The sequence below is a fragment of the Halichoerus grypus genome, chromosome X (assembly GCF_964656455.1).
Source record: "Halichoerus grypus chromosome X, mHalGry1.hap1.1, whole genome shotgun sequence".
NCBI classification, from domain to species: Eukaryota; Metazoa; Chordata; class Mammalia; order Carnivora; family Phocidae; genus Halichoerus; species Halichoerus grypus.
In genome coordinates, this window is record NC_135727.1 from 112,322,816 (window position 1) to 112,450,237 (window position 127,422).

The 127,422-nt window shown below is 38.7% G+C and overlaps 1 protein-coding gene and 2 non-coding genes across 8 annotated transcripts; 2 read left to right on the forward strand and 1 right to left on the reverse strand.

The window, feature by feature from the left end:
• Positions 1–21,557: 21,557 nt before the first annotated feature.
• ZFX (zinc finger protein X-linked) lies at positions 21,558–92,049 on the reverse strand. Of its 6 annotated transcripts, none has more exons than XM_078064464.1 (8): positions 92,031–92,049; positions 53,189–53,277; positions 49,672–50,241; positions 28,216–28,365; positions 27,853–27,996; positions 27,122–27,274; positions 26,447–26,587; positions 21,558–25,591 (listed from the first exon to the last, which is right to left on the reverse strand). In XM_078064464.1, exons 2-8 carry the CDS (start codon positions 53,247–53,249, stop codon positions 24,408–24,410), a joined length of 2,403 nt encoding a protein of 800 aa, XP_077920590.1. In that variant the 5' UTR covers positions 53,250–53,277; positions 92,031–92,049; the 3' UTR covers positions 21,558–24,407. The 6 variants fall into 6 exon arrangements, with proteins under 6 accessions (XP_077920590.1, XP_077920589.1, XP_077920588.1 ...); XM_078064463.1 differs by lacking the exon at positions 92,031–92,049 and adding an exon at positions 75,431–75,561; XM_078064462.1 differs by lacking the exon at positions 92,031–92,049 and adding an exon at positions 74,872–75,154.
• LOC118538169 (U6 spliceosomal RNA) lies at positions 87,491–87,593 on the forward strand. The gene has a single exon (XR_004918477.1). It is a non-coding gene; the product is annotated as a U6 spliceosomal RNA (small nuclear RNA).
• Positions 92,050–93,417: 1,368 nt separating the features above from the next.
• Positions 93,418–93,524, forward strand: LOC118538168 (U6 spliceosomal RNA). Its single transcript, XR_004918476.1, has one exon. It is a non-coding gene; the product is annotated as a U6 spliceosomal RNA (small nuclear RNA).
• The last annotated feature ends 33,898 nt before the right edge of the window (positions 93,525–127,422 follow it).

Consider the following 127,422-nt stretch of genomic DNA (forward strand, 5'->3'; position numbering starts at 1 on the left):
CTCCCTCTGTTCGGTTTCTAAGGGAGAAAGAGTCCTTTTCATGGCACAGTTCTGGGGTTTTCCTTTGTTGTGGAGAATCCACAGGTAATACACAAAGAGATTAAAAAAAAAAACAAAGTAAAGAACACAGAGATTCCAAGTTGGAAGAAGAGTTAAGAGGGCAAGAAATAAGCTATATGGACTAGATATTTGAGGGGATTTGAGAAGGTTGGAAAGTGATAGTGGGAGAGATTTTCAGAGATCTCTTACCGGCAGTGTAAAGTTTATTAGAGAAGTAGCAGTAGGGAGAAGGGATATTTAATATGTTAGGTAGGCATTAAAAATGCATTTTCTCTTTGGTTTTTCCCAAGAGACCAAGTAAAGCTGTAAATTACTCATCATGAATGTTGGCTGCTGACCTAGATTTCTTTGGATAGATGCCTTGCAATAAATGGATCACATGAAGTCCTGATAAATTAAAATTATTAGACTTAGAATTAATTATTAATATCAGAGAAAGATTAAAGAGGCTATCACATTCATAAAACAAGAATTGCCTGTTAAGAAATAAACCAATTAGGGGCGCCTGGATGGCTTAGTTGTTAAGCATCTGCCTTCGGCTCAGGTCGTGATCCCAGCGTCCTGGGATGGAGCCCCGCATGGGTCTCCCCACTCCGCAGGAAGCCTGTTCTCCCTCTCCCACTCTCCCTGCTTGTGTTCCCTCTCTCACTGTGTCTCTCTCTGTCAAAAAAATAAATAAAATCTTTTTTTTAAAAAGGAAATAAACCAATTAAAGATTGGAACAAAAAAATTGAATATCAGAAAACGTTCTAGCTGAAGAACAAGTTTTTCTGAGTGATTTTCTCAGAACACAGTGCAAAAGGGGAACAAAAGAGGTGAAAATGTGAAAGAAAAGTTAAGAGAACAAGGACAAATTTAGAAGTATCAGCACTGATCTAATGAAAATTCCAGGGTTGCTAAAGGGAATAGAGGGGAGAATATAATAGAAGAAATGAGAAGAAAATTACCCAGATGTGAAAAAGAGACACTAGCTTTCATACTTAAAAAGTCAATCCAATGCCAAGGAGGATAATTTTAAAAATATTTATCTGGATCTATTATGATGCAATATCAGAACACCGAGAATAAAGAAAAAAAGTCCTTTAAATTCCCAAACAGTAAAAACATATTGCCTTCAAAAGAACTAGAATAACATTATTGTCAGATTCTCATCATGGCCTCTAAATACCATAAGAAAGGAAATAATGTATCTTCAACTATCAAGAGTGAGAACAGAATAGACATATTCAGACATGCAAGGACTCAAAGTTTACCTTCCCAAACCCTTTTCAGGAATTTAGAGGATGTGTTCCAGCACGTGACTGCGTAAGCCTAGAAAGAGAAAGATATAATATTAAAGAAACGGTAAATATAACCAGGAAAACAAATAGAAATAATTCAAGGATAGCAGCTGCACAAATAGACTTGGAGAGAAATCAAGCCAGTTGAAACAGGGGAAGGAGGATCCCAGAGGAAAAAAATTTGTGAATAAACCCAACCATCCAAATGCTGAATTAAAATAAAGAGCTCAAAAATGGCACTGCAGTGGTACAATGACAGGTGAGGAACATTAAATATAAATTTAGAATTAACACTAAACTAGAAATTATGTTTGTAGAATAGAATGCAAATTTCAAACACCTTGATGAAGTGAAAAAAGGAACCCATGAAAGATGGAATGTATATTTTCTATTTGGGGAAATAGTAAATTAACTTGTATACAAACTCTTTCACAAAGTACAACCAGAAACGCCAGGTAAGGCATTTTTCAAAATCTGTTTGAAGGTGTCAGACCCAATGCAATGAGGACTTGAGAGCCAACATAAAACAGAGATGAGAAACATACAAAGATGAGACCAACATTCACTGCTGACTTCTTTTCCCTTTGAGGCATTAACTGATTCTAAAAAAGCAGCTGAAAGGCGGAGAAGCTTAGCAAAAGCGATGACTCATAAACTGTGGAACTGAGCAGTGCTTCCAATAGTCTCAAAGGGATAGGGGGGAAATTAAAGAGTTTAGGGTCCACTAAGGAAAAGGGACACTGATAAACACTTCATGTTTTTAACTGAAATCTCTGACAGACCATATATTAGGAATAAGAATGAATCAGAAATGAATAAGCCCTCAAAAAGACTTACTCCCAGATTCAAATCAGTTTAATCCCTGGTTATATTAAGGAGAATTGCGTCCCTTTCAGCTTCTAGCCTGAAGCTAAAAAACAAAACAAAAAAAACTATTATAAGAAAAATAACACTTTACAGTGAATCAAGTTATCTCTATAATTTTCATACATAATGTCAAACATTCCATCAAAAATTATTAGAAGGATTCTGGCCAAGATGGAGTAAGAGGATTAAATTTACCTCCCCACATGAACCAACCAGAAGATAGGAAAAAAAAAAAAAAGAAAGGAAAAACTAGGTTACAAGACACCATCTTTAAGCAACAAATGACAGTGATGGGGAGAACTGAGAAACAAACAAAGTGATTCCTAGGACTGCCCCACATTACTACCTTGAGTCTTGAGCTCACAGTGCAGGAAAGAATTCAGGCATAGCGTGGCAACCTCCCCAAGTTGAAGAGACAGAGCCAAAAATCTAGGGAGACCAAAATGGCGAGAATCTGCTGGAATTAGTGCCAGAGAGGAAAAAACTGCAAAGACACTGAGAGAACTCCAACTATCGACAGAGGCCCCCCTGAGTAGTCAGCAGATTGCTAATCAGCACAAGCATGTTAGCAAACTGCCCAAGGCCAGGGAAAAAACTAAATGAAGAGGGAACAGTACTCAAGCTTACACAAGGCCAACAATACTGCCTGTTCCCACCAACCAGACTGGACAACTTCAAAATTCACAGGGAATTTGGCAGAGTACTCAGAAGAATCTTGGGTCAGTCGTGGAGATAATTAACCCTAGACTAAACAATGTTCTGGTCCTGTCTGACAAATCTTTAAAGCAAGATCTGAAAGGATCAAATTGTTTCCAAGTGACTTAACTGTGTCACAGAATAAAACTCAAGAATGTTTATAGGAACACAAAATTATCCAGCACTCAACAAGGTAAAATTCACAATGTCTGGTGTCCAGTTAAAAAATTACTAGGCATGCAAAGAGGCAGGAAAATACAACCTAAAATGAGGTGGGGGGAGGGAATAAATCAACCAAACCAACCTAAAATGACACATATGTGAGAATTAGTAAACAAGAACATTAGAAGAGTTATAACAGTATTTCATACCCTCAGAAAGTTAAGACATGGAAGATATATATATGTTTAAAACACCCAAATCAAGCTTCAAGAGATGAAAACTACAATGTCTGAGATGAAATTACACTGGATAAGATTAATAACAGATTAATAATAGCCAAAAAATTTCCAAATATGATGAAAACTATAAATTCACAGATCAAAGAAGCTCAGTGACATCCAGGCGCACACACACACACACACAAACCATGAAGAAAACCATTACAAGGTACATCATAATCATATTGCTCAAAACCAGGGATAAAGAGAAAACCTTAAAAGCATCAAGATAATCAAAAAATATGTTACACAGCATATTTCTCTTTGGAAAGATGCAAGCAAGAAGACAGTGAAGAAACATCTTTAGTGTATTAAAAAAATAAAAGTCCACCCAGAATTCTATGCCAAGTGAAAATCTTTCATAATGAAGGGAAATAAAGACTTTTTCAAACTTACGAAAGCTGAAAGAAGTCATCACACAATGGGGAAAGGATAGTCTCTTTATAAACGATGTTGGGAAAACTGGATCTCAAAGAGATACCTGCATTCCCATGTTCACTTCAGCCATTAGTCACAATAGTCAAGATATGGAAACAACCTAAGTGCCTGTAATGAATTAATGGCTAAAGAAAGTGTAGCACACACGTGCGCGCGCACACACACACACACACACACTAGAATATTATTCAGCCTTTAAAAAAAAAAAAGGAAATCCTACCATTTGCAACAACATGGATGAACCTGGAGGACATTATGCTAAGCAAAATAAGCCAGACACGGGAAAAAAAATACTGCATGATCTCACTTATATGTGTAATCTAAAAAAGTTGAACTCATAAAAGCAGAGAGTAGAGTGGTGGTTGTCAGGGACTAAGAGGTGGAGGAAATAGGAAGATTTTGGTCAAAGGGTACAAAGTTTCAGTTATGTAGGATGAATAAGTTCTGAAGATTTAATGTACAACATAGTGACTAGAGTTAATAATACTGTATTGAATACTTGAAATTTGCTAAAATAGTAGATCTTAAGTGTTTTCACCACACACACAAAACAGGTATCTATGCGAGGCAATGGATATGTTAATTAGCCTGATTGTGGTAATCATTTCACAATGTACATGTAGATCAAAACATTACATTTTACACCTTAAATATGTACAATTTTTATTTGTCAGTTATACCTCAATAAGGCTGGGAGGGAACAAACAACAGATAGGATGAACAGAAAACTAGCAAAAGATGATAGACTTAAACCTAATCACATCAGTGTTCACATTAAATGTAAGTGGTCTAACCACCCCATTAAAAAGGAAGAGATTGTCAATTTAGATTACCAATAAGGAAGACCTAACTATATGTTGCCTATAAGAAAGTGACCTTAAATATAAAGATACTTGGTTAAAAATAAAAGGATGAAAAAGATATACCATTCTAATACTAATAAGAAACCTGGAATGGCTATATTAATTTCAGACAAAGCCCATTTCACAGCAAAGACTATTATGAGCAATAAAGAAGAGCATTTCATAATGATAAAGGGGTGAGTTAATTAAAATGGCATAAAGGTCCTAAACATTTATGTATCTAGTAACAGAACTCCAAAATACATGAAACAAAAACTAAAAGAACTGCATGGAGAAAGACAAATCCACAACTGTGGTCAGAGATTTCAATATTCCTCTCAAAAATTTATACAAGTAGGCAGAAAATCAGGAAGGATAGGAAAAATTTGAACAAAACTACCAACCACGTGGACCTAATTAATTGACACTTACAGAACACTCCCCCAACAAGAGCAAAGTACACGCTCTTTTCAAATATTTGGTAACTAAATAACACACTTCTATATAACTCAGGGTCAAAAAGGAAATTAGAAAGTAAACTGAACTAAATGGAAAAGAAAACCGCATTTCAAAATTTGTAAGATGACACTAGAGTAGTACTGAAGGAAGTACTACTTTAGGACAAAATTAGAAAAGAAGAAGGACTCAAATCAATGACTTCAGCTTCCACCTTAAGAAACTAGAAAAAGAAGAGAAAATTAAACCCAAATTAATCAGAAGAAAGGTGATACAAAGATCAGAGCAGAAATCAATGAAACAAACAAACAACAAAAAAACCCAAGAAAATAAATGAAACCACACGCTGCCCCTTGGAGAATTTTAATAAATCTGATAAGCCTCTAACCAGACTGATTAGGGAAAAGAAAAAGGAAAGAAATCATCACAAGATATGAAAACCACAAACCAGCATCCATCATGAACAAAGATACAAAAATTCTCATCATCCCTCAAACCAGCTCTCCTCCCCATATCTCTGCCAATATTCATGCGTCGCCATTTGAGTCATCCTCAAAACCCACTTTCTACTTCTCTTTTTCTCTGCTCCCACATGCGACCAATCAGCCTGTCTTCAATTGTCTTTTCCCACTCACTGGTTTCAAGGCTGCCCCTGCTTTCCCTTCCTATCATCCCTGCTGTAGCTCAGGTCCTTCCTATCTCTTGCAGTAGCCCTCGAATGGCATCCTCCTCTGGATCCAGCCCATCCGTACGCTGGGACAAACCGTTTCGACCTTCCAGCAACACCATTTTTGCTACCACCTTGAACTAAGTGCTTTATGTCAACAAGCACTAACCACAGTGTGCTATACATAATCAGCACTCAAACATTATTTGCTGAATGAAATGAACGGTGAGCTCCTCAGGGCAGGGATCATGTTGTTTACCAATGGATACTCATGATCCGGCACAGTGTACATGGTAGCACTCAATAAATGTTTGACTGACCGAATAAACAAAAGGATGCCACTTGCTGACTCAAACATTTTCAAGGGCTCCCTCTCCCTATTGAATATTGATTCAAACTGCTTAGTCTGGCATTCAATACACTTTATAAAATATTTCTGTATTCATCAGGGCTCTTTATGTTTTGAGAGATTAAAAGTCCAATTCCGAAGAATTTATGCATAAAAGAGGACATTAATTGGCTTGTGTAACTAGAAAGTCTAAATATCAAGAACAGGATCAATTGAGCCAATGGGTTTGCAGTGGGCTGTGGCATCCCAAGGTGTCTGAGGCAAGAGCTCGGGGGGAAGTATGCACAAAGTTAAGTAGAAGCTGAGGAATCAGAGATGATGGGGAGCAGTGGGGAGTAACTGATAGGTGCTTGAGGCAAATCCTGGAGTCTGCAATCCTCGGCCATGCATGTGACCAGAGCAGCTCCATTAAAAGCAGCTTCAGCGGGTAATTCCCCTGGTGGGTGTTAAGGACTAAAGGCCAGGACCACTCAACCTGGGGTGCGGGTAGAGGGAGGAGCTCAATAATGCCACACATTCTACCCAGTAAGAAAGACATTTTCACCTGATAATACCTCCCTTCCCACCCAAGGGAAAATTATTTCCTTCCTGTCAAAGAAGAACATCAGGGTTGCTGATGGCCCTGAATAACTTACACATTCATATGCCTAATATCAGGGCCCTGCACCAGAGGACTGCTTCCTGCGCCTTTCACTGCTATGATTTCCTAGTTGTTTCCCTTTGTCAATAACATGGGCTTTCCCCAAATTTCAGAAAAGAGTAGTGATCCAGCGTTGATGAAAACAAGTCAGATTTTTTGGAAATGTGTGTGCCCCCAGGACCCAAAGCTAGAACCTGGGGTTACAAAGCCAAGGCAATAGAAGCACCACAAGATTTATGTTAACTGTAAATACTCCAGGAGTTTCTTTATGCATATGAAGGAGTACTGTAGTTCAAAAGAAAATTCTAAACAAAAATTTGGTAAATTGAATCCAACAATATATAAAAAAGAAAGGGCTTCTACAAAAAACTCCACATCTAAAATAATACTTATTACTGAAAGACTGAATGCTTTACCCCAAAGAGCAGAAAAAGGCAAGGATTTCCAATAAGGCCAGAAAAAGAAATTTCACAGGATGGGAATGTAACAAGTAAAAACATGTCACAGATGACATGATTGTCTATGTAGAAACTCCCAATGACTCAACAACAAAAGCTCCTAGAACTAATAAGCAAATTTATAAAGGTAGCAAGTTTCAAGTGTCAAGATACAAAAGTCAATTGTATTTCTATATGATAATAATGAACAATTACCGGGAGCAGAAATTAAAAACACAATATCACCACAATAACTCCCAAATTAAGTACTTAGGTATAAATCTAACAAAACATGTATAGGATATGGGTGCTAAAAATTACAAAATGCTAATAAAAGAAATTTTAAATAAGTGGAGAGACATGCCATGTTCTTGGATCAGAAGACTTAATAAAACTAAGATGGCAATTCTTATCACATAGATCTACAGATCTAATGCAAACTCCACTCAAAATCCAGGGGGAAATTTTTGAAGATAGAGACGAGCTTTTCTAAAATTTATAAGGAAATACAAAGGAACCGGAATAGTCAGAACAATTTTGAAATAAAGTTGGAGGACTAAGACTACCCAATTGTAGGACTTACTATAAAGCTACAGTAATCAAGACAATGTGGTATTGGAGAGGGATAGACACATAGATCAATGGAAGAGAAGTTGACAGTCCAGAAAGAGAACTATATAAATATGGCAAATTGATTTTTGACAAAAGTACAAAATCAATTCAATGAAGAAAAGATAGTGTTTTCAACCAATGGTGTTGGAACAAATGGATATCCATATGCCAAAAAAAAAAAAGAAGCACCTCAACTTAAACATCACACCTTGTACAAAAATTAACTCAAAATGTATCATAAATCTAAATCTAAACTGTAAAACTATACATAAAATAGGAGAAAAATCTTCTTGACCTCGGGTTAGACAGAATTCTTGGGTATGATGTCAAAAGCATAATCTATAAAAAGAAAAAAAATGAAATATTGCACTTTGTAAAAAATTTAAAACTTCTGATCTGCAAAAGATGATGTTAATACATCAAATAAAAAGATAAGCTACAGACCAGAAGAAAATACTTGAAAGTCACATGCCCAACAAAGGCCTTGTATCCAGAATATATAAAGAAACTCGGAACTCGACAGAAAAAAAACAACTCCATTAAAAATGGGCAAAATGCATTAACTGACACTAAAACAAAGAGGATATATGGATAGTAGACATATTGTAAAATTCCATTTCTTTGAAATGACAAGAATAGCAAACTCAGGGAGAATGAAAGGAGATTACTGGTTGCCAGAGGCTGGGAGGAGGGCAGGGACTATGGAGTGACTGCTAATAAGTATGGGATTGCTTTTGAAGTGATGAAATATTCTAAACTTAGATCTTGGTTATGGTTGCACAACTCTTTGATGATACTGAACGTATTGAATTGTATACTTTAAATGGGTAGATCTTATAGTATGTGAATTATATCTCCAAAAGATGTTTTTTAAAAAAACAGTCAAACAGTGTGGTATATTTACAGAAAAAGACAAATGACAAACGGAACAAAACAGAGAAACAGGCCCACATCTGTAGGAATATTATACATATTACAGAGCTGGCTCCGCAAATCAGTGGAGAGAGTATTGGTTTTTTGATGGAATTCAAACTGTACCAGTTTGAAATTGAAAAAACCTAAATTGGATGCCTAACTCATATATTTCCTAAAACCAACTGTGGATTAAAGACTTCAGTAAGGAAAGTCAAACTATAGAGCTTTTAGAAGATGATATTAGAGAATATCTTCTTTATTGTAGGGAAGGGAAGCCTTTCCTAAGACACATAAAGCACTAAGCATAATGAAAATATTTCAATTTTACTACTTTATTTTTTAAAAGATTTTATTTAAAAAAAAATTTTTTTTAAGATTTTATTTATTTGACAGAGAGAGACAGCGAGAGAGGGAACACAAGCAAGGGGAGTGTGAGAGGGAGAAGCAGGCTTCTCGCAGAGCAGGGAGCCCGATGCGGGGCTCGATCCCAGGACCCTGGGACCATGACTTGAGCCGAAGGCAGGCGTTTAACGACTGAGCCACCCAGGCGCCCCTGTGAACCCTCTTTTTTAAAAAAGTTTTTTTTATTTATTTATTTTAGAGATAGAGAGAGCAAGAGAGTGCAAGTGGGGGGAAGAGCAGAGGGACAGAGACAAGCAGACTCCTTGCTGAGTGTGGAGCCGGACACGGGGCTGGATCCCACGACCCTGAGATCATGACCTGAGCTGAAATCCAGTGTCAGCCGCTTAACCGACTGAGCCACCCCAGCGCCCCTGTGAACCCTCTTATAACAAAGTATATATAGTACGACTTGAAGTTTTCTTTTTTAAAAATTTTTTAACAATTTTATTTATTCATTTAACACACACACACGCAGAGCATGAGCAAGGGGAACGGAAGGCAGAGGGAGAGAGAGAAGCAAGCTCTGCACTGAGCAGGGAGCCCGATGCGGGACTCGATCCCAGGACCCTGAGACCATGACCTGAGCCGAAGGCAGACGCTTAATGACTGAGCCACCCCGGTGCCCCTAAAAGATCTTATTTTTAAGTAATCTCTACACCCAACATGGGGCTCAAACTCAACCCTGAGATCAAGAGTCACACGCCCCACCGACTGAGCCAGCCAGGCGCCCCTCAAGTTTACTACTTTAAAATGAAGAACCGGGGGCGCCTGGATCCCAGGCTCCTGGGATCGAGCCCCCCATCGGGATCCCTGCTCGGCGGAGAGCCTGCTTCTCCCTCTCCCTCTGTCTGCCGCTCTGCCTACTTATGCTCTCTCTATCTCTCTGTTAAATAAAGAAATGAAAATCTTTAAAAAAATAAAAATAAAAATAAACTGAAGAACCGTTCATCAAGAAACACAAGAGAAAGTCTTACGGCAAGCCACAGATCCCAGAGAAAATATATGCAAGGATTGTTAAATATCAAGGACTAATACCAAGAATATATAAAGGATGTTTATGAATCAACAAGGAAAAGGCAAACAAGCCAACAGAAAATGGGCCAAAAAACCCCTATATAGGCATGTCACGAAAGAGGAAACACAAATCATTAATAATCATGTGAGAAGATACTCAATATTATTCATTGTTGGGATATGCTAATTAAAGCCTCAATGAACTAGTTTAACATGCACAAAATTGGCAAAACTAAAAAGTCTGAAAGTATCATGCTTTGGTGAGAGTGCAGAGCAAGGAGAATTCTCACACAGTGCTGCCCATCTTCACCCAAACCGTATTTTCCGATTTTGCTGGTGGGAGTGTCAATCTGTCGGGTTTGAAACAGAGCTTGGCATGGCATGTGCAATTTGAATAAGGTGAGATAAAATCACCGGGGACAATGGCGCTATCATAGTGCTCGAATTCGTGCCAGCTCAACAAGACTTACAGCATTCTGGCAGAGGAAGATGGGGGCAACTCTGACCCAGCACTACCTATATACTAAGCATTAAGTTAAGACTTTTTCACACGCTTCTTTAAAGTTGAGGCAAAAGGGGTGCCCAGAATGCTGTTATTCTTTGACAGGAAACTTCTGGCTAAAGCTCCTTCTACTAAAGAAAAATATCTCCAGAACACTCTTACCCCATCAGGACAAGCTACACATTTACAAATATTACCATTCTCTGGCTTCTTTCTTCAAGAGACATTGGTTTCAAGCATTTCAATTTTTCGATACAATAGCGATCACACACTGGGGTGTGGGAATAAAGGGATTTTTCTCATCGGTGCCATTTTATGATGATGAGACAAATCCAGGAGATCTTATATGTGAATTATAGGAATGCCCAAAGAAGCAAAATCCCGATCAGGGAAGTAATAAATACAAACATGAGAAAATTTCCTTCAGCTGAATGACTCATCAGGAAGAAAGGGCTCAACAAACAAATCCCAGACATGATTAGAACATACACACATACAGGATAGATCCTGGTGAGCTTTCTGAATTCCAAAGATAAAGAAAAAAAATCATATAACCTTCAGGCAACAAACAGGCAACATATACAAAACCAAACAAACAAAACCCCCAAAAACCAAAACACCACACTAGCATCAGACTTCTCAGACACTGACATTGGAAAACAGTGAAACATCTATGAACTGTCAAAGAAAAGGGACTGTGACCTGAAGTTGTGACCTCCCCACAAAGATATCGTTTGTCAAAGCAAAGGAGATATTTTGGGGTAGTCGAGGCCTCAGGAAGAATATACACTCACACAGCAGACATGAGGGAACAAACATGAGGTATACATCAATCAAACCACAATTTCTTCAGCACACAGATGTCAAATGGGGAAAGATAAAATGACTAAGAAACAGCAATAACAATAAATCCTGCAGTGCACACTTACATCTAAATAGATTATGATAACATGACTGAGATTTGTAATATAAGAGATAAGAAAAGATTGTTGAAATAGAAAACATATCAGACAAAGCAGAATTCAAGATCCAATGTGTTAAAGAGGACAGAAATGATGTCCTGTAAAAGGCACAATCATGAAGAAGTCACACATCTATGTAACAAAAATCTATATAGACACCAAATATATAAAGCAAAACTTGAAATACAAGGAAACTGCATAAAATACCCCTATGGGGGAAGATTTTCATATTTTTTCAAAAATTAAGTAGTCAAAAATAAGCAAGGACATAGAGGATTTAAAAATATAATCAACAAGCTCAATTTTATTTATAAATTTATTATAAATTTTATTTATAAATTTATACCAGATATGGAAAAGTAAACACTACACCAATATGTCTGTGTTATATTTCCAAAAAACCTTATTGTGCCTCTCCCAAAAAGAGAACTTTAAACATTCCCCCAAAATGGGGGAACCCAAACCAATAAAACTAGAGATCACTAGAGAAATTAATAAAAACTTCCACTATTTAGAAGTTAAACACCATTGTAAAGAAGAAATCAAAACTGACATGTAGAACTATCTAGAAAATTATGAAAAAGAACAATTAATATGCAATGGGGCACAGCTAAAGTCATATACCAAATAAAGTGCATAGCTTTCAAGGAGTTCATTTAATAAGAAATGAAAATAAATGAAATATGAAACATAAGACATTTCAACTAGATAACAAAATAAACCAGAAGAAAATAGGAAAAGAAAACTAGTAATAATGCAAGAGGAAATTAAATAGAAAACCAAAACATATAAGGAATAAACAAAATTAAGAGCCATTTCTTTGATAATATCTATAAATAGCTAAACCTCTGAAAGCCTGCTTAAAGAAAAACAGATGGACGCCTGGGTGGCTCAGTCGGTTAAGCATCTGTCTTCGGCTCAGGTCATGATCCCAGGGTCCTGGGATCCAGTCCCGCATCCGGCTCCTTGCTCAGTGGAGAGCCTGCTTCTCCATCTGCCTGCCGCTCTGCCTGCCGCTACCCCCTGTTTATGCTCTCTCTCTCTGACAAATAAATAAATAAAATCTTAAAAAAAAGAAAAACAGAGAAGGGTCGCCTGGCTGGCTCAGTCAATGGAGCGTGTGACTCTTGATCTCGAGGTTGTGGGCTCAAGCCCCACGCTGGGTGTAAAGATTACTTAAAAATAAAATCTTTTAAAAAATAGAGAAAACAAAATATACAACATTCGGGATGCAAAAGGAGATAAAACCCTTAGTGCAATAGAATAAAATAATCATAAGAATACTGTGTACATTGGGGGCCTGGGTGGCTCAGTCAGTTAAGCGTCTGCCTTTGGCTCAGGTCATGATCCCAGGGTCCTGGGATCGAGCCCCACGTCGGGTTCCCTGCTCAGCAGGGAGCCTGCTTCTCCCTCTAGCCCTCCCCACTGCTCTCTCTCTCTGTCACTCTATCAAATAAATAAATAAATAAAATATTAAAAAAAAAAGAATACTGTGTATATTTTTAGGGAAATAAATTGAAAATCTAGAAGACTAGCTCTCAATCTTTTTTTAATTTAATTTTATTATGTTATGTTAGTCACCATACATTACATCATTAGTTTTTGATGTAGTGTTCCATGATTCATTGCGGATAACACCCAGTGCTCCATGCAGAACATGCCCTCTTTAATACCCATCACCAGGCTAACCCATCCCCCCACCCCCTCCCCTCTAGAACCCTCAGTTTGTTTTTCAGAGTCCATCGTCTCTCATGGTTCGTCTCCCCCTCTGATTCTCCCCCTTCATTCTTCCCCTCCTGCTATCTTCTTTTTTTTTTTTTTTAACATATAATGTATTATTTGTTTCAGAGGTACAGGTCTGTGATTCATCAGTCTTACACAATTCACAGCGCTCACCATGACTAGCTCTCAATCTTAGCTACACATTATAATCACTTGACAAGCTTGCAAAATTACTGATGCCTGAGCCCCATTCCCAGAGGTTCTAATTTAATTGGTCTGGGCACGAGGAAGACAAAGGCTGGGCCACATGATTCTCATGTTCAACCAAAATCTAGAACCACTAAATCCTTACAGGGCTTGAGCCACACGGTCCATGAACCAGCAGCATCAGCATCTCCAGGGAGCTTGTAAGAAATGCAGAATCTCTGGCCCCAGACCTACACAACCAGGATGAGCATTTTCATGGCGTCCCCCAGGTGATGTGTGTGCACATTAACATATGAGATGTACCAATCGAGAAAATGGACAAATTCCAAGGGAAATATAGACACGAAAATTTATTTAAGAAGAAAAGCTGATGGATTAATTAATTAATGTAGAAGAGATCAGAAAGTAAAGACTTACCATTTATAAAGAGGCATCAGACCCAGGGCACCTGGGTGGCTCAGTCGGTTGAGCGTCCAACTCTTGATTTTGGCTCAGGTGCTGATCTCAGGGTCCTGAGGTTGAGAGCCCCATGTCAGGCTCCGTGCTCAGTGGGGAGTCTACTTGAGATTCTCTCTCCCTCTCCATCCTCCTCTGCTCCTCCGCCTGCTCACTCTCTCTCTCTCTCAAATAAATAAATAAATAAAATCTTTTTTAAAAATGATGAACATTTAAAAAAAAGGGAGGCATCAGACCCAAATGCTTTCACAACTGAGTTCTACCTAACCCTTAAAAATCAGATAATGCCTCCAGTTTTTATTTATTTATTTATTAACGATTTTATTTATTTGTTTGACAGAGAGAGAGACAGCGAGAGAGGGAACACAAGCAGGGGGGAGTGGGAGAGGGGGAAGCAGGCTCCCCGCTGAGCAGGGAGCCCGACGCGGGGCTCGATCCCAGGACCCTGGGATCATGACCTGAGCCGAAGGCAGCTTAACGACTGAGCCACCCAGGCGCCCCTGCCTCCAGTTTTTAAACCATTCCTGACCATAGAAAAGTTTCCAAGTTTATCTTATGCAGCTAGTGTTACATTAACATTCAAACCTGATGGGGCGCCTGGGTGGCTCAGTCGTTAAGCGTCTGCCTTCGGCTCAGGTCATGATCTCAGGGTCCTGGGATCGAGCTCCGCATCGGGCTCCCTACTCAGCGGGAAGCCTGCTTCTCCTTCTCCCACTCCCCCTGCTTGTGTTCCTTCTCTCACTTTGTCTCTCTCTGTCAAATAAATAAATAAAATCTTAAAAAAAAAAAACATTCAAACCTGATGACAATAGTACAAAACAAGAAAACACCACAATATGAACACAGATACAAAAATTCTAAATAAAGTACTAGCCAATTTAATCAACAGTATAAAGAACAATAAAAATTGCCTAAGCAGGGTACTTTTATCCTAGAAATTCGAGTACAGCTTAACTTTTAAAAATCTATCAATGTAATTCAGTATACTTCATGACATTAACAAATAAAAAGAGAAAAATCAAGTAATTATATCCATAGTTGGCTAAAAGGTATGTGATATTAGCCTTTCCTAATAAAATCTCTAAGTCAAATAATAATGGAAAGAAACTATCTAACCTTGGTAAATGCTACTTTCCAAAACCAATTATACTAAGTGGTTAAATATGGAAGTATGGCCATCCAAAGAAGTAACACAGAAATGCCTGTTGTAATCTATATTCTTCGGCATTGTTTTAGAAGTTCTAGCATAGATAAGATGCAAAAAGGAAATAATTGACATCTTTTTGTGACGACTACACACACAGAAATTCAAGAGATGACTAAAGCACAATTGGAATTGGGAAGATAATGTGGTAAATTAGCTGGGTACATAAAAATATATATAAAAACCAATAGCTTTTCTCTTTACTGTTCATATGGAAGAATAAATGTCGAGAAAACAGTGAAAAAGAAAAGGACTTGCCTTTTGATATTAAAGTTCAGCACAGAGTACTGTGAGTAAAACAATATGGCTTTGGCACAAGAATAGCAAATAGATCACTAGAACAGAAAGCACTTCATAAATGAATCCAAGGTTAAGTTAGGAACTTAGTACTTAAAGTGTAATTTCAGTTCATCGGGGTCAAGGATGACTTACTATAATAACTGGCTATCTATCCAGGAGAAAAGGGAAACTAGGCCCTTTAGCCAAATAACATATACCAAAATAACTTGAACTGTATACAAATCCAAACAAAATGAAAACATCACAAGAAAATCTACGTGTGTACTTGTAGAACCTTGGGGTAGAAAAGGCCTTTGTAAGTAGGACAAGAAACCCTAGGAATCACAAAGGGGGAAAATAAACATCTGATTACACAAATATTACAGATTTTTATGTATCTAAAGATAACATAAACAATAACAAGATAAACCATAGACTGAAAAACTGCAGCAAGTATATTAAAAAGCTACTAGGCCAGATGGTCAAAGGACTAAATAGGAAATGGGGCACAGCATTTGAACAGGTGATTCATAAGAGCAAACTCAAAGGGCTATTAGCTGTGTGAAAGTATTACTTAATTCCATCAGCAGGCAGGTCAAGGCAGACTGGAACAATGATGGCATACAGACAGAAATATATATAATTTTATCTGTGGTATGGGCCCAAACAGCCACTGTTTATAAGACTGAGGGGAGTGGCTACCACCCTGAAAACCTGAACATCCAACAAATATTTCTTTAGTATCCGCTACACACCATATTGTTCTAGGTGAACTGCAATGAACAAAACAGACAAAAATCCCTGCGCTCCTAGAATTTACATTCTAACAAAAAATACTTTGCTAATACCGAGTGACATTTAAAAAATAGCACACATCCTCTCACTTAGCAATCACATCGTAGGGGAATCCATCCTACAGAAATCGAAGCACAAGTATGTAAGGATTATAGGCACAAGGACAATTATTTCAGCATTTTTGTAGTGGCAGAAAACCGGAAACAACCTAAATGTCCATTAAAAGGGGAATGGTTGACCATATTACGGTGGGGTCATTCTCTGGAAAGTTATTCGGCTATTAGAGAGAATAAAACAGAGCTCGGTCTCCTGTCCCAGAGAGATGGACATGATATATTAAATGACTTGCAAAGATACCTAATCAGACTTTGGTCAAAAAATGTGAAATCTCTGCCTCCCCTGTTTTCCCAGCTTCCTCATACTCTCTTTCCATTATCTATCTTTGTACAGGTTTGTATGAGGATGGAGGGAAAACACACAGCCTGTTAACTATGATGACCACAAGGAAATGGCTTGCAGGAAGTGAAGGTGAGCTCAAGCTTGTCTTTATACTTATTTTGTATTGTACAACACTTGTTACAATAACATGTATTTTGCAACTAAAAAATCTAATGAAATTAAAACTCAGTAAAGATTTTCTTAAAAAAGACAGTATGTTCATCTAGATATGTCTCCTGAGGAAAGGGAAACAAAGCAAAAATGAACTCTTGGGACTTCATCAAAATAAAAAGCTTCTGCACAGCGAAGGAAACAATCAACAAAGCTAAAAGGCAGCCTACAGAATGGGAGAAGATATTTGCAAATCACATATCTGATAAAGGGTTAGTATCCAAAATATATAAAGACTTATCAAACTCACACAAAAAACAAATAATCCAATTTAAAAATGGGCAGAAGACATGAACATTTTTCCAAAGAAGACATCCTGATGGCCAACAGACACATGAGAAGATGCTATCAATTATCATCAGGGAAATATAAATCAATACTACAATGAGCTATCACCTCACACCTGTCAGAATGGCTAAAATCCACAACACAAGAAACCAAAGGTGTTGGTGAGGATGTGGAGGAAGGAGAACCCTCTTACACTGTTGGTGGGAATGCAAACTGGTGCAGCCACTCTGGAAGAGTATGGAGGTTCCTCAGAAAGTTAAAAATAGAACTACCCTACTATCCAGCAATTGCACCACTAGGTATTTACTCAAAGAACACAAAAACACTAATTCAAAGGGATACACGCACCCCTATGTTTATAGCAGCATTATCTACAATAGCCAAGGTATGGAAGTAACCCAAGTGTCCATCAATTGATGGATGGATGAAGATGTGGTGTGTGTGTGTGTGTGTGTGTGTATAAAATGGAATATTCAGCCATAAAAGGATGAAATCTTGCCATTTGCAATGACAGGGATGGAGCTAGAGAGTATTACGCTGAGTGAAAGAAGCCAGTCAGAGAAAGACAAATACCATATCTTTTCACTCATATGTGGAATTTAAGAAACAAGCCAATGAGCAAAGGGGGAAAAAAGGGAGACAAACCAAGAAACACAGTCTTTTTTTTTTTTTTTAAAGATTTTATTTATTTATTTGACAGAGAGAGACACAGCGAGAGAGGGAACACCAGCAGGGGGAGTGGGAGAGGGAGAAGCAGGCTTCCCGCTGAGCAGGAAGCCCGATGCGGGGCTCGATCCCAGGACCCTGGGACCATGACCTGAGCCGAAGGCAGACGCTTAACCGACTGAGCCACCCAGGCGCCCCAAGAAACACAGTCTTAACTCTAGAGAGCACACTGCTGGCTACCAGAGGGGAGGTGGGTGGGGGATGGGGGAAACAGGTGATGGGGATTAAGGAGGGCACCTTGTTGTGATGAGCACCAGGTGAGGTATGGAAGTGTGGAATTACTGTATTGTACACCTGAAACTAATATTACACTGTATGTTAACTAACTGGAATTTAAATAAAAACTTTTTAAAAAAGAAAAAAGATAGTATGTTCTAGGTAATGGGATTGAAAAAAGAAAGCATTTTACTTTCTTCTCAGTACCATTCTGAATTTTCCATATTCTCTCCAAACAGAATGTGCATTAAAAAAATTTTAAAGACAACCAATAGATATGGAAACAGTTGATGCTTGAAATGAAAATTCCTGAACATAGAATCGATTCTTTGGTAACAACACAGATAAAAGATTTACATGTACGGACTAAGACCGGAAGATGAACAAAGATGAACTCCTTGAATAAAGCAAGTAACATTGTGGGTGATCATTTTTCTACATTTTGTTACAAAAATATGTAATAAAAATGACTTGCAAAGTTATCAGCTTTAAATATAAGTAAATTTGCCCTTGAAAAGTTATTTTTCTGAAGAAAAACTAAAGCGTACTGTACTAGAAGAAACAGGAACTAAACCTTTATTTTTTATTGTTTTTTAAAGATTTATTTGAGAGAGAGAGCGGGGGGGGGGGAGGCGCAGAGGGAGAGGGAGAGTCTTAAGCAGACTCTGCACTTAACACAGAGCCTGATGCAGGGCTCGATATCATGACCCGGAGATCACGACCTGAGCCGAAACCAAAAGTCAGACGCTTTAACCGACTGCACCACCCTGGCACTCCAAGAACTAAACATTTAAAAGTCTGTCACAACCACCACCTCAAGAGGGGACAAACAGAAGTTATTTGGGGGAAAACAGCAAATATTTAGGGGTAAAGGTAAAAACCTCACGTTTTGCTAGTGGGCTAATGTCAGGGGGCTGCCCGGGATTGGACCAAGCCTTATTATTTTACGAAGATGGCAGGAGGGAAGTCTTCTCCGCCTTCCCTGAGTTCCCAGCCTGGGAGGGCTGGCGAGCATACTGCAGCCATTCTCTCCCACTTGCTCCATTTCTCTGGTGGGAGACCAAGCGGTCTCAATAGCTCAGGGTGACTTTGAGTGACTGGCTGCATGAGTCAAGGCCTCGACTGGGGGGAAAGAGATTTGGCCTCTGGGCCTCCCAATTCAACTTTACTAGAAGTCTCACATTCAACTGGTCGTTTGTGTCTATCTCCCATGTGGTTAGAACCCAAAGAGGAGAATGGGTGTAATTAGAACCTCCAAAACCCCAACAGATGGCTCTGCAATACCTCTCCTTATCTCAAAGCAGCTCAGGCAAAAAGAAATGGCTTCTGAATTTAAAGCCAAACACAGCCATTAAGGAAAAGCAGAAACTTGCCTCTCCTGGAAGGCAAAATAACGTATTCTATTTTCATCAATGCGTTTGGCATCTTTCTGTGGTAATTCGCATCATGAAAGAAGAAATGCCACCTAAAGTTCCTTAGCAGGTTTTCTGTAGCCAAGTATCCTAGTGGCTTTACCGTAGCAGCAGGTCACAACGCCAAATCCTTTGTGTTCACCAATACCAGCGATACAAGCAACACGAGCCCAAAGGAACAGGAAAAACCAAGTAAAAGAAAGTAGTTCTTGACGTTGACCTCAAACTTGGCAAACTAAAAATTTCCCTCAGAAGTCACGAAAATGATTTTAAAGTCAGAGTCAGGTGCAGATGCTACAGTGATATTTTCACTGATGCTAGAAATGCTGAACGGAAGGGGTCACATCACTTCCAGTTTATACTTTGTTGGGGCTTTATTAACTTTGTGACTTAAACCTCTTCATTTCCGTGTGTGTGTGTTTATGTGTGTTTGTATGTGTATGCCTTTTCTATAGCCAACACTCCACTAGGATAACTTAAAACAAAATAGGAATTTATTTACAATAGCAAAGATGTCCAAAATAATGGAAACGATATATAACAAATCCAAGAATTATTTTATGAAAAAGGCAAACAATATATACACGAAAGATAAAACAAAATCCAAAAGGGCAAACTTAAATTTTGACTTGATCTAAACAGCTGCAGAATGTGGCAAAATGGTTTTTCAGATATGCATTAGTAAGTAATGATGGGCCAATTAAACACTCTTTTCAGCTTTTCTCTTTTACTTGCTGAATCTTCCTCTGAATTCTATTAACCTTTGAGGAGTATCCCTTAGGGGAGGCCATACTAGATTTATGAAATACAGGCTACTTCCAGGTGTACTAAAAAGGATACACTTACTGTCTGGAGGGCTCACACTTTGAAAAAGGTAAACCAAAGGTGTCAACGAAGTCCCATTTCACCCTCACTGCTTATTGCTGGGGTTGTGTGAGAGAGAGAGAGAGAAATAGAGAGAGAAAGATTTTCTTGTCTACTACACAAAATGTTGCACCAGTGATCTTTTCGGTTCCTCAGGTGCTCTGAAAGGGTTTCCCAAACTTGAGCATGCATCAGAATCACCTGGAGGACAGGTCAAGACACAGATCACCAGGTCTCGTGCCGTTTCCCGATTCGGTGGGTGTGACGTGCAAGCACAAATTTTTATCTTTAACAAAGTTCCAGGTGGTTATGATGCTGCCACTGTTGTCAGACCACACTTTGAAAACCACTGCTCTAAAATATCACCTCTTTTAAGATTTTGACCCGTCCCGCTTTTCCTTCATGAATCCTAGAACTGGTGGGCAACAAAATTGTTAATGCGGAGATTCCCAGAGAACAGAGCGGTACATTACCTGACTGCCTGGTCTCTGACAGCTAAGATGCTGTCTACCAGGCATTCTGGTACGACAAAGTGTTTCACACGCTACGGTTTTATGCGGTTCGTGGCTCTGGACAGTGACACTCACCGTGTTCTCTTGACCACTGGCCCCAAATTTTGATTATTTACTGTTTCAACTATTAGGCAAACACTTGTTCCTACACAGTTGAAGATCTGAAGGATCTCATCTTTAAACCTCAAAGATGGCTCAAATCGATCTGTTACTCTCTTTTGACTCCTGGTCACTTTCACCTAACTTATGATTTTTCTAACGGTGGCCACTCTCTAACATGTTAGCGTCTACGAATGAAAGCCGGGCACAAAGGTGTCACTCTAGGGCAGGGCTTCTGCTGTGGAGGCGGGGACAACACCCAGTGATTAAGTGTGCTGTGCAGGGATACTGAAATGAACTTTAAGTGCTCTCATAAACCATTTATGCCGGGCAAATTCGTCTCAGGGCAACTGGAGAGGCTAATGAAACAAATCCCTTGTGAAGATGAAGGGAAAAAAAAACGAACTTCAAGGACATGCTCATCAAAGGACTCACCAATCATATCTTAAGTTCCCTGATATATTACTAGCAAATTCGCGGGGCTGAACTATGAGGAGTATTTGCATCAAGTCACAAAATTCAAAGCAATCAAGCATTTTGCAATCCACTGCTGCATAAAAGGAATTAAGAAATGGGGAAATGAAAATAATCCACTGCTTTTGATGTTTATTAGGTTTACAAAAACTGTACATTTTTTTCCTTAAGAAAAAGCATTAACTTAGTACTGGTATCAAATAGACTAAACATCCATTAACAGGAAAATATTCTGATTTTTATTTTTGCACGTTATTCTCAAGTACACAATTACAATAATGTCACACATCCCTATATGATTTTCTTTTTATGTATTTTACTTTTTTTTTTTTACAAAGTGTACAGAGGGAGGGACATACAATATTTAATAGGATATTTCTACAGAACAATAACTTATATTATGTCCTTGTAAAAATCTGTACCTCTTTAAAACATTTAACTGAAACATCCATTTTTTTTAGCTTTGCTAATCAAAATTGTTTTAAGAATTAAAACTAGGTTGTAACTAATGTCAGTACATAACAGTGACTACAATTTCATTTTCTCTTTATACAGACAAATACATTTTATCATATTCACTTGACCAAACCCTTAAATACCTTTTAAAGGTTTCAATATTGTGCTTTAAAAAGAAAATAACTGTGTATGATTCCAGACTATGTAAGAGAAATATAAAGTGTGTAGAGTGTTGTGTTCTTTATCTTTCAGTTTATTTAAAAAAATATAGTTAAATGACCAATTATTTATATTTTCTGTACTAATTTTACAGCATGTTTTAAGGTTAATAAATTTCCACTTTCATTTAAGTGTCTTCTTTTACATGATTTCTGGGGAAAAAAATGGAGATTTTTAAAGGTTCTCACAAAAAAACAGACAGAGCTTTCAAGGATAGTACTGCGGGGCAATGAATCACACAATTGTAAGTTACTTTAAAAAAAAAAAAGCACGTATGAGAGCCAAGAGGGCACAGGAGCTCCCACTGGGATAGGCCCATGCCTTGGCTTTAACTAGCATTCAGGTTGGAGTTCATACCAGCCTAAAGCACTTGATTTACAACTGGACGAAATCAATCTAGCATTTCAGAGGCTTGCCAACCACCAAATATTTAGATTTCTAACCCTATAAATATAATTCTTGAATACAAATATCAATGGCAAAGAGAAAGATGAAAGGCCAAAACCTAACAGCACAAAGGGGATGGAGCACCATAATGAAGTGGCAAGGCAGCTATCCAGTGGGAAGAAAATTCCTAAATCTCCTACGACGTGCCAGATACTCATATGCTGACAGCCAATTTAAAGGACCCCAAAAACTGTTTTCCATTTTCCAAGATCCCTCTTAACATAACCAAATTCTAATTAACCGAGTTCATTTTATGCATTTCTGACTCTGATTCAGAACTGTTTGTTTAAAAAATGTCGGCTCTCAAAGACAGACAAAACTGTGAAAGACTTGGTGATGTTCCAAATAAGGCCTCAGATTTTCCTCATGCACTTAAACACACCTTTATCTTCTAACCAAAGCCAAGTTGAGTGTTCAGTTTTTTAATGTTTGGTAACTGTAACTAAGAAATAAAAGAGCAGGCTGGACCCGCCCAGTGTAAGTCATAATTAGCACCCAATCTCTGGGACATGGAGCTGTGGTTTCCTTAATCCCCCTCACTGGGTGACGCAGAGTTCCCTCATGGGCTTCTCAGAGAGAACTGAGGGAGTTATGTCCGGATACTCATTAGCTTTTCAGAAAAATATAAAGGCATGGAGCTGAAGTTGTATGAAAACATTCTATCTAGAAACATCTTAACGTCTATTTTTTCAATTACCAAAGATATTTAAAAGAAAATACCTTTACTCTTTAAAAATACTAGTGTCCTTATTTTCCTTCTAATTCTTCACCTGAGTAGTCTCTCTGAAGAGCATGATTTACAAAATGCTCTCTCATGCATCCCTGCATCTTTCATGTTATTGTAAATTTAATACTTTTCATTATAGATCTTAACTACTACTGGGGTTGTGTGTATAAATATGTAAAATAAGCAATACACACAGATACATGTTCTCTATATATGTGCATATATATAATTCAGGGTACATTTACATATATAAAGTCGCAAAAGATCCTACGAGCCACGAATTACCTCTAGGAGATTCCAAAATGCAGTCCTCGATAATCTCATTTGTAGCACACAACCATTCCAAGACAAAGCAGCACAGACGGAATAATCAAAATACAACAGCATCAAGCAAAATTTGTCAAGGAAGTTCTCTAAAAGTTTGCTATGCTGACAAAAGATGTAAATACGTCAAAGAAAGCCCCCAAAGAAGTATAGTTTGTCTGCTAAACAAAATGAAAAGTAAACACGAACCCAGCCACTGTTCTTTCCTCAGCGATGCCAGGGACGCAAAAGCTCAAATGGAAACTTTCATTGTCATGTGGTCTGAAAATAGTAAGCAAGACAAGTAAATGACTTCCACGTTAGGATAATTAGACCTGACTGTAAAATCTCCCATTTATGTTAGTAGATGTCTCTGACAATTTTATTGTGAGAAATTTATGGGAACAAAAAAAAATGAGTCAACATGAATCTTTTCAGAGTTATCAATCTAAAGTTACCTTAACTTTAAGTTAAATGGTCTTAGAAGAGTACCATCAAGGTAAGCAAGGTAAATATTTAAATAAATATAAAACTTCTAAGATAGAAAAATTCAGTATAGAATCAGGGATTACTTTATTAAAAGCAACTTACTTGTTGCTGCTTTCCCCCATTTATTAAACAAACTGAATAGAATTCAGAACACACTATTAAACAAAATGTAAAAAAAAAAACCAACTCAACTAGAAGCAATAATTCTATTTGTACACAGCATAAATCAATATACAGTATTGTTATGTGAATGAGACGGGTTGGCTTTAAAATGAAATTTCCGCTTCAAGGCCACCATCTCCACAAATGTCTGTAGCGGTATCGTCAGGGCAGGCCCACTTCTTTATGGTGTCGCATTATGTGCTGGTTCTTTTCGGAAGGTCTCCGGAAGCCTTTCTTGCAGTACTCGCACCGGTGAGGGTAGTCTTTCGTATGAATGGAGATGACGTGCCGTTTAAAGCCGGACGCATCTGTAGTGCTATACTCACAGTACTCACACTGATACACCTTCCTGCCACTGTGGGTCTTCATATGCTTTTTAAGCTCATTCTGTTGCCTAAATCCCTTTCTACATCTCTTACACCTAAACGGAAGATCTTTTGTGTGAACGGAGAGGATATGGCGACTCAGAACAAATGGATCCGCGATCTTAAAGTCACAGTGTCGACACTGGTGCATTTTTTTACCCTTGTGGGCAGCCACGTGTTTCTTGAGTTCGGAAGGCCTGTGAAAGCCTTTCTCACACATGTCACACTTATGGGGGTAGTCCTTCGTGTGAACCGAAATTATGTGTCGTTTCAAATCGCTTGAGTTCGAGCTCTTGTGGTCGCAGTGCAAACACTGGTGTGTTTTGCTTTCTTGGTGGATAAGAGCATGTTGCTGCACCTCTTTGGTATCTGAGAAAGTCAGAAGACAGATGTCACACTTGAATGGCATCTCTTTACTATGCTTAGTTTTTACATGTGTTTTCAAGTTAGAAGAGTCTGCAGACCTATATTCGCAGTACTGGCACTGGTACGGCTTCTCCCCGGTATGGATTCGCATGTGCTTTTTGAGCTCCGACGGGTGACGAAAACCTTTCCCGCACTCCACACAAATGTGAGGAAAGTTCTTGCTGTGGACCGCCAAAAGGTGGCGATTCAATAACCCTTGTTCAGCTGTCTCGTATTCACAGAATTTACACTTGTGCATTTTGTTGGCTCCTTTTTCCTTATGCACCATTTTGTGAGTAAACAAAGCCCCAGCATGAGAGAAATGCTTCCCACACTCGTCGCACTCGATGGCCTTCTCTGCCTTGCTGGTCAGCTTGTGGCTCTCCAGGTGGTTGTGTAAACTTATCTTCTTATTGGTAGTGTAATCACAGTCAGTACAGCGGTACTTCTTCTTGGTAAGGTGTTCAGGATGGTTTTTCATGTGCCTTTTCAAAAAACCTCTCGACTTAAATTTTTTCCCACAAATCATGCAAGGATAGACAGTCAAGGGATGTCCATCAGGGCCAATAATTATTGCTAGGAAAGGAAAAGAAAGGCGCATGAGTGATCAAACCAAGTTCCATTTTGGTTTCTGCAAGCATTTAAAGTGTGTGTTCTGAACATTATTAGGCAAGTATTCCTAGGTTAAGCTATTTGCTACGTGACATTCCTTTTACCATTTTTCAGTATAAGAGATAGAGCAACCCTGTCATAAAGAGAACCCTGGTCTGAAAACTTCATTCAGTCTGATTGTACCAACCTCAGTCCCTCCAGTTTAAAAAATCAATCAATAAATACGTAACTTCTGCCAACTAGTGATCAAAGCTCTATCAGTTTAGAAATCGGTAGAAAATTCTTCACAAAAACAAAGTTTTGTAATCACAATTCCTGCTTTGGTTATTCTGAAAAACCTAATTTTGTGTCACTTTACAGTAAAGCTTAAATCCACCTACAAAAATTTTAATATGCAAATCGCCATCCACGAATAGACAGGAACAGGGTCACGTAAACTGAAGTACTTGTCCTGCTGCTCTGGAAATTATGCCTGCCTTAAGGTAACATAATCCAATTCTTTGCATTAATTTAGTTTTTAAAACAGTTAATGCTTGTAACGTGTTTGAGGGATTTCTTTTCATTTCCACCTAAAAACCACCTGAGTTTTGAAATTTTTTTCCCCATCCACGTTTGATCCATTCCCTGTTTCTTTTTATCCCAGGAAATCATTCATGAATATCACTGAATTCTTAAAATTATATTTTCAAATTCCATACACAAAAGCTTACATGTGGTCTAGCAGCTAAAATGCCATCACAACACCTCCGTGGATACATACTAGAGTTCCATCTGAGAGCTTGCCAAGCACGCTGCGCTGTGGGACTCATGTGCCCTCACCTGTTTGGTACTGCCTGGAATCAGGTCTTCTCCTTTTCTTTGGTTTTTGTTTAGCCAGTCTGCCGAGCCCAGCAGACTCATCTATGTGCAAGAGGGCACTTGCAGTGCCATTCCGGGTTTCAATTCCATCAGAATTATTACCTAACAATGCGTATTAAAAAACAAAATTATACAGTATTATAAATTATAAAAAATTAGGGACTCTTTATTAACTATAACAACGAAAAGTAAGCCATGATACTCATGAATGACAGAAAGTCCCCATTCTAGGTAATGGGTTTTAGGTCCACATTTATTATAGTGAGACGGTAGGAAATGCCTCGCTTCCAAATCTAAAAAACACATGTCAGCATTTTGCCCCTTGAACTCCCATGTTGTCTCCCCAAATTGTAAAGTCATGGGCCAGATACAATCAAGATGAAAAGTTTCAGCTTGAAAGCCTGCATACTTCTTGCGGTACTTCCTTCTACGTAATATACACATGAAGGAAATTCCTGTTATAAATAAAGACAAAAGGTAGACTTTATCATCTTCCTCTCCTCTTGTTTAAATCAAGTAACCCTTACAGGGTAGTGGTGTTTCCTATTTCGGAAACCTAAGGCCACAGACACCGTTTCCAGTCACGAATTCACGTGCGCGAGCCAACTCCGTTCGAAGAGCCGCCACGTGACTTACCGTAAGCTGCTGCCCATGCGATTGGCATGAAGGTTTTGATTTCATTGTCGTCGATCTGCTGATCATGCGCCGCGGCGGCAGCCGCTGCCGCCGCTGCATCCTCCTCCCCTACGATCACCTCCATATAAACTTCATCGGCAATTTCCGCGACATCTAAGTAGGAAATTATATCAAATTTTGTGACCAGGTTTACAGAGATCACAGGAAAGACGTTTTTATTTGAATTCAGTTAGCAGACAAGTAGAAGGAAGGTTCAAGTGTTACACACCTAGAACATAGCTTTCACAGAGTCCTAAGCAGGCAACGAATATTTGTTTAACGAATCATTCATTTCTTGGCTTTCATCTTAACTTGTTCTTTTTTTTTTAAAGATTTTATTTATTTATTTGAGAGAGAGAGAGAGAGAGCACATGAGATGGGGGAGGGTCAGAGGGAGAAGCAGACTCCCTGCTGAGCAGGGAGCCCGATGCGGGACTCGATCCCCGGACTCCAGGATCATGACCTGAGCCGAAGGCAGTCGCTTAACCAACTGAGCCACCCAGGCGCCCCTTAACTTGTTTTTAAAGCAACATTCTACGCATCCATAACGAGTTACCGAGACTGCCCTTGGAACACGGCAGCATAATAATCTCTACAATAATGCTACTTGTTTTCCTTCAAATACTGACCATAGTTAAAAAGAGAGCTACAGAAACACAAAACTTTCTCCCACAAAAAGGCCACCTACTTACTTAAATCTTCATCTTCTTGCTGAGAGTCGTTGACAGTCATATAAACCATCTTTTCCCTTGGCACACGAATACTGCTATTCTGATCAAGTAATTCAACTCCATGGTCATTCTCAGGCTCACTCTCCACAATGTCTACGGTGCCACCTATCAGGGAAGATGACAGCTCCGAGAATTTATCTGAAAACTTCATTTCCACCCATCTGACTTAACACATGTCATATACTTTTCTACTGCTACATGGAAATCCTTGTTTAAAAGTTATCTTCAGAAAAGATTTCAAAGGTCCGCAATCTAAACCACCCAAAAGAAATCAGGCTGAAGTGTCTTATCAGGATGCATACTATGCCGAAGCTTTCCTCTTACCTAAGTCATCCTCTCCAGGGTCAGCTTTAAAAATGTACACCTTGATGACTTCAGGGCAAGTGCCATCCACCTTACAAGGATCGATTTCCGACTCTGCGTCCATGGTCATTCCAGAGGAACCATCGTGTTCTATTTTGCCAGCATCATCCACTGAAAAGGCAGAAAATACACTACAAATAACACTAGCAGATACTTAAATGTTACTGTTTTGCAAAGTCCTTTGTACAAATATCATCCCTAACAGGATTCATACAAAATAGGATGATTTTACCTAGACCAGTAGACACGCAGAGCACGGTGGGAAATGTGGCTGACTGCTAGGCCAAAGCAGGGGTCATGGAGGGCCTTGTGCAACCAGGCAGAGGGGTTCAGACTTGACAATGGTAGGTCAGAGATTTCTCAATCTGGTCAGGTGTCATCTCTCTTAGGGAACTAAAGAACACAGGCCCCAGCCCAGCAGCACTACAGAATTAGAATCTGTAGGGGTGAAGCCAGATACATGGAGCGATTTAGAGATTCCAGAGCAGTGAGAATGACAGATCACCATGTTCGCTAACATCAGGACTTAAGAGTCAAAACTGAACATGACAAAGGAGCCAGGGATAACTATGGGGTTTCTGATTTAGGTGACCGAGTGACTGGGGGAAGAAATGTTAATCAGAGAAATGAGTAAAAGGCTCTCTCTTCCTGCATGGGTAATTAATTTAAGGTCTGAGAGGTAACATCCCTAAAAGCTCTCAGACCAGTGCCTGTCCCCGTTCTTTTATATTCACAGCACCCTTTGCTTGTTTCTCTCCGAGTATACGATTTATTGTATTGTCACTATCAGGGACTTTCCCCCATCTTTCCCACTGATAGAGCAGAACTTGTCATTTTATTAGTCTTTTAAGACAAGAGTCTGGTGATGATAGATGCTCAGAATATTGATGAGCCAATGACTCAATGAATGAGATGTAAAGACAGTTGCTGGATATTTGAGTCTGAAAGCTGAAGGCTGACAGATTTGGGAGCCAACAGCTCTGTGCTAACTAGCCCTGAGATCACACAGTGAGGACCTGCAGTGTGAGGAAAGAGTGTGCTATGGATATCTTGGGGAACATCACAGTTTAAGGGAGGGACAAGAAGAGTTCACAAAGGAACCCAAGAAGGGAAAGCTGGAGAGGCTGGTGGAGGATCGTGAAGGAAGCGAGGCAGTTATAAATTCCAAGAAGCCTGGTAAGGTCCACAGCAATAATGCAGCACACACCCTAGTAACGGAGGAATGACCTGGAAGTCACTGACGCTCCTGGGGAAAAGCAGTGTAGTAAAGGCTATATGAGGTCAGATTAAAGTGGGGTGAGGATTCAATGGAAGGTGTGCGTTTCTTCAAGAAGTCTAATTTTAAAATGGAGAACAAAGGGGCAGTAACTAGAACGGGGAACAGGGTCAAGGACTTTTCTGTTTAACTGATAAGAACACTCAAGCATATTCAGTCTGTGGGAGCAAATACAACAGACGGGAAGAAGCTGAAGCCAGAGGACACGGGAAAACTTCTGGATCAAGATCTCAGAGGAAAGGGGGAAGATGAAATTAGAGGCAAAGATGAAGAAATTCTCCTTAGACAGTGGGAGCAATATGCGATCCTTCTGAGACTTGAAGTGGTAAACATGGATGCAAAGAGAGCTACATCGTGTTAAGGGGGAAGGCTGTAATGCTGGGAGCTGGAGAAGTTCGTGGCTGGTGGCTTCAACCGTGGATATGAAACCAGAGGCAAGGGCTTTGGTTACCAGGGAGAAAATGGCAAACTAGGTGAAGAGCTTAAGAAGCTGGAGAAAATGAGCTGATCCAGGACAAGCCTCATGATATGCAGGTTCAAAGAGACCAACTGGTTAAACTCTGTGGTCTGAGAAAACAAAGAGAGGTTCCCTGAACTCTGCACATAACTACCTAAATTCAAGGATCTTGACTATGCTTTTTATAAAAATGATTTGTAAGGGGAAAGAATTGGCATTAGGTCCTTATTTCTGGCCTGATGTGTACTTACCCCTTTTCAAAGCTAAATATTTTTATGACATACCAAGCTGACTGAGCCAAGGCTATTTTCTTAAAGGTAGCTCTGCAATTTCAAAGTGAGGTAGTGATAACAAGGATGAAGATCCCCCCCCAAACTAGCTGGAGAGACCTGACTAAACCTGCTACGTCTTCAGAACACTCATCTCTGAGCAGTTAGATCTTGTTGATGAAGCTTGCCCTTTTTTGGCAAGGTATGGCAAAACTGATTCTAACAGCTACTGGAAAATCAAATGTCCTCGTGTTTACAAAGAACAAGGTCAGGCTAGCTGTTTTGGCATATTTTAGCTTGTTGGTACTCATAAGATAAAGCCTTTGATGACTGAAAAATCTTCATTTTGGAGCTCGCAAAATGGCATGTATTTATCTATAATTTGGAGGAAAAGACCTTTCTGTTTGCTTTCATAAGTGTGTGGGGAAAACACATTTCAAATATACAGGCTCACCTGAGCCAAGCAAAGCTATTCTATTATTAGACAAAAGTAGAATTCACCTTCAAGTTTTCACCTTGAGAATTTGCCCCACTAACTCAACTTATGAAATTACTCTGAATATGAAAAATTACAGAAGTGATTTTTTTAAAAAAACCCATTTTGATGGTCCTGTTAAGGACTCAAAATTTCTCTGTGATTTTAAAGCTACCATAAAAATGAATTTCTAAAAACAAAGAAGCCTTGGATAAAACTGAGTCATCATATGTATGATTTCCGCCTAAGTGCCTTCTTCTAATGTAGTGATGAAGAGCTAGAGCTCTGGAACAAGGCCTCTCCAAAACAGAAGAGCATAATTTCTGGAAATTAAGACTACTTCTAATAATAACTACCATTTGCATGGCATTTTGCTATTTCCTTATCATTTCTATGTACTTTAATTTTATTTGATCCTTACCTTTTCCAGATAAAGAAATAAAGGCTCTAAGATGGTATGTGCCTTGCCCAAAGTCAGTGAACTAATGAGTGAGGGATGGGAGAGAGAAGAGGTGCCTGTCTTTAGAACCCAGGCCTTTATTTTCATCTTCTGATTTTTTAAGAAATGTATGTTTACTGTATAAAACTTAGAATTAAAAAAAAAAAATCACCAATAGTCCCACCAACCAGAGATTCCATCATTATGTTAGGAAATTTTCTTCCCAGTTTTTTCTATTTGTGTTAAAGTAAAATTGGCATCACAGTTTCCTCAAGCCTTACATAATAATAATCTTTACAACTCATCCAATATTTTATTTTTTTAACTTTTTTTTTTAAAGATTTTATTTATTTGACAGTGAGAGAGAGAGTACAAGCAGGGGGAGAAGGAGAGGGAGAAGCAGGCTTCCCACTGAGCAGAGAGCCCGGCGTGGGGCTCGATCCCTGGGATCATGACCTGAGCTGAAGGCAGACGCTTTACCCAATGAGCCACCCAGGCACCCCTCCTCCAGTATTTTAAACTTCAAAACTGAGAAACATTTGACTTATCGATGATCTCATTAGTAACAGCAAAACTATAGCAAAATATAGGCAATACTTTATACTGCTTGAAGGGAGCTTCAGTAAACTCTCCTAAAGACTGAAAATTGAGGGATACTTATTTGCAATGTTATAGATACCACGGTGTCTAAAAATATAGTTAAGATCTCAAAAAAACCAGTAGTTTCTGGAAAAGAAAAATTACTGGGGTGTGGGTGGGAAATACACCACTTCAAGTAAATTGGTTTTGGTTTTGGGTTTTTTTTTAAGAGAGAGAGGGAGAGCGTGCAAGCTCCTGCAGGGGGAGGGGCAAAGGGAGAGGGAAAGAGAGAATCTTAAGCAGGCTCCATGCCCAGCGCGGAGCCCAACGCAGGGCCCAACACAGGGCTCCATCTCACAACCCTGAGAGCAGGACCTGAGCCAAAATCAAGAGTCAGTCGCTTAAATGACTGAGCCACCCAGGCACCCGTTTTTTTCTTTACGTAGGCTCCACACACAGCATGGAGCCCAACGCAGGGCTTGAACTCACGACCCTGACATCAAGACCTGAGCTGAAATCAAGAGTTGGATGCTTAACTGAGCCACCCAGGTGCCCCCAAGTAAACTGTTAAACGAATGTTGATCTAATTAAAAGATCAGTAAAACTAAGCTGATGGAGAATCTATATAACAAGGAAGGATGGTGGTCATGATGGATAATGGTAACATTTACTGACCACATACCAAGCCCTTAAAATGTAACCATTCACTCCTCACAAAAACCTTATGACATAGGTAATATTGTTTTGTTATTCTCAATTAAGTTTCTAGACAAATTTTTATAATTTTTACCAAGACAGAAAAATATATGATATTGGATTGCGGTGGAATTGCATTTTGTACAAATTAACATCATAGAAAGAAAAGATCTTTACCATTTGATCTCTCTCTTCCTACGTTTCCTACCAAATACCCCTAGACGTAGCCCTCAGTCAGCTTTCCTAAAACAAAGATCCAGTTGCCTTACTCTCCGGCTCAGAATGGTACCCCATTTCCTACCAAATAAAATACAAACTGCACAGTCTAGTAACCGACCTCCGACCAAAGTGCCTTCTGCCTTCAATCTTGTCTCCCCCATCAGGCCCTAGACTACCCCGTGTGCCCTGAACTTAAAACAATACATTTTTATTTCTATTCCCTTATGCTTCTTGTACTTGTATATAATTTGTTGTAGAAATTATATAGTTTACTGTTTAAGAAAAGTATTTTTTTAAGATTTTTATTTATTTGAGAGAGCGTGAGCAAGAGAGCACAAGCAGGTGGAGCAGCCCCCAACATGGAGGCTCAATCTCAGGACCCTGAGATCATGCCCTGAGCCGAAGGTAGCTGCTTAACCGAATGAGCCACCCAGGTCCCCCCAAAAAAAGTATTTTTAAAGTTTTAAAAAATTAAAATGTGATCAAAATTCTACCACCTAGAACTATCAATTTACAGATCATTATTCAGATATTTCCCTATGCATATTTATAAATAAAAGGAAGAGTGAACAGATATTTTAATGAAAACTGGATATTGTAATATGCCATTTTTAAACAAAAATCACTACATCATAATTTACTTGAACTCAAACAACTTGAATTCCACAGTCAATCTCATTCCCTTGCTCTCCAATCCCTTGCCCTCCCCCTCCTTTCATTCCATCATACTGGCTTGAGAGAACCACAAACTTGCCTGATTTCAATTTTCCTCTCTGCCTCTACACCAGGGCCTATGCCGCTAAATCTGATGGCAAACACGCACACAAGCACAGACACATGTACACACACTGATGGTTTCACTTTAAATCCATGACCCTGAACCTGAAGCAAACCTTTTCTGCTACTTTCCCTCTCTTTTTCTAGTATCCTCTCTCCTCAAATCTCTAATTTCACCTCCCCATCCTCACTCTCAGTTGATCTTCTTTCTTATTTTACTGAGAACAAGTGAAACAATCGGAAGACTCACTGACTGATTATCAGATCTACTCACCTACCAGCAACTAAATCCAGCCTGTAAGCAAGACAAATCACCTCTATTCCTAGCTAAAGCCTGCCCCCTTCTTTATTGCTCTAGCATCTGCCCCCTCTACTGGATCACCTTCATCAGCACATAAACTATTCTTCTTCCCCCTTTAAAACAAAAACTTTTGATCCCATTTCTCCAATTCTTGTCATCCTGTATCCTCTAAACTCACTTCAACCTGGCCCATGACTTCACCAAAACTGTTCATCAAGGTCACCCGTTCTCAGCATCCATTTGACTCTGATTCACTTTCCTCACTTGGCTTCCAGGATATAAGCTCTTGGTTTCCTCCTCCCTCACCGGCCATGCCTCCTCAGTCTTTTGCAGGAGCCGCCTCTTAGCCTCTTAATGTTGCAAACCTCAGGGCTTAGTGTTTGGTCTTGGTTTATTTACAATCACTCCTTTGGCAATGTCATTCTGTTTTATAGCTTAAATTTCATCTATATGCCAATAACTCCCAATTTTGCATCTCCATTCTAGTCCTATTTCCCGAACTCAGATTTGTACGTCTTTGATGTCTATCAGATATCTCAAAATTAAGCCTCTGCTCAAATGTCATCTCAGCAAACGCTGACCACATCTGCAACCCAAAATCTTCCTTATACCCCTGTTTTCTTCCCAAGAAGATTATCACTTATACTACATCACTTATTTATGTCTGTGTACCTCTACTAGAACATAAGGGAGGGGAAAAGCACTGGCATCTGTTTTGTTCAATGATGTATCCCAAGTGTCTACAGTACACTGATATACAGAAAAGATTTAACATTCATTTCTTAAATATATGAATGCTGATCTTCAAGTAAATGTTTAGACATTATGTTACTAGTTCTTAACCCCCTAAAGATGAAAAAATATATTACAAAAACATTTAGTCATACTTTGCTTATAATACATGAATCAATTTTTTTAAGGAGAGTGAGAATGCATGCACAAGAGTGAGGGGGGAGGGGGCAGAGGGAGAGGGACAGAGAGAATCTCAAGCAGGCTCCATGCACAGCGCAGCGCCTGATGCGGGGCTTGAACTCACGACCCCGAGACCATGACCTGAGCTGAATCTAAGAGTCGGACCCTTAACAAACTGAGCCACGCAGGTGCACCATGAATCAATTTTAAAGCCAGTATCTACTGTCATCCTACTATGAAAGATATGATATGATTATGACTTGCTGGTTTTATCATTATGTCAATTTCTTGAAACAAGAAAGATTTGATCTTTATTTCAGGAAAATTCACTGGAAGATTCCAATCTTTATTTTAGGAAAATTTCTTCCACTATAAATATTTTTGTAGTTCATTGTTTGTTCCCTTCTTTGAGAATTCTCCTTACGTGTTTGCCTCCTCTATCTGTCTCCTGTGTCTAGCCATCTCTTCCATATTCATTTTTGTACCTTTTTTTTAACCATTTTTGTGATTTCCTAAAGCTGGATCCTCTGCCCATGCTTATTTACTCAGGCAGATTTATTCTTATAGTTGCTTCTATGGTGGCTTTTATCTTGATCATATTTTTATTTTTCTCTTCCGCTTCTTTCTGAATTTTGTTAAGTTTACTTTCTATCTGCCTCTATTGTCTTGTAATATATTCTTTGAACTTCTGCATCTCCTCTTTGACTTTTAAAAAAGATCACATTGGAAATGTTCTATAATTATATCTGCACTAGCTACATGTGGTTATTCAGCACTTGAAATGTGGTTGGTGCAACTTAGACACTATATACCTAATTTTATTTAATTTTCATTTAATCAAACTTAACTTTAATTAGCCACATGTGGCTAATGACTACCATATTGGAACACAGAGGTTCAGACAATTGTTGGGATATACTTACTCTGTTTCTTTCAGAGATTCTTCTTGCAATTAATATATTGTATTAATAAATAAAAATATTTCAGAGAGTTGAAGATTCTTTAGATTCAAAAAGCTCATCATGCATGAAAACACAATGCAAGAAAAAGACCTACACCTAACTAAGCACAACTGTATGATATTTCAGACCAGGAGGGATAAAAAGATCTTTAAACCTTTCAGAATAAAATGAAACACCTACAAAGGAATGAGAGTCAAGATGACATCAGGCTCCTAAACTGTAACACTAGATACTAGGTGACAGTGAAACATGGCATCACAAGTTCTCAGGGAAAATTCTCTTTAACCTAGAATTCTGTACCTAACCAAATTATCAATCACATTTAAGGGTAGAATAAAAATATTTTTAGTACACAATCTATACTCCTTAGGAAGTTATTTCAATATGTGGTCCAGTACAATAAGGGAGTAAATCAAGAAAGAGGGTGGCATGGGAATCCATAACACAGTGGATTAATCTCAGGAAATGAGAGAAGGAAAATTTCAGAAAAATGCCTGTATTGCATTAAGCCTAGAAAGCAACTACTTCAGAGTGGAGCAGAAACATAAAAAGCTTCAAGAAGAGGGCGCCTGGGTGGCTCAGTTGGTTAAGTGTCTGCCTTTGGCTCAGGTCATGATCTGTGTCCTGGGATCCAGTCCCACATTGGGCTCCCTGCTCAGCGGGGAGTCTGCTTCTCCCTCTGCCTGCTGTTCCCCCATGCTCATTCGCGCATGTGCACTCTCTCTCTCTCTCGCAAATAAATAAAATCTTTAAAAAAAGAAAAAAGCTTCAGGAGGGGAGTCACTGGGAAAAGGAGGACTCAAAGAAAAACCTAAGTGGACAGAGAAGTAAGTCAAACTTAAGGATAGATTTCTCAGAAAGCACAATTAAGAAGGAAAACCCATGCTACAAGGATGGAATCAGTTTCAAAGACAAAGTTTAATTAAGCTTCAAGTCTATAAACTGTGACCAGTACCCACAAGAAGGACATGGATTAAGTCACTAAATCCCAGCCTTCCAGAACCAGAAGCTAACTACCTGACAGATCTTAAAACAGGTTAATTTTGAAAGAAAAATAAAGATGATTTTACATCCTAAATAATTTATTTCAAGGGACAGTCTGAATACACAAATCTTTTCTAAAGTTTTAACAAGATCCCTAGGTGTGAATGTTAGGATTAACATCAAGGAGGGAAATCAGGCCTTTTCAGAAGACCCTACAGTCAGTATTGCTATCGAAGAAAGAATCTGGTTCTCTGAACCAAGAGCCTGTTCTAACTTACTCTCTGTTAAGTCCAATAGTCTTACTACTTAAATCACTTCAATTTTTAAACTTCTAAACCCAAAATCCAATCAAAAGAAAAAAACTACAGAGTAAAAACTTGGTATTATTCAGTGTCTTATTAGATTTCCTGTGTGGGCAGGTGACTACTTAACAGTAAAAATACCTAGGGACACCTGGGTGGCTCAGTGGGTTAAGCATCTGCCTTCAGCTCAGGTCATGGTCCCAGGGTCCTGGGATCGAGCCCCGCATCGGGCTCCCTGCTTGGCGGGGAGTCTGCTTCTCCCTCTGCCTGCTGCTGCCCCTGCTTGTGTGCTCTCTCTCTGACAAGTAAATAAAATCTTAACAAAAAAAAAACAAACCACAGATGGGCAGTTCCCCTTAAAAGGATACCTGAGCTCATGAGCAACTGTTATGTCCTAGACACTGTGGTCAGTGGTGTCCCTCTATTTTATCATGAAATCAATGACAACAGCTCCATGACTTAGGTGTTTTATCTCCACTTTACAGATGTGAAACCAGAGCACCTAAGACTAAGTTAACTTGCAGGAAGCATTCTGCTGAGTAAGCAGATGTTCTAGTAGATAAATAAACTTATAAATTCACTTTTGGGCCTCCCTTTCTTAGCTTCCTCCTTAGGAACCCTCTTTCTGTGGTTAAAATTCCATCTTATTTTTATTATATAGTCTATAAAAGATTTCAGAGAATTAGTGATAATCTGATCTCCTTTACTTCTTGAAACTTTCCTGAAGACATTCAAAGATTTAATGAAATTAGCCTATTCTATAGAAGGGGAATTAAAGGATCAGAGCCATTCAAGTGTCTGTCCTAAGTTATAGTGATCTCTAACATGACGTCAGAGAGAACTTATGAAAAATATTTGCCAAATTGCACTGAATTGGTCTAAAATATAGCTAACTAAACCTAGTTAACCAAGAACTGATTTCTTAATACTATAAATTCAGGGGAAAAAGAAAGGAATGACTACTATAATCCCACCTTGTGCCTGCCTTTAGCCAAGGATTCCCTGATCAGACAACAGGAAGGTCTTAAGTGAAGCCAGTCCAGAGTTAGTCCTGCTTGCCCAGTTGATGCCACCAACAGAGAGATTCTGTGTGGACAACAATGATCAGCCATTACTGACAGGCAGGCTCTGTGCTGGGTGCCTGCTCCATATGATCTCTAATTCTCCCAACCAGCCCACAGGTCAGGTAGTAGGACTGCCATCTTACAAATAAAAAAACAAAGGCCAAAGAGAAGTCAGTAATTTGCTCAAAATCATACAGCTAATGAGCAGCTGGGCTGGCATCCAAATGGAAAGCTGGCTGACTCTAAACTGCAGGCACTGATACACTTAAGAATTTCTCGAAGATCAGATCTTCGCATGTTCTTTCTTTCCCTCTCTCCTCCTCTCTCCCCTGCCCAACCCCCATTATCCCACAAAGTAATCACAGATCTGTTCAAAGGGCAAGCTGTTGGACACTTCTGTCTAGGTCACAAGCAGATAAACAGTAAATATGAGTCACAAGGCTAATCTGAAGCTCCAATTGCTTCTAAGGCTTTCAAGATACAGATTTTTTACCCAATCTTATTTTTGGTGGGGAGAGGGGAGGACAACAATAAATGTGCCTTACCTGAGTGCTTCCAAATAAGTTTCAGAGTACCCACAGTAAAGACAATAATTTTAGATGGATTAACAGACATCTTTGTAAATTTTATCAGAACAAGCTTAAAGCTTATTCAATATGTCTTCTCTAAGACTTTTCTCACATTTCAGAAACATTCCCATGAGGATATGTATTTTTAAAACTCTAAAATTTCATTCTGTGGTTTACCAAATGGTTAAGAAACAAAACTGATAGAGTGCATATATAAAAATAATGGTAAGATATAGAAACATCCAACAATCTGCCCACAGAACAAAGGAATAAACAAATATTTTACCATGTCTCCTGTGCTAATAGCCCTGAGAATCAATAAATAAATCATAAGATTGTATTAACCCTCAGAGTTTATGCATTAAACATAGAAGTTTGGACTTATTTCTTCATTCATTCCCAGAACCACTTTTTTTGGGGGGGGAGGTACAGAGGGAGAGGGAAAGGGAGAATCTTAAGCCCCAACACGTGGCTCAATCTTACAACTGTGAGATCATGCCCTGGGCCAAAACTGAGTCAGACACTTAACGGACTGAGCCACCCAGGCGTCCTCCTCCCCCGGAACCATTTTTTATTAGATATCTACTACGACCAAAAGTTGTGCTCAATTTAGGAGCTAACATCAGACCAACTGGTCAGAACACCTCAATGAGAAGGCCAGGGGCACCACGTGGACAGCTGCAGGTAGCAACTCTATGGACAGATCTTCAGCGTATCCAAACATGCTCCTCCTCTGGTAATGGTTTCGCCACCTGCCCAGCTCCACAAGCCAGAAACCAGGAAGGGAGCTTTGAACTCTCCCTCTTCCTCAAGCCTAAATTTAATCCAAATTCTACTTCCTAAATATGTCATGAAGCAGTTTCTGCCAAACTCTACCGATAGAACCTTATTTCAAACTATCATCATCTGCTTCTTACCTGAACTACTATAATCTCCCATAGCACACTTTTTGTTTCTGAGTTTACTCTTACCTAGTATGCTCTCAACATTGCCATGAGGATGATCTTTCCAAACTACCAGCCTAACCGTGTTATTATTATCTGCTTACAACCCTTTAACAGCTCCCCACATCGACAAGGTAAAATGCGCTTCTTAGTGCATTCAAGGGCCTTTATGATTTGGGCCCTGCCTATTTTGTCAATCTTATTTCTCACCATTTCCTCCATTTTCTTCACCAAAGATATTATTTGCACTCCAAAGAGTAAGTCTCTGAACACTCCAAGATCTTTCACATCTCCTTGCCTTTAAATAGGCCCTCCTCCCTCCTCTCTGCCATTCCTCCTGCCTTACCCACCCACTCATCCTTCAAACTGAGTTCACTCCAAATTATTTTTTTAAATATGTGACCATGATATTGTTTCATTTTTTTAAAAAATCCTTGTCCTTCGGATATATATACTGAAATACCTACAAATGAAATGATGTGTGGAATTTGCTTCAAAACAATATGAGAGAGAAGGAAATGGTTAAGAGTAGAGATGAAATACAGAGACTCAGGTCTTCAATCAAGCTTCCACAGAACTCTGGTTTATAGTGCTTTCATAGCATGTAGCTCATAGAAGTATACCAAACCACCCCCCCCATTTCCTCCCTTAGTGCTTCCAAAATACTTTGTATTTTCAGTTATGTATCTTTTCACAATCAACTGTAATGATCTGTTTCTGTTTGTCTTCCCTCCAGGGCTGTGGACTCTAAAAAGCCAGAGACTTGCACTGTTTATCTCTAACAGCTACCAAGGTTCCTAGCTTATCGTGGCTGGTCAAGAAATGTTTTTGAATGAATGAAGACACAAGGAAAGTAAACATCCGCAAAAGTAAAAATAATAGTTTATGTATGATTTCTTTTTCTCATTTAAACATAAATTTGAAAAAAAATCTATTTTTTAGGTAGAAAAACAATGGAATAGGGTTTGGAGGCTGGGTGGCTTCTGCTATGAGTTAACTAAGAAAATGTTTAAGCCCCTTAAATTATTTCCTAACACTGCTGAAACTGGGTATTCAATAATATTGTAAATTAAAAAAAATTTTTTAAATAATATTATAAATTTTAAGAATCACTGAATTCTAGTTGCCTCCTCCATCCACCAATAAGCAGTATTTAGGTCAAACTCTACTGCTTTGTAGTATGAGCTTTATACACATATGTATATAAATATACACACACACGAAGAAAGGCAATATGAGAGTGGAGGGTAGATACTTTGGAATAAAACACACTTGATTTCACATCCTCAACCTAATGCTAGCTGGATGTGTAACTTTGGTCAAGTTACTTAAACTGATTCTGTTACCCAATATGTAAAGAGTGATAACACCAACATTATAAGGTTGTGTAAAGAAAATAATGTATAATAAGTTCTGGCACACAGATACTATTTATTGAAGGTTTACTAGTACCTATTTTTATTGTTACCAACTTGTTACAAATCTACAATCTTTCCTGGGATAAAAATGCTTAAGTCAAAAAATTTTTTCTTAAAGTTGTCCATTTTGACTTGGTAACAGTCAAACCACAAATATAGTGATAAACATTTTCCCCCTGAAAAGTGAGCTTTATTAACAACAAACCTCACTAAACAAACTTAATTCCATCTCCTGATGGAAATGCAAATTGACTCAAAGGTCATTTAGAAAATAGGTCTGATGAGTCTGAAAGCATTTTCCACACATTAGCACCAAGCTCTTCTTGAAATACTAATTCAAATGGACTTAAATTATATAAATGCCACCAGACCAAAAGAGCTTAATAAGCTTTAGTTAAGAACTAACCAATCTAATAATTTATTAACATTCAGCTTTTATACAAGCAGTTGCATGCTGTAGAAAATAGTATTTTGAAATCAACTTTATCTTAGTGAAAACGTCTTTAGCCTTAGTATATAAAAACAACTAAATGGAGAGAAGACAGCTATATTATTATTCCACACTCACTGTAATAAAATACTTTTATTAAACTTATGGTCTGGGGGCACCTGGGTGGCTCAGTCATTAAGCGTCTGCCTTCAGCTCGGGTCATGATCCCAGGGTCCTGGGATCGAGCCCCACATCGGGCTCCCTGCTCCGTGGGAAGCCTGCTTCTCCCTCTCGCACTCCCCCTGCTTGTGTTCCCTCTCTCGCTGTGCCTCTCTCTGTCAAATAAATAAATAAAATCTTTTAAAAATAAATAAATAAATAAATAAATAAACTTATGGTCTGCACAAAGTAAAATTTCCAATTTTATAATCAACATGTTAAAAATTATGACATAATTTCATTTAACCAAACTAGTTTAAAGGGTTCTAAGTTTAAATTATTTGCTATAATTTTTCTTAATTTATCTATTTTAAAACTGCTTAAAGTAACTGAGAGCACATATTTTATTAAAATGTATATTAGAAATGAAGCATCATGTAGGTTTACATTAGAAAAGAGACTCTATGGCTAAGTGTTCAGTTTTTGACAGGAAGGATCCCATGCTCCAGAGGCCTATTAGTTGTTTCCTCTGATGTTACTGTAAGATAGGCAAACATACCTGACGTACCCGTGTTTTCCATAAGAACATACAATGTCGCCCCATCACTTACTGTGTTACACCTTTTAAAACTGAATTATGCATTTTTGCCTAGACTTAAAAATTTAAACTTTAATATTTAGGGTAGTAAATTTTGCAAATTCACTATGCACTCTGACAGCATGGAACTAGTATAAGGATAGATGATAAATGGAGCAGAGTTAGGAGTCCAAAAAATAAACCCCTCACATTTACAGGCAATTATTTTCAACAAGAGTGCCAAGAACATTCAATGGAGAAAGAATTGTTTTTTCAACAAATGATGCTGGGACAACTGAATATCCACATGCCAAAGAATGAAGTTAGCTCCTTATCTACCTCACATCATACACAAAAATAAACTCAAAATGGATCAAAGGCCTAAATGCAAGAACCAAAGCTATTTTAAAATTCTTAAGAGGAACACAGGTGTCAATCTTCATAACCTTGGATGAGGCAACAGTTTCTTAAATACGACACCAAAAGCACAGCAACAGAAAAATATATAAATTGGACTTCATCAAGATTTAAAACTTTTGTACATCAAAGGACACTATCAAGGAAGGAGACTACTGACAGAATGGGACAAAATATTTATAAATCATTTCTCTTATAAGAGACATAACTAGAATATACAAAGAATTCTTTCAATTCAATAATAAAAAGGCAAATAACTCCATTTAAAAATGAGCAAGGCATCTGAATAGACAATTCTCCAAATGGCCAATAAGCACATGAAAAACTGCTTGACATTATTAACTATCTGGGAAATGTAAATCAAAAACCACAACAGGATATTGCTTCACATCCACTAGGATGGCTATGATAAAAAAAAAAAAAAAAGACAGTATTAACAAGTGCTACAAAGGGTGTGGAGACACTGGAACCCTCATACACCACTGGTAGGAATGTAAAATGGTGCAGCCATTTTGGAAAACAGTCTGGCAGTTCCTTAAAAGGTTAAACCATATGACCCAGCAATTCCACATATGAAATGTATGTCCACAAAAACTTGAATACAAATGTTAATATCATAGATACAACAGCCAAAAAGTAGAAACAACTTACGAATGGACTAAAATGTACACCCAGAAAATGGAATAGTCTTCAGTAATAAAAAGGAATGAAGCACCGACACCTGCTACAACATGGATGAACTTTGAAAACATTCTGCTAAGTGAAAAGAGCCAGTCATAAAGACCATGTATTACAGGATTCCGTTTATAGGAAATACCCCTAACAGGCAAATCTATCCAGGCAGAAAGTAGATTAGGGGTGGCTTAGACTTGGACGGGACAGAGAGGGTTGATGGGAGTGATAGCCACAAGGTATGAAGTTTCTCCCTGGGCTAACTAAAATTATCTAAAGTCTGACAATGGTTGCCCAAGTTAGTGAATACACTAAAAATCATTGAATTGCACACTTCAAATGGGCAAACGGTATGGCATATGTTACATGCTGTTACATGTGTTAAAGCTGTTACCAAAAAAAAGTTTATTTCAACACTTAAGTTGAATCTAGGATTAGAATGGAATACCTAGCTCCTGCTCATCTTCTATCTAACTGTTCTAATTAAAAGACATGGGATATGTCAACAAGATCTAAAGAGTGACTTCTTGTTGATCATGTTAATATCAGAGGCACCCAGAGAATATTTTGCTTCATGCAGCTGTTGTAAGGCAGTGCCTGACTCATCATCACCAGATCTTCTCCAACTTTCCCTATTGTACAAACTGATGTTTGACAAAATAGCATCTTGACTATGCAGCTGCAAAGTCAAACTCCAGGAGGCTGAAGACCACTGCAAAGAAATTAGGGATGTCTGGCAGCTGTCTCGGATTAAAGGAGAACTAAAAAACAACTTGGTTAACACATGGATGACTCAAACATTCCACTTCTCAGAGACCCAGAAAACTCTTCAGTGCCATAAAGCAGTACCACCATATCTAGCCTAACCAGAACCAAGTGAGAACCAATAGCTTTTGGTAGGGAAGAAATGTATTATTAATACCTTCGATGTGGCACGATGCCCACAGACTTGCAGCTATAGTCTTCACATAGTCAACAAATATTTATTTCACACCTAATAGGCATAGGGTTTGATGAAGAAGATACTCAATGGCTAAGAAGCAGTGGATAGTTCCTATTTTCAAGAAACAGACCATCAAATTCAGAAGCAATCATAACGTCTAGACTGCAAAGATGAGATAAAGAGGTCATCCTGGCCTCAAAGGCAGCTCTACTGTGACAAAGAACATTTGTGTCTATATACACTATCAGGACACTATAAAGAATGAGGATTGCTACTTCGTCATTTTAAATGAGACCTTCAGAGGGAAAAAATCTGCCAAGATAGACACTAAAGACTTTACAAAAGCTGTTTATTAGGCTCTTAGATCCAATGACTTACTGAAATTTTTGAAGAGTATTTAGGTGTCTGTTCATATTCTCTGACCAGTGAGGTGAATAAGTATCATAGGAATTCAGAGATAATACTACCATCTCTCATCATGTTACGAAAAGCATTAAAGTGGACTGCTAATAATGGCATCTCTGCATTCTCTATCATGGAGAAAATCAGACCATAGTTCCTCTATATGCTTACCACAAAGCCTTTGTCAATCCTAAACTTCTGAAATCAATTTAGGTTTTAAGCTGAAATGCAGCACTGGGAGGCAGAAACAAGAGAAATGCTAATTAATTCCAAAGCATTCAACTGGTTTGATTCCAAAGCCAGTAGTAAATTAAATTTTTTAACATGACTATACTTTGAAAGGAAAAGGGATGATGGTGTGGAATGGAGGAAAAATGAATGAAGAAATACCTGCAAAAGAACAATAGATACTACCAAAAGTCACCATACCCCCCCCAAAAAGTCACCATCCCTAAACCCAACTTAAAAGCAATCAGGGGCACCTGGATGGTGTAGCCGGCTAAGAATCGGACTCTTGGTTTCAGCTCAGGTCATTATCTCAAGGTCATGAGATCAAGCCCCATGTCGGGCTCCATGCTTGGCATGGAGTCTGCTTGGGATTCTCTCTCCCTCTGCCCCTCCACTCACGCTTTCTCTTTTTCTCCCTCTCTCTCTCTCTCTCAAAAATAAATAAAGCTTTAAAAAATTAAAAATAAATAAATAAAAGCAATCAAACCATCTCATTATAGTAAAAAAGGGGTATTAGGTAACTTGTGTGTGTGTGTTCTTCGTATTCTTTGAGCTTGGATGTGACATTCTATTTTAAAAGAAAGGAAGAGGGGCACCTGGGTGACTCAGTCGGTTAAGCGGCCAACTCTTGATTTTGGCTCAGGTCATGATCTCAGGGTCCTGGGATCGAGCCCCCATCAGGCTCCATGCTCAGAGGGGAGTCTGCTTCAGGATTCTCTCTCTCCCTCTGCCCACCCCCCACCACTCACACACTCTCTTTCTCTAAAATGAATAAATCTTAAAAAAAAAAAAAAAAAGGAATAAACTACCACTGTATTATTAAAATACATACTTACATACATATATAAAATATACAAAAATATACAACAATAGCAGTTTGTGTCCATCCTTATTTACTACTTTAGGAACATTAAAATCTATATAAATTAGCAGAAACCCAGGCCCTAAAAGAATGATGACTATAAGATTTTTAATGAAAATTTCACCAGTCTGGACTCTAATACAGTGTAAAAATTTAGTATACTGGGGGGGGGTGGTCTCTGGGTGGCTCAGGTCGTGATCCCAGGGTCCTGGGATGAGCCCTGTGTCCCCTGCTCAGCAGGGAGTCTGCTTCTCCCTCTGCCCCTCCCCCTGCTCGTGCGTGCACTCTCTCTCTCAATAAATAAAATCTTAAAAAAAAAAAAATCTAGTATACCATGTCAACCGTTACTAAATCAACTTTTACTGTTTTGGTTTTTTTTATGACATTCTTGGAGGGCTGAACTTCCTAAAATAATAATAAAGGCAAGAGATAGTATGCAGCTAAAGGTCAAACCAATGCTATGCATTTTACTCCTTAGCAAACAAGTGAAAAGAGAAGTCAAGGAGAACCAAGAGTGCTTTCGCCTAAATATTTCACCAGATCCTCCTGCCCTCATAAAGCACGATGAACCCAACTCCTTACTTTCTCCAGCCTTGCCTCTGGGTTGCCTGGTCTTGCAACAGAATATCTGGCAGTGGTATTTCAAAATGGTATTTTCATACTGAATGGCACATCTGACATACAAACTGAAGACTCCCAATCTCAACTGGCCCCTCAATGCAGCTAAATAATCTATCCTGTAAATTCTTAAGCTTCCTGCCCTGGTCCCTCCCTTTAAGACTAAGGTTTTTCAACTCTTCACCTCTATTCTTCAGCTTTCCACCCACAACCTCTGTACATCCTATATTGGCAGAGGAATTTGCTGCACAAAGAAAATAGTTCTCAACACTTTTTTTTTAATTTTCATTTATTATTTTTAAATATTTTATTTGTCAGAGAGAGAGAGGGAGCAGAAGCAGGGAGAGTGGCAGGCAGAGGGAGAAGCAGGCTCCCCGCTGAGCGAAGAGTCCGACGCAGGACTCAGTCCCAGGACCCTGGGATCATGACCTGAGCAGAAGGCAGACGCCCAACTGACTGAGCCACCCAGGTGTCCCTTTATTTATTTATTTATTTTTAAAGATTTTATTTTTAAGTAATCTCTACACCCACTGTGGAGCTCGAACTCACAACCCTGAGATTAAGAGTTACATGCTTTACCAACTAAGCCAGCCAGGCGCCTGCTCCCAATATTCTAAAGCTCCTTTTACTGCCTCTGTCTCAGAGAAGGTACTTACTCTTCCTCTCTAGGCCTCACCCAACAGCCCTCCACTGCTGCCCTGGACCTCATTCCCTCCCCCTTCTCTGGAACTGCTCCATGTGGTAACCCTTCCCTTATCTTTAGTCTCTCTATCCAATGGTTTGTGTCCTGCACCTATAAGACTATATAAGTATGCTCAACACATTTTCACAATCCAGCCAAACATCAAAGCTATACTCCTGCCTCTTTTGTCCCTTCCCTGACCAAAATGGCCATTTATAAAAATTGCTTCACCTACTTCACTTCCACCAACTTCTCAATCCATTATGGTTCATCTCTTCTATCTCCTCTTCATTGGCCCTTGCTTTATTGAATCTATTTTAATTAAGATACAATGACCTCCTAATTGCTCGATGGAACAGCTCCATTCTCTCTTTTCAGTGATGACACTTCTAGAAATTATTTTCATCTTTAACAGTATTAAAAATACTCTCTAAAGATTTTTCTCCTCCGCCTCCCAAAACTTCCTGATTTTCATGGGCTCTTCTCCTCCATGTACTTTTTTTTTTTTTTTAAAGATTTTATTTCTTTATTTGAGAGAGAGAGAATGAGAGAGAGCACATGAGAGGGGTTAGGGTCAGAGGGAGAAGCAGACTCCCTGCCGAGCAGGGAGCCCGATGCCAGACTCGATCCAGGGACTCCAGGATCACGACCTGAGCCGAAGGCAGTCGCTTAACCAACTGAGCCACCCAGGCGCCCTCCTCCATGTACTTCTTAAATATCTAAAGGATCCATACTCATTATTCTACAAGTACTCTCTGAGGAACAACCACCCATTTCCACGTAAAATACTATCTATATTTTCTTGTCCCAAATTTCTTCCTCTAGCCACAAACTCTCTCAAAAGCACCGAATTCATATTATCACCTGCCTAGAAAAAACATCCATCAGATTGTCCCCAGCAAGCAACTCAAACTTCTAACAGGTCTTAAATCATGTTCTTTGCACGAGATCTCCACCTCTCAGGTAACAGCATGACAAGCACCCAATCCCCCAAGGTAGAAACCTTAGGGTCCTCCATGAATTCTCTTTCTCCCTCAGATCCCCACCCCTATTCTATCTGTCACCAAATCTCATTCATTTTACTTCCTAAACTCTCTTGAATCTAGTTCCCTCTTTCTGTCCCCATTCCTATGAAGGTACTTAGGATCTTCTTTATCTCATAAATGAACCATTTCAACTAACCTCTACCACTAGTCTCTCCCTCATCTACTCTTATTCTGTATCACTACCAAAATTATCTTCCTAAAATAAATTCAAACTTCAAATGGCTATCATATTTTCCCCTGTGAGACTGGCAAAAACTAAAAAGGAAAATAATACCCTCGTTGGTCAGCTGTGTAGGGAAACGGACCTTCTCATAAACCTGGTGGGGGAGTTATTATTAGGCAAAATATTGAGGCAATATCACCAGACTTATAAATGTGTACACCCTCTGACCTAGCAATTCTATTTCAAGAAATTTGTTCTAATGAATTCACCAGGAAGTACACAAAGATATACAAGTACATCCTAAAGTTCCCATCATTCCCAGCAAAGGCCAGACTTTTTTTTTTTTTTTTTACATACTATACAATTTGCCTGGATGTCTCCCTCCCAACTCATGCCCTTCTTCACCTGGTAAAACTAGAACTCATCCTTGAGTTCAAAGGTCAGCAACTCCATCTTGTCTCCACAGCAACTTGGTCCCGCCTCTGCATCACAGTGCAACCTCTCTTTCTCTCCTGCAGTAGACCGTAAGCTCTCTAAAGACAATGGTTTTATGTATTTTTTATTTATCACCTATCCATATCTGCACTACTTACAACAATGTCTAACACAGAGTAGGGAGCCCAAACACATGTGTTGAATGAAGGCGTTTTCTTCCTCTTCACACAAAGAATTCTCGGATTTCCAAAATCTGGAACTTTTAAAAGATATTTCCTAAAATGCTGGTGGACTCCAATATATGCTATGTGAAATTCCTCTATTATAACAGGTTTTCAAGCAAAGCAAATAGTCTTGTGAATTTATATAAGCAAATAGTCTGTGAGTCTTTGTTTGAAGTTTAGTTCCTAAAGGTACAAGAATCCCCATACTGGGTCAGAACTGTGGTCTATCCAATTGAGGATTTTATCTCTGAAAGTGGTACCAAGAAATATGTTGTAAGAAGATACAGCTATCCTTCCAGACGTTAAGTTAAAAATGTTCAAGTGTGTTCCAAAACACCTTACTTTTCTTCAATAACCTACTATGAGTCCATCATACTTGAAAATCATGTTTTGGAATCATTTAAAGTTTCAATACTCTGCCAGAGCTCTTCTCCATGCTATCTGTTATATAAACAGCATTTTACATGTAAGCAGAGTAAGTACATAAGTAGTACAGAAGTAGCACCGTACATCCATACACAAGAATATAAGTAGTTTGGTTATACATTTTTTCCAAGTTGAACTCCTTTTTAGTTTCAAGAGGATTCCTAATTCTAATAAAGGCTCGTAACAGCCTAATCACATCCTTCATGATTTCAGAAAGTTCAGTTCTACTCCTTTCCGTCTTTGTCTTTCTAGACTGAAGAAATCTCATCTTTCTATTGTGTCCTTATAGAGAAATGACTCTTTACTCTGCACCATTTCACTTTTCTTAATTTTGAGTTATCTTACAGGCTCCAAACTGAAACAATAATGCAGGCAGGTCTACGAGATTTACTTTAGTTTTATAGAAGTCAAGAAAATTTCACCCCTGATGTAAGTTAGGAAAGACAGCCTTCAAAAATACCTCTGACAATCATGGTACCCCAAGACTTACAGGAAATCATAAGGTAGTCCTCACAGTTGCTTTTGTCATCATCTTGCTGGTCCACGGGGATCCCATTGGCATCTATGACTGCTTCAGAGGCACAATCTGCTACCAATACTTCTTCTGAAACGACGTCCGTTGTCAGAGGGTCGGTGACGATTTCTGCTTCTACTACACTGTCATGAACCACGTGTTCAACATGTCCAACATCAGATACATGTATGGATTCACTCGTCAAGACGTGTTCTGGCATAGACATTGAGGCTGAAGTAATGTCAGAAGCTAAAACATCATCTGGGACTGTGCAATGTGCTAAAGAAACTTCTTCAGTTACATCTGAGTCCAGAACTTGCTCAGGAATGATGACCGTTTCAGATACATCTGCTTCTTCCATGATATCGGGGCACTGAACATCTTCTATAACAACATCCTCAATAACATCCTGGATTACAACTGAGTCTGGGTCATCAGGAACAAAGTTATGCACAGTTATGTCTGAATCCACAACATCTGAAACAAAAACAGTTTCTTGTACTTCCACAACAATTTGATCACCGTCCATGTGTGTAGCATCAGCTCCTTAAAAAAAAAAAAAAAATTAAAATCACAAATTTCAGGTAGGTGTGCATGACTACCTCAAATAATGTAAATGTTATTTAATTCCTACCAGTAAAACAGACTAGCTCCTCAGTTTTCTCAAACACTAACACAGATTAAAGAGGGGATCTATTTTTGAATCATACCAGAAACAGAAATTTTTAATACAAGAACTTTTATTCTCATCTCGAATCAAGCGATACGGAAATACAGAAAAACAAGGCAATTGAGCCAGTCTCTCTCTCTCTCTCTCTCTCTCTCACACACACACACACACACACTCATGAAAGTAAAATTCTAGGCTCACTAATGTTAATCCCATATGCAAAGGTACTTAAGGGATAGTTATAAAAGTAAGTAATGCAAGTTCAGGTGACAAATACACCATTTTCCTTCAATATATGTGTTTTCATTCCTCTCTCCTTCTTGTTCCATCTCTTTCTCCTCAACTCTTATTTTTTCTTCTTTCCACCTCTCCCATGTATCTCTTCTATTTTTACCCCTTCCATCTTTACCCCTTTCTCCCCCTTTGTTCTAGAACAATATGTCAACAATATCCTCCATTTATGACTACAGAAATTTAGAAATTATCCTCTGAATCTAGGATATAAAAGGATCGGGGCATAAATGAAAAGAGGGCTAGAAGGCCACAGTTATGGAGAAAAGACAACTGGCTAGGGAGTCTCTGTGGATAAATGAGATGCATAAAGTGCAGCTGCTCTGGAGTGGTGGAGGCCAAGGTTAGCTGGAATGGGGCCTGCCCCAACTTCACCAGGGTATTCTGTCTCCAGCCAGCCTCCTCCTGTCCCCCCATACCCCTATCCCCCAGGCAGCTCCTCAGAATATAAGAAACCTTACTCTAGTCCACTCTGCAATTAAGGAACAAAGGTAGAAGGCTGAATCAGTTGATGCCCCGTTGAGATTAAATGACTTCACCAAGATCACACAGTTTGCACAGATTATGGTGCTCCATAAATATTAATCTGAATGAATGCCACAAATGGGAATCAAAATCAAATATCCTTGCCAAAAACATAGGATAAAAGAAAACAAATCCAGTATCTTGGATCCTGGTCTAGAGAAAAGCAAAGTTTTATAAAAGTCTTAACCTAAAATGCTAGTCTGTTGATGAGTGCTTCTGGATGTGACTCAAACCAGGCTGAGTCCAAGCAGCTGCCTAAATCAATGACTGTGTGTCACTGGCCAGGTCCTCAAAGACATATGGCTTTGCTTAACAAACACGAATGACCAACAAGGGCCAAAAATATCATTAAAAAATGTAGGAAATCTTACAGCCAGTTAATATCCATTTTAATTACATCTAGAAATAATAAAGAGTATGTTTGCTTTAATTTCTATAGGACTTCTACAAAATGCTTTATACTCATTTATTTTCCATATTCTCAATATTAACATCAGCAACAGATCATTGTAATCTCCATTTTGCAGACATGAAGTTGAAAGCATTTGGTGGCAAGAAGACTGGTTATAAAATCTAAATCAGAGAGTACGGTTTGGACACTTATTCGTTTTGTGACCCTGGGCAAGTCATTTAACCTCTGAGTTTCAGTTTCCTCATCAGTAAAATGAGGACAGTAGTATCTGCCATGCATACCTCACAGGACTGTTGTGATGATCAAATGGGAATGTATGGGAAGTGTTCTGAAAAAACTGTAATGAGAGGTTTCATTATTATTAGGACATGAAAACGGAGGCCCTGACAGATTAAGTGACTTGCTCAAAGATGAACAAACACCATAAGTGTTAACAATCAGGGCTAAAATGCAACAGCCCTTCAATCCACCACTTAGTCCATGACCCAGGCTCACTTGTGGCAAGATTAAGCTACTAAATAGTGTGTGTTTTTCTCCAAAGAGCTTAGTCTCTTTTTCAAGCACATCAATTATACTTCATGTTCTAATGAAGAGAGAATTATACCTTTGCATTTATCATTATCAAACTGAAGTTACCAAATGTAAATTAAAAGACTATTCCAAGTTAAGTAAAATACATATACCCCCACTGGATTAAGAGATTGAAGGAAAAGTTAAAATTTAAAATCATTAATATTTAATTTCCTGATAAAGTTAATCACTATTTCTTTAATACACTGCAATATGATCATTTCAAGTCCAATGGAAAACTAGTCAACGCTTTATTTATAAGGGTAGCTAGCTAGTGTTATAAAAAACCATTTTACATTATAAAACCTAGCATAATCACTTTACAATGCTACATAATTGGAATCACAGGTAATCTGAAATTGTGAATACATTTCTTTTCTATTTTTAGAACTTCATGAATTTAATAGTCCTTGTAGTTTGGAGAGTGAGGTAAGACTCCGTCTTCCTGAAGCAGAGGGCTCCTTTTGTCACCTTGTGAGAGACAGCGTTATAAAAGTAGGATGGGGTCAGAAGGTGGAGGGCCTGAGGCTTATACTTTACCTGCTGGGTAATTGAAAACAGACAAATGACACAATCTACACGTTATTTTTTGATGTATTCTAATTGGTGGGCTGGACAAAAGAGACTAAGGGTAAGGAAAAGAATTTAAAAGTTACTGCAGACTAAGAATGAGATGAAAGAGAATGTCTATGCAGGAGGAAGCAGAATGAAGAGATGTAAGCAAGGAACATTTTCAAAGGGAGAAGTAACCAGACTTAGCACCGTAACTGGGCAAGATGCAAATAACTGAAGAGAGCACTGGTGTTTTAATACCGCTGCTGTTATGGAGAAGAACATGAATACTGGTTGTGAGGGAAACACATTTTTAAGGACAGGAATAATAATGTGCTCATTTTAACAAATGTAGGCGTGACGGGATAAAAAGATACCTAAGTGTGAGTATCAATGTGAGAGTCTAGCAATTCATCCACTTGATAGCCAACTCCAAATTTGGTAGTTGGGAAGCAGAACGACCCAAGTTATACCTGTTGCATCAAAAAATGAGTGTGGCTCTTGTGGTTGTAATTGAAGTCCATCTTCATCCATGGCCTTTAATTCTCATCAGTCACAGCTCCTAAATCAGAAAAAAGTAAACCAAGCATTACTTTTTTAATATCATGTATTAAAAATCTCATTATATTTATATTTCTGAAACACTCAAAATTATGTGAGAGATGAACACCTATCAAAAATTTATCTATCTAAAATGAAAGAGAACTTAACTGATGTCCGATGATATATGGGCATCTAGATGACAGGAAAGGCAGATAAACCAAACAAGTCAGCTGTGCCATTTTTTTTTTTTTTAAGATTTTATTTATTTTGGGGGGGGAGCAGGGGGAGTGGCAGGCAGAGGGAGAGAGGGAGAAGCAGACTCCCCACTGAACAGGGAGCCCGATGTGGAGCTTGATCCCAGGACTCGGAGATAACGACCTGAGCTGAAGGCAGTCACTTAACTGACTGAGCCACCCAGGAGCCCCTGTACCTAGCTTTTTAATTGAGATACTGCTTTCACACGTCAAGTATACACATCCTGATGGATTTTTTTTAAAGATTTATTTATTTTAGAGAAAGAGACAATGCGGAGTGGGGGGTGAACAGAGAGAGAATCTCAAACAGACTCCCCCGCTGAGCGCAGAGCCCAAAGCAGGGCTCGATCTTACAACCCAGAGATCATGACCTGAGCTGAAATCAAGAGTCGGACACTTAACTGACTGAGCCACCCAGGCGCCCCATATCTTGATGAATCTTGATGAATTTTGACACAAGCATAAACCTGTATAATCACTAAACTACCCAGATCAGGATCTAGAACATTTCCAGCACCCTAGCACTCTTGTCTCCTCTCAGTCCGTATACCCCATATTCCCAGAATGGTAACCAGTTTTATTAAAGTTCAATTTAAACACACTCTACAGCTTACTGGGGGGAATTTTCTGCACAATTTCCCCAACACTTCTCTAAATTTAACGTAGTCTATCTTTCAACCAATACTTTAAACAACTGTAAAAATTCAAAATGTATAACTATAGTAAACACCCTTTGGGAATTCTGCCTAACTTACATTGACCCCTCTTAACTGACCCTCCAATCTAGAGAAGTAAATTCCCACAGTGTATTTATGCTCTCCAGGGCACAGCTCACTGGCACTAGGTATAAAAAAGTAAAAACAAGTTCATCTGTGAGCATAACAAAATCAAAGTCCTATCCCTGAGAATCTGAAACCATGAACAAGGGTCAGTCTTCTCCCCACCACTACCACCACTGGCTGTAACACAGGAGATGAGGAAGGACATTTTCCAACTTCAGGTTAGACTAGCGAGATAAGGTTTACAAATAAAAAATAAAAAGAATCCAGAGAATGCCCGGAGAAATAAAGTAGAGGGAGTAGGGAGGGGAGGTATAACAACAGGTTCTAGACCTTTCTGAAGTCCAGCTATAGAACCTTATCTGCCTTAGGTTTTTACAAGACAACCCAATGACCTTAATGCTCCCTTTTCTACTTAAGCCCAAACTTACAAAAATCAAAAAAACCTGGGGCGCCTAGGTGGCTCAGTCGGTTGAGCAGCCGACTCTTTGGTTTCTACTCAGGTCATGATCTTGGGGTTGTGGGATCAAGCCCTGCATCGGGCTCCTGTGCACTCAGTGGGGAGTTAGCTTGAGGATTCTCTCTCCCTCTGGACCTTCCCCTGCTCACGCACATGCGCTCTCACTCTCTCTCTAAAATAAGTAAATCTTTAAAAAACAGACCAAAAACTTAACCAATTAAATAATACACTATTTAATACTAATCACTAATCAGGGATTGTGGTTTACTCATGTTATAAATACGGCATAAACCGCCTCCCTCATTGGTTTCCTTATCTACTTTCTCACTTTCTAATCCAGCCTAAATAGTACTATTCAGATGCATTTTTCTTTTACATTTATCATTTTTTGCTGATGATATAAGTACTGAATGCTTCTTACTAAAATTTCAAATAACAGAAAGTGCAATTTTTTTGAAGTATATTATTTTAGTAATCTCTACACCCAACATGGGGCTCAAATTCACAACCCCCAGATTAAAAGTCCCATGCTCCAACTGAGCCAGCCAGGTGCCCCAAGAGTCATTTTTCTAAAGCATCAGCTAGATGGTGTCATTTTTCTAAAGTTGAAAAATGTTTAACGGCTCCCTGCTGCTTCCAAATAAAGTTCACACTCCTGCCATCTAAATTCTGGCCCCAAACTATCTTTCCATCATTCTCTCCCCTACCTTCCCTTCAAGCACCTTCCCCCACCACTGCATGCACACACTTCAGCCAAACAAAAATGTCCCATGTCCCTAATAAGACCCCAGCTCTACACTGAGCTCAGGGTTTCTTCTACCTGGAACACCTTTCCCTTATCAACTCTGCTTAGACCTTTTCCCCAAGTCTCCTTCCCCACCAAAAAAGAAAAAGCTGAAAATAATCTCTCCTTCCTCTGAATTTCTGCCGCACTTTTATCCTTTTACTCTGATTGTACTTGTTTGCAATAAATATTTATTTATACATATCTTATTTTCAGATGTTAAACTTACATATAAATAGTTCTTAAATATCCATGAAAAACTCAAAATAACATGAATGTAATAAATGGATTTTCAACATGTCATCTCTGAGACATATTCTATTCATTTTCAAGGAAGGACATGTTTTATTTATTCAAACTGCTTCAAATTAAAAGGAACAACAAAAAATTTTTCAACTATGAAAAATGGAAACTATACATGCTCTGAATAAGTTGTCAACTGCTCTCTCCCCATTAAAATCACCTCTGGTGGGGCACCTGGGTGGTTCAGTCGGTTAAAGGTCTGCCTTCGGTTTGGGTCATGATCTCAGGGTCCTGGGATCAAGCCCTTCGTGGGGGCTCCCTGCTCACCGGGGAGTCTGCTTCTCCTTCTCCCTCTGCCCCTCCCCCCACTCATGTTCTCTCTCGCAAATAAATCTTTAAAAAATAAAAAATAGGGGCGCCTGGGTGGCTCAGTTGTCAAGCGGCTGCCTTGGGCTCAGGTCATGATCCCAGGGTCCTGGAATCGAGCCCCACGTCAGGCTCCCTGCTCCGCGGGAAGCCTGCTTCTCCCTCTCCCACTCCCCCTGCTTCTGTTACCTCTCTCACTGTGTCTCTCTCTGTCAAATAAATAAAAATCTTAAAAAATAAATAATAAATAAATAAAATAAAATCACCTCTAACCATAATGCTTTCTCTTCTCCCCACTTTAAAAATGTAATTACAAAATGATATAGTAAATTAATCTTTTTTTTTTTTAAAGATTTTATTTATTTATTTGAGAGAGAATGAGAGACAGAGAGCATGAGAGGGAGGAGGGTCAGAGGGAGAAGCAGACTCCCTGCCGAGCAGGGAGCCCGATGCAGGACTCGATCCCGGGACTCCAGGATCATGACTGAGCCGAAGGCAGTTGCTTAACCAACTGAGCCACCCAGGCGCCCAGTAAATTAATCTTCTAAACATAATGCCATACCAGTACCTGAAATTAAGCCAATTAAGAGGGCAATAAGGATCCGTTAAGGTATTAAGGCCCCCTCTCCAGTTTCCCTACATAAACCCAATCCCATCAGCTCTAAGAATTCTCAACCTACACACTAACTCTTTTGCTGGGTATTCATCCTCCTTGGCTTTTCTATTAGAGTTTGACAGATAATCACTCCCCTGGATTCCAAAATTCTCTCCTTCCCTCATTTCTCTTCCCACCTTCCCAACTGCTGGTTACTCTGCCTCCCCAACTCCTTACTGCAGCCTTGCTCCAGAAGGTACACTCAGCCCTCTTCTCTTCTGCTTTTTATTCCACAGTTTCAACTACCATTTACACAAAGATGAGTCCCCAAATCCACATACTCAGGGTAGCACCTAACACTTCCACCAGACTGCCTGTGGAATATTTTCATCAGGATAGAACCCTGCTTTCTCCTGACATGACCACTATGGCCTTTTCCTTCTTCCTGCTTAAATTCAGTCAGGTTGTCAGACCTTCTCCGTTTCTTCTCCACAACTTCTCAGGAATCTGTCCCTCTCTTTTTATTCCCAGTGTCACCGCTTACTCTCAGCTTCCTATTTCCCCATCCCCTCCTCCCCCCACCCCCAACCCAGCACCAGGGGATGAAAATAGCCTCTCCACTGGCCTTTCTGCCACTCCCACAACAAATGACAAGGAATCCTGTTAACATGTGAGGGCTGGGGCCAAGTCCTGAGCAGGCATTCCTGCAATCTGCATCTGCTGCACACTGATCCTGTGAAGCACCGCTTTGATCACAGCACTCCCGCTTGCAGTTCCCCAATATGCAAGCTGCTCTAAAATGTTAACCCCAGCTATCATAACAGACTTATTTGCCATTATTCCCATCATTTTACATCCTATCCGTTTATTTTCTAACAGATATTCTGGCCCAAATGGTTGGTATCCACTCACCTTATTTTTGACATAGGTGAGCAGTAATTATTAAACAGTTTTGACTGATTATTTTTCATTCTATTTTGTCATTACAAAATTCTAATCCGGAAAAAACATGTTTTGTACTTCCAAGCGGAGATGACTATCCTTCAACTTTGTAACCCCTGTGGGGTTAGAAGTAATTCTCTCTGACATCAGAATGAAACCAATGTTCTTAGAACAGAAGCTACTTAGAAGAGTTCTCAGGATTGCGAAAAACTTAGAGTGGGGAATGTGCACTAATAACATAACTGAAATTGCCCCTGCCTTTGCTGCAACCAAGTCCAGAGTTGAATCTGGAGACAAATAAGCAGAATGGTTCAGAGAACCAATACTCTAACAATTTAGGTGAACACATACTAACGTTTTGTCTGATTACCAAATGTCCTCAAAAATACTTCTGGGACCCCACTCTCACCTCAAGGTTAGTAAAATAGTCCCTTCCCAGTTGCAAAAATCATGATCCTAAACATGGTGTGGAAGAATTCACAAGAGAAAAACATACAGTTTTAAGGGAAATAATGGGTTGAGAGAAACTCAAAAAATTCACAAAAACTTTCTTCCATTCTTTAAAATAAAGCAATAAAAATACCATACCAAGTTAATAGGTATAGCAAGGGCATTTATCTATCTTAAATTAGGGATAGCGAATATTTCCATCTTGGATCTCTTGATGCCTAGACACTGTAATGATCCCCCTTCTTGAGCAAGTTAACAAGGTACTTACATATTTACTTTGCTTTTTGCAGCTATTATGCATACAAGAATTACTTTTCTGCTTTTGGCCTCCCAAAAACTCACTGCTTTTTAATTTTATGACTCAATCCTAGTTCCTCTCCCTAAGTCAAACTCAGAGAATTAAATTGTGCTATACACAGTAAATGGAATTGCTCAAGCTGCAAGAAAGGCAAAAAGCAGATCTGTCTCTAAGAGAATTATTTTTCCTTTTTCTTAAGTAAACTCTACCCCCAAAACAGGGCTCGAACCTGCAACCCCGAGATCACGTCACATTCTCTACTGAGATTTTTCTTTGAGCAAAAGTGGAACTGGTGAAAATTTACATTTAAATCCTAATTAACATCTTCCCTCTTAAGCTACATTTCTTTCCAATTTTTTCCCCACGTTGTTCGATGTTGGCCATTATTTCTTCAGATACCTAATTTTCAAGTATGGAATTATATTTCACTTCTTTTACCAATTCAGCCCTTAAATTAAATTTGCCTCTAAGCTAGCCACTCTTAAATTCGTCAACTCCTCTTTATTTTCACTGCTACCTCTCTAAAAAACTCTGGTTGTCTTACATCCAGAACCCAATGGGGCCTTTCCAATTAAAAGACTTGAGCCCTGGGAGGCCTGGGTGGCTCAGTAGGTTAAGCGTCTGCCTTCGGCTCAGGTCACGATCCTAGAGTCCTGGGATCAAGTTCCGCATCAGGCTCCTTGCTCAGTGGGGAGCCTGCTTCTCCCTCTGCTGCTATGCCCTCTGCTTGTGCGCTCTCTGATAAATAAATAAAATCTTTAAAAAAAAAAAAAAAAAGACTTAAGCCCTTCTAGGGGGCGTCGAGCTGGCTCAGTCTTAAGAACATGCGACTTGATCTCAGGGTCATGAGTTTGAGCCCCATATTGGGCAGAGAGATCACTTAAAAAGAAAAAAAAAAAGACCTGAGCCCTTCTTGAACTCAAGGAATTTTCTTCTGTTGTTTCTATATTTCCTTCCATTTTCTCTGTTCATTCATATTAGAATTTCTACTATATGATGTAAGGACTCCTAAATCTACCCTCCATGTTTAATTTTTCTTCAAATTTTCTTTCATATTTTCTTTCTACATTCTCAAAACCCCTAAACTCTTTTTTCTAAGCTAGCTAATTTGATCTTCACTTCATCTACTGAATTTTTATCTAAAAGGTCATATTTTAATATCAAAATAAACTTAGTTTCTTTTCCACAGCAATCTTTTCTCCTTTTTTGGGTAGATATAGTATCTTCCCAAATATCTCTGAAGATTTGAAGTTAACTGTGTATTCTAAATTAAACTGTCTCCTCTGCTGTCTCATTATTAAATCGGTTAGATTTGGTGCCTCTTTTGAACTGCTGATTTTCCTCAAAAGCATGATTTTTCTAGGTTGTCAATATCTGTAGATGAAGGTCAAGACCAAAGTTACATTCTGATAGCTGGATTGTATTTCCTCAGCTCAAGTGAGAATCTCTGTTTGCCTAAAAATAAACCTAAATTATGACCACACTGAGAGCTCTAGAGTCTAGAAGAATGAGGCCAAGGGAGAGAAAAGAACCATGTAAACAGCCAGGCTTTCCTTCAATGATGGACAAGCATCCCATCTTTCTGCTACTGGAAGTCCAATAGCCCTCAGGTTGGCTACAAGCTACCTAAAGCACTGCCCGTTTCTCCCCACAGTACCCACTTTGGAATTTCCTATGGACAATTTGTAAATCAGAGCACTGAATTTCTGGCATTACCTCAGGAGGAAAACCACATGAGAAGACATCTATACCAACAGGTAAATGACTTAGCTTTTCATGCCTTTAATTAACTGGCTGTGGCCACAGCTTGCTCTTTCTCCTAGGACATCCCTGCTTCTGAGATCAGGAATGCAGAATGAAATTTCTGGATGGTCCTTCTGACTTTTTGAATAAGGCTACAGGTTCACTAAGCTCCCTAGGGTTTTGCCATTAATTGATTCCCAACTGCTTTATTCAACCAGAAATTCGTCATATTCTGGTTTGCAAGTGGCATACCTCTCAGGTTTTTTTGTTTCTCTGGATTTCTCTACTTCTTCCTCAATATGATTTTCAAAGGAAAAAAAAAAGTAAATATGTGTGTTCTCTAGTCTATCTTGAATCTGAAATCATTATGAACTTGTGTCAAATAAAACATGGAAATATATAAAAACAAAAAAACTATGAGAGAAATAAAAAGAAATCAATAGTAGTGACAAGCTACAACTCTTCTCAACACTTGACAGATCAATTACTCAAAAACTAAGGAAAGAGGGGTGCCTAGGTGGCTCAGTCAGTCAAGCATCTGACTCTTGGTTTCAGCTCAGGTCATGATCTCAGGGTCATGACATCAAGCCAGCCCCGCCTCGGGCTCCAAGCTCAGCTCGGAGTCTGCTTGGGATTCTCTCTCCCCCTCTCCCTCTGCCTCTCACCCTGCTCTTGTGCGAGTGCGCTCTCTCTCTCTCTCAAATAAATAAAATCTTAAAAAGAAGAAAAGGAAAAAGATGTACATAATTAACATTATTAATCTAATAGCTTTATTTCAAATTCCATTCCTGAAGAACAGTATATTTTGTTTTCAAACAACCCTGCCCACCCTCTGTGACAATAAGAGGAAGAAAAAATGCTTGCTGCTGTAAATGTCAGAGCCCCGTCCTTCCTTGCCCTGTCCTACTTGGAACTTCTGTACACTTGTTCAAAATTTCAATGCCAAGTTTTTATTACAGATTAGTTTTTTCCATAAAACCATTCTGAACCAGTCAATAACTTCACAGTTTTGGTTAAAGTCTAAGAGTCTGAACTTTCAGAATCTATTAAAATTTGGTCCTAAAATGACAAGTCTTCTTAATGCCTTATTTTTCCAAAGCCCTTATTCATGCTCAGACTAAGAGTTGCCAAAGTACCCTCTGAACCTAGTTGCACTGATGTGCTATCAACACCAAGCACTAGAGTTTTTTTTTTTTTCAAGATGTTATTTATTTGCCAGAGAGAGGGAACACAAGCAGGGGGAGTGGGAGAGGGAGAAGCAGACTTCCCGCGGAGCAGGGAGCCCGATGTGGGGCTCGATCCCAGGACACTGGGATCATGACCTGAGATGAAGGCAGACACTTAATGACTGAGCCACCCAGGCGCCCCTGTTTTTGGTAGTATTCTCTCCAGGTTTGGGCAGGAATATAATTTAACAGTGAGTTAGGATGTCTCGTTTTTTGTCCCCTTTTCATTTCCCATACTCTGGAACATCTACTTTTTATTTAAAACAAACTACCCAGGGGGCACCTGGGTGGCTCAGTTAGTCAGGTGTCTGCCTTCTGCTCGGGTCCTGATCTCTGGGTCCTGGGATCGGGCCTCCCGTCCCCACGTCCCGTCAGGCTCCCTGCTCAGCGGGCAGTCTGCTTCTCCTTCTCCCTCTGCCCCTCCCCCTGCTCCTGCTCTCTTGCAGAATAAATAAAATCTTTAAAAAATTAAAAAAAAAAACTACTCAGTTACATTATAATATAAAGGTATTTTTTTAAAGATTTTATTTTTAAGTAATCTCTGCACCCAACATGGCGCTCAAACTCACAATCCCGAGATCAAAAGTCACATGCTGTACATACTGAGCCAGCCAGGTGCCCCAGAAAGGTATTTTCTTAACAGTTAAAAAATACAACAGGGGGATGCCTGGGTGGCTCAGTGGGTTACGCGTCTGCCTTTGGCTCAGGTCATGATCCCAGGGTCCTGGGATCGAGTCCTGCATGGGGCTCCTTGCTCAGCAGGTAGCCTGCTTCTCCCTCTGCCTACTGCTCCCCCTGCTTGTGCTCTCTCTGGCATATAAATAAATAAAATATCTTAAAAAAAAAAATACAATAGGAATGGAGTGCCTGGATGGCTCAGTCAGTTAAGCATCTGACTTCAGCTCAGGTCATAATCTCAGGGTCCTGGGATTGAGCCGTGGAAGAGAGCCCCACAGCACCCCACCTCAGGCTCCAGGTTCCATGCACAGCAGAGTTAGCTTGTCCCTCTGCACCTCCCCCAGCTCATGCTCACTTGTGTGCGTGTGCTCTCTTGCTCTCAAAGTCTTTTTTAAAAAATACAATAGGAATGAAATACAAATACATGCTACAACATGGATGATCCTCGGAAAGAATATGCTAAGTGAAAGAAGCCAGACACGAAAGACCACGTATTAAATGTCAAGAATAGGCAAATACGTACAGATAGAAAGTAGATTAGTGGTTGTGAGGGGTGGGAGTTGGTGACAATGATTGCTAATGGACACAGGGTTTCTTTTGGGGGTGATAAAATGTCTGAAAATTAGTGGTGATGGTTGCACAACACTGAATTTACTAAAAACCACTGAATTGTATATTTTTAAAGGGTGAATTCTATAACAATTTTATAAATTATAAAAAACACACGAGTATAAGCAAATCTTAAACTAGTGCATGCTACAACATGTTTTTGGATAGGAGAATGATATATCAACTTATAAAAAAAGACATAGATTAAATTAAGGTAAAACACTAGAAATATTCCTTCTAAAGTCAATTAAGACAAGGACACCCCGGGGGGGCCTGGGTGGGTCAGTCGGTTAAGCAACCAACTCTTAATTTTGGCTCAGGTCATGATCTCAGGGTCATGAGTCTAAGTCCAGCACATAGCTCTGCACTGGGCGTGGAGCCTGCTTAAGATTATCTCCCTCTCCCTCTGTCCCTCCCCCCCAACTCGCAAAAAAAAAAACAAGGACACCCATTAACACTATTATTAAGATTACATGAGAATTTATAGCCAATGCAATTAGGTAAGATAATAAAATATAAAATACAATTATTATTTAAAAGAAATTATACTTATTTATGTATGATCTAACTATGAAATCCAAAGAAATCAACTGAAAAACTACCATCAGTTTAAGTTTTATAAAGTGTGCTGGTATAAAATTAATAGACTTGAAGACAAAAGCTTTTTTAAATCCCATTGATAAAAATACTTGAAAACTCTAAGTGTGATTAAAAAACACAAATATATAGATAAATCAATCTTGCTCTTCAAACCCACAACTATACTGTCAATTAATCTTTGACAAAGCAGGAAAGAATATGCAACAGGAAAAAGATAGTCTCTCCAACAAATGGTGTTGGGAAAACTGGACAGTTACATGCAAAAGAATGAAACTGGACCGCTTTCTTACACCACACACAAAAATAAATTCAAAATGGATGAAAGACCTAAATGTGAGACACGAAACCATTAAAATCCTAGAAGAAAACACAGGCAGTTAACTTCTTTGACATAGGCAAAAGCAACTTCTTTCTAGGTATGTCTCCCGAGGCAAGGGAAACAAAAGCAAAAACAAACTGTTGGGACATGATCAAAATAAAAAGTTCCTGCACAGCAAAACAGACTTAAAAAAAAAAAAAAGGGGGCGCCTGAGTGGCTCAGTCGGTTAAGCGGCTGCCTTCGGCTCAGGTCAAGATCCCAGGGTCCTGGGATCGAGCCCCGCATCGGGCTCCCTGCTCAGCGGGAAGCCTGCTTCTCCCTCTCCCACTCCCCCTGCTTGTGTTCCCTCTCTCTCTCTGTCAAATAAATAAATAAAATCTTTAAAAAAAAAAAAAAAAAAAAAAAGATGTGTGTATGTATGTATGTATTTTGAGAGAGAGTGCAAGCGAGCAAGCGAGCATGAGTGCGGGGGGGGGGGTGCGACACAGAGGGAGAGGGAGAGGGAGAGAGAGAATCCCAAGCAGACTCCCTGCTGAGTGTAGAGCCTGACACAGGTTCTCAATCTCACAACCCTAAGATCATGACCTGAACCAAAACCAAGAGTCGGACGCCCAACCGACTCAGCCACCCAGGTGCCCCAAGAAACAGACTCTTACCTATAGAGAAAAAACTGACGGTTACCAGAGGGGAGGTGGGTGGGGGGATGGGTTAAATAAGTTGTATGGAAGTGCTGAATCACTGTATTGTACACGTGAAACTAATATTACACTGTATGTTAACTAAATGGAATTTAAATAAAAACTTAAAAAAAAAGTCTTGTTCTTCAATATGTTGAATAGTATCAACTCTCCCTTAATTAACCTCTACATTCAATTGAAATCCCAATACACTTTTGTTGTAAATCAGCTGATCTTATATATGTAGGTCTTCTTTCAGACTGTTCTATTCCACTGATCAATCTGGCTTTGTGCCCACTGTTTTAATCACTATAACTTTATAATAAGCTTTGATATATAGCAGTGTAAGTCTTCCAACTTCTTTTCCAAGATCGCCTTTGCTATTCCAGGCCCTTTGCATTTCCCTATAAATTTGAGAACTGGTCTATCAAAAAAAAAAAAAAAAAAAGTCCTGTTGGGGTTTTGTTTGGCATTGCATCGAATCTCTACATATCACAACTGACCTGTCTGTAATACTGATACTTCTGATCCATGGATGTTGTATCTCTCCCCACCACTTCTCAGTAAAGCTTTTACTAAAGGTCTTAGTATGTTTTTATTTAATTTCCAGTTAACACAAAGTGCAATATTAGTTCCAGGTACACAATACAGTGATTCAACACTTCCATATGATACCCGGTGCTCATCACAACAAGTGCACTCCTTGATCCCCATCACCTGTTTAGTCCGTCCCCTCATCCACCTCCACTCTGGTAACCATCAGTTTATTCTCTATAGTTAAGACTCTGTTTCTTGGTTTGCCTCTCTCTCTTTTTCCTCCTCTGCTCCTTTGTTTTGTTTCTTAAATTATACATATGAGTGAAATCATATGGTATTTGTCTCTGACTTATTTCGCTTAGCTTAATACTCTCTAGCTCCATCCATGTTGTTGCAAGTGGCAAGATGTCATTCTTTTTTTATGGTTGAGTAATAGGTACTGGCTTTTAAATTTGACTTTCAAATTGTTTATTGTTAGTATAGAGAAATATAATTAATTTTTGCATATCAATCAATGCTAACCAACTATAATGCAACAATATTAGAAATAAATGTCCCAGAAACAACAGGAAAAAAATCCCACAGATTTAAAAACAAAGTTCTAAGTAACTCAATGGGCAATAGGAAAATTATGAAAATCACAATATATTTAGAACTAAATAGGGGTGCCTGGGTGGCTCAGTCAGTTAAGCATCTGCCTTTGGCTCAGGTCATGATCCCAGAGTCCTGGGATCGAGCCCTACATCGGGCTCCCTGCTTAGCGGGGAGCCTGCTTCTCCCTCTGCCTGCAGCTCCCCCTGCTTGTGCTCTCTCTCTCTCACCCTCAAATAAATAAATAAAATCTTAAAAGAAAAAAAAGAACTAAATAATAAAAATGAATTCATGTCAAAATCATAGCATCTAGTTACAGTTCAGAGAAAAATTATAGTTTTAAAGGCATATTAAGAGCAGAAATTAAATATTAATGAGCTAGGGGCGCCTGGGTGGCTCAGTCGTTAAGCGACTGCCTTCAACTCAGGTCATGATCCCAGGGTCCTGGGATCGAGCCCCGCATCGGGCTCCCTGCTCCGCGGGAAGCCTGCTTCTCCCTCTCCCACCCACCCCCCCTGCTTGTGTTCCCTCTCTCGCTGTGTCTCTCTCTGTCAAATAAATAAATAAAATCTTTAAAAAAAAAATTTATGAGCTAAACCTTCAACTAAAATTTTTTAAATATCAGAATAAATGCAAATAAAGTAGAAGGAAAGAAATATTAATCATATCAGTAGGAACAGAAAGGATCAATAAAAGAACTATTTGGAAAGCCTTAATAATATAGGCAAGTTACTGGTAGTACTGGTCAGAAAAAAAAGAAACTAATGAAATTAATATTTTAAAGTCATTATCAAAGCCTATATTTTATACCAGTATATCTGAAAATTTATATTTTTCTAAAATATTGTTCCTTTTGTATAAATAACAAAAAAAAAAAACCCCAAAAGCCAAAAAGACTTCTCATGAAACTATTACTGTATCAAAAACCAAATCACAAAAAATACCAGTTTCACAGATGAATTCTACCTGACCTTCAGGAAACAGAGCATCTCTATTAAATACAACTTGTTTAAAATATAACTCATCCTATGAAGTTAGCATAAGCTTATTATCGAAACAAAACAAAGACTACACCAAAAAGGAAAAGTATTTGGCAATAACAAAGGGATGCATATATCCAGGGCATCCAAAGACAGTTTAAAATAGAAAATCTAGGGATGCCTGGGTAGCTTAGTTGGTTAAGGGTCTGACTCTCGATCTCAGCTCAGATCTTGATCTCAGGGTCATGAATTCAAGCCCCATGTTGGGCTTCACAATGGGCATGGAGCCTACATTAAAAAAAAAAAAAAATCTATCAATGCAATTCATCACACCAACAGATGCAGCAAAAGCACTAAAAAAAAAAAAAAATCAACTGTTCAAGACAAAAACTCTAAAATGATAAGTAGAAAATAAACTAATAACATCTATCCCCTCAAAAAAAAAAACCCACTACAGCATGATATTTAATGTTAAAATATTAGAAGCACTCCATTAAAGTATCTAGAGAAGGATGCCTGATACCAACGCTTCCATTCAACACTGTGCTAAATGCATTAGTCAATGCAGATCCAAAAAAAATAAAAAAGAAACAGGAGGCAAAATCTAATGGAAAAGAAGAAATAAAACCTTCATTATTCACACTCAGCTACTTAGAAAACGCAAAAGAATTATAAACTATCACTTGCACGTTTCATTCAATCTAAAGATACTACCAACTATAAGATGCACCCTTGTTTTACATACAACTAAGAAAAAACACTGCCAATTAAACTGATGTCACACTTTTTTATCTAGAATTTTCATTTTAGATTGAGACCATTCTTTTAGACTTATATTTTATCATATCTTGCACATATATAGAAAGAAAAATAAAAGCAAAAAGAAATTGGTATGATTTTCCTAAAACTTCACATTCAGGGTCCTACCACGGATTGCTTTTCTACTCAAAGCTATCCAATCTTTCTTACAATATTGTCCTCTGCCAACAGGAGTGTTGGTGATGCAGCATTTCTTAAAATGCTCCATTATCATCTGTGGGATTTTCTTTCCAGTCAGACATCCACTTCACAATTTCTGCCTTCAGCTGTAGTGTTTGGCATGAAATAACAACACAACAATGCACATGCTCATTTAAGTGATGACAAAATGAAGAGTGCTGACCAAGTGTGTGCATGTGTATGCAATGAGAACTATATCATAACTGCTGCCTGAACGACAGTGATTATAAGGTGGCCTACCGAAAACCTATTTTGATTTTATAAATTCTAAAATATAGGGGAGAAAAGTGCATCTCAGAATCTATGAAATATAGTAAGAGCAAAAATCAGCAAGGTTACATGATGAATACACCTAAGGCCGTAGTATTCCCTATACATTAGCAATAACTAAATAAAAATAATAACTAATAACAAAATCCTATTCACAACAAAAATTGCATAGTATCTAGCAAAAAAATCTAACAAAAGTTGTGCAAGAGCTTTATGAAAAGCAGCAGAGCATGCTCAGATTGAAATCCCAGCTCCACTACTTAGTATGTATACTATCTATACGTGTCTATATATTTATTCTATAAATTTGACACAAATATAATAAAAATCCAAATTTTTCATAGACATTGACAAACTGACCCAAAAATAAAAAGAAAGAAAATAGCTTTAAAAGTTTTGAAGAAAAACAACATATTATAAAGCAAAAAAAAAAATTTTTTTAGTTATAAAGCTATCATTATTAAATCAGAGTGATACAGATATAGAGAGTTAAACAGACCAATGAAAGCAGAAGAAACTAGAAACAGATGTGTATATATGAGAATACAATAAACCTCAGGAGTTTCACTATAAATCAGTGGGGAGAAAGGCTGAATTACTCAATGAATCCATATTAAAAAAATAAAGTTAGATCCCTACATCACACAATAGAAAAAAAATTCCAGATGAATTAATGACCTAAATATGAAAAAGTACGGTATTAGTATGACCTTGGGGTAAGGGAAGAACTTCTTGCAGATACAAAAAAACATAAGTCATCAATGAAAAAAAAATTGAGAAAACTGGCTACCTTCACATTAAGAAGTCCTACACAAACAAGCTAAAAGATAAGCCACAGACTAGGAAATGGTATTTTCAGTATTTATAATTATAAATCATTAGTATTCAGAATATAAAAAGAATATCCACCAATCAATGAGAAAAAGGAAACAACCCAAAAGAAAAATGGACCCAAAGATAAAATAAGCAAATCACAGAAAACTCAAATGGTCAATAAATACGTGGGAAAAAAGCTCAACCTCAACAGTAATCTAAGAAATGCAAAGAGAAAACAGCAATGAGATACAATTTATACACAACAGATTGGAAAAAATTGCAAAGGCTAATCTTTTGGCAGTAGTCTCCAGAAATAGAGGCTGATACGCAGCTGGTGGGAGTGTCAAATGGAACAAAATTTGATGATGCCGCAATTCCCAGTAAAGTTGACAAATGCACACTCCTGAATGTAGCAATTCTACATTTATAATCTCAAGAGAGAAGAACCCTGTGTAAGGATGTTCACAGCAGCATTGTTTGAAACTGCATAAAACTACAAACAACATAATGGCTGCTCCATAAGAATAGATAAATAAACCACAGTATATTTATACATTGAAATACAAGTATAATGAATTAGATCAGTAGTTTTCAAACTTCTTCGTCTCAGGATCCCCTTACATTCTTATAAATTGAGGACCCCAAAGAATTTTTCTTTATGTGGGTTCTATCTTCAGATATTTATAATAGAAATAAAATCTGAGACATTTAAAAATATTTATTAATTCGTTAAAAACAAGCCAACTGTACATAAACACTTATTTTTAAATAACTATTTTTCAAAACAAAAAATAAGTGAAAAGAATAGTATTATTTTACATTTCTGCAAATCTCTTTAAAGATAGGCTTAATAGAGAACAGCTGGATTCCCATAAGTGCTTCTGTGTTCAACCTATTATGACATCATGTATCACGCAGCCTCTGTACAGCACTCATGCAGTGCACACAAGAATGTGGCCAGAAGAATCTTATGGATCCCTGGGAATTCCTAGAGCACACTCTGAGAACTCCTGAACTAGACCCACACACAAAATGGATAAACCTCAAAAACACAATGTTAAGTGAAAAAAAAAAAAAAAACGAGACGACACACACAGTATGATACCATTTATGTAAAGTTAAAACACAAAAACCAATACCTGATAATGGTTTTGGTACATACATATGAGGACAATTGTTACTTCTTGCAAAGAAAAGACAGGAATGGGATTGGGGGGGGCACTCTTTAAATGGATCTGTGAGATTTTCTTTAAACAAACAAAAAAAAGTTATGAAGCAAATATGTAATAAACTATTAAGTTCTGTTAAATCTTGGTGATGCTTGCTTTTCAGGAGTTCTGAAATACTTCACAATTTAAAAATCTTAAATATATTTTAAAAAATCCTACACTTACTTCTCACTGATTTTTCCTTAAAGTGTGCCTCCTCTGAACAAAATATAGTTATGAGATACCTGGATTTTTTTTTTTTTTAAGATTTATTTATTTGACAGAGAGGACCACAGCGAGAGAGGGAACACAAGCAGGGGGAGTGGGAGAGGGAGAAGCAGGCTTCCCACTGAGCAGGGAGCCCAATGCGGGGCTTGATCCCAGGACCTGAGATCATGACCTGAGCCGAAGGCAGACGCTTAACAACTGAGCCACCCAGGCGCCCCTGGATTTTTTTTTTTTTTTTAAGATTTATTTATTTAGGGGCACCTGGATGGCTTAGTAGGTTGAGCATCTGCCTTTGGCTCAGGTCATGATCCGGGGGTCCTGGGATCAGCCCCATATTAGGCTCCCTGCTAAGCTTCTCCCTTTCCCTCTGCCCTTCTCCCTACTTGTGCTCCCCTTCTCTCTCAAATAAATAAATAAAAATACTTTTTAAAAAGATTTTTTATTTTAGAGAGAGAGCACATCCTAGCGGGAGGGCCAGAGGGAGAGGGAGAGAGTATCTCAGCAGACTCCACACTGAGTGTGGAGCCCAATGCAGGGACTGATCCCAAGCCAAAACCAAGAGTCGGACACTTAATTGATTATGCCACCCAGGCGCCCCAAGATACCTGGGTTTTTATTTAAAAAGTTGTTTGGAAAAATAATTCGACAGGAATAAGAATAGATTGGCCATATTAACCCCAAAAAGTTAAGCAGTGGGGGCAGGGGTTACCTAGCTCATGTAGTGTGCCTTAATATGTATATTCCTTGGTCAAAGGACACACAGATTAGATGCCTTACTACCTGAAAACTAATCACCTACAAAAAGTTTTCTATAACCAATAACTGAGATCATTGTTTTTAGAGATAATGACCATATGCCAGGTACTGCTCGAGGATAATAAAGGAGAACCTGCCTCTACATTCAGGTTCAGAAAAGATGACAAAAATATAAGCACACAGTTAAAATTTAATAGGTTAAATACCAAATTAAAGTTGCCCACACTGATATGAGACAAAGAAGAATGAGCCTGGAAAAACAATAGTGCCAATAAGAAAAAGAAAGTGAGACAGCAAGACTTGTTTGAGGGACTCTGGGTTAAAAAACAAATAAGAAAAAAGACTATAAATAGTACTGGACATCTACAATATACCAGATAAATTTGGTTTCAGCCAAATGTTGAGATAGTAACACACCTGGGTAGAGATGGTCAGTAGGCAACTGGAAATGCTAGATGAGAAATTAGAAAAGAGGGTAGGCATGGTAAAGGGACATTAAAACCAAGGGAGAAGATTCAAGAAAAAGGACAGAGGATTGACCTTGAGGGAAATACCATCACAGAAGACAGAAAAAGCACAGAAAGTTTCTGAAACAAAGAACACTTTTATTTGATACACCCAATGACATGTGAAAGTTTCCCAATTTCGGAAATAGTGGATTCAGGAATAAGTGCAATGAAAAGAAATAAAAGTACTGGTGAAGGGAACGAGAAGACAAGTGAGGTTTTTCTAAGATAAGCAAACCTAGGAATGTTTCTAACGAGAGGGAAAGGCACAGAGAGGGCAATGATGCAAGCAGCAGAATCACTGAAAGAGCCCCATCCCGGACGGGTGGAGCAGACAGGCAGAGCAGTTGTGGGCCTGAAGGAGGTCAATTCTTCCTGCAGCGAAAAGAACGGGAGGAAAGCCTAGGTAGAGACAGAGTATGCAGTGGAAAGGAAGGAAACTCAAATGCTTAGATCAGATTGTTGTCTATCTTTCTGGTTTAAGTAAGAGATTAGGTAATCTCTGTGAGGCTGAGGGGTTTCAAGGACGGATGGAAGAGTCTGAGAGTAGAAAAATAGTCTGGAATCACCAGTGTACACAAACACAACACAAGCAAGGTCATCAATGATAATTACGAGTCTGGATGGGGTTAGAGAGGAAGCATTTACAAAGAGCAATGTGGAAAAAAAAATTTTTTTTAATGCACTGTGAGCATGTTTTTTAAAAAAGGAAACTTGAACCTATCTGAAATATACACATAAATTAAGAACTAACACCTCACTTATCCAAAATGGTTGGGTAATAAGGTGTTACACCAGTCAGTTTCCCAGATCATCAAGGTCTACCCTTTCAGGCAAAAACATTTTATACTTAATGGTTTCCGACAGAAATCCTTCTAAACTACATATGATCTGTCTTCTTAACTATACAACTTGAGTCTCAATCTTAACCACCTACTCCTGCTGTACTGCGTGTGCAGCTAGACAGTTCTCTTTTTTACAGCTCTCCTAGGTCTTTCCCAGCTGTCAAGATAGAAAGCAACTGGTTCTTCTAAGTTTATGTTTATCCTTACCACCTCAACAACCGCAGCCCACTTGCTTAGCAACCTGCTTGTAGTCAGCCTCCTACAATGCAGTGTTTCTCCAGCTTTCCTAAACCATGGCCCCTTCCTTATGTTAAACATGAGAATCTTCAGTTCCCTTCCGTCCTCTCCCGGAGCATCAGTGCTCTGACCTCTTGCGGTCCAGGAAAATGGAAAAACTGAAACAACTTTCTAGTCAATACTGACGCTACCTATAGATTTAGATCATAAAATTCGAGGAAACACATTCCCCACACGTCCATCTAGGACAGTCAAATATTAATCAAAACATGAGGTTTGGCTTAGCAAACAGCCTTAACAAAAGGGTAGTTACTCTCACGGGGGGAAGAACAGGGATTGCAAAAGGCCATCTGAAGGCTGCTGCCTTTTGAGTAATCTTTCTTCTAACTTTTCAAACTGACTTCTTAAAAAATCACCATGAGAATACTTACAGGTTCATTGCTCATTTTCGTAAGTAACCCAGAGCACTAGTGCTGCAATTTTCAACCACAATAAATGAAAAGTTAGAAACCTCTCCCTCTTTGTTTACTACAGAAATTATAACTCAGAACTACACGTTATTTGGAGTGAAGTTAGGAGAGAAAAGAGCAGCTCTCTAGTACAAACGGATCATTGAAGTAGCAGCAAAACTGGCTTAACTTCTGAACAGTTTTGATAATCATTCAGGTAGTGAAAACATTGATCCACTTGCTACTCTCATTATTTCTCAACTCTGAAACCTTTCCTAGTCCAATGGAATTGCTAAGTAAATATGAAGCCCAGCTCAGGTGTATCGTCATCCTTCTACGTGAGGGCTTCCCCGGGCAGCCCGATCATATAAGCCCCTCCACCTGGCAAGCAAGTTCTTCCACCTTTTCTAGCCAGGATTCCCACCACCCTCCCACCTTCACCATCGACTCCTGCCAAACTACAAATACTTGCTGCTTTGTTTTTAGTTTTGTTTTTTTCCAAATACTATTTTGTGAAGAAGCTTCACCCTTGAAATGCCCTTTCCCCAGGCCCCACCTCTGCTTAACAAAGTCCTACCCATCCTTAAGTAACCTCAAAATGTCACCTACTTCAGAAATCTTTTCCTCATGCTCCAAATAGAAACTCTGCCTTCCTCTGAAACCCCAGTAATTGCTTGTACCTTTTCCGCAGCACTTGAGTGCAATTCACCACGTCTCCTCCGCCTCTGAACAGCGAACTTCTTGCAGCCACCGTATGCATTACAAGAACCTTTCTAATCTTTCTTATCAGCCAGCCCAGCGCATCGGTAACACTGGGTTCCAAGTTTACTGGGGAGTTGTGCAGTATGCAAACAAAAGTCCTTTAAGGGACAGAATGCTACCTAAGAATTTTTCAAATCAAATAAACTAAAAAACATGGCAAGCAGATGAATAAATACTGCAGCACTAAGAAAATAAAAAACTTTCTACCCTTCTTACTCCTCAAAAATAAGTTAATACCAACAGATCACGAATAGCTTAAATGGACCTTTTCAAGAAAGTTGTTTTCAAATAAATGAGTTGAAAAGACTCCTTTAAAAATGTATTCGTTTTCGTGCTGTGCAAATTACACTTTGCCCCCTGTTGGATAAAAGAGTGATGAGAACTTCTTTCCTATCGAATTTTATTTTTATTTCTTTATTCAGGTACTAGAGAAAGCAATGAGTGTTGGAAAACCGCATCTAGGGCACCATAATAGCCACGTACGACGCTGAGTAAAAATAAAATGTCGTGGGGTTCCATTTGCCGTAGTGAGCCCAGATGTCTGGGCTGCCACCCGTCCCGACAGCCCCCGTGTTGCTACACGAGCGGGAGAAAGGCGCGGGGCCAGGGACGCTGAGAGACGAGATGGCCGCCTGCGGCAGCTCAGTTAAAATGCAGCGGAAGCAGCAGCCAGTCACGGGGCTGCGGGAGGGAGGGCAGCAAGGTGGCGCTGCCGCCGAGCGCCTAGAGCCTGAGCGCCCATCATGGCGGCAAGGGCAATGGCCGCTGCGGGGAGCGAGCACGCCCCCTCCGCGCGCACACGCTGCCGTGCCGGGCCTCGGGGGCCCGTCACCGGAGCCGCCGCCGCCGCCGCCGCCGCCGCCGCCGCCCGCTCTCCGACCCCCCCTCACGGGCTGTAGCGGAATTTTCTCCTCAGACACCGCCTTCAAGATGGCGGCTCCCCCTCCCGACAACCCCCTTAATCGTCCCCTGCAGCAGGCGCCGAGCCGCCGCCATCTTGTCCCCCGTCCCTCCCCCCCTCGCCGATATTTACATAGCGAAAATCGGCCCGGCCGGCCTGCGGCCTTCACCTCACGCCTGCAGCCTTCGCCTCCTTGCCAGGCCTCGCCCCCGCGCGGTGCCCCGGGCAGGCCGCGGCGCCGACCCGACGCCCCTCCGCCGCCTCCCGGGCCACCGGGCGACCCTCCCCCAACCCCCGCCCGTTCACGGAGCGCGCCTCCGCCGCCGCTCGGGGCAGCCGGGCTCCTCCCCGGGCCTAACTGCGGCCTCCTCGGGGCCTGCTCGGCACCACGCGCCGCACCGCCCGGCCTAGCGCGGAAGGGCGCCTCGCGGGCCGCCGACCAGGCCGGGACCAGGCCGCTGCGCGCGCGCTAGGCCCCACGGCCGCGGCGGCGCCCGGAACTCACCGGACGGACGTGCGGGCGGTCGGCGACGGTGGCGGGTGCTGCAGGCCGGCCTTTCTCTGGAGCACTGGGCCGGGCTCCGGCTGGTGGGGCGGGCGGAGGGAGGGAGGAGGGGCCGAGCTCGGAGCTGACAAAAAGCGGCCCAGCTCCCCGGCACGGGCCCGCCGTCAGCACGTCACGTCACTGCCCGGGAGAGAGACCCAGGAAAATGCGGAAGGGTAGATAGGCCCCCTCCTCCGCCCGGTGTGTCCCCTTGGCGCCCCGGGTCGGCGCCGCTCACGCTCCGCGACCGGGGAGCCCAGTGGCCTCGCTGCGGCGGGGTCTCCGGCGGCCGGAGTCTCCGTGACAGCGCCCCCCTTCTTTCCACCTCCTCCGCGCTCCCGCCCGCCGCCGCCGCCGCTACACACGCGCCGCTGCCGCCGCCTCGGCCGTAAAGCCCGCGCGGGGCCGCGGTCCTTCGACCCCGTGGAGAGGCGGGCGGCCCGCACCCGACCCGGCCTGGCCGCCCCCCACCATCTCCCGTGGGCCTCGGCCACCCCCCGGGCCCTCCCCGGAGACCTACCGCCTCTCCGCGCCTGTCTCGGCCGAGGCGCCTGCTCGAGTTGTTTGCAGGCCCTCAGACCCCCGCCCGCAGTAAATGTGTTTTCTTCATCCCTGTGGCTGGAGAAGATAAATTTAGCAGTCCCCGGCGTCCCCTGCCTTGGCTTAAAAAAAAAAAAAAAAAATCTTTGAAATAAAATGAAAATAGGCTTGCCAGTCTAAATGGGTGTGTGGGCACGAGGAGGGGGAGAAGGGTTATCTTACAGCTACTACCAAACTGTTTATTTTTTTTTTTAACAAGCATTCAGTCAGAGGACCTAACTGATTTTATTAGTTTGCAGGATACAAAGATGAGAAAAAGGGTTACCTTTTCAGACTGGTTTCGCACATTGCAATGAACCGGAATTTTTAATGTATATTTTCTATATATCTGTATTTCAGAGTTTGGGAGCCTATGAAATTTTAAGTCTTGCGTAATTGTTTCATAAGTAATGAGTTTTTCACAGTCTTTAATATAGAGAGGTAGCAGAATTGAGTATGGATGTTTTTTACAAACTACTTAAACAAGCCTTTTAAAGTTTAAAAACACTTAGGAGAAAAAGAAAAATATGTATTTGATAAACAAGCATTTATCAACTCCAAAAATGCGTATTTGCGTTTCCATTAAATTTTTATGCTCTTTCCATACTGAACTTGGGACCCAAACTATGTTTACAACTTACTAGTTAAACGTTACGCATTGTAATCCTTACATTAATCCAGAACCTGACATGTTTTATTTCTTCAATTCACTAAATGTTAAAGAGATTTTTAAACAGTAAAGAACACAAAGGTTATAAAGCAAATAGCATACCGGTGAGAAGTCTCTTCAAATACAGAGGCCATGTATTTAGGGTCCTGTCATAACTTTTTAAAACTCCCAGAATGCAAGTTGTCCATTCCCTCAGACGTTTTACAGTTATAAAATGCTTTCAAGAAGGAAAAACAAAGGTATAATAACAAATCTCTGAGGACATACTGGATGGTAATTTTCCTCTCCAGGCTTTACCTTTGGTGTTTTTGCAAGAGATTAAATTTCCTTTCAAAAATGATGAATGACAACATGTCTTCAACATTTCTAGAAAATTGCATTAGGTTGTGATACAGACTATTCACAGAAAGGTAAATAAAACTAGTATTTGTTCAAGTAAAATATGGGAAATAGCTTGTGTGTGCACACTAATATAATTTCAAAAAAATGATAACCAGTGTTTTAAGTACTTTCCAAGGGCCTCCATTTAATGCTATGGTATGTCAAGAATGGGGCCTCATCACCATGTAGCTATAAGCAGCATGAATACAAAAACCTAATGTCAGCATTCTTGTTAGTTCTTCCATAATTACCATCAAATACTTCTAAGTACACCAGTATAATGCACTTCAGAAAAGAGTATCAAGGATCATAAATGAAAAAGATGTTTCCTCAATTTAAAAGTCCAGAAGTAGTTTAGGTCTTCAGACTTTTCAAGAGCCCTTTGCCATTACGTTTCATACATAAGAGACTATTAACTTTGTTAGGAAACAATGCCCTAGTTCTAGTCATTATATTAGATAAAACTTTATTGCAGTACAACAAATATTCTATAGATGATTGTACAGATGAGCTCAACTATAAGTTGTCAAAAAAGGGAAAGTAATTTGTACTTTAAATCCATTTATGGAAGGCCATAAACAACAGTGTATGATAAAAATCATTTCACTAGAAGTACACTCAATATAAAATACTCATGATAAAGGAACAAAGAAAGTATAAGCAGAGATCAGAAATTGTTCAATGTTATAATAATATACAAAACATAGTTTATGAAAATATTCACAGTAGGACCTGGAGGACACCTAAGATCAATGAAAGCATTTGTAACCAAGCAGTGAGTGATTAAGGACCTGACACCTTACACTTGAAGGACAGCCCATCTTGCATTGATACTTGTGTTCAATGTTTTGGTATTTGGGACCTATAGAATTCTGGGCACAGAGTAAAAAGATGTGGTGCTTGCCCTTGGGGAACTGCAAATAAGGAGGCTGTGTGTGGCAGAATAAAAACATTCTTAAGTGCTTTCATTTTCTCGCTTAAATAAGCACACAATAAAAGGAAATTTTATTTAGGTACATGGAGAGCAGAATATTTCAAAGGCATATGCTGTGAATACAAAATAGATGGTTTCAATACAGTCAAATGGCTTTTGGTTATGTGCTAAAATGTATTTGTTCCTTCAGAGCTGTTAATGTATATCAGATATTAAAAGCATCTACTCAAGGTTTTGACAGTGTTTTAATAACTTAACTAAAATCCCTGACATGTTTATAGGTCCTTGAGCCAGAAATAATACAAGGCCTTTCAATCACTTTTGCAGAGAAAGATTAGTCAGAAAAGAAGCTGTTAAAAAAAAAAAAAAGAAAAGAACAAGAAGAAAAGAAGCTGTTTATTTTCACTCCACATCACTGACTGATGGAAATCCAAATGGGAAACAGTAAATTACTGCCTTAGAAAATAGAGACCTTCTTGAATAAAGTTGTGGTAATTCATTATTTTATATCCCAAAGGTTGAAAAATATTCACTTTCCCCTAGAAAGGCCCTAGTTTTATTGAACTAAGCATGCCCTATAAAAATGAACCATTTATCTGATACTTGATACTTAAGTTATACTTATCTTAACATGAGCAAGTTGCATCATGTTGGAAGTCAGCTGGCTATAATTAATGTCAAGTAAGAATTTTTAATCTGAGCCTTTAAGCCACACACCCTCCCCAAGGGAAATAATTTTAAAATAAACAGTGACTGACAATTAGGTGATTTTCAAACTATTTTTTCACACAAGTCATTAGTTGAATAAGACATTGTTTAGTTCCTGAAAGTCACCAATAACCAAATTCTCATGGATTACAAATCACAGAACACAGCAAACAAATTAGCTCCACTAAAAAGGTGAAAATCGATATGTGAGGCCTAGAAACAATGACCTGTTGGTGCCCAGCCTGGGGCCTCTATATACAATTTTCCACTAAAGGAACCAGGGTTTCTGGAAGAAATGACTGATTCCTGGGCTGGAGCAGAAAAGTACATAGCAAACCAGGAATATCGCCTCATAACAGAAAGCAAGAAAAGAAAATGTCAAAGCTTACTAGGGGTTGTGTCAAAAGGTCTCAGGGACCAGTTTAAAGGCTCTAGTTGGCTAAAGATGAAAAAATTTGAATGTCGAAAGAATAACTGCTGTGGAATGAAACACATCAAGTATGTTTGTGAGTTTATAATGAGACTTTTAAAAATGATTGATTGCACACCTTTGTGAATATACCAGAGACTAGTGAATTGTACAATTTAAAAGAGTGAATTTTATAGCATGTGTATTATATTTTGAATTTTAAAAAATGATCACCTTTGCAGAATGGTAGAGAACCAACTCATTGTTCTGAAAACCAGTAAAGGGAAAGGTGAAGCACTGATCCTTTATGAACTGTTCCTCAGATTAAACAAATAGCTGATGAAGGGAATTTTCTTTTAATAATTCTACAAACACATGAATAAGACTTGATGGAATTAGAATAGAACCATTTTGCAACCCCAGGTGAATTAATGGATCTAAGCAATGATCAGCAATGGCTGCTAACCAGAGCGACAACTACACATATACCTCATGACAAAAGTACACAGAGTCATCAACTAAAAAAATTAAACCTTGGGACGCCTGGGTGGCTCAGTCGGTTAAGCATCTGCCTTCAGCTCAGGTCATGATCCCAGGGTCCTGGGATCAAGTACCGTGTCGGGCTCCTTGCTCAGCCAGGAGCCTGCTTCTCCCCCTGCTTGTGCTCTCTCTTTGTCTTTCTCTGTCTAATAAATAAATAAAATCTTTAAAAAAAAATCAAACCTGAACCTGATCAACTCTTTAGCTCTAACTGCCAATTTACAGGAAACACAGGGAACAGAGAAACATATCAATGAAATCACGGGGATGCAATCAACAAAACTCAGATGGTGGTAAACACTATAGGACCTGCTTTCTTCAACAAATAAACTATAGCATAAAATTTGAGGGGAAATCAATAGATAAGAAAAGACTTAAAAGATATTATTAATCAAATGCACTGTATGAACTTTATTTCGATCTTGATTCAAACAAACAAGTGTAAAAAAATGAGATAGAGAAATGTGAACATTGGATTGTTGTCAACATGAACTGGATATATACTGATATAAACAATTTATTGTTAATTTGGTTTAGGTGTAATGATGATTTGATTATATCTTAAAAAGAGTCTTTATCTTTTAGAGATACATTATCAAAATATTTACAGATAAAATGATATGCTACTGATGAAAGACCTATACTCTGAAAACTATAAAACACTGATAAAAGAAACTGAAGATGACACAAATGGAAAGATATATTGTACTTACGGATTGGAAGAATTAATATTGTTAAAATGTTGATACTACCCAAAGCAATCTACAGATTCAATGCACTCTCTATCAAAATACCAATAGCATTTTTCACAGAACTAGAACAAATAATCCTAAAATTTGTATGGAACCACAAAAGATCCTGAGTAGCCAAACCAATTCTGAGAAAGAAGAACAAAGCTGGAGGTATCATAATCCCAGATTTCAAACTGTACTACAAAGCTATAGTAATCAAAACAGTATGGTACTGGCACCAAAAAAAGACACATAGATCAATGCAACAGGTTAGAGAGCCCAGAAATAAACCCGGGCTTATATGGTCAATCAATCTAAGACAAAGGAGGCAAGCATATAAAATGGGGAAAAGACAATCTTTTCAATAAATGGTGTTGGGAAAACTGGACAGCTACATGGGAAAGAATGAAACTGGACCACTTTTTTATGCCATACACAAAAATAAACTCAAAATGGACCAAAGACCTAAATGTAAGACCTAAAACAATAAAACTCTTAAAAGAATATATAGGCAATAATCTCTTCAACATCAGCCTTAGCAACATATTTGTAAATATATCTTCTAAGGCAAGGGAAACAAAATAAAAAATAAACTATTGGGACTACAACAAAATAAAAAGATTTTTCACAGCAAAGGAAACCTTCAACAAAACAAAAAGGCATCAAAATGAATGGAAGAAGATATTTGCAAATGACATATCTGATAAAGGGTTAATATCCAAAATATATAAAGAACTTATATAACTCAACACCAAAAAAACAAACGATCCGACTAAAAATGGACAGAGGACCTGAACAGACATTTTCCCAAAGAAGACATATAGATAGCCAACAACCACATGAAAAGATGCTCCAAATCACTAATCATCAGGGAAATGCAAATCAAAACCACAATGAGATACCTTATATCTATTCAGCATGGCTAGTATCAAAAAGACAAAAAACAACAAATGTTGGCAAGTACGTGGAGAAAAGGGAACCCTTTTGTGCCCTGTTGGTGGGAATGTGAATTAGTGCAACCACTGTGACAGTTATGGAGGTTTCTCAAAAAATTAAAAATAGAAATGCCATATGATCCAGTAATACCACTTCTGGGTATTTACCTAAAGGAAAAAAAACACTAATTTGAAAAGATACATGCACCTCTATATTTATTGCAGCATTATTTATTTATTTAATTTTTTAAACATTTTACTTATTTATTTAAAGTAAGCTCTACACCCAATATGGGACTCAAACTCCTGACCCCAAGATCAAGAGTCACATGCTCCACTGACTGAGCCAGCCAGGAGCTCCTGCAACATTATTTATAACAGTCAAGATAGGGAAGCAACCTAAGTGTCTATTGAAATCAAAGTATAAAGAAAATTCAGGACATATATATCATCTATATATAGATGTAGGATGTAGGATATATATATATAATGGACTATTACTCAGCCATAAAAAAGAATGCGATCTTACCATTGTAGCAACATGGATGGGACCTAGAGGGTATTGTGTTAAGTGAAATAAGTCAGAGAAAAATAAATACCACATGATTTCACTTATAGGTGGAATCTAAAAAACAAAACAAATGAACAAACAAACAAAAAACATAGAGACTCCTAAATAACAGAGAACAAACTGGTAGTTGTCAGAGAGGAAGTGGGCAGGAGCATGGGCATAATAAGTGAAGGGGATTAAGAAGTAAAACTTCCAGTTATAAAATAAATAAGTCACAGAGATGAAAAATATAACACAGGGGATATAGTCAATAATACTGTAATAACATGGTAAGGTGACAGGTGGTGACTACACTTACTGTGGTGAGCATTTCGTAATGTATAGAATTGTTGAATCACTACGTTGTACATCTAAAACTAATGTAATACTGTATGTCAACTATACTTCAATAAAGAGAATGATATGCTATCAGAGATGGCCTTCAAAATAATAAGGGAGGTTGAGGGACGTACAGGGGTTGAGGGTGAAGTGGGTAGGGGATATAAATGAACCATAATTGGCCATGAAAGGACAAATGTTGACTCTGGGTACATTGGGGTTTGATGCATTATTCTCATTGTGTATATATTTGAAATTTTCCATAGCAAGTTTAAAAAACAAACAAAAATAAACATACAAAGAAAAAATCACCTTCACATTTCACAGAATCTTTGGAGTGGGGCAAGCATTACAGATATTCAATTGCCTCCCTTCTCACTTTTCTGTGGACCATATAACAGCACTTATTTTCAAAAGAATTAGCATAATTAAAAAATGAAATAAATAAAACTAGACCACTTATGATTAAGAAAACAGCAATGGGGCGCCTGGGTGGCTCAGTTGGTTAAGCAACTGCCTTCGGCTCAGGTCATGATCCTGGAGTCCCGGGATCGAGTCCCGCATCGGGCTCCCTGCTCAGCGAGGAGCCTGCTTCTCCCTCTGACCCTCCCCCCTCTCATGTACTCTCTCTCATTCTTGCTCTCTCAAATAAATAAATAAATCTTTAAAAAAAAAAGAAAACAGCAATGGTTTTCAAATTTGCAAGGGAATATCTTGCAAAAGATGCAGATTGCTGGCTCTCATTTCCTAGAAATTCTAATTTTTTTTTACACTTAAAATATGTATTTAATGTAAATATTAGTAAGATTGATTAAAATTAACACATACACAGGAAAATTATTAATGTGGGGGCTGAAAGAAATGGTGATTAGTTTTTCACCAAAAAGAATTGGTGATTTTCCACTGTAAACTTTAATGTTCTTTCTCTTGACTAAACGCTAGAAAATAACTATGGATAATTGGAGATTTACCTATGTCCCTGGTTACTAGCTACTCTTTTTTACTTTTTTAAAAAATTTTATTATGTTATGTTAATCACCATACATTACATCATTAGTTTTTGATGTAGTGTTCCATGATTCATTGTTTGTGTATAACACCCAGTGCTCCATTCAATACGTGCTCTCTTTAATACCCATCACCAGGCTAACCCATCCCCCCACCCCCTCCCCTCTAGAACCCTCAGTTTGTTTCTCAGAGTCCAAAGTCTCTCATGGTTCGTCTCCCCCTCCGATTTCCCCCCCTTCATTTTACCTTTTCCACTATCTTCTTTTTTTTAACATATAATGTATTATTTGTTTCAGAGGTACAGGTCTGTGATTCAACAGTCTTACACAATTCACAGCGCTCACCATAGCACATACCCTCCCCAATGTCTATCACCCAGCCATCCCATCCCTCCAACCCCCCACCACTCCAGCAACCCTCAGTTTGTTTCCTGAGATTAAGAATTCTTCATATCAGTGACATCATGTGATACATGTTTTTCTCTGATTGACTTATTTCGCTCAGCATAATACCCTCCAGTTCCATCCACATTGTTGCAAATGGCAAGATTTCATTCCTTTTGATGACTGCATAATATTCCATTGTGTATATATACCACATCTTCTTTATCCATTCATCTGTCGATGGACATCTTGCCTCTTTCCATAGTTTGGCTATTGTGGACATTGCTGCTATAAACATCGGGGTACACGTACCCCTTCAGATCACTACATTTGTATCTTTGGGGTAAATACCCAGTAGTGCAATTGCTGGATCGTATGGTAGCTCTATTTTCAACTTTTTGAGGAACCTCCATACTGTTTTCCAGAGTGGCTGCACCAGCTTGTATTCCCACCAACAGTGTAGGAGGGTTCCCCTTTCTCTGTATGCCTGCCACTATCTGTCGTTTCCTGACTTGTTAATTTTAGCCATTCTGACTGGTGTGAGGTGGTATCTCATTAAGGTTTTGATTTGGATTTCCCTGATGCCAAGTGATGTTGAGCACTTTTTCATGTGTCTGTTGGCTATTTGGATATCTTCTTCGGAAAAATGTCTGTTCGTGTCTTCTGCCCATTTCTTGATTGGATTATTTGTTCTTTGGGTGTTGAGTTTGATAAGTTCTTTATAGATTTTGGATACTACCCCTTTATCTGATATGTCATTTGCAAATATCTTCTCCCATTCTGTCGGTTGTCTTTTGGTTTTGTTGACTGTTTCTTTTGCTGTGCAAAAGCTTTTTATCTTGATGAAGTCCCAATAGTTCGTTTTTGCCCTTGCTTCCCTTGCCTTTGGCGATGTTTCTAGGAAGAAGCTGCTGCGGCTGAGGTCGAAGAGGTTGCTGCCTGTGTTCTCCTCTAGGATTTTGATGGACTCCTGTCTCACATTTAGGTCTTTCAACCATTTTGAGTCTATTTTTGTGTGTGGTGTAAGGAAATGGTCCAGTTTCATTCTTCCGCATGTGGCTGTCCAATTTTCCCAGCACCATTTGTTGAAGAGACTGTCTTTTTTCCATTGGACATTCTTTCCTGCTTTGTCAAAGATTAGTTGACCATAATCTTTAGTAGGGATAGAGCTAAGGGATCTGCAGTTTAACCAGGAGCCCAGGTGATACATAGACAACTGGGCCACACACCAATATACTTTAAAGAAACATTAGTACATCCTGGTAAATGCCTCTTTGCCCACATTTATAACAGTTTCTCTTGGAGTATAAAGAAGTAAAATTGCTGGATATGGCACATTTTCAATATTACTCTCCAAAATGACTATATGAATATATATTCCTTCCAGCAGAAGAAGAGAATTCCCAAATCCCCATTTCTTGGCTAACTCTTGATGTGCTCATACTTTTTAATTTTTGCCAAGAACATAACTACCTTACAGAATGATCTTTCAGTTAGCAACGTTTGCTAAAGCAGCTCTTGAAAAATCTGCCACATTTTGAACAAAGACTCCTTTTTAATGACATAATAACTTTCACCCCAAAATACATTAAATAAATATGCCAAAAGAAGTGATAATTCAACATTACAGTTTAAAGCAAAAATATCCTCACCAATTACAGAACGTAAGAATTCCTCGTCAGAGAATCTCATATGGAACAAATTTGAATTGTGCTCTATGTTTACATGAACCACAAATGTTTTTTGCTTATTTTTGCACACAGACATAAAGCAAATAGAAACAAACACCCCAAATTGAGAACAAAACAGGAAGGAGCAGCTGGCAGAAATGTGGAACGTTTCGTAATTCTTGAAAAGGTGAAGGAAGCAGAGGACACAGCAGGAATCTGAGTGAAATTAAGGTTTCAGTAAAGTGTGAATTGTGCGTGTAAGACTCCGGTGGCCGGCAGTGGAGTCCCCACTTTACGGTAATGACACTACGTTGAGGGAAAACTCACATGAAAATGAAGTCAGGGGAAGCCTGGGTGGCTCAGTCGGTTAAGCGACTGCCTTTGGCTCAGATCATGATTCCGGGGTCCTGAGATCGAACCCCGCATCGAGCTCCCTGCTCAGCAGGGAGCCTGCTTCTCCCTCTGCCCCTGCCCCGCTCATGCTCTCTCTCTCTCTCTCTCTCTCTCTCTGTCTCTCTCTCTGACAAATAAATAAACAGAATCTTGAAAAGAAAAGAAAACGAAGTCAGAAGTCGAGTCAGAGCATGCCATGATGAGGTCTGGTGAGGAGTCTGGGACGGTCTTCGCTGTAAAGAGTGACCCCGAGCGTAGCCAGAACCGCTGGATTCGGAATAAAAGGGTTACGGAGCCCTAAGCTGGGCTCTGGAGCAGAGCTTCTGGAACTTAACGGGCACACAACGCCCCCCCACCCCACTCCCGGGGTGGGGGGGTGCTGTGAACCTGCTCTTCTGCTGCAGCGGGGCCAGGACGGCCCGAGACTCTGCATTTCCAACCAGCTCCCGGGCCAGGCCTCTGCGCGGAGCAGCAGGGGTTCCCGGGATCCGTGGGCAGCGCGGCGGCTCCGCCCGCTGACTTTGCTCCCAGCCGGTGGCCGAGAAGCCACGCCTCACACGCACGCAGCTGCCCTAGAAGGACCGTGGGGCCGGGAAGGGGCAGGAACCCGTTGCCCGCGCCGCCCGGCTGGGGGCAGCCAGGGGCTCAGAGTCCTTCGCGGGGCCTCACGTGACCCAGGACGGTTGCGGGAAGAGCAGGGGGGCAACCGCTGGGGAGCTGAATACGGTCACCCGCGTCCACGCCCCCGGGGACTGAGCCTTCACAGGTGGAGGACAGAGACGGCCGACACGGAGATCGGACGACCAACACCGAGACGGACGGGTACTCGCTGTTCCTAGCCAAGATGCAGTCGTGAAAGATCTGGGAAAAGGTTTTCCTGAGCTCGAGGAACATCTCTATCTGCAGACTGAAAGCTCACCCCACCTGGGGGAAAATGACCTCCCTACACACCGGCACAGCTGGGCAACAATTTTTAACGCCGACTTTTCACCGCAGAAACCCCTGCAGTCCTTAAGACAGGAGGAAACCCATCATTTATTGAGGGCTCCCCTTGTGTTCTGCACCAGGTGCTTCCATGAATTCTCTCACCTGAAGCTCAGGGCATTGCAGTGAAGCCGTGGGGCCGGCCTTCAGGTTGACCGGATTCAGGAACTCCGTCGATTTGGTCTGGACGCCTCTGCTCTCCAGCTGCCTCAGCTCTCTTCCATCCCAGGCTGTAGCAGACAGGCTCCCTCCACGTGGGCACACGCAGCTCCGGGCTCACGTCATCGCAGCCCAGGCCCTCTGCAAGAAGGAGAGAGTCTCTCTTCTGGGGATAGCGGCCCCCAGCCTTCTTGTCCGGCTCCTCAGGATATGGAACCTCTGCCCTGTGAGCAAGCTGGAGCGGGAGTGATCGGGTCCCAGTAGTACAGCCTGCTGCACGTGCAGGAGAACTTCTGTCCCACAGTGGAGTCTGGACAGGGCTGGGACCTCCGATCCTCTGCCTTGAATCTGCCTGGATATAGCTTCTGCAACACAGAGTTGGGGTGATGAGAGATGCTGATGGCCTGCCCTTCCTGGAGTGAAACCATAGCCCTAGACTGGGAGCTGGGAGGAAATGGAGTCCCATCTCTTTGGTTGCATCTTACAGAAGTAGAGATTCCATCAGACTGAGCTGGGAAGTGGGAAGCAGTTTGTGGCTCAAATGTCACAGACTCCCATTTAAGTAACAAGTTCATTACTCTTACTAAGGTTTACCAGTAGATTTTCTTGGATAAATGTTTCTCTATTTGCTGTATGTTCCTAGGACAATCCCAGAGACTTTATTATTTTTTTTTTTATTTTTTAAAAAGATTTTATTTATTTATTTGAGAGAGAGAATGAGATAGAGCATGAGAAGGGGGAGGGTCAGAGGGAGAAGCAGACTCCCCGCTGAGCAGGGAGCCCGATGCGGGACTCGATCCCGGGACTCCAGGATCATGACCTGAGCCGAAGGCAGTTGCTTAACCAACTGAGCCACCCAGGCGCCCCCAGAGACTTTAAATGGTTGGGTTTTTTAAATAATTTTCACCAGTTAAATGGTTGTTTCACTGGGGAAAGTGTCTACCGACCTCACCCCACCATTTTGGAAGTCCATACTTCAAGTTTTGTTTTTTTTTTAAAGGTGAAAAATAAGTTTGTTTGATAGTATTATAAACTCATGATTCAAACATATTCCATGTGTTTCAATCCACTGCAATTATCCTATTGATGCTCAAATTATCCCAACTGTGACTAGGGAAAACTTCTTTAGGTTGGCTCCTAAGTCCTTTTGACATGATCCTAACAGTTGTTGACAGCTTTCTTGCTGTTAAAATACTGTGTACATTCTACTTGCTTCGGCAGTTACAAATACTGAAATTGGAATGATACAGAGATTAGCATGGTCCCTGTGCAAGGATGACACACAGATTCGTGAAGCGTTCCATATTTTTACATACCATAGATTTCACTCATGTGTAAAACTTAAGAAACGAAACAAATGAACAAGGGAAAAAAAGAGACAAGGCAAAAAAACAGCCTTTTAACTACAGAGAACACACTGATGGTTACTAGAGGGGAGGTGGGTGGGGAGATGGGTAAAATAGGTGAAGGGGATTAAGAGTACACTTATCTTGATGAGTACTCAGTAATGTACAGAATTGTTGAATCACTATATTGTACACCTGAAACTAATATAACACTACGTTAACTACACTGGAATTAAAATAATACATACATACATACATACATACTGTATATATTACCCACAGAATGCTTTTGAAAAACAGAAAGGTCACACTTACCAGTACCAAAAGGAGTATATATGGCTTCCAAAGAAATGAAGATAAAAGCAAACACTCAAAAGGGAAAAACAGATTAAAAAATCATAAAACAAATTTAAAAAATAAGGAAACATTAAAGATAGAATAAAAAGGGATGCCTGGGTGGCACAGCCAGTTAAGCATCTGACTCTTGGTTTTGGCTCAGGTGGTGATCTCAGGGTCATGAGATCGAGCTCCAAGTTGGCTTCGTGCTCAGCATGGAGTCTGCTTGAGATTCTCTCTGCCCCTCCTGCTCACGCTCTCTTTTTCTCTCAAATAAATAAATCTTTTTTTAAAAAAGATAGCATAAAAATATGACATGAATAATAAAAAATGTATTAGTCATCATAATAAATATATTGGAATCTACCCCCCTATTAAAAATTAAGATTCAAAAAGAAAACAAGATTCACAGGGGTGCCTGGCTGGCTCAGTTGGTAGAGCATGTGACTCTTGATCTCAGGGTTGTAAGTTCAAGCCCCACATGGGTTGTAGAGATTACTTAAAAATAAAATCTTAAAAAAAAAAAGACAAAAATAAATAAAAATTAGGATTCACAAATTGGATTAAGAATTCTATTTTATGTTATTTAAATGAAACAAAATGAAACAAAAAGATTAATGTAAAGGATGGGGAAATATAAAGGAAATGCAAATGAAGAGAAATCAAAGATGAAAATACTTACATTAGTACAATTTGACATTTAAAAAATGACACTTTAATTTATAAAGCCAAAATATGAAGAAGGATAGAATATCACTTAATAATACAATTAATAAGTGTTGTTTAATAGCTTCCTGGAAAGAAACATGTATTGAATACTAGATAATATACTGGTTTTTTTTCCTAGTGTCATGTAGCATTTACAAAAACTGAATATATAGCTGTACTAACAGTGGCATGTAAGCAGGGTTCAAATCCTAAAGAAGACTCACAGGACCCAAAATGACATGGCTTACAAATGTACAGTTTATTATAGGGAAAGGACATGCTATAGCAACAGCACAAAAGTCAGAATATACATCACAGTGTATGATTCATAGCAGGGGTCTGGAGAGGCCAGGCAGGCTCCTATTGTCCTCTTCTTCTGGTCCTAGTGATGTTCTGTACTCATATCTTCCCTGCCCCAAGCCTCGAATCAGCCATTTCTTTAAGGAGCACTGGTTCCATTTATTGGAGAATGGTATTTAGGAACAAAGATCTGGGTGCTAGGTGTGCTCATTGCTGCTGGGGTAGCACTGCTTCTAGAACATTTCAGAAGCCAGAGCCAGAAAATATATCTAAGTATACTACCCTAGTACGTATCTATGTACATATCTATATGTACATATCTATATTTCTGTATGTATCTACCAACTAGAGTACATTTATGTACAGTTCTTTTTATTGTTAGCCTTATAATATCGAGTCAAAACACCAGTTTTTCTTTTTTTAAATTGAAGTATAATTGACATACATTTTATTAGTTACAGGTGTACAACATAATGATTCAATATTTGTATATACTGCAAAATGATCACCCCATTAAGTCCAGTTAACATCTGCCACCATATACACATTTCTTGCAATGAGAACTTTAAAGACTTCCTCTCTTAGCAACATTCAAATATGCAATATAGTATTATTAACTATAGTCGTCACCATGCTGTACATTACATGCCCATGACTTATTTATTTTATAACTGGAAGTTTGCACCTTTTTAAAAAAATATTTTATTTATTTGAAAGAGAGAGAGCACAAGTGGGGGAATGGCAGAGGGAAAGGAGAAGTAGGCTCCCCGCTGACCAGGGAGCCCGACGCAGGGCCTGATCTCAGGGCCTCGAGATCATGACCTGAGCTGAAGGCAGATGCTTTAACCAAATGAGCCACCCAGGCGCCCGGAAGTTTGCACCTTTTGACTCCCTTCATCCATTTTGCCCACACCTCACCCCTCTCCTCTGGCAACCACCAATCTATTCTCTGTGTCCATAAACTTAAAAACAGTTTTTCAAAGTTATTTAACATTCCCCCCTACCCTCTTCAGCAAAGTTATACCATACAGTTTTAATACCATTAGATTCTTTTGTCACATGCTGCATTCCATCCCAGGATCACTGACAATCAGATGGATTTTTAAAAATTTGCGAACAGTAAAGTTCATTCTTGGTGGTGTAACATTCTATGGGGTTTTTTTTAAGATTTTTTAAATTTATTTGACAGAGAGAGACACAGCAAGAGAGGGAACACAAGCAGGGGGAGTGGAAGAGGGAGAAGCAGGCTTCCCGCTGAGCAGGTAGCCCGATGCAGGGCTCGACCCCAGGACCCTGGGATCATGACCCGAGCCGAAGGAAGATGCCCAACCACTGAGCCACCCAGGCGCCCCCATTCTATGGGTTTTTGGCAACTGTAGAGTCATATATATCTACCCCACCCTTGTACAGCCCATTATATACTCAACCTTTCCCTCTCCCACAATCCCTGGCAACCACTGCTCTGCTTTCCATCCTGTGGTAGGCTGAATAATGACCTGAAAAAATATGCAAGTCCTAATCCCTCCAACCTGTGAATGTTACATCACATGGTAAAAGAGACTTTGCAGATGTGATTAAGAATTTCGCCATGGGGAGATTATCCTGGATTATCCAGGTGAGTCCTAAATGTAATTACAAAGGTCCTTAAAGGAGAGCAGCAAGACAGTCAAAGGAGGTAGTAGGAGACATGAGGATGGAAGCAAGAGGTTGGAGTGAGGTGAGGAAGGAGTCACAAGCTACGTAATACAGGCAGCCTCCAGAAGGCAGAAAAGTTATGGAAATGAATCCTCTCTTGGAGCCTCCAAAAGGAACCAGTCCTACAGCCCCTTGACTTTAGCCTAGTGAAACTGATTTTTTACTTCAGGCCTCCAGAACTGTAAGAGACTAAATTTGTGTGGTTGTAAGCAACCAAGTTTGTGGTAACTTTTTATAGCAGCAGTGGGAAACTAATACATCTCCCTATAGTTTTGCCTTTTGCACAATGTCTTATGAATGGCACTATACAATACTTCGGGGTCCTAGAATCTGGCTTCCTTCACTTGGCAAAATGTATTTACAATTCATCCATGTTTATGTTATATATATTGTACCACTAAGAAATAAGATTCATTCATGTCAAGTGAATCAGTAGATCTTTCCTTCTTATCACTGACTAGTACTCCACTGTATGCATGTGCCAGTTTGTTATCCATTCACATGTTGAAGGACATCTGGTAGTTTCTTTTTTTTTTTTTTTAAAGATTTTATTTATTTATTTGAGAGAGAGAGAGAGAGAGCACATGAGAGGGGGAGGGCCAGAGGGAGAAGCAGACTCCCCGCTGAGCAGGGAGCCCGATGCGGGACTCGATCCTGGGACTCCAGGATCATGACCTGAGCTGAAGGCAGTCGCTTAACCAACTGAGCCACCCAGGCGCCCCCATCTGGTAGTTTCTGATGAATAAAGCTGCCAGAAACATTTGCATACAAGTTTGTGTGTGCACATAAATTTTCCTTAGCTATTAAAGAAAACTCATAGGTATTCATAGCTTTTAGGACATGGAGATGGCAATTTAAATATCATTACCAGGGAAACACATTATTAAGTAATACAAACAAAAAGAATTACAGGCTTTTTAAGGCCAAAGTTACGTTCACAGAACAAGCCAGAAGTTTTGAGTTCCAGATGTCTTACAAGACCCCTTTGTTAGTAATAACATTTTCAAGGACATACTAAGAAACCAGAAAATCATCTTATTCTGTTGCTGGGATTTCTTATACTGGCAGTTAGGACAGCCTGTGGTTTCCCAGACCAAATGCTAAAATTCCATTATTTAGAACCGAAAGAAATAAAGACAGATCTCGGAAGATTAAAACTTACTATGGAAAGGAAAAGGGCAAAATAGAACTATAAACAATTGGAATATTACCATGGAATGTTATCCATCCTACAGTGTGAACAGCAAAAACTGACAATATCTGAATTTCTGATTTATTATATTGGCAACCCATTTACCTCTAGTCCTTAGTACTGTTGCCACGAAACTTTTCAAATAATTTCATGAAGTCATTAAAACTTACCTGTTTTTTCCAACAGATGTGCAGTGACACCTCTGTCAGTGGAGTATGCCTGAACAAAACAAAAAATAAGTCATTCAAACATAAAAGTGGCAAAAATTTTCCCTAAGGGACCCAAACTACAGAGGAACAATTCTGAGTTGCACCTCTCAATGCAAAATCAGGTACAAGTCACATACCTATCGAAAAGGCTTATAAAACTAACTGCAAAGTGTCTAATAAATATTCATCGGGGTTTGAGATTTTTCTTCTACTTACAAGCTAATGAAGTAGCCTGTTTTCATTTACTGGATGCCAGCAGCATGGTAAGCAGTCTAGCATCATCAGCATATTTGTATGGGTTCCCCACTCCCCAAGTCCCACAGGGGCCATGCCGAGGGGCCCAGTGGACACATTGTGTATATCATGTACTTTTGCATTGCAGCTGAGGAATACTGGCCTTGGGGGAATTCACATCTTCTAGAGCAAGCCTCTAATTTGTTGAGGAGATATCACCTCATCCCTCAAGGCAGCTCCCTACAAACAAAGCCCTGGGAAAGGGCTCAAGTAAAGAGTGGTCTGGGTTCTGCATTCCAGGCCTGTGAAAGAACAAGCAGTGTGACTCTGGGCTGTGACAGCATCTTCCAACAATAGCATGCCCAGAGAGAAAGCAGGCTATCTATCCTTCCACATGAAGCGGACAATAAGAGGTCCTGCCCAAAGTTTTGCTCCCAGGAATATTTTCCTTCACCACCGTCTTTCAGGGGCTAGAATTTTTAAGCTGGTGCCAGCAAACCGTGTGTAAACCAGGCCTGTGCTTTTTCTCTGTTAACCAGTCATAGAGAACTCTCTGGGAAGTCATAAATGTGGGTTAGGGGAGAAGTAAATCAGTAGAAGCAAGTACCATGGGAGTTTAAAACATTGCCTCATGCACTTCACTTGTGCCTTCTGACAGCTTGGACTCAATCATGTATATACAGCGTTACCATTTTCTACTGGAATACTGTTGTCACATCCTATTTTAGGGTTTCCATGGATCAGACGACACTCACTTCCTGATGGTCATTTCAAGTGGCACACCTCACTCTCCTTTCAACTTCCAGATTTCTTGCCCATGCTTTTCATTGAGTGAACCTATCCAGAAGCAGGAGGGCAAAGAAACCTATTGATACTGCCCCCTCCCATGACACAGAGCAGGTAGAGAGGGTGGAGTGAATCTGGAAGGGCAAATGGAAGATATCTAGCACAGCCCATAAATGGCATTGATGTCACTGGCATGATTTTCTAAAACATTAAGCCATTCTTGGGAAAGTTCCAAACAAAACAACACACGCTCCTTTCAATTTACACAGTAGTTCCGTTCCTGGAAAATTCCAGGATATTAAAACCATGCAAAAAATACTTTGAGTTATGCTCACTTCAGCAGCAATATACTAAAATTGGAATTATACAGAGAAGATAAGCATGGCCCCTGCACTAGAATGACATGAAAATTTGTAAAAAGCATCCCATATTTTTAAAAATAAATTTTAGAAAGAGAAAAAAGTACATTGAGTTTACATGCAAAATGAGGTCAGGTTCAGGTTCAGATGATTACAAATAAGTTTTTCATACACATGAATGCCTAGGGGGATGTTTGAAAATTACATAAGATGTAGGAAAATTTATCCTCGTAAGAAAGGCACATGCATTGAAGGACATATGACATTCTTGGCTTCTGCCCAACTAACTAATCCCCAGCCAGGGGGTTCCCGTCAATCACTGCAACAACCATAGTAACCCCACGTGTTTTCAAAGCATACCCTTGGACAGTACTGCCCCTAGTGATAGTCTCCTAAGGTGAAACATTCATCCTTGCAGAATTTGAGTTTGATATTTCATCCACTTAGCGTCTGGAGGCAACACTCAATGGAAGAAATTACTTCTCAATTTATGGATTCTTGTTCAATCCAACATACAAAAGTCTCTGACCCAGTTACCAAACACTTGCTGCCATTTCTGGAGATGTTTGTGAATTTGAATTTTCTGATTTAGTATAAATACAAAGTGAGAAAATAACTGAACGTGCAGCTCAAACTTCACACGGAGCCAAATTAAAGTTTATAAATAACCACATTTCATATCACCTGATATTAAACTATAACATTTTTCTACTTTTAACTAATATATTTTAAGTAATACATCCACATTATATAAAAATACAAAATATATAAACAAAAATAAAGAATAAAAACATAACATTCTATGGTAGACAGAATAATGGCTCCCCTCAAAGATGTCCACGACCTGATTTCCCGGAAGCTGTGAATGTTACCTTACATGGCAAAAGGGACTTTGCAGATGTGACTAGTGAAGGATCTTGAAATGGGTAGATAGCCTGGATTGTCCAAGTGGGCCCAATGTAATCACAAGGGTCCTTAGGAAAGGGAGCCAGGAGGGTCAGAAGACAGAGAAAGTGATGTGACAATAAGAGCATATATTGGAGTGATGTAACGAGAGTCAAGGAATGCAGGCAGCCTCAGCCTCAAGAAACTGGAAGACACAAGCAATGGATTCTCTCCTAGAACTTCCAAAAGGAACCAACCCTGCAGACACCTTGATTTTAGTCCCAAAAGCCTCTTCATATTTCTGACCTCCAAAACTGTAAGAGAATAAATTTGTGTTGTTTTAGGGCACTAAATTTGTGGTAATTCATTACAACAACAATAGGAAACTCATAAACATTCCTGCCCCCCCCCCCGAGAGATCCACCATTGTTAACACCTTGGTACCTGTACTTCCAGATCTTTTCCTATACCATTATATGTGTCTGTGCATGTGTGTGTACTTCTTACAAAAATGAATCACAGTTGAATCACATGCTATTTTATAACCTGCTTTTTTAAGTCTACAAACTCCATATGTCCATTTCATCAAATATCTAGACTACATTAAAAATTTCCCAAATGACACAAAAATGCCCTTAACAGTTGTTTGGTCCATAACAGGATCTATTCAAGGACCACCCATGGCATCTGATTATTAGGTCCCTTTTGTTATGATGTTGACTATTAAAGAGACGGTTCTACAGTTGCTTTGAAGAATATGCCACCTTTTGGTTCATTTAGTTTCTACCTCTGGTGCTATGTAGTTTGTCCTTTTTTTTTTTTTTTAAGATTTTATTTATTTACTTGACAGAGAGAGACACAGCGAGAGAGAGAACACAAGCAGGGGGAGTGGGAGAGGGAGAAGCAGACTTCCCGCAAAGCAGGGAGCCCGATGCGGGGCTTGATCCGAGGACCCTGGGATCATGACCCGAGCCAAAGGCAGACGATTAATGACTGAGCCACCCAGGTGCCCCTTAGTTTGTCCTTTTATCCCTGTATTTGCTATAACATTTTTACTAAACATTTTTGGCTAGAATTCTCTATAGGTGATGGGCATTCAGGTTGAATCACAACAGAAAACACGTAATATATGGTTAATCCATTAATGATGTTGAGACTGACCACTGGATTAAGGTGATGATTGCCTAATCACTCCATTTTACAGTTATATTTTTGCCCTGAAACTAGGAAGTGACCATTGTTCTTTTTGCATTTTAAAAATATCCAGTTCGAGGGTGCTTGGCTGGTTCAGTTGGTAGAGCATGTGACTCTTGATGTCAGGGATATGAGTTCAAGTCCTATTTGGGTATAAAGATTAATTAAAAATAAAATCTTTTTTAAAAAAATCCAGTTCCCATTAACCATTTTAACACCTGTAGATATGGTGTTATGATCATTATAATTATCATGGTAATTTCATTCAAGATTGTGATGTTTTTCAAAATCTATCATCTCTTCTACATTTACGAATTAGCATTCATCTGTGAAGTAGAGCATTCCTTCATTTGGGGGGATATTTGGTTACATGAAATACAAATTCTACCGGAAAGGCAGGATAAAATGTTTAATTTTTTTACCATTATAATTACGAATTTTCATAGTAAGTAGTTGATTCAACAGCTTCCTCAGTGAATTTTCAGAGTCCATCTGTTTGAACTCATTGCCACCATTAGTCTTTATAATGCTCTAAATGTCATGACGATGGCCAGTGGAACATAACCCCAGTAATCTTTAAGAACTTTATTTATTTATAGCACAAAAAAATATCCCTGGCTTTTCTTGTATTTTCCCTGTTCCAGCCTTGGAATAAGCTATTTCTCCAAAAGGTCCAGTTGCACTTTAATGGGGAATGGTTTTCAGAGACCACAACCTGAGCACTTAGGGGTGTTCATTACTGGGGTAACATTGCTTTTAGGCCATTTCAATGGATACAGTTAGAAAAATATACATATTGAGGCAGACAGACTCTAGGGTGGCCCCCATGATCCCTACCTCCTGGTGTTCATGTTCCTGTGTGCTCCCCTCCCGAAAGTGGAAGGAATCATGACTTGCTTCTAGCCAGTAGTGTATGGCAAAGACGGCAGGATGCACACGATTACATATATATGGTTATATATGTATGACTGATGGCAGTCTTAGAAGGAGAATCTCTCCCTTGCTAGCTCTAAAGAAGCCAGCTGCAGGCTGTGAACCACTTATGAAAAGAGCCACTTGACAAAGAACTGAGGGCAGCCTCTGGCTAACAGCCAGCAAGAAACGGAGACCCTCAGTCCAGCAGCCTGCAAGGAATGAAAAACTGCCAATAACCGCAAAGCTTGGGAGCAGAGGCAAGCACAACCTTGACTGACACCTTGATTGAACCTCTGTGAGTCCCTAAAGCAGAGCATTTAGCTAAGCCATGCCCAGACTCCTGACCCACAGAAAGTGTGAAATAATAAATGTGTCCTGTGTTAAGCCTCTAACTTTGTGGTAATATTATGTAGCAATAGATAACTAATACACTATTTAATCACGGGCATATATGAATTTTTAAAATTCAATTTTAACATTACAGTGTTTTTCTTAATTTCTCAGATTTTTATATTAATATTCTTACAAATAATGGGACTACTGGTCCTATCCCCTGCAGGACTGCACATCAAATGGTGAACAAAAAAACTGAAAATGAGGGATCTCTTCTATCTTCCCATTCTTCCACTCTTTGAAGGAGAACATTTATTCATTCATATTTTCTCATTCACAGCCTTGCTCATTTAAGCAAACTAAGTCTATGAAATCACTTTATAATAATTTTAGCCCTAAAATTCCTTTAAATTGTTATTGTGAGGTATAACATTTCCTATTAATATAGTCCTCCATGGTTTAAAACTAATTTTTTTCAAGTCAAAGTTTCTCTAATAAATTTTATTTTATTATTTTCTTAAGATTTTATTTATTTGACAGAGAGAGGGAGAAGCAGGCTCCCTGCTGAGCAAGGAGCCCAATGTGGGACTCGATCCCAGGACCCTGGGATCATGAGCTGAGCCGAAGGCAGCCGCTTATCCGACTGAGCCACCCAGGCGTCCCTCTCTAATAAATTTTAGAATGGCATTCAATTAACAGAAGTTTAGGCAAAATTATCATACAAATTATTTGCTTTTCACTAACAATGCTTTTTTCCCCAAACAAGGAACATCTATGCTTTTTAAATGTTTTTTGAAAAGAATACATAGTTTCATTCTTCATATTTTTAAGAAACATATGAAATAGAAATTCAAAGTCCAAGCTCTGGACAACCACTTACGGTGAACAAAGATGTCCCTAATTAAAACAATCACTTTCACTTTCTTCTTTTAATATTTAGTAACAAACATTTATTTTATTTTTTTAAATTATACAAATAAATCTATATTTCTATTATTTATGATAAAAAGTTAAATGTTTTCAAATGTCCACAGGAAGTAATGCCATTAATATTGATAAAAGAAAAAAATACTCAGATTCACTTTGAATACTTATCTATTACTTTCAGGTTTAGCACAAGATGTTATAGAACAAATAATTCAGCCTGACAAAAACCATTTCCCAAAAGTACTACTTCCAGTAACAATTTCTCTTCTGAATGAGACCTGACAATAAAAATTGTGATGTTTCTCACAACTACCCTGCTCATGAGTCAATAAATATTACTCTAATGTATTTTATAGAAGGTAGCAGGGCTGGCCTTACAGAAGCTTGAGGAACAATGGGTAGGTTCTCTTTTTTTTTTTTTTAAAGATTTTATTTATTTGACAGAGACACAGTGAGAGAGGGAACAGAAGCAGGGGGAGTGGGAGAGGGAGAAGCAGGCTTCCCGCGGAGCAGGGAGCCCGATGCGGGGCTCGATCCCAGGACCCCGGGACCACGACCTGAGCCGAAGGCAGACGCTCAACGACTGAGCCACCCAGGCACCCCAATGGGTAGGTTCTCTTGACCAAAATTATCATATCCACTAAAAAAGAAATTAAGTTATTTAAGTCAAAGACTTTTCTGGCACAGCTTCACACATTCTTTAAAACTCTGTTCCATGTCATGAAACTCTTTGTTCTAGATTAGTAACGTATGGAAGATGTTGAATGAATCTTGAGAAATGGGTCTAGGTTTTATTTATTTCTCTGTCCTCACATCTAGTATAAAACCTGGCATATTAACTCAATTAATGTTAAATAAATGAATAATTGGAGGAAGGAAGGAAGGGGTGTAAAGGATCCAATGAGATGGTCTTAAGTGCATTTAAGTTACTGTGAAATATATTTAAATGTTTTTAAATGAATAAAGAAATATAAAATAATGAAAAACTGTAAGAAGTTAACCAAAACTTTAGTGAAAGCTGCAGATTTCCATGAATCAGTGAAAGAAATAGGTATTAATAGGAGGATCCCAGAAAGATGGGAGAGTAGGAGGATTCTGAGCTCACCTCTTCCCACAGACAAAACAAAGCTATAAATGCATATAATGCAACTCACTCTGAAAATGACCCGAAGGCTGGCAGAACAGATCTTCCATAGCTAAAGACAAAAAGAGAACATCACATCAAGAAGAGTAGGAGGGGCAGAGACACAGCTGAGAACCAGACCTCTGACATGGTGACCCACAAGAGGGAGGGACATTACAGACACAGAAGTCATCTCTGAGGAGCAAGGGACCACACCCCACACTCGGCACCCCCAGCCCTGGGGACCTGCACTGGGAAGATGAGCCCCCATAATGTCTGACTTTGAAAATCAGCAGGGCTTAAATCTGTGAGAGTTAGAAGTCTATAGGAAACTGAGTCTCCACTCTTAAAGAGCCAGTACACTAATACTTGGTCAAGACCCAGCACAGATGAAGCAGTTTGAAAAGCACAGATTTATTGACTAACTTTAGGGAATGTTCTGGAGGGGAAAGGATCTTTAGGAGCTTTCTCTGGAAATGGAAGTTTGGGGAGGCACTATTTATCTTACCCTCCTTCAGTGTAGCTAGCCAGATACTTGTGGAAGCCAGTTCTGATACTCTCCACCTACCTTGCAAGCACCTATTACCCCACCATGGCATTCACCTGCAGACCTGCCATGACAGGTGCCTCTCCAAGGCAACTCCTGTCCTGCCATACCTGGTGGGCAGTCCCAGCTGGGACTGGCATTTCCCCAAAGCAGCTACCACCCAACTACACCAGGCAGGCAGCCCCGGTGGTACTGCACCCCTCCAAAGTGACTCCTGCCCTGGGAAATCAGAGAGGGGGGAATCAGTCCTGCCCACCAGCACAACCTTAGCAGTTGTAGCCTGGTTCTGGTAACCAGGGGAAACTGGACTACTGGGCCCCACAAGATACCTTCTAAATAAGGCCACTACCTTCAAGACTAGGAGACATAGCTGACCTACTTAATACATAGAAACAAACACAAAGAGTCAGACAAAATGAGGAGACAGAGGAGTATGTTCCAAACAAAAGAACAAGACAAAAATCTCAGAAAAAGAACTAAACAAAATAGAGATAAGAAATCTACCTGATAAAGCGTTCAAAGTAATGGTCATAAAGATACTTACTGGACTTGACAGAAGAGTGAGAACTTCAAAAGAGATAGAAAATATAAAATAGAACCAATCAAAGCTGAAGAATACAATAACTGAAATGAAAAACACACTAGAGGGAATCAACAGCAGCTTACAGTATGCAGAGGAACAAATCAGTGATCTGGAAGATAAGGCAATGGAAAGCATCCAAGCTGAATAGCAAAAAGAAAAAGTAATTTTTAAAAATGATGCCACCTGGGTGGCTCAGTCAGTTAAGCATCTGACTTCAGCTCAGATCATGATCTCAGGGTCCTGGGATGGAGTCAGGCTCTGCACTCAGCAGGGAGTCTGCTTGTCCCTCTCCCTCCACCCCTCCCCCCACTTGTGCTCTCAATCTCTCTCTCTCTGTCTCAAATAAAAAAATAAAATCTTTTTAAAAAATGATGATAGATTAAGGGATGTGTACAACATCATCAAGTGTACTAACATTCACATTACAGAGGTCCCAGAAAAAGGGGCAAAAAAATTATTTGAAGAAATAATAGCTAAGGGGTGCCTGGGTGGCTCATTCGTTAAGCATCTGCCTTCGGCTCAGGTCATGATCCCAGGGTCTTGGGATTGAGCCCCGTATCAGGCTCCCTGCTCGGTGGGAAGCCTGCTTCTCCCTCTCCCACTCCCCCTGCTTGTGTTCCCTCTCTTGCTGTATCTTTCTCTGTCAAATAAATAAATAAAATCTTAAAAAAAAGAAAAAATAAAGAAGAGTTAATATCTATCCTTCTCAAACTATTCTAAAAAACAGAAGAAGAAGGAATACTTCCAAATTCATTCTATGAGGCCACTATTACCCTAATAGCCTAACCAGACAAAGACAATACCAAAAAGAAGAGAAAAATATAGAAGAATATCCCCAATGAACATAGATGCAAAAATCTTCAACAAAATATTAGCAAATCAAATTCAACAATACATTAAAAGAATCATTCACCATGATCAAGGGGATTTATCCCAGGATGCAAGGATGGATCAATATCTACAAATCAATCCACATGATACACCACATTAACAAAATGAAGGATAAAAATCATAATCATCCCAATAGAACAGAAAAACCATTTGACAAAATTTAACATCCCTGCACAATAAAAACTCTCAACAAAGTAGGTATAGAAGGAATATACCTAAACAAAATAAAGGCCATATATGACAAACCCACAGCTAACATCATACTCAATGATGAAAAGCCAAAAGCTTTACCTCTAAAATCAGGAAAAAGACAAGGTTGTCCATTCTCCCCACTTGTATTTAACATAGTACTGGAAATTCTAGCCACAGAAATCAGACAAGAAAAAGAAATGAAAGGCATCCAAACTGGTAAGGAAGAAGTAAAACTGTCACTATTTGAAGACGACATGATACTATCTATAGAAAATCCTAAAGACTCCACCAAAAAAATATTAAAACTCATTAAATGAATTCAATGAAGTTGCAGGATATAAAATTAACATATAGAAATCTGTTGCATTTCTATACACTTATTAACAAACTAGCAGAAATTAAGAAAACTATTCCATTTACAATTGCATCAAAAAGAATAAAATACCTAGGAATGAATTTAACCAAAGAGGTGGAAGACCACCATTACTATTTAACATAGTACTGGAAGTCTTAGCCTCAGCAATCAGACAACAAAAAGAAATAAAAGGCATCCAAACTGGCAAGAAAGAAGTCAAACTTTCACTCTTTGCAGACCACCTGTTACTCTATGTAGAAAACCCTAAATACTCCACCAAAAAATTGGTAGAACTAACACATGAATTCAGCAAAGACAGAGGATATAAAATCAACATACAGAAATCTGTTGCATTTCTATACACCAATACTGAAGCAACTGAAAAAGAAATCAAGGAATCAGTCCCATTTACAATTGCACCAAAAACTAAGATACCTAGGAATAAACCTAACTAAAGAGGTAAATAATCTGTACCCTGTAAACTATAGAACACTTATGAAAGGAACTGAAGAGGAAACAAAGAAATGGAAAAACATTCCATGCTCATGGGTTCGAAGGACAAACATTGTTAAAATATCTATACTACCCAAACCAATCTACATATTTAATGCAATCCCTATCAAAATACCAATAGCATTGTTCATAACAAACAATCCTAAAATTTGTGTGGAACCACAAAAGACCCCAAATAGCCAAAACAACCCTAAAAAAGAAAAGCGAAGCTGAAGGCATCACTATTCCAGACTTCAAGCTATGTTACAAAGCTGTAGTCATCAAGACAGTATGGTATCGGCACAGAAACAGACATAGATCAATGGAACAGAATAGAAAACCCAGAAATGGACCCAACTATATGGTCAACTAATCTTCAACAAAGCAGGAAAGAATATCCAATGGAAAAAAGACAGTCTCTTCAACAAATGGTGTTGGGAAAACCGGACAGCCACATGCTAACTAGACCACTTTCTTACACCATACACAAAAATAAATTCAAAATGGATGAAAGACCTAAATGTGAGACAGGAAACCATCAAAATCCTGAGGAGAGCAGAGGCAGCAACCTCTTTGACCTCAGCCATAGCAACTTCTTACTCAACATGGCTCTGGAGGCAAGGGAAACAAAAGCAAAAATGAACTATTGGGACTTCATCAAGATAAAAAGCTTCTGCATAGTGAAGGAAACAATCAACACAACTAAAAGGCAGCCTACAGAATGGGAGAAGATATTTGCAAATGACAGAACTGATAAAGGGTTAGTATCTAAAACTTATAAATAACTTATCAAACTCAACACCCAAAAAACAAATAATCTAGTTAAGGAATGGCAGAAGACATGAATAGACATTTTTCCAAAGAAGACTTTCAGATGGCTAACAGACACATGAAAAGATGCTCAACATCACTTATCACAGGGAAATTACAAATCAAAACCATGATGAGATACCACCTCATAACTGTCAGAATAGCTAAAATTAACAACACAAGAAACAACAGGTGTTGTCGAGGATGTGACGAAAGGGGAATGCAAACTGGTGCAGCCACTGAAAAACAGTACGGAGGTTTCTCAAAAAGTTAAAAATAGAACTACCCTACAACCCAGCAATTGCACTACTAGGTATTTACCCAAAGGATACAAAAATACAGATTCGAAGTGGTACATGCACCCCGATGTTTATAGCAGCATGATCAACAACAGCCAAACTATGGAAAGAGCCCAAATGTCCACTGACTGATGAATAAAGAAGATGTGGTATATATATACTATGGAATATTACTCAGCCATCAAAAGGAATGAAATCTTGCCATTTGCAATGACACGGATGGAGCTAGAGCGTATTATGCTAAGTGAAATAAGTCAGTCAGAGAAAGACAAGTACCATATGATTTCATTCATATGTGTAATTTAAGAAACAAAACAGATGAACTTATGGGAGGGGGGAAAGAGGGAAACAAACCATAAGAGACTTAATGACAGATGACAAACTGAGGGTTGATGGAGGGAGGAGGGTGGGGGATGGGCTAGATGGGGGATGGGTATTAAGGAGGGCACTTATGATGAGCACTGGGTGTTGTAAGTGATGAACCACTGAATTCTACTCCTGAAACCAATATTGCACTGTATGTAAACTAACTAGAATTTAAATAAAAATTTGAAAAAACAAAACAAAACAAAAACAGAGAGGCAGAAGACCTGTACAGTGAAAACTATAGGATACTGATGAAAGGAACTGAAGATGACACAAACAAATGGAAAGATATATCATGCTCATGGGTTAGAAGAATTAATATTATTAGCATGTCCATACTACCCAAAGCAATCTATAGATTCAATGCAATCCCTATCAAAATACCAGAGCATTTTTCATAGAACTAGGACAAATAATCCTAAAATTTGAATGGAACCACCAAAGACTGCGGATAACCAAAGAAATCTTGAGAAAGAATAACAAAGCTGGAGGTATCACAATCTCAAGATCAAACTATACTACAAAGATATAGTAATCAAGATGGTATGGTACTGGCACAAAAATAGACACATAGATCAATAGAACAGGATAGAGAGCCCAGAAGTAAACTCACACTCATATGGTTAATTAATTTATGACAAAGGAAGCAAGCATATAAAACGGGGAAAAGACAATCTCTTTAATAAATGGTACGGAAAACTGTATAGCTACTTGCAAAAGAATGAACGTGGACCACTCTTTTACACCCTACACAAAATAAACTCAAAATGGATTGAAGACCTAAATTTGAGCCCTGAAACCATAAAACTCCTAAAGAAAATATAGGCAGGAAACTCTTCAATATCAGCCTTAGCAATATATTTTTTTTAATCTATCTATGCAAGCAAGGGAAACAACAGCAAAAATAAACCACTGGGTTCTTTTTTTTAAAAGATTTTTTTAAAGATTTTTTTACTTTTTAAAGTAATCTCTACACTCAATGTGGAGCTCAAACTTACAACCTTACAAACTTACAAACTTACAAATGCGATCAAGAGTCGCATGCTCTACCGACTGAGCCAGTCAGGCGCCCCAAACTAAAAAACTTTTGCACAGTGAAGGAAACCATCAACAAAATGAAAAGGCAACCTACTGAATGGGATCAGATATTTGTAAATGATATATCTGATAAGGGGTTAATTTCCAAAATATATAAAGAACTTATACAACTCAACACCAACCTCCCCCCCAAATCCAATAAAAAATGGGCAGAGCACGTGAATAGACACTTTCCCAAAGAAGACATACAGAGAGCCAAGACACATGAAAACATGTTCGAGATCACTAATCATCAGGGAAATGCAAATCAAAACCAAAATGAGATATCACCTCACACCACTCAAAATTGCTAGAATCAAAAAGAAAAGAAATAAGTGTTGGTGAAAATGTGGAGAGAAGGGAAGCCTCATGCACTGTTGGTGGGAATGTAAATTGGAGCAACCACTGTGGCAAACAGTGTGGAGGTCCCTCAAAAAATTAAAAATAGAAATACCACACAATTCAGTAATTCCACTTGTGGGTATTTACCCAAAGAAAAAGAAAACACTGACTCCAAAAGATGTATGTACCCCTGTGTTTATTGCAGCATTATTTATAATAGCCAATATATGGAAGCAACCTTAGTGTCCATCAATAGATGAATGGATCAAGAAGATGTAGTATACATATGCAATGGAGTATTACCCAGCCATAACAAGGAATGAAAACTTGCCATTCACCACAACATGAATGGACCTAGAAGGTATTATGCTAAGTGAAATAAGTTATACAGAGAAAGACAAATGCTATGATTTCACCTATATCTGAAATCTAAAAAAACAAAACCAGAAAGAGATTCATTAATATAGAGAACAAACTGGTGGTTACCAAAGGGGAGGGCTGGGAGGGTGGGTTAATAAGTGTAGGGGATTAAGAGTTATAAACTTCCAATTATAAAATAAATAAATCATGGAGATGAAAAGTACAGCATGAGAAATATAGTCAATAATAGTGTAATAACTTAGTATGGCAACAGATGATAACTATAGTTGTGGTGAGCATTTTGTAATGTACATAAGTGTTAAATCAGGATGTGGTACACTTGAAACATTAATATATTGTATGTCAACTGTACTTCTATTAAAAATAAAAATTAATAATAATTTTTTTAAAATTAAAAAAATAGATGTATTTTTTTAGATGTATGGTGACTAACATAACATAAAATTAAATTAAATTTAAAAAAATAGACAGTAATAATTTTTTTAAAAATCCAATAAATGCATATTAATAGGTTATAAACCCAGAAATGAGGATTATGTGGACTGCAGGTACAACCCCTACTTTAAATTTTGGAATCCATGTCATTTGGTCTATAAAAAGGGGATTAGGGGCACCTGGGTGGCTCAGTGGGTTAAGCATCTGCCTTCGGCTTAGGTCATGATCTTGGGGTTCCAGGATCGAGCCTGCATTGGGCTCCCTGCTCGGGAGTCTGCTTCTCCCTCTCCCTCTGCCCCTCCTCCCACTCATCCGTACATGAACGCTCACTGTCTCTCTCTCTCAAATAAATAAAATCTTTTTATAAAAAGGGTGGAGGGGAATAGTCTACCCTTAGAGAGCTATGGGACAGACCTCACAATCTGCCAGGCTTTGGCCAAACCTTCAACGCCATCCCGATCAAAATTCCAATGACATTTTTCAAAGTGCTGGAACAAACAATCCTAAAATTTGTATGGAATCAGAAAAGACCCCGAATCGCCAAGGAAATGTTCAAAAAGAGAAACAAAGCTGGGGGCATCACGTTGCCCGATTTCAAGCTATATTACAAAGCATTGATCACCAAGACAGCATGGTACTGGCACAATAACAGACATATAGACCAATGGAACAGAACAGAGACCTCAGATATGGACCCTCAACTCTATGGTCAAATAATCTTCTACAAAGCAGGAAAAAATATGCAATGGAAAAAAGACAGTCTCTCCAATAAATGGTGCTGGGAAAATTGGACAGCCACATGCAGAAGAATGAAACTCGACCATTCTCTAACACCATACACAAAGATAAACTCAAAATGGATGAAAGACCTTAATGTGAGACAGGAATCCATTAAAATCCTAGAGGATAACATAGGTAGTAATCTCTTTGACATCGGCCACAGCAACTTCTTTCAAGATACATCTCCAAAAGCTAGTGAAACAAAAGCGAAATGAACTTTTGGGACTTCATCAAGATAAAAAGCTTCTGCACAGCAAAGGAAACAGTCAACAAAACAAAGAGGCAACCCAAAGAATGGGAGAAGATATTTGCAAATGACACTACAGACAAAGCGCTGATTTCCAAGATCTATAAAGAACTTCTCAAACTCAACACCCAAAAAACAAATAATCAAGTCAAAAAATGGGCAGAAGACATGAACAGACACTTCTCCAAAGAAGACATACAAATGGCTAACAGACACCTGAAAAAATGTTCATCATCATTAGCCATCAGGGAAATTCAAATCAAAACCACACTGAGATACCACCTTATACCAGTTACAATGGCAAAAATTGATAAGGCAAGAAACAACAAATGTTGGAGAGGTTGTGGAGAAAGGGGAACCCTCTTACACTGTTGGTGGGAATGCAAGTTGGTACAGCCACTTTGGAAAACAGTGTGGAGGTGCCTCAAAAAATTAAAAATAGAGCTACCGTATGACCCAGCAACTGCACTACTGGGTATTTAACACAAAGACACAGATGTAGGGAAAAGAAGGGCCATATGCATCCCAATGTTCATAGCAGCAATGTCCGCAATAGCCAAACTGTGGAAAGAGCCGAGATGCCCTTCAACAGATTAATGGATAAAGAAGATGTGGTCCATATATACAATGGAATATTACTCAGCCATCAGAAAGAATGAATACCCAACTTTTACATCAACATATATGGGACTGGAGGAGATTATGCTAAGTGAAATAAGTCAAGCAGAGAAAGTCAATTATCATATGGTTTCATTTATTCGTGGAAAATAAGGAATAGCATGGACGACATTAGGAGAAGGAAGGGAAAAATGAAGGGGGGGGGAATCGGAGGGGGAGATGAACCATGAGAGACTATGGACTCTGAGAAACAAATTGAGGGTTTTAGAGGGGAGGGGTGTGGGGGGATGGATTAGCCCAGTGACGGGTATTAAGGAGGGCATGTACTGCATGGAGCACTGGGTGTTATATGAAAACAATGAATCATGGAACACTACATTAAAAACTAATCATGTATTGTATGGTGACTAACATAACATAAAATTAAATTAAATTTAAAAAAATAGACAGCAATTGTCTCTGAAGTAATAGGGACAACACTGCCCTCTAGGGAGCACTTTGGAAGTTTGTGCGTACTTTTTTGGACGCGCTGGAGTGAAACTGCGAAACATCAGTGATAAAGGGAATCTTTAAGGCCACGAGAGAAAAAAGGCACTACCACTAAAAAATGAAAATTAGACTGTCATCAGACTTTGCATCAGTCAACAACTGCTACCAGAAGACAGTGGAATAATATTTTCAAAGTGAAAAAGGGAAATTATTAGCAACACAGGATTTTATACCTAGGTTAAATTATCATTCTAGAGTAAAACAAAATAGGGACATTCACAGAAAGAAAGTAGTTTACCACTCACAGACTCTTACAAAAAGAAATACTGTGTTTTTAATTCCAGTATAGTTAACATACAGTGTTATATTAGTTTCAGGTGTACATTATAGTGATTCCACAATTCTATGCATTGCCCAGTGCTCATCATGATAAGTTTAGTCTTAATCCCCATCACCTATTTCACCCATCCCCCAACCACCACCCCTCTGGTAAACATCAGTTTGTTCTCTATAGTTAAGAGTCTGCTTTTGGCATTGTCTTTTCTTCACTCCTTTGTTTTGTTTCTTAAATTTGACATATGATTGAAATCATATAGTATTTGTCTTTCTCTGACTTATTTCACTTAGTGTTATACTCTCTAGAAAAGAAATTAATTATCCAGAAGGATATCACCCCTATTTCCCAGCCTCGGTGAAAGAGTTGAAGCCTAACTTTGATAAGCACCAATTAGCAAGTAGAGCTGGCCTAATCACATAGACAAACCTTCCCCTAACATCCTCCAGTACTTTTGCACTAGCTCACCTCAATGCTTAAATTTTAGAGGTGAGTTCAATCTCTTGCACCCATTGCAATAGTTTTTTTTTTTTTAAAGATTTGTTTGAGAGAGAGAGAGAGCTCGAGCCAGCGGGGGGAGGGGCAGAGGGAGAGGGAGAGAAAGAATCTCAAGCAGACTCCCTACTGAGCACAGAGCCTGATGCAGGGCTCAGTTTCACAACCGTGAGTTCATGACCTGAGCCGAAATCAAGAGTTGGATGCTCAACTGACTGAGCCACCCAGGTGCCCCTGCAATAGTTTTGAAGTCTTTCTTGACTTTTCAACAGGTCAGGTACAAAAATCTTTCAAAATGTTGCTGTTAGAATGAGTACATTTAGAGGTGGAGAAGAGGATCCTTTAATTCTGTATATGAACAAATCCCAAGCTCACCTCTGAACTGAGCATGCATGGGACAGACCCAAAGCAATGTAGCAAACAAAGACTTTGAGAACTGAACTGTGATATAAAACACCACTCAAACGAGCCCCTGAGTAGACGATATGTAGGATAAGCCCGCAGTATCAGAGCAAAGGCTTTGAAAACTGAACTGATGTTGGGATCAATGCATACAGAAGGTGAGCTAGGAATTTGGAGTCTGAACCCAACCAGGTTGATGGCCTGCCTGCTTTGAAACAAATCACATCCACCAGAGGACTTTATAACAGGACCCAGATTCTTACAACATAAGATTCAAAATATCCAGTATACAATCCAAAATTACTTGACATACAAAGTATCAAGAAAATGTGACTAATTCCCAAGGGAAAAGACATTCAACAGATGCCAAACCCAAGATGACTCAGCTCCTGAAATTTATAGACAAAGACTTCAAGGCTGTTATAATTATGACCTGTGAGGTAAACATACCCTTTAAATAAGTGAAAAGATAGTTCTCAGCAGAGTAAAAAGAAAATATAAAAAATAACCAAATGGAGATTTTAGAGGATAAAACTATATGAAATAAAAAATTCACTAGATGAGCTCATAGCAGAAGTATATATGTAATATGTATGTATAATGTATCAAAAACCATCATTTTATATGATATATAACTATATATGATAGGTAAATATGAGGATTATGAGGACTGCAGGCACAACTCCTACTTTAAAATTTTGGAATCCATGTCATTTTGTCTCTAAAAAGGGGATTAGTCTAGCCTTGAAGATCATGAGAAGCTGGAGATCTACAGCCCAGGTCTCACAACCCAGCCAGTCTCTGGCCAAACAGCAACCTTACTCAAAAGAGATGGCAATAGTCTCTGAAGTGTTATGGGTGTAAAAGAAACAACACTGCCCTCTAGGGAGCATTTTAGAAGTTTGTGTGTACTTTTTTGGGACACACTGGAATGAAACTGCAAAATATCAATGATAAAGAGAATATACATACAAAAGGAGGCAGGGAGAATTGGAGAGATTCTAAGGATTTGGCTAATGTGATTGTAGGGGCTGGAAAGTTTAAAATCCTCAGGGCAGGCCAGCAGGCTGGAAACCCAGGGAAAAACTGATGTTGCAGTCTTGAGTCTAAAGGCAGTCTGGAAGGAGAATTCTTTCCTCCTCACAGCAGGTCAATCTTTTTTTGTTTTGTTTTGGTTTGATTTTTATTTTTATTTATTTTTAAAATTTTATTTTATTATGTTATGTTAGTCATCATACATTACATCATTAGTTTTTGATGTAGTGTTCCATGATTCACTGTTTGCATTAACACCCAGTGCTCCATGCAATACTTGCCCTCCTTAATACCCATCACTGGGCTAGCCCACCCCCCCACTCCCCGTCCCCTCTAAAACCCTCAGTTTGTTTCTCAGAGTCCATAGTCTCTCATGGTTCGTCTCCCCCCCCGATTTCCCCCCCTTCATTTTTCCCTTCCTACTATCTTTTTTCTTAAGCCCTATAATGATTGGATAAGGCACACCTACATTATAGAAGATAATCTGCTTTACTCAAAGTCTACTGATTTAAATGTTAATCACATCTAAAAAAATACCTTCACAGCAATACATAAACCACTGTTTGATAAAACACTAGGTATTATAACCTAGCCAAGCTGACACATAAAATTAACCATCACAGATGACAGAGAAAGAAATACTGTGAGCTTGAAGACAGATCAATGAAAATTATCCAATCTAAAGAACAGAAAGAAAGAAGAGTGAATAAATTTAACAGAACCTCAGGCCTGTGAAAAAATACCAAAAGGTCAACTCTTTGTGCCACTAGAGTCCCAGGAAAGCAGAAAGAGATTAGTGCAGAAAAAAAATATTTGAAGAAATCATGGCTGAAAATTTCCCAAATTTGGAGAAAGGTATGTCTCTATAGTCAAGATCAGCAAATTCAAAACAAGATAAACTCACCAACAAGAAAAATTTGTTCATTCTTCTCAATTACATGTGATGCAATAATAAAAAATGACCAGATATAAGTGACAGTCTCAACAAATATTAAAAAATGAATATTAAACAGACCTCACTCTCTGATAGAAAAGAAGAATAAAAAGATATTTTTTATTTTTTATGTTTAGTCAATTATACTTCACTAAAGCTGAAAAAATGTTTAGAACAGGGGTGCCTGGGTGGTTCAGTCGGTTAATCGTCTGCCTTCGGCTCGGGTCATGATCCCGGGGTCCTGGGATCAAGCCCCACACTGGGCTCCCTGCTCAGTGGGGAGTCTGCTTCTCCATCTCCCTCTACCTCTGCTCCTTCCAGCCCCCCGCTCATGCTCTCTTTCACTCTCTCAAATAAATAAAATCTTTCTTAAAAAAAGAACAATAAAATGCTACTAAATAACTTATGGGTTTAAGAGCAAATCACGATTTTGCAAAGGATTCTTAGATATGAAACCAAAAGCACCAGCAACAAAGGAAAACAGACATACTGGACTTCATCAAAATGAAAAACTCTTGGGCTTCAAAGGATACCATCAAGAAAGTGCACAGAAAACCCACAGAATGGGAGAACACATTTGCCAACCATAAATCTGATAAGAGATTTGCATTTAGAATTAAGAAAGACAACCCAATTGTAAAAATGAGTCAAGGATCTGAATACACATTTCTCCAAGGAAGATGTACAAATAGCCAGTAAGCACATGAAACAATGTTCAGTACCATTAGCCATCAAGGAAATGCAAATCAAAACGATAACAAGACACCACTTCACACACACTAGGATGACTAGAATCAAAAAGTCATAATAAGCAACAGGAATTGTCATTCATTACTGGTGAAAATACAAAATGTACAGCCACTTTGGAAGACAGTTTGGCAGTTTCATACAAAATTAAATGTACTCTCTTACCATATGATCTTACAATCTCTGTCCTTGGTATTTACTCAAATGAATTGAAAACTTATGTCCACACAAAAATCTGCAGACAGATGTTTATTACAGCTTTATTCCTAACTACCAGAATTGGAAACAATCAAGCTGTTTTTTCGGAAAAACAAACGGTGGTACATTCATACAGTGGAATATTATTCAGTGATAAAAATAAATGAACTATCAAGCCAGGAAGACACTGAGGGACTTCAAATGCATATCGCTGAATGAAAGAAGCCAACTTGAAAAAGCTACATACTGTATGATTTCAACTGTATGACATTCTGGAAAAGGCAAAGCTATGGAGGCAGTAAAAAAGAACAGTGGTTGTCAGGAGTTTAACAGTAGGAAGAAAGGGAGATATGAATAGGTAGAGCAAGGGGATTTTTAGGGCATTGAAACTATTTTGTATGATAGTGTAATGGTGAATATATGTAATTATACAACTGTCAAGCCCAGAGAATGTACAACACAAAGAGTGAATCATAATGTAAATCATGAACTTTAGCTTCAAAAAAAAAAAAACACCTGTTGTAGAATAAACAATGTCAATTAAAAAAAAATATAGCCAAAGGAAAAAAAAAGCCATAGCAACAGGTGTTGGTGAGATGTGGAAAAACAGGACCCTAACATATTGTTGGTGGGAATTAAAATGATGCAGCCATTTTGAAACACAGTCTGGCAGTTCTTCAAATGATTAAATATAAAGTTACCATACGACCCAGTAATTCTCCTCCTAGGTATATACTGAAGAGAAATGAAAACATATGTCCACATAAAAACTTGCACACAAAATGTTTATAGCAGCCTTATTCATAGTAACCAAAAGGTGGAAACACAAATGTCCATCAGTGGACAAATGAATAAACAAAATGTGGTCTATCCATACAATATAATATTATTCAGCAATAAAGAGGAATGAAGTACTAATAGATGCTACAACATGGGTGAACCTTGAAAACATGCTAAATAAAAGAAGCCAAGTGTAAAATGCCATATAATGTATAATTCCATATCTATTAAATGTTTAAAATAGGCAAATCCATAGAGACACAAATCAGGTTAATGGTTGCCAGGGGCTAGGGTTGGAAATGACTGCTTAATGGGTATGGGGTTTCAGGTTTTGGAATTAGATAGGGGTGATGGTTGCACAACTTTGTGAATATACTAAAATCCACTGAATCATGTATGTTAAATGGGTGAGCTTTACAATATGTGAATTATACCTCAATAAAAAATGAACAACACCCTGAGCTTCAAGAAACAGATGGGCCCAGAAGCTGCTTCTGGAAAAAGGGCTTGATTAAAAAAAAAAAAGTTGCAAAAACAAAAATAGGAAAGGTTGAAAATAAATGAGTTACATATTCAGTTCAGGACCCTAGGGTGAAAAAGGTAAACCCAAAAGAGGTAGAAATACAGGTGTAAAAATAGAAGACCATATAAATTAGTGATAGAAAACAAAACAAAACTATAATCAACAAAACCAAAATGGTGTTCTCTGACAAAATTACTAAAACAGAAAAAACTCCAGCAAGTCTGGGGCGCCTGGGTGGCTCAGTCGTTAGGCATCTGCCTTCGGCTCAGGTCATGATCCCGGGGTCCTGGGATCGAGCCCCGCATCGGGCTCCCCACTCTGCGGGAAGCCTGCTTCTCCCTCTCCCACTCCCCCTGCTTGTGTTCCCTCTCTCGCTGTGTCTCTCTCTGTCAAATAAATAAATAAAATCTTAAAAAAAAAAAAAAAAAAACTCCAGCAAGTCTGTTAGTCAGAAAAATAGGGGGGAAAAAAGAGAGAGACCGAGACAGAGAGAAAGCAAGAGAGACAGAGAGACAGAGAGAGAGAGAACAATATTAGGAATAGAAAAGGAAATATAATAAATGGTAAGAGCAAAAATTTTTAATAACATGAGAATACTATGAACAACTTTATTCCAGGACATCTGAAAACTAAGAACACATGGAAAGACTTCAAGAGAAATATAAATTACCAAAATAGGAACTGATAATCAAATGTCGCTCATGATAAAAAATATTAAGCCCACTGTCTTACTAAAAAGTTTTATCAAATCTTCCAAAGAAAGATAATCTTTCTTTATTAAACAATATATTTAAAAAAAATGGAAGTGTAAAAGTTACTCAGCCCATTTCATGGGCTAATATAAACTTCATAACAAACTCACTAAACAGTAAAAGAAAGTAACATTTTAGATCAATCTCACTTATTAGTATGCATGCAAATCTTCTAAATAAAATGACAACCCTAACTTAAGCAGGGTATTAAAAAAAACAATGTGAGGGATGACTAGGTGGCTCAGTCGGTTAAGCATCTGCCTTCGGCTCAGGTCATGATCCCAGAGTCCTGGGATCGAGTCCCATATGGAGCTCCCTGCTCAGCAGGGAGCCTGCTTCTCCCTCTGCCTGCCGCTCCCCCTGCTTGTGTGTTCTCTCTCTCTCTGACAAATAAATAAATAAATCTTTAAAAAACAAAAAAAACAACAACAAAAAATGTGACACAACCAAGTAGAACTTTTTGAAGAACGCATCGAGTTCAACATCAGAAAATCTAGCAATGTAACATTTTATAGATTAAAGGAAAAAATATCATCACGCAAGATACAGAAAAGATGATCAGTTATTCATTATTTAAAACAAGACAAAATTAAAAACCCCTAAGATAATTAGAATTAAAGGGAAACTTCCTTAACCTTGAAAAAAAATCCATTAAAAAAAACTACATTGAGGAGGCAAGACTTTCAGGGAAGATGGAAGGCAAATTATGTCCCTGAAAAGTAACTATAAATTTGGATAAAATTGACAAAAACAACCATTTCCATGTTCTAGAAATCGACTGAGGTGGGGAGAGAGAGAACACAAACTACCACTATCAGGAATGAAACAGGAATTATCAAAAAAAAAAAAAGAAAGAAAGAAAAAGAAACAGGAAGTATCACTATAGACCCTGTAGAAATAGAAAAGATAGTGAGGGAATACTACAAACAACTCTACACATGAAAACTTGACAACTAAGATGAAATACACCAATACCTCGAAAAACACAACCTCTTGCAATGCATCCAATATGAAATACATAATTTGAATAGCTCTATAACTCTTAAGGAAATAGAATTTTTAATTTTAAAAATCCCCCCAAAAAGAAATCTCCAGGTCCACATGGCTTCCACTGGAGAATTTTATCAAGCTTTCAAAGAATTACCAACAATAATATACAATCTTTTCCAGAAAACAGAAGAGGGAACACTTCCCAATTCATTTTGAAGCTAGCATTTTCCCTGACCAAAACCAGAGACAATACAAAAAATGAAAACTACAGCCAATATCCCTAGTGAATGTAAAATCCTTAGCAAATATAATTCAGCAATATGTAAAAAGAATTATATGGGTTCTAGTATCCAGAATATATATAGAATATATAAACTTCTACAACTCAGTAACAAAAAGGCAAGCAACCTACTTTAAAAATGAGCAAAGACTTGAATAGACCTTTCTCCAAAGAAGATATATGCATGGCCAACAAGCACACGAAAAGATTCTCAACATCATTAATCATTAGGGACTTACAAATCAAAACCACAATGAGATACCACTTTACACACACTTGGATAGCTGTAACAACAGCAACAAAATGTAAAATATAAATATTGATGAGGATAGGAAGAAATTGGAACCCTCATACATTCCAGGTGGGAATGTAAAATGGTGTAGCTACTTTGGAAAAGAGTTTGGCAGTTCCTCAAAAAGTTAAAACACTGAGGGGTGTCTGCGTGGCTTAGTAGGTTAAGGATCTGATTCTTAATTTCGGCTCAGGTTGTGACCTCAGGGTTGTGAGACTGAGCCCCGTGTCAGGCTCTGCACTGGGCGTGGAGCCTGCTTAAGATTTTCTTTCTCCCTCTCCCTCTGCCCCTCCCCCTCCCCCCCCCCCGCTCCCTCTCTAAAAAAAAAAAAAAAAAAAAAGAAATTTAAAAAGTTAAACACTGAATTGCCATATGACCCACTAATTCCACTTCTAGGTATATACCCAAAAGAATTGAAAACAGGTGTTTAAACCAAAACTTGTATGCTCATAACACCACAATTCACAACAGCCAAAAAATGGAAACAACCCAAATGCCCATCAACAGATGAATGCATAAACAAAATATGGCATATTATTTAGCCATAGAAAGGAAAGAAGTACTGACACATGCTATGACATGGATGAAGCTTGAAAACATTATGCTAAGTGAAAGAAACCAGACACAAAAGGCCACAAGTTGTATAATTCCATTTATATGAAATATGCGGAATTGGCAAATCCAAAGAAACAAAAAACAGATTAGTGGTTGACAGGGGCTGAGGAGAATGGGAATGTGGAATGACTGCTTAATGAGTATGAGGTACGCTTTTGGGGTGATGAAAATGTTCTGGAATTAGTGGTGATGGTTGCACAACACTGTGAATGTACTTAGTGACAACTGTACATTTTCAAAAGGCTAAAATGGTAAATTTTATGCTATGTGTATTTTACCACAATAAATTTTTCTTAAAAGAATCATACACCATGACCAAATGAGGTTTATTCTCTGGATACAAATCTAGTTAAATATTCAAAACTCACATTGACTAGCTAAAGAAAAAAAAATCACATAATCATATCAACTGATGCAGATAAAGCATTTGACAAAATTCAACACCCATTCCCAATAAAAATTCTCAGAAAACTAGGGATAGAATGTTACTTTAAGTTGATTTTTAAAATCTACAAGAAAGAGGCAGCTGGGTGGCTCAGTCAGTTAAGCATCTGCCTTCCGCTCAGGTCATGATCCCAGGGTCCTGGGATCAAGCCCCACATCGGGCTCCTTGCTCAGCAGGGAGTCTGCTTCTCCCTCTCCTCCCTGCTTGTGCTCTCTGTTGCTATCTCTGTCTCTCTCTCTCTCTCAAATAAATAAATAAGATCTTTAAAAAAAATAAAAAATAAATAAAATCTACAAAAATACTTTACAGCCAACATTATATTTATTGGTGAAAGACTACTTTCCTCCTAAAAACAGGAACAAGGCAATGATGTCTACTCTCATCACCTTATTAAACATAGTAGTGGAAGTCATAGCCAGTGCAACAAGGCAAAAAAGGAAATAAAAGGCATCTTGATTGGAAAAAAAAGAAATAAAACTGTCCCTATTTGTGGATGAAATGAATGTGTATGAAAAAAATCTATAAAAGAACTAGAACTACTAAGTTCAGCAAGGTTGCAGGATACAAGATAAACATATACAATCAACTGTATGAACACAAGGACATCAAATTTTAAAATACAGTATCATTTACAATCAGTCAAAAAAATGAAACACTTAAATGTAAATCTAACAAAACATGTATAGGACTTATAGGCTGAAAACTGCAAAACAATGATGAAAGAAATACAAGAATTTCTAAATAAATGGAGAGATATTTTGTGTTAACTGGAAGACACAACATAAAAAGATATCAATTCTCCCCCAATTCATACATAGGTTTAATCAAAATCCTATCAAAATCCCAGCAATATTTTTTACAGATATAGACAAGCTTATCCTAAAATTTATATGGAAAGAAAATGGAACTAGATTAGCTAAAGTAATTAAAAAAAAATAATAAAGTGGAAGGAATCACTACACCTGATTTCATGATTTATTATATAGCTTCAGTAATCCAGATTATGTGATATTTGCAGGGAAATCTATAGATTAATGAAGAGATTAGAGAACCCAGAAAGAGACTCACACAAATATGCCCAACTGACTTCTGACAAAGGTGCGATAAGTAATTCAATGGAGGAAGGAGAGCCCTTCTGTCAAATGGTGCTGGATCAATTGAACATTCATAGGCCAAAAAATGAATCTCAACCCAAACCTCACAACTCATACAAAAATCAACTCAAAATAAATCATGGACTTAAATGTAAAACATAAAACTATAAAATTTTCAGGAAGAAAACATGGGAGAAAATCTTCAGGGAAAAGGGCCAGATGAAGTATTTATTCTTAGGCTTAACACCAAAAGCACCAGGCAGGGGAAAATGGACAAGCTGGACTTCACCAAAATGTAAAATTCTTCTATGTGAAAGACCTTATTTGGAAGATTAAGGGTCAAGCTACCAACTGGGAGAAAGTATCTGCAAACCACATCGATCTGACAAAGGATTAGTATCTCAAAACTCAATTGTGAAAAAGCAAATAATCCTATTACAATACGAGGAAATGACATGAACAGACATTTCACCAAAGAGGATATACAAATGGCAAATAAGCCCATGAACAGATGTTCAATTATCACTAGCCATTACGGATGTAAATTAAATCACAATGAGGTATCACTACACACCTAACAGAATAGCTAAAATAAAAAACAGTGACAACATCAAATACTGGCGAGGATATAGAAGTGGATACACTGCTGGTAGGAATGTAAAATTAGTACAGCCATTCTGGAAAACAGCTTGGCAGTTTCTTGAAAAACTAAACATGTAATCACCACACTACTCAGCAATTGTACTCCTAGGCATTTATTCTGGAGAACTAAAAACCTAAGTTCACACAAAGACCTGTACATGAATGTTTACAGCAACCTTAACTGTAATAAGCAATAACTGGAAACAACCCAGATGTCCGACAATGGGTGAATGGTTAAACAAACTATGGTACATCCATACTAAGGAATACTATTTAGTAATAAAAAGGAATAAACTTTGAACTACTGCTACACACCACTTGGATGAATCTCCAGAGAATTATGCTGAGTGAAAAAAGCCAACCCCAGAAAGTATGATTCCATTTATATAACATTCTTGAAATGACACGATCATGGAAATGGAGAACAGATTAGCAGTCGCCAGGGCTTAAGGACTGAGGGGAAGCGGGGGTGAGGGGTGGGTAAGAGGAAAGCAGGTGTAGCTATATGAAGGCAACACAAGGGATCCTTGATGATGGAAAAGTCCTGTATCTTCACTATATCAATGTCAGTATCTTGGTTGTGACACGCTACTATAGTTTTATAAGATGTTACCAGTGGGGGACACTGCATAAAGGGTACATGGGATTTCTGTGTGTCATTTCTTAGGAATGACAGCATGTGAATTCACAATTATCTCATAATAAAAAGTTTAGTTTTGCAGTGCCTGGGTGGTGAAGTTGGTTCAAAATCTGACTCCTGGTGTCAGCTCAGGTCATGATCTCAGGGTTGTGAGATCGAGCCCCACATGGGGTTCTGTGCTCAGCACGGAGTCTGCTTGGGACTTTCTCTCCCTCTTCCCCCCTTTGCCTGTGCTCTCTCTCTAAAATAAATAAATAAATCTTTTTCAAAAAAATTTAATTTTGGGACGCTTGGGTGGCTCAGTCGGTTAAGACTTTGCCTCAGGTCATGATCCCAGGGTCCTGGGATCGAGCCCTGAATCGGGCTCCCTGCTTAGCGGGGAGTTTGCTTCTCCCTCTGCCTGCCACTCCTCCTGCTTGTGTTCTCTCTCTCTCTGACAAATAAATAAAATCTTAAAAAAATAATAAAATAAAAATTAAAATGTTTAGTTTTAAAAACAGGGTGGGAGGGGTGCCCGGGTGGCTCAGTTGGTTAAACATCTGTCTCTTGCTTTTGGCTTAGGCCATGATCTCAGGGTCACGAGATTGAGCCCCATTCAGGCTCAGCAGGGAGTCTGCTTGAAATTCTCTCCCTTTCCCTCCCTCTCTACCCTTCCCTCTGTGCATGCGCACACACTCTCTCTTTCTCAAATAAATTAATAAGTAAAATCTTTTAGAAACATTAAAAAAACGGGATGGGATACAGAGAAAATGGTGCTTGGAAGGAAATTTGTAGCTTTAGTTATTTAAGAAAAGAAGATAAAAAATCAATAACCTACAATTCTACTTTAAGAAACTAGAAAAAGAAGAGCAAACTATACTCAAAGCAAGTAAAAGAAATAATAAAGATTAGAACTGAAATCAATGGAACAGAAAACAGAAAAACAATAAAGAAAATCAAAGAAACTAAAAGTTGGTTCTTTGAAAAGATCAATAAAGCCGACAAGTCTTTAGCTGGATTGACCACAAAGAAAAAAAAAAGAGAGAAGATACAAATAACCAAAATCAGGAATGAAAGAGAAGACATTACTACCCACGCCACAGAAATTAAAAGGATTAAAAGAGATTATATGAACAATTTTATGCCCACACATTAGATAACTTAGATGAAATGGACAAATTCCTGAAAAAACACAAATTATAAAAATTAAGCCAATAAGCAACAGAAAATCTGAATATATCTATAACAAGAAATTGAACTAGTATTTTAAAATCTTCCCCAAAAGAACAGCTCAGGTCCAGGTGGCTTCATTGGTAAACTGGTAAATTGTATCAAATACTTAAAAGAAATACTACCAATCCTTTACAAACTCTTTCAGAAAATAAAGGAAGATAGAACACTGCCTATTTAATTCTCTGAGACTAGTAATTACCTCATACCACTACCAGACAAAGCCAACACAAGAAAACTAAAAATCAATATCCTTGGAATCCTTAACAAAGTATAAACCAACTGAATTAAGCAATATATTAAAAAGGATCATACACTATGATTTATCCTGGGAATAAAGGGTTGATATAACATCCCCCAAATCAATTAATTTACGTAATATACTGTGTTTATAAAGAATAAATGAAAAAAAAAAACCCATGTTCATCTCTATAGATACAGAAGAAAGTGTTTCATAAAATCCATCACCCACCCATGATAAAAACTCTCAAAAAAACAAGGAATTGAAGGGAACTTCCTCAACCTAAAAATCCCAAAGTTTACATCATACTTCATAGTAATAGACCAAATGCTTTCTCTCTTAAAATTAGGAATAAAACAAAGATGTCTGCTATTGCCACTTCTAGTCAACATTGTTCTGGAGGTTTTATCCAGTATAATAAAGAATAGAAAAGTTAAAGCCCAACCAAATTGGAAAGGAAGATGTAAAACTGTCTTTATTTGCAGGTGACATGATCTTATATATAGAAAATAGCAAGGAATTCACACACAAAAAAAATGACTAGAAGCAATAAACTAGTTTGTCAAGGCCACAGGACATAAGACCAATATATGAAAATCAACTATACTTTTACATACGAGCAACAAACAATCCAAAAATCAAATTAAAAAAACAATTCTATTCACAGTAGCATCAAAAATAACTAAATAATTAGAAATAAATTTAACAAAACAAGTGTAAGACTTGTACACTGAAAACTAACAAAACATTACTGAAAGAAATTAAAGAAAATCTAAATAAATGCAAAGACATTCCATATTTATGAATTGGAAGAATCAATATTGTCAAATGGTAATTCCCTCCAAACTGGATCTACAAATTTAAAACAATCTCTATCAAAATTTCAGTAGGCTTCTTTGGAGAAATTGACAAGCTGAACCTAAAACATATATGGAAATTCAAAGAACTTTAGAATAGTCAAAACAATTTTGGGGAAAAAAAAGTTGGAGTATTTTATTACCCAATTTAAAACTTACTATAAAGCCAGAGTAATCAAGACAGTGTGGCATAAAGATCAACAGAAAAGAACTCAATAAATTAATCTTCACACCTATGACAATTGATTTTCAATAAGTGCCAAGACACATGAAAAGATGCTCAACATCATTCATCATCAGGGAAATGCAAATCAAAACTACAATAAGGTATCACCTCACACCAGTCAGAATGGCTAAAATCAAAAACACAAGAAACAACAAGTGTTGGTGAGAATGTGGAGAAAAAGGAACCCTCTTGCACTGTTGGTGAGAATGCAAAATGGTGCAGCCATTGTGGAAAAGAGTATAGAGGTTTCTTAAAAAGTTAAAAATAGAACTACCCTACAACCTAGTAAATGTACCACTGGGTACTTATCCAAAAAATACAAAAACACTAATTTAAAGGGATACATGCACCCTTATGTTTATTTCAGCATTATTTACAACAGCCAAATTATGGAAGCAGTCCAAGTGTCCACTGATAGATGGACAAAGAAGATGTGGTGTATATACATAATGAAATATTATTCAGCTATAAAAAAGAATGAAGTCTTGCCATTTGCAATAATACAGATGGAGCTAGACAGTATTATGCTACATGAAATAAGTCAGAGAAAGACAAATACCATAGGATTTCACTCTTAAGTGGAATTTAAGAAACAAAACAAATGAGCAAAGGGAAAGAGAGAGAGAGAGAGAGGCAAACCAAGAAAGGTTTGAGAACTGATGGCTACCAGAGGGGAGGTGGGTGGGGGAATGGGTGAAACAGGTGAAGGGGATTAAGGAGGGCACTTGTTGTGATGAGCACCGGCTGCTGTATGGAATGGTCAAATCACTATATTGTACACCTGAAACTAATGTTATACTGTATGTTAACTATACTGGAATTAAAATTTTTAAAAATAAAAGTTTTTGGAACAAAAAAAAAATTAACTCAAAATAGATCATAGACCTAAATGTAGAAACTAAACTATACAACTTCTAGAACAAAGGAGAAAATCTTTGTGACCTTGGAGTGGGCAGAGTTGTGAGATAGAACACCAAAAGCATAATCCATAAATGACAAAAAAGATAAACTGGACTTTACCATAAAAAGTGCACTTCAAAAGATACCACTGAGAAAATAAAAACACAAGCCACAGAACAGGAGAAAATATCTGCAAATCATATATCTGATAAGAGGCTTATACTGAGAATATATAAAGAACTCCTACAACTCAGTAACAGAACAAATAACCCAGTTAAAAAATGGGCAAAAAATTTGAATACCATTTCACCAAAGAAATTTGAGTGGTTAATAGGCACATGAAAAGATGCTCAACATCATTAGTCATTAGGAAAATGCAAATTAAAACCATATGAGATAGCACTATATATCCACTAAAATGACTGTTACAAAAAGAGACAGTACCAAGTGTTGAGAAGGATGTGGAAAAACTGGAACCTTCACACACTGCTGATGGGAATATAAAATGGCACAGCCCCTTTGGAAAACAGTTTAGAAGGTTCTTAAAAAGTGGAACATAGGCTTACCATACAACCTAACATTCATTCCATTCCTAGGAATCTACTCAAGAGAAATTAAAATGTGTCTACACAATCTTGAATGCTAATGTTCACTACAGCATTATTCTTAATAGCCAAGAAGTGGAAACAATCCAAATGTCCATCAACTGGTGAATGGATAAACAAAATGTGGTGTACCTTAACAGCAGAATATTATTCAGCAATAAAAACAAACTACTAATACATGTTAACATAGATGAATCTCAAAAACATCTTATGTGGAAGAATTCAGATGCTGAAAGACTGCATACTGTAGGAGCATGAGGGAATTTTCTGGAGTGATGGAAACGTCCTATATCCTATTTGGGCTGATAGATACATGGGTCTATAAAATAACTAAAGCTCATCAAACTGAACACTCAAGATTTGTGCATTTTATTGAATGCAGATTATATCTAAATAAATGAATAACACCTTATTTGATTCTGCTGTTAAAGTCCCAAGTGGGAAGTGTTTGGCCCTCAATATTTATATTAGAAATGAGAAAGGCTAAAAGAAAATTAAGTACCTAGTGAAAAATAAGACAATAAATCCAAAGAAAGTAAAAGAAAAAAATAACAAAGGTAAGAAATCAATGAAATAAAAACAAGAGGCTCAGAAAGCCAAGAAATGGTCTTTTGAAAAAAGAAAGGCTATGAATCATAGTAGTAGTTGATGAGAAACTTTAAGACAAAAGATCGTTGAATTAGTGCAAAAGATTGTTGAATGAGAATACAAACCACTGGACTAAATGGGTTTTCTTGTAGTTTTACAATCCTTTGGAGAAGGCTGAAGTTGATTCTCAAGGGATAAAGGTCTTATTTGAGCTTGAGCTATACATATTCAGTATCTTGCCATCACTAAAATGTGTTCCTGGTTAGGTGAAACTCCTGCTGTGATATTCTTGACATACATATTATCTAGACAGGATTTATTGTTGACTCTTTTGGAGTATGATACTTGAAGTTATGATTCCTGGTAAATTTTTATATGTTTGTTGTGAGAATTACTCACTGTATGCTTGTAACAGGAAATATTTATTAGAAAGTATTTATTGTAGGAATATAGATTGTAATAAATATACCAGTCCGACACTGATCAAATTTAATGTATAATTTTACCACTATGTAAGTGGCGTGAATGCACTTGCTGGCCTCGGCTTTCTCCCCATAAACTTGTTAGAGAAAATGAACTTGTGATTCTAAGAGTCAACACTAATGCTGACATAGAGCTTATTCCTTTGACACTTGACACTGTTCATTCTTTCTGAAGTGAACAACAACCAATAGTGCATTATGAATTCTCAAAGCACTTTAAGTCAAAGGCATTACTTCCTCTCAAGGGTTTTCATGAAACACTTAGAACCAATATTTTCACCTTTAATTTTAACCAGGGCTGAATCGAGGGTGGCTTATAGTTTTATTTCGTAAGAGCGTAAATGTACCACAAAATGTATTTAATCACTCCCTTCTAACATTTAGGTGTCTTACAACTGTTGCTATAATAAACAATGCTGGAATAAACATCCTCTGTAGATCTTTGTGAACATGAGCGAATACTTGTCCATGATGCATTCCCAGATAAGGAATTCTGTCTGGGTCAAAGGGTGAGATATTTTAAATCTGGATAGATATAATCAAACTGTCCTCTTCAAAAAACATTCCAGTTTATACTTCCCACCAACAATATATCTTCACCAACACTGACTGCTAGAAGTCTTTTCAATTTTTGCCAATTTTTCTGAGTATAGCTGACACAATTTTTGCAAATTTTAATGAGTGAAAACGAATCACACTGTTTTCACATTTCTTATTACTAGATAAGCTCAGCCCTTTACAAGTGTGTATTGGGTATTATATGCATTTCTTGTATAAATAGCCCATACATATTTGCAAGATGGACTTTCCCTGTTGCCAAAAGCTTTAGTCAGACATATTGTTCAATAGCGGTGCTCTAATCCCCCAGAATGCAATGTTATTTCCCTGAAGCCCAATATTTGTAAACATTCCCTTAAATGAAAGCATTAAGTATTTGTTTAAGTTCTTCCTCAACAGTGACACAATCCCCGAGTATAAAAGTACACTGGCCCAGGGAGCACCTGAGTGGCTCAGTTGGTTGAGCGTCTGACTCTTGGTTTTGGCTCAGGCAATGATCTCAGGGTCATGAGATCAAGGCCCATGTCGAGGCCCACACTGGGCTCCAAGTCCAGTATGCAGTCTGCTTCAGATTCTCTCTCTCCCTCTGCCCCTCCCCCCGTATTCACGTGCTCTAAAATAAATTAAATCTTAAAAAAAAAAAAAAGGTACAGTGGTCCAGGACAAAACTCATTTTCTCTGATCCAGCAAGAACCAACCTTACAAGAAAGTCTCTGGCAGCAGTGCAGCCCCTCCCTGTTAAGTCTGAGGCACAGAGAAAACTCCATGGAGATGAGATGTCACATCTGCTCCTGCCTGTGGGATCACTTGACTGCCACTAACTGCAAGTCAAATCAGTGTGCTCCTGAGTCAACACGAGCTCTCTTCCTGCTGGTCGTTAGCCCACTGAAAGGGATGCAGTAAATATTTTGTCCCATTTCTGTTTTTTATGTTATTGATTTGTTCTAGGAATATTAATCTTTCACATGTCATGTAAGTCCTAAGTATTTTCTCTCAATCTATCATCTTCTACATATGTGATATCTTCGGCCCTGTTCTGAACTTTTTAGACACTAAATCTGTCAACTTCTCCTTTATGGCTTTTAGGTTTGTTTTGCATTCCTCATCCAAATTATTAAAATAATCTTACTTTTTCTTTGTTCCAAATTTTGTCTCAATAAAATGAAACCTTAAATAAGACTTTACTTTTTCTTTTTTTAAAGATTTTATTTGAGAGACAGAAAGAATGAGAGAGAGCTGGAGTGGGAAGGATAGGGAGAAGCAGGCTCCCCACTGAGCAAGGAACCCGACACGGGACTCGATCCTAGGACCCTGGGATCATGACCTGAGCCAAAGGCAGATGCTTAACCGACTGAGCTACCCAGAAGCCCCTTAAATAAGACTTTAAATGAAAGATCTTTTAACTCCAAATGGCTAGCCATTTGGACTAAAAAAGTCTTTTCTTTTCCTCACAGACATAAAATGCAGCATATAGCATATAATATTAAATTTTTATATATGGTTATACTGTTTGTTCCAATGATCTATTTCTGCATCAATACCGTACCTCTTATATTGTGGCTTTCTACGTTCTAAAACATGGTAAGTCAACTCTCCCATCATAATTCTTTTCCAAAAGTTTATTTACTATTCTTGTTCATTTACTTTTCCAAATCTTTATCAGCTGGACCAGTTCTTTAAAGTTTTATTGAAACTTTTATTCAAATTACACTGAATTTATAGCAAAAAATGGCAGCCATCTATACAATATTGAGTATTCCCATACAAGGATATTGCCTACTTTCTCATTTCTATCTCTTTTTGTCCTTCAGCAAATGTTTTATTCATATAGATCTTGCATAGTCTTATTAAATTTATACCTGGATAGTTTATACCCACTGCATTTTCTGATCTGTATGTGTGTATGGAGGGAGCTGTAATCTAATTAGTAAATTATTTAATAAACTAATAATTTTTGCATGTTTATCTTGAACCCTTTCACCTCACTGAACTCTCTTAGAAGTTCACGCTTTTCAGTTTCTAGGTTGTATTTTCTAGATAATCTTATACCTTGTAAATAATGTTCTGTTGCTTCCATTCCCAATATCTGTATCTCATTTGCTAAGCCCCAGAGAACACTGTTGTAGAACTGAAGTGGTAGCTGATATTCTTGACTTGTTGCAGACCTTAATGAGAATATAGAGAAACAATCACATGAATTCCAGTGTCATTCAACTGATAACTGCTTCCCACCCTGAATTTCACCCTAGTTACTGCATTAACCTCACAGCTCCACATTTTTACCCAACCCAACCTACAGCATCTTGGAAGGATGTTACTGTGCTCCAATATTTCCTCATTCAAAACCATGATTCTGAAGGTTCTCTACTAAGCACATGACATCGAGTGAATAGTTTCCTTCTCTACATTACCTACATTTAAAAAGTTATTGTGGATTGTGTTAAATACATCTTCAAGGTAAGCTTTTCTCTTTCAACCTCTGTAACTTCCATGTGTACACAAGAATGCATTATTCTTTTAATATATTGCCGGATTTACTAATATTTTAGAGTGGATTTTATAACTTTGTGAGAATATGTTCCAGTGGTTTTGTTATTTTGTTTTTGGTAGTATTCTCTCCAGGTTTGGGCAGCAGGGATAGAACTTTGAACAATGAGTTATGAGGTCTCCTTTTTTGTCTTTTCATTTCCTATATTCTGAAACAGTTTAAAGAGAAATTACCTAATCTTTGAAATTTGGCAGAATGTATATTGAGTTTGTGGAAACTTCTGCAGAGGTAATTTTTTACTAATCCAAGTTTCTTGATTATAAGTATACTAAGGGTATCAG

What these genes read in the sequence shown, in the direction of transcription:
- ZFX (XM_078064464.1), bottom strand. Translation starts at nt 53,249, where the DNA reads ATGGATGAAGATGGACTTCAATTACAACCACAAGAGCCACACTCATTT. An exon ending in CCCTGGAGAGGATGACTTAG is followed by an intron (nt 27,997 to 28,215) that starts GTAAGAGGAAAG and finishes CTTCCCTGATAG; the next exon opens with GTGGCACCGTAGACATTGTG. An exon ending in CGCATGGGCAGCAGCTTACG is followed by an intron (nt 26,588 to 27,121) that starts GTAAGTCACGTG and finishes ACGCATTGTTAG; the next exon opens with GTAATAATTCTGATGGAATT.